Source organism: Patagioenas fasciata, chromosome 8, assembly GCF_037038585.1.
Source record: "Patagioenas fasciata isolate bPatFas1 chromosome 8, bPatFas1.hap1, whole genome shotgun sequence".
Taxonomy (NCBI): Eukaryota; Metazoa; Chordata; class Aves; order Columbiformes; family Columbidae; genus Patagioenas; species Patagioenas fasciata.
This window is the reverse complement of record NC_092527.1, coordinates 26,884,793-27,028,971: the sequence shown is the minus strand read 5'-3', so window position 1 is coordinate 27,028,971 and position 144,179 is coordinate 26,884,793. Positions and strand designations below refer to the sequence as shown.

The window sequence follows — 144,179 nt, the reverse complement described above, 5'->3', positions numbered from 1 at the left end:
CCCCTTGCCAAGGTCTTTGCTGCACCTGCAGATTGGGTGCACAAAAAGCGCTGCTTTGTAAAACTGCTGAAAACATGGAAAGTATCACTCATATGTTGGGGGAGGTAGAAATGGGAGTGCAACGGACAACAGGTCCGATAGGAATAATTAAACTGATGGCTTGAAATGTGCGCTGAGAATGAGAATTTATCGTCTGTGTTTTCTCTCACGTACGTCAATGGTGTTTGGACAATGTAAATCTGGGAGAGGACTTCTTGTTCTCACAGCCTGTGCTGTGTTTTCTGTCTAACCCCCCTTTCCCCAGCACACTTTTTTTAAAGAATCTCTATCAATGTCCTTCGCTGCAAATACGACTTTGCTGGGGAGATATCAAGGTCTGTGTACAAGGCTTTCCTCTGCTTATCCAGGCACCAGTGAGGCTCCCTGATGGATGCCAAGGCTGGGAATATCTTTCACCATATTTAATCCTATTTGCTAACAAATTCTTTAACCATTTGCTTTCAAGTTGCTGTCTTTCTTTTTGGACCCTTATTATGTTATATAACACTTGATCTCCTATGTAAAGATGATCTATTTTAAATATTAGAAGTCTGGATTAATCAGTTAGAATTGTTTGGAGTTGGTTCAAATTATTTCTGAGAACTACAGTGTCACAAGTAGCCACAATACTAATTGTTACATACTGTTTATTCGTAAGTTTGGACACTCCTGAAATTCAGTAAGTGTGCTCTTTCAGTATCAGATGATTTGTCAAAGTCTCCTAATTTTGTAAACTCAGGTCCAGTTTGTTCCTTCCTGTCATAACAAACAGTCATTAATTCTGATCTGTGTAGCATGCATTGAAATACAAGATTTCTGGTTTTAGTTTGGAATTAATATTTCCTTAGAATATTACAAAAGATACAATTGAATTTTTCAAATTTTCTTCAGAGAGGTTCTGTGCTTCTGGCCTGAAGCCATCATAGTTGTATCCTGAAGCAAGAATTGTATGTTTTGTGATTTATAATATGCAGTGCTTATTCCAGCTCTGTTGGGCTTTCTGCTTTCAATCAGACAGTTATGTCATCCTGGGAAGAGAAAACCTAACCTGCACAAAACCAGAGACTGTTCAGAATGGTGCTGGACAGCTTCTCATATAATAGGCCTGCTAGAGGAATTGTCAGTTTTGGTTTTGTATGTGTTCTTCTGATAAACAGAGAGTGAGAGAGAGAGAGTTTTTTTCCTAGGGGACTGAACACTAAATTGCTGGATTAGCAGCTGAAATATAAGCACTGGTTATGCTTTAGGCTTGAGTGCTAGATAGACCATCTAAAGCAGGGTGAAAGCATCGTCAGACTTGAGAATGTTGATTTTTGACATTAGATGGTGTGTGAAGCTTTAGCTAAGGGTTATGTCCACAGAAGACTGCAATGAAATCTGGAGTGGAGTCTGAGGCTTCCATCTTTATGAACAGAAGTGGCTATTCAGATAAGTGTTCTCACTGAGAGTAATAAGATTTCTCCGTTGTGTGTGAAGGAGCAGTCTTGATTTTTGTGGTTTATAATTGATATTACTAATTTGTGGGTTGGGAAAATACCTGGTCCAGCTGATGTATAATTTATCAGTCTCTCTTAATAACACAATCAAAACACATTTTGATTTGGATTGCAGAATTAAACCTTTATTATGTGTTTTATTCAGAAATATAAAAGGAGCAGGCAACTTTGAAATTTTAGAAAAAATAATGAACACATTAGTCAATCTTTTGCCTTTGTTAAAAACAGAGGTGATCTGATCCCTTTAAACCTTGAGGCCTGTTTTCTGAAATGTATTAAATTCAGGCATTCCTCTGAAAGCCACATAGAGTTGGTAGCTAGTGTAAAATAAGTAGCCTGAAATTTTAATGCATACAAGGATTGTTGTCTCCAGTATTGTATACATTGTATGTGTAATTTGGTATAATAACTGTTTATATTTAACAACATTTTCCTATAAAAAGATCCATGCAAACTTCATGCATATGTGTAGATCTGTGGATCTTGGCCAATAATGGTTGTTTGAAACAAAACCAAACAAACACCAACCAAAAAAGTAAAGAAGCGGTCAATTGAATTGTGAAGCACTTACATATCTTAGAGGATATTTATTGGTTCAACCCCCTCTGAGCAGTTAGAATTAGTGGGACTCGAAATCCCAACTGTCTTGTATTTTCAAAAGGGATCATAGTGTTTGTGAAGCTCTGGAACAAATTTTTCATCAGCTTACACCAGAGGTCCCAGGTGGTGTCTTAAAGAGTACAAAAGGGATTTTTTTCTTCATTTGTGGGCAGTTGTGTGTGTTTTTACAAGAACTTATTTGTGACCTCAAGTTGTTGGCAACTTTTTTTTTTTTTTTAAATTATGACACATACAACTTTGTATAGAACTTTATTTTTTCAATGTTTCTGCCTTGTATAAATTTAGCATAGAATAGACTACTTCAGTTGGAAGGGACCTAGAGCAATAATCTAGTCCAACTGCCTGACACATTCAGGCCTGACAAAGTTAAAACACGTAACTTGTGGGAGAGAGGTTCCAATACCCTCAGTGTATTGGAAAAAGTCTCACTTAAAACACCACATGAGTGCTTCCCTTAAGGAGAAAGAAAATTCAAAGTGGGGGGGGAGGGGTGTTGGTTACAAAATTTTATTTGATATTGCTGAATCTACTTTTTTTTTCCAATAAAAAATGTTATGTTGATCAAGAAGTCTGCCTGCAGGGATACAAAGGTGTTTGGCTTTAAGTTGCTGTTTATAGCCCCCTAAAATAAGGAAATACTATATTATTATGACCATTCATAACTTCTAATGTGAATATTTGGAGGTACAATGCCTTGTGATAGCTAAGGGCTGGCACGAGTTTCTATTTGCCACATAACTCTGAGTGGAACATGCAAGAGAGGGCTGAAGAAAGCATCTTTGGAAAATTTCCTTCATGCTGATTTTTAAGTAAAATGGTAAGATACATGGCATCAAGCAGTCAGAAGATATCTTGCAGAGATCTGCTGTTACACTGAGCAACTGATAGGAAGAGTTCTATATTCCAGGACATAATAGGACATTTGGCTCATGCATTCCATGTATGTGAATTCTATCCTGCCAGTACTCAGTTCCCCTACAAAGCCCAAATATTTGAAACTTGACCAGGAGGGAGAAATCAAAGTTTCTTAAAAACAAACAAACAAAACCCCGCACTAAAACAGCAAAACCCCAACCCCTGTCCCACCCCCTCAACTCCAAACCAATTAAAAAAACCCAATTAAAAAGTTGCAAAACCCCCACTAGCCTTTCCACCACAAGACCTACAACCCCCAAAAACACCCTTCCAAACCTATAAGAAAACATCAGTTGTCTGTTATTAAGAGATGATTCACTGACTTACTGTCCTCAAAGTGACAGGATTATGATAATGCTAATATTATCTTTTGAATAGTTTAATGCTGTAAATAACTGCAGAGGGGGAAAAACAGTGATCCCTTGGTTGGTCTGTGAACCTTGATGGTTTGTTATATTTTGCAATGAACCTGGATGGCAGTACATGTGGGGCAATGCTGGTTATTTTAAATGTTTGGCAGACTCATTTCTCTATTCTTATACAGCTCCAAAGGTGGGTGATTGTGGGACTGAGAATACTCACATTAAAGTCAGTGATCAACCTCCCTTAAGCTTCAGTGTGTGCATGTTGAGCAAACATATTCAAACTGATTCCTACACTGACTGAGCAATAGCTTGGATACATCTATGCACTTTTTCCATTCAAATCTCAGTAGTACTATGTGGTGAATGTTTTGCTGTTTTACAAATGGAACTAACAATTCACTTTAATCACTAGAAGTGATGTTTTAAAAGAATGCTTGGTGTTCTTATGGTTATGGAATATAAAGATATATGTATATGTGTGTGTCAAGGCTAATGAATCTGAAAAAAGCCATCCCTGTGTTCTTGGCATTACTAATTTCTTGATCATTGCCTTGGGGAAGAGGGAGAGTTTGGCATTTTTAAACTGTTCTTTAAAATCTAACGGTCTAAGTAAAGAACATTCTTAATCATATTTAGCTGCCAGTCATTGGGTGTTCTGTTTGAACAGCACTTTTCTAATGTTAAAAGCTGTTCTAGGTTGCTCATCTAAAGCAAACACTTGTAACCTGTCCCTCCATGAATGATTATTACATAGTAGACATAGCCAGAAGGGAAAGCTAACTGGTCTGTAACACACAGACATGAGAAAAAGCCCTAGATTTATCTTCTATTAGCCATATGATTTCTAATTTTTGAATTGTAGCTTTGAAACAAAAGAGGCTGGCATGGAGTTCATTGGACTTGTATGGCAGCTTGGAGAAATATGATTAGGCTGGAAGCATAGTTTTAGAAGCTGCAGATGTAATAGCAGATTGAGTGGTTAGCTCAAGATACTATTTATAATCAAACTAAGCCCAAATTTTTAGAATAGTATTTCTCAAAAAAACTTGTGGTATAACAGGACTGGGCCTTTTCTAATTAGTTTTCTATACATTTAAAATGTAGAAATGGTATTTGTTAGACCTACTACTGTAGCACCTGGATTACAACTGGAATGTTCATCATTCATAATTGCACATTCTGTCTAATGTCCAAAAGAAGAAAGATCAGAAATGAAACCCTGTGTATGTGTTTGGTGTTTTGTTGGTGGATTGTTTGTTTCATTTTTTTGTTTGTTTGCTTGTTTGTGATTCATTGTGTTTTTTGTTTGTTTGTTTTAATGTGAATTACTCTTTATATTCTAAATACAGGGTTAAGATGAATGTTAACTAGAATAAGATCGACCAGCCTATGGTGGTGGCTTTCACAACTGAACATGCACACAGACACACACTTGTATATGTGTTTTCTTCTTTATCTTAAGTTTCATACTTTTAAAAAGAAGTTTATTTTCTTGGTCTAGTGGACCTTTTCTGATTAGCAACATGATGACCATAGGTACAATTTCAGACAGCTGACATGTAAGGATGTTTATATCCACAATGAATTTGACATTCTTGATAAACCTAGGGTTGGTGCATGTATTTTTGTATAGGTATGTATGTGTGATATCCATTTGTTTCTGTCTTTAACTATGCTAAGCAGCTACAAATGAGTGCAACTAAAATGCTCATTCTGAAGATAGCTTCAAAAGCATTCTGAAGAATTGTTGCTGCTATATTCTAAAAGTGCTTTGGGTTATAGTGGCCTAAATTGGGATTTTTTTAGGAGTAATATATAAGGACTTCGTGATGTAGGCATGAGATAACTGATTTTATTGCTCTAATCAATATTTTTATTTCTATTTTTACTTTCATATGTGAGTGGCTTAGAGAAAAACATTCCTTCTTAAACATTAGGTACAATTTTAATGCTGCTTAATATGTTACCGTGTGGACGGTAAGATATGTGACATCAGGTACATCAAGATTATTTAGAAGTGGGTTGTGGCCTTTTTACCTTCTTCTCTCCTATCATATAAAACAGGAGCTGCTTTTTTTTTTTTTTTTTCTTTCAAGGCCTTTCATACACCGTCAGTACTTATATCAGCCTCCTTTGATTCACTACTGAGAAGCTGATTTGTGCCTCTAATTAGCCAAGGATGACAACATTTACCGTTACTTTTGCAAACAAGAATCTTTGGCTTTCTACTGCACCACATGGCTTTGCTTATACATTTACAAAGCTTTTTGATTAGCTTTCTAGAAATCTGTCAAAATTCATTTTTACCATGATACTTACAAGAACTTTCTTGATGACTAGATTGCTGGGAGTCTGATCATATTGCTCATAGTGCTTACTAATTTGTCAGCACCCATTTGTAAGAGTGATTGTCTCACTGTTTTCACCTGCTCCCTGTCTCTGTTTTGGACTTAGCCGTATGGAGCAAGAATTAAATGTTTTTGTTCTGTAATGTGCTTAATAGAATCCATTCAGGGTCTTTCTCTCTTAGGATGAACTTCTTTCAATGAAACTATAACCCTGCATTGCCCTGTGTGTTTTGCTGAACAAAAATGAAAACACAACTTCTTAACAGGTGATCAGGGGAGCTACCAAGGGCTTCACAGACAAAACTGCTGAATCTAAATTGTGACGCAGTTAGGCTTCAAGTTTTTAATTTATTCTGTAACACAGCATACTTACCTGGACAAACATGTAATTAAATTACTATTGTTTGTAGTATTTGAGATAAATTTTATAATGGAAAACATAACTAAAAATACTGAAGTTGTATATAATATTTATATGATGTTAGGCTGCCTTGGAAGCTTCGAATAGTAATGTTCTGACCAGGTTCAGTTTTAAAAAATGAATGTAAATTATTTCACTGTTCAGTACCTGAAGTCTTAGATGTTTAGCTAAAAGTAGGACTTGTGCAGGTTCATTTCAGGAAAATATTCTGAATGCATAAAAGCAGGTGGTGAGTGATCTTTGCAAAAGATGTTTATTTGCATAAAATCCATTTATATAAGCGAAAGAGAAAGAGCATTCTTGTTTGCAAATGTTCTAATTGTGTAACAAGATACATTTATTACTATTACTATTACTATTACTATTATTATTAAATATTATTTTTACTAAATCACTTTTTAAATGAAGACACATGAACTGTTCCCAGATAGTTAAAGCACAAATATAAAAAATATGCTGCAGACATGAATGGTAATAGTCAAAGATGTTGGAAAGAAAGCTTGTATATTTTGTGTCTGAAAGAATGAAGCTGGCAAGCATCTTAACTGCTAAAAGAATGCAAGATACAGTAGTTGGCCTTCAAAACCTTTTTTCTGGGCCAAGTAGGATGAACAAAGTTGATTGTACACAAACTGCAGGAAACAGCTTATGAAACTAAACTAGAATAAACTCATATTCAGAGATCTGATTCAGTGTTGTCTGAAGTCAGTGAAAGATTCCTAGTGAAAACACTGGACTTTTGAGGAGCCTCAAAATCTTCATTATTTTTTTCCTTCTTGCTTGAATAATATATGAAGTACCAGTATTATACAAATCAAAGCTGAAACCCAGCTTAACTAGTACAGATGCATTAGAAATTTAGTGCAACTAATAGAATGATTTGATTTTTTTTTAAAACTAAAGTTTCCCATCTGATTATTTTAAAATTCCACTTCGTATATGTTAACCAAAATAAGCATTTTTCAGAAATACCCAAATAAATGTTTTTCTAGCCCTCAATTGCTCCATACTGCTCTTTTTACTCTTTTTAAGGAAGAAAGGCTCTACTTCTTTTAAATATTTTATTTGGGATTTTTTTTTCCTGAAAGTGTGTCTTTTTTTTTTTTTTTTTTCTTCCTAGTACTGTTAACTCCTGCTTAGCTGTATGTTTGTATGGGTGATCTACTGTTAGAACTTGAACACAGACAGCTGTACTTCTCACATAGGTGATACAGACCTGTCTTAAACTGCAGATTGCTCTGGGCTACTAGGGTACCTATCCAGCTTTCTTAAAGGGAAAATAAAAATAATTTATTTCAATTCTGCACTTTAGGGCAGGCTAAATTTGAACTGTTACTGAAGTGTTGATGCTGGCCTTTCCCTCACAAGTGGTATCTCTGCATTAAAATGTGGTGCTCCATTATTTCTGTGTTAAGTAATCCGTCTAGGTTGCAAGATGCTTTTGCATGCAGGTATCTTCGCCAGAGTATTGGTGAGAAACAGGCTAAGCAGCTCAGTATCTGACAGTTCTCTGTGCCCTCAGTAGGACAAACAACTCACTCTACAGTTCTCTGGAAAAGACAGTTGAGCTGATTGTAGTATTATGACTGGGATGATAAGCTGCCGCAAGCCTCAGTATCTCTACAAAACATGTTCAGTGGAATGAGTGCTCTGCAAATTGGCTTTGCATTACTAGTTTCTCATGTCTGAAGTATGTCTTTCTGTATGACCTGAGTGATTCACTCAAATTAATTCAGCAATGTAGGTATACTCTTACAATGATTTTCATTTTAAGTCCCTGCAGACTCAATGACTTCAAGGAAAAAAAAATGTTTAAAGTTGAGCATTGATAGATGATTTTGAACCATTGGCACCTTGTGTTTCATTAAAAAGAAGCATGTGTGAACAGTTTTAAAAATTCTTCTCAATTTGTCTTTGTCTGCAGGTGACTTTGCTGTCTTCATTTATTGTGCTTCATTAGTACACTAGTCAAAGTACTAATGAATTCAGTGTAATACTGGGGAATCTAGCATGTTCAAATGTAAACCTCACTATTCATGTTTGTGGAAATCTAGAGAAAGACATTGGTGGAAGCAAATCCTTAATTGGTTCAGCTACAAATCTTTCTTAAGATTTTCTTGATATCAGCTGAGACAAAATTTACAGTTCACCGCTACCTCTGCTTTCTCTCTGAATCCCAGCCGCATGCTTCTACTGCTTATTCTGTGCGGTCTTTGGCTTTTGGTGTACCTCTACATAACCCAGCTCAACTGACCAGTTAGTTTTCAATGAAAGATTAATTCAACAAAAAGTAGCTTTCAGCCAGATTAGCGAGGTGTAGGAAAAAGAAGGGGAAATAAGGACTCCTCATTTTAGTAAAAGCAAGATCATCTGGCCTGACTGCAGAACCACATCTTCAAAGTATAAATAGCCAGAAAAATTTTTCTGTGTCTTGTCCCAGGATGGTGTAACTGGTAGCTGTGTGTAATCCCCCAAGACTGGGTTCTGTCTGTTATTTTATTTCGCTATCGTTTCTGTAGCTTTATGTCAGTCTACCGACTGAAGGCCTTTTGTTTATATAAAACATTAGCAAGTGTAGCAAGTGTGGATCAGCTACACTGTAATAAGAACTCAGGCAAATAAATTACAGGTAATGCAATAGTTCCACATAGATTACACATTATTATTGTCATTGGAAAACATTTTTGAAAAAGAATGCATTTCAGATGTGTGTGGAAAAATACCTACATGTTAATAAAATGTGAGGGTTTCTTTCACCTGTGTATATGTGGATTGGCTTACAAGATTTTGAGTACTTTAAGCATTTTCCTGAGTGATTAGGAAATGGTGGTAGTGCATCTAGACAATCTGTTAGCCTCAAATGTAAAGGAATGTACCTTCCTGTAAACCGGATCCTCAGCTAGTGTAAATGAGTAAAGACTTGTGGGTTCCAATTATATTGGTTTACAGCAGCAGGCTGAAAAGCTTTTGTTCTGTACCTTGAACAAAAGTTCATACTTCAGTGTATGGGAGCTTGTTCAAACTTGAAAGATGTGCATCAGTAAAAGGGATTTCTGAACTGTTGTTACATCTGGTCCTCAGTATAAGTCTGGATCTATTTATTTTTTCAACAACTAAGCTGCCTGTGTCGAAAAGCATCACAAACCCTAAATTAAAAAGAAATTGCATAGTATTATTTCAGTAGAATTACTAATGTGAGTAATATAAATAATGGAACACTTTTTTGTGGTTATGATTTGAAAAGTAAAACTTTCAGGTTTATACAGTTAATGCATATCTCAGTGTCTGACATTGTAACTAGAGACTAACAAATTTTTTTATTTGCCACAGGGGCAAATCAGGTTAAAACAAATCCTCTTCAATTTTAATTACTCTGAAATTGAAATGGAAAAATGCAGCAGTTTGCCATACAATGTTGTCACTGAAGGTGTAGAACATTCTCAGCAATCTCACTAACAAGAAGCATCCTATGTTTTTTTTTCTACATCCTTTGAAGTATCAATATTAGCTTTAGAAATAGACAGACCAAACAGTGGCCTTGACAAAAGATGAAAACTTCATTTAGCATTGGTACAAGTTACTGATATCAAACAAGCTGGGAAAGAAATTAGCGAGGAGACAGAATTATCTTCTTGCCCTGCCAGAGGGAGTAACAGCAAAGTTAACCTTGAAAACTGTTTGGAGAGCATTCTTGTGAAAACAGTATGACACAATGTTAAAGCTATGGATATGAAGAGGTCAACAGTTCTTAACTGATTACGGGCAGTTACATTTTATTTAATGTGTTTTTCAAGTAATGTTACAACAGACCTATTTTTGCTAAGATTTCTGAGTGCAAATACCGTATCATCTCATTTCCTGTAGCCCGATGAAAGAATTTGTTCAATTATTATTATTGTTCACCCCTCTTCTTTAAAGTGAAGTTTAATTCAGTTCTCTAATATGAACATGTCAAAAATGCAGCTTCCAAGTCTTAGACTAAAAATTCTTGCTCCTGCCTCAGGCTCAGTTTCAGATAGTCCCCAAGATTAAATAATTAGGTGAAGTAAGACTAAAATTCAGACTGGTTTGGTATATGTGAGGACCTTTTTTCTACGTGTAGCAACCTGCTGAAAAACCATCAACCACACATTCCATATGCCGTGATTAGAGTTTATAATTCAGGACATGAGATCTGGTTGATCTAATGTTTAGGTCAGTAGGGCATACTAACTTGAGCATTATTTGCTGTAGACTCCTTGCTAATATTTGGTGGTTGTGATAAACAGTCTTCTAGTCTATTTTTAAGAACACTTTTTTTTTTTTTTTCAATTTCTTTTCCTTCAGAAATAGTGTGCTCTGGGGTATAATTTTGGTGCCTTCCTTATATGATTTGATATCTTAGTTTAAATATGATAATTGATATATAGTTTTATGGGATAATTTTTAAACTAAAACCAAAACTAAAATAAGCCATGAAGCATTACATTTCTGCTTTGAAAATAGAGAATTTTAACAAGTACTAGCTAAATGTAAACTAAATTGGGTCATTCAAATAATCTTATCTGTTGGTTATCTCACAGTAACTAATGCATAGTATTCTAAATAGATTTGATTATTCATACTATCCCTAAAGTTTAGAGGTTTTAGGTAAATTATTGAGGTAAACATTAGGGAGAAATCAGCCTGCTAATTTGTATGAAGAATGGAAATAACTGTCTATGTTAGCCATGTTGGCTGCTTTATAACAAATGTACAAAAATTTCCACCTTCATGGTAGGAAGTACAAGTATAAACGTACCTGGAGACAAGATAACACAGAGTACTTTGAAATGTGAAGAAAAAAAAATAATTTTCTCCCAAAGTTTCTGTCTTTGTATGCAATAAATATTTTGAAGGTACTTATTTTGAAAGTTACCTTTTATATCAGAAAAAGAGTACTTGCCCAGCTTAGCAGCAGCTTTATTCTCTCAAATGTTGATGAAGAACAGAAAACCCTTAAATGAGAGGTATTTGGTTTTGCCAGTTTAATCTCCTGAACAACACAACCTGTTTTGAAATGAAAATTTAGAGCATATCAAACTCATGGAACAGCATCCTTCAGGTGCACTTCTTTAAGACTGCTGAACCAACTCCTCTGCTATTGAACAGTAAAGCCTGTTCTTTTGTATTTAGAAATATAGGTGCTATCTGCTTTCTTTTATATTTCAGCTTATTTTTTGGGGTACCTCTCCCCCCAAGTTTGATGTAGAACAGACAATTCCAGGATCATTGCTAACACCAATGTATTCAATAAGAAGTGAAATCTACACTTGACTAAAAAGTTAAATAAAAATATTAAACTTTCAGCCTTTCTCACCATACAGAGTTCTTCCATTAGGAACTGAGTATGTTTATACTGAATTTATGTTCTTTCAGCAAGTCGTTAGTAACATAACTGTAAATGTAGCAGACAGCAGGATCCTACAAGGTTGCAATCTGTAACCTAATTAGAGGCAAACATTTTTGGGACCTACAACAAACCTATTAATAAACCACCAAGGCCAAGGTACTAAAAAGTTGCTAGTGATTTTGAATGTCTTCTCTGCAGCTGCTCCCCAGAGGTCCCATTTCTGAAACAGTCTTGGTGCAGAATTTTTTTAATGAGGTCTGACTTCCAGGAGCATGAAATTTGGTACTTGTGGAAATGAAGCACTTATGTTCATAGTAACTTCTGAGAACCTTAACTCAGAAGCTCACTCACTATGATAAAAGCCGCTCTTGTTCAACCCTGTACGAACTACTTTGGCCCTGTAGCAGATATTCAGCAGAATGACTGTGTGTTTTGTGTAATCGTGTTTATTCTGTGACAGTTTCAGAGCCATTTAAACATTGTGTTCAGCTTATTAGCATATACTGTGTGTAGAAAAAGGTCAAATGTATTTTCTTCTATTCTGGAACAATATTATTCTTTAAAGTCAACCTTTTTTGTTTAAATTAAAGTTATTAAATATATTAAGTGTTTATAGCTTGCAGAAGCCATATAGAGAAACTGCTGTATTGTATTGCACTAAAACCATGTTCTTTCTGTAGATCTGTGATTTAATCGATTGTTTGTAGTTGATTTCTTTTCCTTGGGGAGCCTTTAAAGAAAATAACAAATAATTACAGTGTGACATTTTTCTCTGCTGCTTGGGACATGGAACTTGCTTAAAGACTGAAGTCTGAAAACTGTTACCTCACAATTTGATGATGGTGAACAGTTTTGCCATTCTGATGAAAAAGAAATTTCTCCTGGTGCATTCCAGCACTTAATGAAACAAAGACATCATAGTAAAGAGTGCAAATAGAAAGAGAGAAAAGTACAATATAAAGAACAATTGAAAATGACTAGATCTTGTATTTAGCCAGGGGAATATTAGATTAGCTAGAAGTTACTTTATATCACTGTGAAGGGGACTGAGATATGAAGTTAAAGAAGAATTATCACAAGTCACTGTGCGAGAATAAATGCATTTTGGAAGGATTTTATCTTTTTTGAAGCTTTTAGACATATATTCTGTGCCTTTGTATCAGTATGACAACTGCAGTGGCATAAGGTCCAAAATTTACTTGCTTGGGTATTCAAGATTCAGTCTTGGCCTGCTGAAGAATTAGAGAAAAAGATACTCCCATGTAAAAGTTTTCCTCACTTTTAATGAGAGAGTGATATGATGATTTGCCCTTTTGGCATGACAGAAAGCTGGCTTCATATGTGCATAAATTTGATCACTTTGTATAGGGTATGCGAAAGAAAGTTGTTATATACTAAGGACAGATAGAAATGGGTGGACATCAGGAAAAAGTCATGGCTCTATTGAAGTAAAAAATATATATTTTAAAATAGATATAACTAGGCCAGGATTTCACTACATATGTCCACATGGTTTTGTTCAGATCTGGTTTTAATGTCTTTCATGCTCCTGATATTTCCGTAGTTATACAGACAGACATTTATTTCTTTTTCTTTGAGGGATTCTCATAAGTAGTACTGGGTAGTGGTTCATCTGTCCCAAAAGATTCATCCAGTGCAGGATTGCACAGTGATCTATTCTTCTGTCATTAGTTGTATTGTGACAGACTTCTTCCCCTTCATAGCAGAGTGTGAGCTCCTAAAGCAGAGAAAGAAGCAAACTCTTTCAGTTTCTGAACAAATGTAATCCATATACGGCTGTCTCTGTGGCTGAGAATATCTCTAAGAAGCCTCTGTGCCATCTGCTCCAACTTTTTTTTAGAGAGAGAGACTGATAAACAGCAAAAAGAAAAATATTTCCTTTTTGTGCAGTAAGCATTCACTCCTTAAAAGTTGTTTCACATCTTAACTCTTTATGCCTAATTCTAAAGTGTGCTGGGTGATCTGTGTGTGTCATAAACACATCACAAAAATATTTAACATTGTTTTGACTAAAAAATTAAGGCAGAGTAACTATTACAAATATTTTCCTAAACAGATTATTTTTTCCAGTCAGTTTCACTGTGCAGGGTTTAAAGACCTTTCAATACTTTGTATCTTCCTTAATTGTTTTTTTGTCTGAGTCTTCACTGAATTTATTTTGAAAAGGTTTATTCATAGAAAATGAAATTGCTTTTTCAGTATCTACATATCTTTAAAAATACTTCAATAAAAATAAGGATTTAAAGCTTGTCAAAATGTATTCAAACCAGAGCTTTGATAACATTGACATTTTTTTGTGGTGAAAAGTTATCCTTTTTTTTTTTTTTTTGCAGAAGGGACTTGTTAGATAAGGAATCTATAAATAATCTCAAAAGCCATTTATGATATGCTCTTGCTCCCAAACTATTGCATACCACTTCTCAAATCAGACTCAGAAATACACAAGTGAAATGCAGGATAACACAAAAATGACCAGAATTACTGTCTTTTGAGTGGGAACATCAACATTTTCACTTTCCAATTTATAGCCAGACAATGCATCTTATCAGACAATGTAGTGAAATGATTTGAATCTTCTTGTTATAATAAACTCCCTCTCAGGATGTTAAGCCTTAGAAAAGAAAACCCCCTTGGGATTATTCTGCTTTTCTCCCTGAGTTAAGATCTGGTTTAATTACGTTCCCCCCCACCTCTTGCCCCATTATAATTATATTAGAAGGTGCTCTGAAATTTATAAAGTATGATTTTGTTTTGATGCAAAACATTGCAAATATAACTCCAGGTGACAAGAAGCCTTAGAAAGTTTAATATGAGTTGATCATTTAACAGGCTGTTAAATTTTACTGAGTCACCTCTGCTGTTGAGCCGAGTAATTTAGTTCTATCGTAGTTCGTCTTTCAAAAGATTACCTAATTTTGACAGAAATGTCAAAAGATGGGACCCTTATTTTTCTTGGTAATTCCTCTTCCATGTGGCCCACTCCGTGCTGCCATCTATCACCTTAAGATCTTGATTTGCATTTCTCTTTTTTCAGCTTCTAATTATTGATTCTATTTAAGCTATTCATTAGGAATTGAATAATTACCTATTATCTAGTATTTTCTCCCCATAAAGATACTTTGTATCACTCTGAAATGACTGAAGCTGCTCCTTTGCAGCTGAGTTAGAGCAAAAATAAGACATACATTCCAGTTGATCACTGATGGCTGCAAAGTTGGAAATGTAAACCAATATCCAAACTTTTCAGTATAATTTTTTGCCCTTTTCACAATATATCACTTTTCCTTGAAAGCACACGGATTTCAGTATTTAATCCTACTCAAATAATTGAAAAGTCCATTGTCTATTTCTGACAGTGGTCTTATGTAATGTATTTTGTAATAAAAATGAAAAGATGAATTCTGAATATTAATTTCTCTCAACCACTGCCCAAGAGAGTGAAATGGGCAATTACAGAAGGTGATAATATATCGTCATGATTTGCTCTTTTCAAATGGTAATTTAGATGGGAAATTATTTAAAAATAGGTTGACCATTCTCTGAGTGCCTTGGTCTTGATTTTTATTTGGGCCTTAACCTGGTTTCCGATATTGAGAAGGAACATTTGTGTATAGTTAAATAAAAGATAGCTGTTTCATAATTCAGTTGAGTGTTCTAAGATCAAACTAATTTTGATCCTACCAGCTAATTTTTTTTTTTTTTCAGATGCAGTCTGCTGAATGACATTACTGAACTAAATAATTAAGACCTGCTGTTTTCAGCCTTGTTTTACTCAGATGTATGGCCATCTGAATTTTAAGAGAAAACTGCCTTGTGGATGTTATATGAACTAGCACCTGTCCAGAATTTCTCAGTTCACCTCTCACCAACGAGTAGGCCAGAGGAAAAAAAAAAAAAAACAAAAGGTAAGCAGAAAAAAAAAAGCTTTTTGGTAGTCAGGCTGTGAGGAATAAAGGCAAAGATGTGAAAGACATGATCAGTGTTTCAGAGTATTTATGAGGGGGTACTTTCTGTTGTATCCCCCATGGCTTCTCTACTGAATGTATATTAACTGTTCCATTTATTTAATTTTTGCTTTTGCCAGGAATCAGACTTTATGATCTTTTCTACACCAAAATTCAGCATAGTCTTTCAGTGCTGTCACTGCCCAATAGTGTCTGACCATGCAAAGGAAATAATTTAGTCATCCTGTTTTGGGACAGATTTGCACTAACATTGGATCAGGCTGCCCAAAGAATTTGTACAGTCTCTGTTCTTGGAGGTTTTCAAGAGCTAAATGGATAAAGCCCCAAACAATTTAATCTGATCTCAAAGCTGACCCTGCTTTGAGCAGGAAGCTGCATCTAGAGACCTCCTTACATCTGTTCCACCTGAAAGCTGATCTTTGTGGGAGTGGTATTAGTTGATCTTTTTTTTACACGATAGGGCTGTAACACTGAGCTATATCTGTAGGAGAAAAGGGATACATCTTGAGATTGTTCCACCACAACGATCACATCTGAGTTAGCCTAACCATTTTCAACAGAGTTTGAAGGAGACTTAATTGTGAATTGACCTAGAGATGGTCATGGATGATGCAGACCTGATGTTTTTGGTGGGCTAGTACAACAGTTGATTGCTGCATGTCCTGAACTTTGTAGCTGCACAGTCAAGTCGCATCTCTAATGCTGACAGCTCAAAACTTCCTAAGTATTTAGCAAAATGAAAAAACAGAGATGATTTGTCCTGTCTTTTATTTTTGAGGGCATTACTTCCAAACTAGAGCATTTTCTGTGTTTGAGGGAAACTCTGATTTAGTGGCAAACTTATCTAGTGTGATTTCTGTAGACTAGTTTCTCCAAATGCCTTGATTAAACACTCCTGCTCCTGTAATTATGTCAGTTCCAATATGGCTCATTTGATTTTTTTTTTAAGTACACCAACCCAGTGGGGAGCAAGGCTGTATAGACGGGTTGGAAGTGGAGCTTAACAGTTTGCACTTTTGAAAACAGGTAAATTCTTCCTCAGCTTTTCCTAGCTGCATGATGCCCCCTCTTCCCTCACACCAGCTCTAGCACTTAACTGTGTGATAAATTGATTCAAATCTTTAAAGGATAGACAAACTATTCACTCTTCTTTCTTTGTTAGCTTAGTTTTCTTCTAGTTCAACAAGCTGAATTCACTCAACGCAGGGTATGATGTGTGGGAGAGCCAGAACAAGCAGAATGTGAAAAGGAGAAAGAACAGTATATGTAGTCAGAAGCAGAAGGAACAAGATCCCCCCCTTTTGGTAGTCATGAACTAGTAGATCAAATCAGGACCTTATGTCTAACTTAATCCCATGCTGTTATTCTTTTTTTTTTTTTTTTTCAACAGCCTAACAGTTGTTTTAATTAAAGAAAATTTCTTAGTTACTATCGTCATTTTATTTCATATTTAAATACTGAATGTTCCTTTTTGCTGGACCAGTTCTAAGTAACACACTGATTTGAAAGCACCTGTTTGATCCCCTTTTCTAGTTCTGGCAGGTTACAGTATTTGACAATAAAAATTCTCAGTATAAGCATGATTACAACTTTCTATCCTTGCTTTGATTTCTGACACTAGCAGATAGCTTCTTTAAAAGATAATTCAAAATGCCCGCTTTTCTATCCCCCAAAGTAATCTCTTGCTTTAGATATGATGTTTAACTCAGTGGCTCACATAATAGTGTAACTTAAAATTGCTAGTGGTCCATCAGGTTAGTTACTTTGACAATGATGGTGAGAATGCATGAAGTCATAGATATGCTCAACAGCATAATCTGTGCATTTAATTAACAATGCCAAAACTTCTCTGGTTTCAGAAGCAGCATTTTCTTCCAGTTCACTCAAGTGGCTGGAAATATGTATTTTGAGTATCTCACTGTAATATGGTAGAGTGTATATTTATTAATAGTATCTAAATCTGTAGAGATTCCAGGGACAATAGACATCCATTGTACAGAATACAATGTGTAACTTGCATTTTCTTCTTTCCAGTTTGCATAGTTAATATTATCAGAGGTGCATTTTCCTGATTGTGTTGTTACATTGAGATTTATCTATGAAAAGCTGAAAATCTCAGAATGAAACTCTCTGGGATTTTGGAGCTGATTAGCACTAAATGAGCTGGAAACTGCAGTTTCTTCTATATGTGACAATAGGATTACCTTTGTGCTAGATTATCATGTTTTATTTTGTACAGAGAATTGAATCCAAACTCAGAATTAAATGTACATGTTCATTTTAACATTGAGAACTGGAAAATACAGGAAGATATTTGCTATTTGGAAATATTCAAACAAAATATTAGCTCACAATGATAATAATAGTCAAGGTGCTTATTATACAAGTTTCTGCTAGAATAAAGGACCCAAGCATTACTTAACTTAAAGAATGTCAACATTCCACAGACCATATGCTTAACGTATGTAGGCTAAATACTCCTCTAAATTGATGCTGATCAGAACAGGTTCTTCAATAAAGTGCATATATAGTCTATTCTGTTGCCTTGTTATTCACCTCCCCATATCACAGACTTTGAAGCATATCACGTAGAGTTTGTTCAGCTGAGCTGAAGCAACATTTGTAGAAAGGTTTTTCTGTGACAGAGCTAGGGGAGATATGAAGGAAAGACACCAAAACAAGTATAAAAATGTGCCCTAGAGGCCTGTAGCAGTACGTGGAGAAACATAAAGATCAACCTGTGAAGAAAATGTTAACAGAGCTCACTGTGACTGAACCCTCAGTGCTTGGTCTGTGTTCCAGGCACTTGTGATAAGCTATGGTCAAAGTCTGAACTGTCCCATGGAAGAATTATGTGGAAAGGCTTTTCATGTGCTGTTCAATTATGGTTGATGTGATTATGTCAAGTCTGACATTCTTAGATATTGGTTTTGTTTTATTTGGTTTGTATCTCTTTCTGTTCAATGTATAAATTGATTTAAACTCAGGAGCACTGTGAATTGGATGACCATGACAGGAAGTGAGATAATCTGACTGAGAAAACAAAAATAAATGCACATAATACTGAAAATCACTAAGTAGTTTGCTACTTAGGCATTAAAACCAGATGCTTATAAAACCCTATCTTTTCACATGAATTAAACTGTCAATTTGAGCTCTAGCAAATTCTTTAGGAAGTCTAATCTAATTTAAAGACATCACATCACAGACAAATAATAGATGTTTCTAACAGGCAATTTACCCTCATGATTAAGATGTGTGCCTCATTTGAACTTCAGCATCCGGTAATATCCTAGGAGTCAGTTTTCACTCTTAGGTGTTTTCTCACTTCATGGTCTCATGTTAGGTACGTAAGAGATCTGGGAAGTTATTACTTTTGAAACAATGATAGGACACTTTCTGTTCACTGAAGAGAGGAAGAAATTGGCTCCCTTTACTTGACTGCTATTATTTTAAGAATTTATATTAATATAGATCATTATGAACAATTTACTAACAACCACTGCAGTCATAAATAATATGGCCTGTTCAAGGGAAATTTGCCAGAAGAGAAAGAGCTGAATACATTATAAACTACTACGATGGCTCTGAACAGTTTTATTCTTAGGCGAGTATGTGGGTCTTTAATTGCATGCGTACAGGGAAGACAGAAAAAACATTAACTTTCAAAACTGAATATACATAGAACTGCATGCCAGCATAGGGCATTACATTAGCAAAAAAATGAAGCATAGATTTTAGAATATGGTTGCGTCTTTCCACATACATCTGACGTAATGTAATTTCCAGATGGGAAGTTTTGAAGATTGTAAATTATATCACTAGATGGCAGTAACGGACAAATGAAATGAAATAGTCACCTAAAGCATCTCAGGGTTTTATTTTTAATCTCTTAATATCAAATCTAAATATAAATCTTAGGCATGCCATTCTGCTATGTCCAAATCCAAGTCAGGTACAAATTATGATAATTCATAGATCTATTAACAGGATGTAAGGTACTACAAAAGGTCATTTGCAAAGCTTTCTAGGGCTTTGAGGATCCTATTAGAATATTCACATTGTTCTATCTGGCTGGTGTAAACAGCCAGGAAGTTAGATGCCCAATGTCCAAAGTGGCTGTTTCTGATGTAGTAAAACTCAGAGCCTAGAAGATAGTAAAGGAAATAGTGAATACAAACTGTTATAAGCAGGAGGCAGATGCTGTTCCAGATTCTTGTTGGATAATATGTAAATGGAAACATCTAAAATATTTGTAGGATCCAAATAAGCTTTAAACAGAAAATTTGTAGAAAAAGTTTTGATGGCATGGAGGAAACAAATACAGTAATTATGAAATCAATATAGTAATTCAAGTCATTAGGTGAATTAACAGCAAGCTTAGTTTTCTGTGTATTTATTAATCAATGACTGTACTATGTCACCATTGTAACCTGCACAGATATGACATTTAGTCACTGGAAACTGAAAATAATCCATCACAAATACACTGTACACCTCCTTTGCAACACTGTAAAAGGAGAAATAATTTGGCCACAACTTCTAGCAGAGTTCCCTGGGTTAGAAAAACCATTGGTTGCATGTAGGTATAGAAGCAGAGCCAGTACCTCAAAGGAAGTGATTATCCCCCTCTACTCAGTAGACCACATCTAGAATATTGTGTCCAGTTTTTGGTCCTCCAATACAAGGAAGACATTGATAAACTGAAGCAAGTCCAGTGGATGGCCACTAAGATTGTCAGGTATGGGTTGGAGCTCATTCCCTATGAGGACAGGCTGAGAGAACTCAGTTTCTTCACTTAGGAGAAGGCTTAATGGGGACCTAACAGCAGCTTCGCAGTTCAAGGTTTCCAAGCTGGACCCAGGCCCTTCACAGTGATCCATGGTAGGTGGATGAGAGAAAACAGACATGAGTTGAAAGAAGAGGTTCTGACCTGATATAAAGAAAAACTTTTGACCATGGGGACTCTCAAGAACTATGAGATCATGTAGGTTCATTCTTGGAGGTTTTAAGAGCCCAGCTGGATAAGCCCTGAGAAACCTGGTAGAACAGCCTCAGCTGTTCAAAGCTGACCTTGCTTTGAACTGGAGATTCGTCTAGAGACCTCCTGAGAATCTATTGGAACTTAACATTGATATTGTTAAAAATTTGCCATACTTTGTTTATTTGTTTCCAAATTCCAGTATGTTAAATGCTATCCCATACACATTCTGGGTCTCTTTCTAGTGTTCCCTGATCTCTTCTGCTCTCCTCTTGTTCTCACTTAGCCACCCAAAAAGCTTTCCTTATCTTCCCTACTTTGTTCACTACACTCATGTTTCTTCCAATGAGAAAAGATGGTACCACTTGTAGAAGAAAATAGAAAAGCTACATATCTTTTTTTGGAAAGGAGAAAAAAGTAGACTATTTTAGCTGTTCTGAGGCAGTCAAGAAGATACTGAATCTATATCAACATCCTGGTTTAGCAATAAACTTTTAATTGGGTAGCTTACAGGATGGAGAAGTTTTAAAGCAAACACTTCATTTCCAGTCTCCTCTAGAATAGGTCCCCTGTGTGCTCAGCCACAGTCAACATCTCACTTTTTGTATTATTCACAATGAGTTAACACTGGCACAGCAGCCTTTTTTCCCTTATCACAGTACCTCTGTGTTTGAGGGACAAAAGAGTATTACCACTACGCTTTTCAATAGACTTTAATTGCAGTAAAGATTAGATAAGACTCAGCTTCTGTCTGCCTTGCTTGTATCTGAATACTGCTTTCTTCCACAAGTAGCAATTCAAAAGGTATTAATCAGTCTGAATACAGGTAGTAAAATCAGTCCTCAAACTTAAGAGGATGCCTCCAATGACTGCAACAGGAGCAGATAAGTAAGAGCCATTATAAGAACCAAGCAGGACAAGACTGAGATTCAGTCCCAAGTAAACCTAGAATTAACAAAGATAAATTCTGGACTGCTCTCTGTGTTTTCAGTTAACAACATACACAGACCTGAGAGATCTATGTGGGTTTTTTTGTTTGTTTTTTTCTTTTTTTTTTTCTTATTTATTAAAAGAAGTCAGAAATATGCTAACTAGTTCTGCTGGAAAATGTCCTAGTAACATTAAATTAAATTTCAGATTGTTCCACTATATTTTTTGGGGGGGATAAAATTAGTGGGAGGATGCAAGAAATGTTTATAATTACATTTATCAGTTTGGTTGTTCTCCTGAGAATTTCATAATCAAACCAGATAGGTCTTTTGTGTTCTATGTCCATATTATAGATCATTATGGATGTAAAAGTCAAAGAACACATGATTCCTGGCATATAGGGGAATCAATTCATTTAGAATATCTGAGTAGTTATCTCATTCAAATATTGTAATATTTGTGACTCAAAAGACAGTTCAATTGGCTTTTGCTCCTTAAACATGCTTCACATTAATGTTATAGTGTACAGAGTTTTTCTGTTTACTGTAGGGTCTTCAGTAAATTAAGCAATTTTTTTAATACTTCTATTGTTAGATGTCTATTTTGTGTATATTCTCAGGTCCAAGCTGAACTTCTTGAGAAGAGCTGAAGTTGGGCAATGAACCTGCTTTCATTTGAGCATAATGACCTTAACAAAATTGAAAGTGAATAGGAGTAAGCCTTTAAGTGGACTTTTAATAGCAGAAAGGCATTCTGCCCAGTTTAGGTAAGAAGGCTCTATGCAAATATTCCTCCCTTCCCCTATAAAAAACAGTATGCATTTACCAGCAGGAACATTTCACAGAGTTTCAAAATGCAACTTGATTAGCCTTTCAGTGATAAATTTAAGCTATGAGAGCTCAGGAAAATCTGCCAGCTCAGCAAAGTCCTGGGTTGATTTGCTTAAAAAAAGCTTTTGTTATTCCTTTTGCTGTCATTAAGGTGAATTTAGTTAAAACACTGAAAAAAATAGGACGAATTTAGGATAGCTTGAGGTCCTGTAAATTAGAACAGCAAGAGATTAGTGGGAATAAAAAACAGACTGGAAATAGAAGTTCATTTGGTTTTGATATTTAACACGTATAAACAGAACTCTCCTTACACAAGAAGCAGGATGTCTGAGACCCAGAACCTGCACTGTGATTCTGATTTGCATTGACACTGCAGTTTACTTTGAGGATGATATAGTTTTGTTTATATTTAAATATTATGACCTTTTTTTATATTTAAATATTATAATCTTACCCTGCCTCTGTCACCACAGGGTCTTCACGTCTTTTGCTCTTTATCACGATCTTTGTTGTAAATTTTAAGGTTCATACTTAAAGATACTTTTTCATGCCTACCCTAATTTGATATATATGTTGCACTATCTTTGCTTTCCCATGACAAGAGTATGAAGGGTTTTGCACTATTTATTCAACTGTTGATTTCCTCAATGGCATGTGTCTGATATTGCAAAATGTAATGAGTAAGATTAAGCCAGTCTGCATTACCTCCTATGTTGAAATTATCACTATAGATGTGCATTAATTCCAGAGAAGCTGTAGAAAAAATTGTGACATGGCGTATTTTCATAAATATTTTCACCATCAATGCTTCATGAGTCATTTTAGTCCCTGACCTACGCCTATGATAAATTTATATTTGCCTGAGATGGCCAATGTATACACTGTCCATTTATATTTTCTAGAGAGAGAAATAAGTATATTTATAGTATCTTTTTTATATTTATGCTAGATGTTACCTGCATAGTGCATTAATTAGAAAAACTGAAATATGTATTGTTTTACTATAAGCTTTTTCAAATACATAGCAGATAAAACTAACACCTGAGGCAATGTAGGCCCACTGATGAATGGGGTGGGTGCCCTGGTGCATAGGGCAACAAAGATGATTAAGGGAGTGGAGCACCTCCCTTATGAAGAAAGGCTGAGGGAGCTGGGGCTCTTTAGTTTGGAGAAGAGGAGACTGAGGGGGGACCTTATTAATGTCTATAAGTATATAAAAGGTGAGTGCCATGAGGATGCAGCCAGGCTCTTCTCGGTGGCAAACAATGATAGGACAAGGGGTAATGGGGTCAAGCTGGAACACAAGAGGTTCCACTTAAATTTGAGAAGAAACTTCTTAGTGAGGGTAACGGAGCACTGGAACAGGCTGCCCAGGGAGGTTGTGGAGTCTCCTTCCCTGGAGACATTCAAAACCTGCCTGGACATGTTCCTGTGTGATCTCACCTAGGCATTCCTGCCCTGGCAGGGGGATTGGACTAGATGATCTTTTGAGGTCCCTTCCAATCCCAAACATACTGTGATACTGTGTGAAGCTGGCTCTTCAACCAAAGTAATAGACAAAACCAGTATCTAACATACAGTCAGAAGAAAATTTTCATATTGAGACTTTACTTTTTACATCCATTGATTACAGCTTTGGTAATTTTTTTTCTTCATTGCTTAGAGACCCAAAACTCTGTAGCAATTAACTTCAGGGTTCAAAAGACATGGGCTATTTAACATTGACTGGGTGCTGAATTTTAGAGTAGATAACTCACCTCTTCCTCCAGAGTTGTTTCCTGGATACAGTCATATCTTTTACAGTGATATAGAAGACAAACTGAAAATACAAATAAGCAAGAATGGTCATTCAAAATGTATCATCTGCGTGAATTAGACAGTACAGTCCTTCTCCTCGCTTAGTCCTGTACAGCATGCAATTTGTGATAATTGATGAGGAAGTAGCAGAGAGACTGTAAAATCTCCTCATCCATTGCCACTCAGCTGTAACCATTCATAGGCATATTTACATAACTAAACTGACATACTAGTTGTAGTAATATTCCAGTTTCTTTTCCTTTTTTTCTCCTCAGTCATTTCTGGTATCTGTTCAACCGATCCTTGCTTATATTTTGGTCCAAACCAGAGAAGTCAGCCTAGAATGACCTCCCTATTTTCACATAAATTCACCTGTTGGCAAGTGTTGACATGGCACAATGCCTCACTGTGCACTTGCTTAGATCTCAAAAGCACTATAGCTTTACAAGATCAATGTTTTCTTAGGCTAGTTGCTTTGCTGATAAAGCAGAGTAAGTTGTCCATGGCAGAATAATGCAGTAATTTATCTCTATTGCATTTGGAACCTGAATTAGCATGGATCTATTAGCCCAATCTTGTGTTCTTCCATGTAGACTGACTCTTCCGATGTAAATACAATTCCTAAATTTTTTTCACATTATTCTGCCATGAATGAGTGAAATCTTGGGAATGAAGAAATCAGTAGCAAAAATTCCTGTAGGTCATTGCTGTTGAGGTGTTGCCACTAGATATCAGTTTCATTTTGTTAGTGAGAAAGAATAAAGTGGTATCAGGTGCCTGCCTTTTGAAGCAGAGGTAGGGTCAAAAGCACAGCCTTATGTTTTCTTTGTAGGGCAGCACAAAGAAAATTAGTGCTTGGGTGTTATAGTCCAGGAACCTCCTGTGTTTCTGCATAGAAATTTGGTTTCTTAGTTTAAGCACCCAAATTAAGTGCTTCCTATTAGAGCATATAATCACTCCTGTTAGTGTGGAAACTGCAAATTAATTTTATGACTGTTTAGTTTTTTTCCTGGCCTGATGATTACACGAGCTATTTGTTATCTGTTGTTTCTCTACAGTATCTTCTATACTGTGTAAACCGTTCTTTCCCTTTATGAAAAGACCTTCACTTTTTCTGAGGTTGAAATTTCTTCACATCTAGCTGCAAGACAGCGTTTTAGCTCTCATTCAGCATCCTACAGGCTCGTCCTATAGCTTTTAAGTTTGAAGCCAACTCCTTTTTCACCTTTATCTTGGAATCTGCCTGCTAGGGTTCATACTGTGCTTGCAGCAAATTTGCATGACAGCTTTTTTCTAGGGACTTTACCTTTTCTTTTGGTACCTTAAAGAAGACCAAAAAAAAATAGAGAAACCTCATGCCACCTTAGTCTTCCTAGGGGAAAGCTTTCTTATTCCTTACAATTACTGGTGACTGGATGTTCCTGTAACACAAATTTCTTCTCGCTTTGACTTTCATTCATTGTTTATGTACCTCATTCTCCTAGCTCAGGAAATAGGTTGCACAAAGAAACCATTACACACCTCATGCCAGCATCCTGCACTGCTGATCACCTCCCTGAGGTAATTGAGATGGACAGAACATAACCCATGGTGAAAATAGAGGAAGTTGAGACTTGCAAGGGGAATTTGGCTTGAGCCGAGCCTGGGGAAGAAAAATGTTTCTGTAAGTTTTTGTTTAATTACTTATGTTTTCTTTTTTTCCAAATACCTGAATCAGTGATTAGAAGTTTGTATTAATTCGCAATAAAATAAATTAAGTAAAAACAAATTCCCTGAGTGTTACAACTGCTTTGACTCCGGCAGTACTTAATTTCTTCAGATCTGGAGGCAAAGTCCACAAGGAAACTTGGGCTCCTAAGTTCTGCTGTACTTTGTTTTTGCTGCCTAGTTTGCCTGGGATATCCCAGTGGTATAGAGTTGGAGACAGCTGTAAAAGTTATTTCTGGACACTCATCTGGGAATAACTCCTATTTAGTTTACATCCTTGGGCTAACCCAAACCTCTGTCCTCTTGACAGGTGACAGAATTAAGAGTTTCAAATATCTTCATGTGTGCTTAGTTGTACTCTTAGGAATTGCCTCAGACGAACTCTCATTCTATAACTGTATTATGAAATTTTAATCACCAGACAATAATTTTCTGCCTTGAACCCTAATTCTCCACTGGTTTGCACCTCATGTATTAATTTGCATATATGCAGAGTGAAATTAGGTGTTAAATGAAACCAGTCTGGTGTGGTAACCATTGGCATACCCTTTGAACAGGTGTAAATTATTATGATGAAATGTAAAGGAGTAGAGAATTTAATCCTTTGTACCAAATTAAGTGAGTTGGTCTGATTGCTTTCCCATGATATGGAAAATATAAAACATCTTTTTGCCTGTCTTAATAACTATTAAAACATCTATGTGTTTCACCAGATGACACCAGCCAATAATCAACATTTAGGGCCTCAAATTGTCATCTTTCTCTTTCTTAAGATATTAACAAGCAACAAAGCAATAGTTCTTCAAATAAAATATTTTCATTTAAATAATGACAGTTCAGTGTAAACACCAAAATTTTTGTCAAAATAACTTTTTGCTGAGACAATGACCATTGATTACTAAGTGGGAGTGGTATCCAAAACTAATATTGATTGTATTCTGATGAGTAAATTGCACTACAAAGCAATTATTATATGTACTGTTTTTCACGTAACATTTACTATCAGCTTAGAAATCAATACTTAGTGCAAGTAAGTATTCACAGAATCTTGGAAATATTGGTTAAAAGAGACTTTTGAGTGTCATTTAGTCTAACCTCCTGCTTAAAACCAGACTATTGCCAACACTAGATAGCAAGCTATGGCTTCTTAATGTGAAGAAATGGCATATAAGATGAGGAAACAAGACTAGCTGCCAAAGGAAGATGCTATAAAAGCACTTATTGAGCATTTAGGTGTGAGATCTCTAAGGCCAAGCTTCACTGGAGCTACCAGTGTGCCAGTAACAGAAGGAAAACATAGATCTGTCAATTAGAGAATCTAATCCTGTATTATGCTATTTGTGAAACTTTTCATTTGCCTGCAGTTGACTAAGCCATGGCATAAGCATTCTTGATGGTTAGATTAACAATGCAGGATTGCATTAATTAGGTACATATAACTACATTATTTCATCTAGTTGTTTCACAACATGCTTTAATTGACAACACTGAGTTCTGTGTATGTCAGTAGGACAAGAAGTAGATTTTGAAAGTTCTCCTCTTCTCTATTCCTCCTTTGGGACTGATTATACCTCAAGTTGTAATAGCACTCTACATCAGAGAGGAAAAAGTAATTTGTTATCATTGCAGCAGGTACTGTAGTTATAAAAGTTGTATGTTTCCTGTTGATGCTAGGCCATAGCTCATGAAACTTCAGCTGGTTACAGCTAAGTTAGTGGAACTATGCGAATTTCATTCAGGTAAGGATCTGACCCTCAGAAAAATAAACATAAAATAAGCCTGAAGTTGCTAGGTGATAATGCATTAACATATTTTTATTTGGGCTTTTGGATATTTTCTCATTAAAACAATTAAATCAAAACAAAGTAATTCTGATATTCACAAAGCACTTGGCATTCAATAGGATTGCTTCAGTAACTTGTTTTTTCCCCATTGTTTCAACTTCTCTGATTTTTTTCCTTTTGTTTGTCAGTAAAAGTCCTTTCCCATCCTTAAAAAGGAAGGTACCCAAACATCCTGTTTGATACTCAGATCACATTTTCTTTCTCAGTGTATTCTGTGCCAAAAGAAAATGAGGAATCAAATTATTTTGGAATTTGGAAAGAAGGCATCTCTCTCTCTGGCATTATGCTGAATGCTGCATTACAATTCCTTTGTTCCTTTGCTTCATTTACTTGGAAAAGTTTGAATTTCCCAATGATGTCAGTATCAGCAAACATGTTCAATTATTCTTAGAAAGGAACCCAAATAGAGATTCTTAAGTAGCTACAGTTGTTTGTTGTGAGATAATTTCCATTATTGTAGCTCCAGTCTATAGGAAATGAATTTCAGCAGTTTCTACGTGCACACATGATCTTGCTCTTCTTTGTTCTTGTGTTTGCTCATGCTCTCTGCCTGATACTTGCACACTATTAGCCTTAATTTAGAGAAAACAAATGAAAGCTCTGAAAAATAAATTACAGAAACTGGAACATGCATCTGACAACAAGAATGGGTTTTCTTATTGATTATATCTGTATTAAGAAATAAGATGCCTTGTCTATTTTTAGGTTTTGTGGTGTGACGATTTAGTGCTTATAGTTATTTATAAAATATTGCTTCAAGTAGTGTGTATAAAGTGCTTTAGATGAGTGCCCCATGTTTCCATTCTCTGACAGTGTTCTTCAGCCAATGACTTAATTATGTCTGTTGGTTAGTGCTTAATTCTATATTCTATATTTTCAGTCTACGACTGAAATAGGGACATGATTTCTTGTCTGTGCATCATGACAGTCAAATATATTTTCAAAGCTTACAGTTCATTTTCTAGTTTGTCCTAAAAGTGAAAGGTCAACAATATTCTAGTTGAAGAAGAAACAAAGAAGTCATGAATGAACATCCTTTTGATCTTGCAGCAAGGAAAGAAAAATAATTGGTAGAGCTATCAAAGGTGGACATAGAAAGGAAATACCACTAGAAAAAGCCAACTGAGCCACTTCAGCTGAACACTTGGCCAGTTACTTGTAAGACTAAGCTGCTAGCAATAGTTTGGAGTCTTCAAAGGGATAACGGCCTGAGCTTTACAGATGCCTGAATTTTCAGTGTTTTACTAAAAGGAAATATTTTAAAAATTCAAATATAAAGTACTTAGAATGTTAGGACTACAAGACTATTCCTGTTAAAACTCATGCATTTTACTGCGACATTCAGTGAAAACAGTATCAAGCATTTATGTTGTCCCCGGTGATTATTAAGTTGCTAGTACTGTAACACTGGTTAAATTAATCCTGACAATGCCTACAATCCTAGTGCTTATGTTGTTCTAAAACTACTTTCAATATGAATAGATGATAGAGGCAAAAAAATGCATAAATATTTAAGGGACAAATACTTTTTAAAAACGTGTATAATACCCAGTACCATAAATCACAGATTAAATAGAACAGGTTTTCTGTCTGTCATCTAAAAGTAGTTTATTAGTTCCAGAGTCTGCCATGACTAAGAGCTGTCATTCCTCATCAAGTCCAGTTCTGAGATCCAAAGCTCAGACAGAACAAGATGACTGTCTTGTTAAAAGAGTCCCTGAGGGCATTTGAATGATCATCAGACTCTGAAGGGCAGCCTAGTTCTTCTAGACGAGTAGCTTCCTTAAGGCTTACTTTTCCAGGAATTAGCACTGATCTGCTTACTGTGGGCTCCACAGCAGATAAAAACATCTTTCCAAGAGTCAATCAGAGCTTTTAAATAAAAACGTGACAACATAACTTATAGGAACTCTTGGCAGAACTTGACAGCTTGGTGTCATTTGACACTGGTTGACATGCAAGCAGAGTAGAAACTGCTGCCAAGACAATGTTCAGACAAAAGTCTTGCAGGTATATTTGCAAGGCCATCTTCAGAGTAGGTAATTTTTTCAAATATATTTAGACTGCGGGAAAAATAAAAAAAAAAAAGGAATGTGGAAGACTTCTAGCCTTCAAAAAATTCATATAGGACATTGGGAGAGCAAGAGAAATATTGTCTCTCTTTGTTTCTCTTCATCTGGTCATCGCACCCATAATAACATTTGAAATGACCGCTATTCTCAAGTGAATAAAGTCAATAGACGCTTAAAATGTTTATCCATTAACTAGTTCTAAACTGGTTATCATATTTCTATAGCCTTAATACAAGCTTATCAGAAGCTACAGCTGTTATTTGTCTAGAATATAGAATCATAGAATAGCCCAGGTCGGACAGGACCCTGAAAGATCATCTGGTCCAACCTTTCATGGAAAAGGGAGCCTAGATGAAATTATCTAGCACCCTGTTTACCTGCATCTTGAAAACCTCCAGCGATTGGGACTCTACCCTGTCACTGAGGAAGTTGTTCCAGTGAATTATTATTTTCACTGTATTAACCTGTGAAATTTCTTTTGATTATTAATAATCTGCCTTACATACCATGAAGCTCTTTCAAGGAATTAGATGAATTCCTTCCCTTTAGTTAAAGTCTGACTAGCTAAGTCTAATTATTCCAATTATTACAAAGTTTAATAAACCTGTTAAATCCAAAAGCATCTATATTCCATCTAATACCTTTCAATTCTGGAAATCAGAAAACGAGATTCATTTAATGAGTTGGAAGGCTTCTAGGTTTAGTAATTCTGGAGAGAGGCTTGAGGAAAGCACAGAGTACTTGAAATTAAGATACGCAAAAATAACATTTAATATAAAGGCATTTGTTCATAATACAATTGTGTTTACACAGTAGGAATAGCTTATTAAGAAAATGTCATAGTGACTGTTTCCAGCAAGTGTGGAGTAATTGGCTTCAGTAGCCACTTGATGTCATCCTGGTGCTACAAAATTTGTCTAAAAAAACATCTAAAACCCTTTGATTGAAAGAGAATGATTGCTTTGGTGAACTTGGCTTATCTATATTCCTAAAGTTTTTTTCAGTTATCTGAAAACATTTTTTTTTCTTTCCTGCAGTCATGCAGAATTTTATAAGAAGCTTTCTGATGGAATGCTTAGCTTCTGCTTTTTTCTTTGACTTGAAATAGCTGCAAATTTTTCAAGAAAATGTGACTCAGACATATATCTTATGTAACTAGGTTGATATCAGTTACGTTACGTTAATTTGGCCCAAATACTCTATCAATGCTATATGAAAAATGTGTAGGAGCTTAAGTTATGGTTTTACTTCCAGGATCATTCAGTTGTGTTATGCTACCTCTGTCCTTTTTTCTGACCAACAATAGAACTTTATGAAGACAGTTTTTGTCCAGGAAAAGTTGTTTCTTAATGTTTTCTTCTTGACATCCAATTTGATATCAAGGACTAAAAGGTCTCATTGTGCATTTCTTTGGCAGAGGAGAGGGCGGAAAGGATGTCTGTCTCTTAGACAAACTTTGTAGGATTCAGAACAAAATTTCATATAAGCTTTGTGGGAATTAATTTTCTCTGATACTTTTGGCAGAGTAAAATATCCCTGATCTCTTGAAGTATCTTGCTCCTCCTACTCTTCCCCCATTCTACCTAGGCAGGTTCCCTAGATCAACTAATTTTCTACTGTTTTTTTTATTTCCTATGACTTGTTATTTTCTCTTAACTCATTCTGTTCTTTATACTTGCTCTTGATTCTGTGACTGTTAGGCTTGTATTTTCTATCAAACAATCTGAAATATTTTCTCACAATACTCCCCTGGAGTTGTAAAATATTTGCTTTGGCAGACTGACACATTTTTTCATGACTACATTATATTTACAAGACATTATAAGTTTGTGTTGTCATTTGAAACTTTCACAAATTCTACCTCATATAATTGTGTAATCTAGGAGATTGTTTATCGTCTGATACAAGAACATCCTGTTTCTTAAGTTGAAGGAATGAACAAATGCACAGGCTCACTGGCAATCTGAGAAAGCCCATGTAAGATATTGCTACTCTTACTTCTGTACATGTTTGTGATCCCAGTGCCTTCTTTGACAGCTGCCTAAGAAAGATAAAGCTGAGACTGAAAGAGTCCAGATAGGTGTTAAGGAAATGATTAAAGGTAGAGTAGTACTTCTACAGAAAGAAAGAGAGATTGAAAAGAATCGGGATAATTCAGTTTGACTAAGGTTGAATAATAGGGATTTGATTGAGGTGAGAAGATTAGTAAGACATGACTACTGTCTTCTTTTTAGCCCTATCTCAAAGTATGAAGTAAGGAGATAAAGTGAAATTGAATGACAAAGGGATGTGGGCTTTTTGTGGGTTTTTTGGTTGGTTGTTTTTTTGGTGGAGTATAATCATGCATTGGCATTTGCTGTTTCAGGAGGTCACTGAGACAAGTCAGGAGCTGACTGTAGCCAGCTTTTAAAGGTTCACTAACCGCAATTAGTAGAAAATTCTTCCTTTGAGTACTTTCCAGAACACTACTAAATCAATCAGATACGAGTTCAAGAACAAGCACCTACCGTATAACGGCAAATAAAAAATAGGAGGTTTATGAATTTAAGAGAATAACTCCACTTGAACTCTCCCAATTATTTATGGCCACAACAGCTTTTTTGGTTGCCAGAGTGGTGATGAATACAGTTGCATCCAGGTTTAAACGCTTTTCATTTGCTCTTGTCATTTACAGCAATTGGGGTAAGATTCTTCTGTCCAAACTTGAATGCTTGCACTGTAAATATTTGCAAATGTTCGCTCTTTCGAAGATTTCAGTGAATGGAAGTAGATACCTTTAGGGCATACTCTGTCTTACCTTGCATAGATGTCTAAAATAGATCAGATAAACTGTGTTCTACAAGTGAATATTTCTTCCCCTGCTGCATATTACTTCTTACCGAACGTATCTATACAATAAGCTTACATGCAGGTAGCTACAATGTAAGCAACTTCAGTGGGATGAATCTCATATTGATCATTGCTCACAACTGTCTTTTGTAGTTGCAGTCTTGCAAAATGTTAAGAGAGATTATCGACAGCATCTTCTGCTTCTAGGTGGTGTCTTAAATCCATAAATTCTTCCGTATTCACTCCTGCAAAAGTGCTATTACAGCGTCATATAGCTTTCATTATCCTCATTGATGGATTTCATCAGATATTTATGGATCAGCCTTCTGTTGATATTACAGTTATAACATGAGACTATTTTGGATCTGCTAAAACCATTGTGCACAAAAGCTGGCTGTTTTGTGTTTTTCAAAATTCAGACAATATGTTTAACTGACATAAAGTCTTACTGACTTTCCAATTGCTGTTAATCCACATGGAGTTCTCATCTATCTAATGACAGTTTGCATACTCTAACTGAATTTTGTAAAACATACCTCTGTTCCTGCAGAAAATACCTTGTGTCTTAAGACTGAATCTCATTTATGAAATAGCTCTTTTCTGTCAGAGAAAACTTAGAAAAGGTGTAGATGCAGTTTGACAATACGTATTTCACCTGAATGTAAGTGCAGACGAGAGCCTGGCTTCTAACAGAGGCAGATGGCCAGCTACCAAAAGCATTTTTAGTATCACTTTGATCATATCAGTTCAGACATGTGTGGTTACTTATCTGCTCACTTTAGGTCTTGTGTGTGCCTGATTGCCTTACAATCTTGAATGATTCATCTTCGCTACACTTCTATGAAACAGGAACACTGCATTTCCTAAGGGGGGCAACCTGTAGTTGTTCCATAGTGCCTTATGCATGCTGGAAGGAGAGTGTTTACTTAGGGCACTATTCTATCCTTCTGATTGATGTCCTGCAGAAAGCTCTGGGATTCAGGGAGGCTTAAGTGACTTGTCCAAGACTGCACAGAAAACAGAAGTCTTGCTATATCAACACTGTTAATACTGTAAGAGCTAAATGGTTCTTAGCCATGTGTAGACAGTTATTAATCTCTTACTGGAAGATTTTGACAGCATTGATGAAACTTAAATTTAACCTTTTTCTACACTTCAGTAGTTCAGAATACTTTCCATATATCAAGTAAAAAAAGTTTTAATATTTGGAATACGTAAACTTAGCTAATTTAAGCATTTAGATTACTTTAAATAGTTGCAGTTGAGATGTCCTGGATTAACAAAAATTCGAAATGAGATAAGATTTTCTTAGTTCATACAAAGGAGAATAAAAGCAGAGAAATGACAAATTGATGTATGAGAAGCAATATATGAGATGTGACTGATAAATTGTCTTCTGATATGTTAATGAATTCCAGATAGAGAAGTTGGCAATACGATGATTTATCAAGATTTTAATAAAGTAAATTAAAAATTGAAAGGTGATCTGAATGAAAGAATCCCCAGGAATCTTTTGAAAAAGTAATTAGGATTTTGAACATTTAAAGAGGCTTTTTATAGACATAGACCCTGATATTCACATATGCACACACTTGAATTTTAAATAGACATCTGAAAAATACACTGAGCCTACAGTCAGTACCAGTTCATATGTACATAGAAATAACAAATTTTAAAATACTTATTTAGAAATACACACTGCACTCTTACATGAACTAAAAAAATCCATGTTTAGTGCCAGGCTCTTTTCAGGCACACAGAAAATCCTGAATGCCTGTTTGACACTGATGAGTAAGGATAATACACAGATAGACACAAAAATACTTCTGATTAAAATACTTTCTGATTAAAACTTAGCATTAGTCAAAAGCAAACAGGTAGAATTTCTTCAAGAAAAACTAAATCTGAAGTGCTATTTTTTCTTTTTGGTTTTCCCACAAGAAACGCAAGCAACTCCTTCTAGAAAAATAAGTAACTATTGCTGTGGCAGGAAAAATAAGTAATTGTAGCTGTCAGCTCAGGCTGCCAGTCATTCCAATTAACTGGATGAAACTTACACAGCTAAGATGTATCTTTAAAAATCCAAAAAGAGCCACCATGGCATTAATTTGTCTGAAAAATTGGCTCAGCATCTCATTCAACATCTTTGTTAATGTTCGTATTGTCATTTTCTATCATTAGAAGCACATTATATAAAATAAGTTTAATTGAGAGGTAATTCTTATAATATGGAATATTTCTAAAACCATGAGTATTCTAGTTACACTACAATGAGTATTCAAACAACATGGATTAATCTTGAGAGGAAAAAAAATAATCTGATATATCTAAAAATAACAATGTAGCAGATGAGATTCAGTACACTCAAATTATTTACGTAAAGTACATGAGAAAGAGTACCCCACTTTATTTATGTTCTCCTTATAGGTAATCTTTTTTTCTTTACCGTTTAACATATTATATCTTTTCTCTTCTGAAATAAAGATCTATTTAGCATTTGCTGATACCCACCCAGCAGCTAAGTAGATCTGCATCTTGCCACAATACATTTTAACTTTTTCCACATGAAATACGGGCACCATTTTATATGCCCCATGTATGATGGGAATGCTTTTAATGTTGACTTCTACTGTGTGGTTTGAAATTCTCTCGGTACAGAAACTCTCTTGAATGTCTGCTTTTGGAGTAAATATATGCATGTCCTTTTCTCTCTCCCTTCTCAGGTGTTCACAATAGTTTGGTTCCCTCACCCTTATAATTGAAACACATGAATGCATTGCTTTTAAGATTGAAGATAATTTATTTTCTGTTCCATTTTCCTTTGTCAAGGTTTATCAGTAGACCAGACTAATAAACCACCACGGATACACCACTACAGAGAACAGGCTACCTGTCCATGGGGATGTTTTGCCTGCAGCAGATGTGTAGCCACAGAGTGGCTGTGCTCCATTTGCACAGTTCAGGGAACTGCTTAGGGAATTATACAGTCTTTGAGACTATGTATTGATTGGTACAGGATTATGTGTGGAAAGGATGCTAACAGTGGTTCATGTCAATAGACACAAAGGGGGTGCGGCTTTTTTATGGTTTATTTTCATTTAAAGTTCTATAGCATCAGAAATCGTCCCAACAGCACTTGCCTTTTCGCAAAATGTTCCCTGGTTGAACATGCATACAACTTAACTATTGCTGAAGGAAGGCATAGTAAATTCACAACTGGCCAGTAGTCCTAGAACTTTGAAGAGAAAACTGCTCCTTCTTCTTCACAAAAAACTTTGGAACAATTTAGTTTCTTTTCAGTTATTTGGTCACAGTGATTGAGGTATGGATAAACTGAAATAGACACGAATTGGATGGAGATTAAGATCTACCAGCATATACACTGCTGGCTTCCAAAGACTAGAAGAAGATTTCACATTGTAATTTTTTACAAAGTGACAGAGCACAGCTATTTGGTTGAGGACAAACTAAAAGACTATTGTAAAATAGTTGCTTTCCAGCACTTATATTTAAAAAAAATATTTCATTTGTTAATGGGTTTATAAATGCAAACTTGATGTATTTCCCATCTGTGACAGACTTACTAACCTTTAGATACAGTTCGTCAAGAAAACACAATCATATTAGCTATCAAATCAGACATTTGTTAAATTTTGTAATTTATATTTCATTCTCATAGGCAGAATGCCTGACAGTATTGAAGCATAAATATAGCTCTACCCTGATTTAAGTGCTTTCTGCATAAACATGTAGGAAAGCTTAATGACTGAGTCACAGCAAAATCCAAATACAATGTAGATAATCTAAGTGATCTAAAAAACACTATAGTGGAGAGATTAAAAATCTGGAGTTTCTGTTTAAAACATATTGCACAAATCTTTTTAAAGAATAGCATGTCCCATTATAAGGAAAAAAAATAATATAAAGAATATGTATCACTGATTATTATCAACAAAAGAATATATCCCCTAGGTTAACAAAACTCTTTCTTATAGATTGATCTAAATGTTACAAGTTCCTACTATGTGCCAGATTCAGATTCAAGTAGCAGAAGAATTTGGCTTTGAATGATGCCATTTAGCATAAAATTAAATGAGGATCTGATGACTAGAGGTTGTCCCCTGTGATTTATAACTGTTTACCTTACCACCTTTTTGCACCATCTTCTCTCTGATGCTGCAGATCCAGATAGTGCTGGGGATCCAGATAGTTCTCCAGATAATTAGCTAAGAAGAGGAAGCATGTGATGAATCTCTCTCCAACTTTGCCAGCTCCCATATTTGAAGTGCAAGTCTCAAGGTAATTGCTCTTTTTTCCCCAAAAGTTTCAGCTATTGGAAATTTGGGAATATATTAGTGAGAGTATCTTGGCTTATTATTTTTAATTAAAGAAAATGCCTATGTATTCTGGTTGTAGAGAAAAGCGTGGATATATGACATCAGAACACCTGAAGGCTTAAAATTGGAAGGTAAAATTAAACTGAATACTGTAAAGAAACCTGTGATTTCTCTTTCAGTCTTGCAGTTCTTTGGAACTGGCTTATTTTTCAAAGTCACCTGGGACAGCAGATGGTGCCAACATGCTTTTGAACCTTGTTATTTTCTTGCCTGTTTTTGCCTAGCATTGTATTTCACAAGGGTCTGGTTTGGCTCCTAAACTTATGTGAAAAGCACAATCTGAATTATCAAGAGTTTGAGAGCAAGATGGCCTGAGATATCATTAGCATCATCTAGATCTAGTTGCAACTAAGACATGCAATTGTTTTCCATCTACATGACTGAAATACATGATAAAATGATGAGATTAGTTAAGACAGTATCCCTGCAGATTTAATTTATCATGAGTAGTTCAGGCAGGAGGTCTGAAGAAAGTGTTATTTCCCTAGGCCTTTTGAATTGTGATGAGGTACTATTCCTGCAGGGCAGCAGGTTGTGCAGTCTACATGCTGTTATTGACCAGAGGCTGCAATTCAAGGACCTGAAGCCACTGTTAACTTTATTGCGATGTAAATGAGATCAAGCTCTGTTTGAATTCCCTGATGATAATCATGATGCATATCTCTGTGAAATGGCAGCCAGATTAAAGAAATACATGTAGTACATTGGGCAACTTGCATAAATGATCTGTTGCCTGAAGCTGGTGCCTATGTAGTTGTGTGTTATTGTTGCAAGGAGAGATACAGAAGGGAACATGACTCTTTCACAGTGTTTTGCTATCTGTCTCAGCTGCCTGGTCATGTTAATATGTAAAATCCCAAGAGGATTGCATCCCAAGGGCATTTTTAAGCTTCTGGTTGCCCTGTATTCCATTTAAATCTTGATGGTTAGGAGAGAGAGATTTTAGGCCTGAGGGCTTTCTGAAATGGAGTAAGCTGAGAGCGTTCAGCACCTTTTCCTCTGGAGTACTGGGTGTGGAGAATGTTTTCTCTCCAGAGCTCAAATGTGTCACAAATGTAGTATATTTAAAAATATGCTTTCTACCTATAACTGGAAAGCTTTGTGCAACAATACTTTTAGTTGTAATTATTTCACTGTCAGTGGTTATGATTTAAAGTAGGAGACTAAGGAAGAAAGACTGTGGAAATGTTCTAATCTTATTAAAGAGTCATCATTCTTTGCCTTGGACATTGCTTATAAAAAATTATTAATTTGACTTTTTCAGCTTACTTCCAAGTGTTTTTGACAATCTTTGAGAGGCTAATAGCCTTGCTTATTTTAAATCATAAGATATTAAACACTTTAAGAGAGATACAATTTTTACATTCTTCACTTGTAAAATGCACAAAGGCCAATCTACTCAATATGCTGAGACTCTTTTGCTAAAGGTATCTTTATTACTCTATCTGCCCTTCATCTGCCTGTCATGACTACAAGACGAGTAAATCCGACTTCATCCTCACATGTAGTGAAATTCTGACAGGTTTACTTACCTTGAGTAGGATGTAACTGTATCAGAGCTCCTATTGAAGACACAGGTAGTGTGAATAAAATATCAGAATACAGCACATTGAAATCAGTGGTCCAGATCTGCAGCCTTAGCTCAAGCATCATGTCTGTTACTGGTAGGAGGTTTTTTCTGGTCAAAAGCTACAGAATCAGTCTCCCATTTGTTTTGTTTATTTTGATCTTCCTATCATAAAGGTACTGTAAATGCTAAATTGTTTATTCAGACTTTTCTATTGGTCTTACTTTTGGCATTGGTCAGATAAAGTCTTACAACATTTTTCAACCTGTACTACATTTAAGTCAATTATGTAAAGTCTGGCAGTTCTTGCCCAGTCTATTACCACTTAAAAAAATGCTGCTGCACCGTCATTCCTCCATGTTCAAAACAATCTAAATGATCATCAGTGAACAACAAAGAAATGGTCTATGAATACAACTTTGAATCAGCAACAATAAAAAGATCTTTTGGTAGTTCAGATAAAATTCTTTCTAAGGTAAGACAAAACTCATTAAAGTTATTTATTTGTGTTACTCTTAGTATTGAAAATACTATATTTATTTTTATTTTGTGAACTGGTGGCTTAAGCAGCTCTGAAGGCATTTGGAAAGTGTTATAATATATTCTATCATTTGGTTCAGCTTTAGGCAATTATATATGTAAACAATTACGATGGCACTCTTTTTGAAACATACTGGTCTCAAGTTTGTGATGAGTGAATTTGCAATGTGTTTTCCTGACACCTTTTTGAATTGAATTTATCCAATATTAATTTCTTTTAGATGTGCCAGAAGCATCATCCTATTACTAATAAGTTAAAATAGACAGCAGGAAATGCAGGTCCCTTCCTAGCATTGCCAGAATGCATCTCTGTGTGTATCCAGCAATCTGGGTGATATGTTGACAGAATGAGGCCAGGGATGCAAATAAAGGAATTTTTCCTCCTCTCTCTTTGCAGTAAATATACTCATTTATATATGAAGTTAGAGAATGCAGTTTATTGTTTGTCATTAGCTAACTCATTGACTAGAATTTCTACAGAAAAATCAAATTAAGAGAGAAATAGCTTCTATGTTAGCATTGCTATCAAATATTTAATTTGTGTGTGAAGTGATAAGCGTATTTATGTTTCAGAAAGTACAGTTATTCCGTTTTGCATATCAGCCAGCTAAAACCGAAGTAGCATTCTCTACATATATACATTTCAGGCTGGATCCTTAGCTACAAATTAGAGTTTTTTCACTGCAGTCACTGTAGCTGACTGAAGTCAGTGTTACCTTACATCAGTGGAGCACATGAATCCAAATGCTTCGGTTATATATAAAATAAATACTTTCTAAAAATGGAAGGTGAATTTTTTCCTGTCCTCCAAAAAACAGCCTCAATCATTATCCTTGCTATGTGTGTTAGTATTAGTTATTTTGTCTTAATTGCTTGCAAGTCTGTACTCTGATCCTCTGACGTACTAACGCAGTACAGAGACAAAATTTACTTATTTTTGAAAGCCATAGTATATGTTTCAGCTTTTAATTTTCTCAAATCAGGAAAACTCAATTTAAGTTCAAAACTATTTATTCCATGAAAAAGGCAGAATTCATTAGTAGATGAAAAACCAAAACCAAAACCACAAAGTATTTATAGATAGAGAAGAAAATCAAAGGTAGTGGATGACTGAGAGGAAAGTTGCATTTACGTGAAATAAACATCCTGGGTCTTAGTATTTAAAGTGAGATAACTTAATCCTGTTCCTTTTGATCATAATATATAGATGATCAGGATAGGGAGTCATACAAGTATATGTCACCGTACCCAATACTTATTTGATAGAAGGGAGTCATGGACAAAGGACCCTAACAAGACAACAAGCTTCTGTATTTTCTGGCTTATTGTTATCTATAATAGTATCTACAGAAAGCTGGATTACTATATTTAATTCATACTTTTCTGGGGACTGTATTTGTGTAGAATAATTGCCATCTGTGACAACTAGGGTTTTGGACAACAATAATGGAGGACCCAGTACTTAGTAAAATCAATTAAACTGGGCTTCCAAAGTTAGTTTGCTGTTACCAATGGAATACATACTGCAATTTGGCGATAATCTGTCCTGCAGGTAAAAAAGGCACCTAATCGTTCATTTCCACACAAGCACCCCAATAACTGGAAAAAGAGTTTCTCAGATTGAAGCCTGAATGTCTGTTTGATGAAAGTGGGAAACTCTTCTGCTCTTCCCAGGCTCACAAAAGATGTTGCAAGTAGTCACCTGGATGGCTGAAGCAGCCCTGATCTCTCTCGATATGATCTGGAGCACACGATACTCGGCATGATTCAGCAGGTACAGATTTTAAGTGACCATAGTTTTATTTTGTATCCCATTTTTTCCACTCATATAATTCTACCTAATTTTTGTATTTTTAATGCAAGTGATTAATATTGTGAAATTTGCCTGTATAACATTGAAATCAGCTGGCAGAAGGGCATTTGCTATGAAAATATTTTTTCAAGGGGGAGGCAGGAGGGTGTGACACAAGGCATAAAAGAACTAAAAAGTGAACACTTTTCTAATGATACTAAAATTGTAGTAACTTTTGAAGGGTAATTTCTTATTTAAGACATTGCAACAAAATATTTTAAACTTCTCAGACGAATTCAGATTTTAAAATTCCAAGTCTATTATTAAACAATGTAAAGACTTCTACCTCCCTAAAGGAAATGAAAACACAGAGAAAGTTTATTTTTGAAACGTATGAAAGATAGTTTACTTAAATGCTCTTTTGCTATGCTCACTTTACATTAAAAAGCCCTAAGTATGCAACCCATTAGCCATTTTTTTTCCCAGAAAATCTGTTCATCTATTTTATTCATTTTTGTCATATGTACACTTGACAAAGAACTTCAGTCACATAATCATGGCTTGTTTGGCAAACACATAATGGATAAAGCTTATTTTGAATACAATACCTATTGTCTACAAGGTGACAAAATTAAGAGCAGTATATGGTGCTAGTTCACAGAAGATGCCTAGAGCACAGCCCATACTTCTGTTTATTAATGCAAGTAATAAGTTACAGATAGCTTGTACTGGAACTGTTGTCCCTGGTTCAGTATGCCTTCACTAGGATCACTTGAAGGCACACCTGAAGATTCTGCTTGGTTTTATTTTAGACTGAGTATATTTTGCAAACTATGTGTGATGCTTGTGTTGTGTGTGTAACTATAGCATATGTTGTTTATAAGCCTTTAATCTTCCTTCACTCAGGGCAGCAATGCACTCCCTGCAGTTTACAGTGTTCCATCTGTGTCACTTGTCTTGAGCTGTAGATTTGTATCTTGGCAGAGTATAGAAAAGGTATCTTCAATCTTCTCATGACAGTTGCACAGCATTTTTCTAGGCTGACAGTCCTTGTCAAATCAACAACAAATCTGCTGCATTTAGTGCTGCTAATTTCCATAAGGAATTTTAAAATGCCCAATACTTAGAGAACTGTTACTTCCCATCCAATTTGCTTTAGTAACACTGCAGCATTTCATCCAAGCATAGACATAACATATTCAACCTGTCCTACAGTATTGTAGTATTCTCCAATAAAATGAAATACAGTGTTTTGAAAATGTATATTCACATATGTCTCAGCCTAACGACTGTAAAAATAATTCAGGCATGTAGAATACCTAGACAGATCCCTGGAGTAGCATGTTACTTACTCCTGTTCATTGTCTTATCAGGCAAATAATAATTTTCATTTGTAACTGTGCCATATTATGCCAACAGGTATTTAGCTGCAGAGGGCCTTCAGCTCAGGTTTTATTGCATTCTAGTTGCCCTTGACTTATTTTTTCCTATTGCAAGTTTGGCTGATACATTCCTAATAGGCAGTTTAGGATGAATCAAAATATTCACATTAAAAGGGTTGAAAAGTAAGAAAATCTTGGCCAGTCTGAGTGGCAAAGGGAATGGATTCTTAATTACTTGTGTTTCCCTTTTATTACTGCCATCTGATTTAAATCTGTAAGTCAGAGCTTTAGAGTAACAATGTAAAAGTTTAGAGTAACATTCTTCAGAGTAAGAAAAAATATGTTATCTAATAAAGAGAAAATAGGAAGATATTGCTAAACTATCATCAGTACATATATAAAAATGTTCTTCATTGAAAACTGTAATAAACCAAATTAATATTCTTTATTCTGATAGGATATCTCTCTACTTTTATTGCAGTGTGACTCAAACCACGTTTTTACCTCAGAGGAAACAATACAGAACCAGAGAAATGTCCTTTGAGAGAAAAACTGGTAGAGTTTACATTAAGATGTTTTAACACCTACTGAGAGGTTTTTGTAATGGAACTAAAGAACATACAATGTAATAGTGAATGACCATTTTGCATCAGAAAATAGACTTCATAGTGTTTGTTACATGGGCTACTACATCAGATACTGTACATTTTACATCACATCTATTTTACCAAGATAGTATGATTCATGTCAGTCTGATTTTTAACCTGTTGTATTTTCCCTAAGAAGCAGATTCAACTTCCAGTTCTAATTTATAATTTGTAGCTCTGTCAGTATCCTGGCTTCCAAAAATTTTTCATGACTTGGGCTAAGATCATGTAATTGTTAATTAACCTTAAAGACATGCCAATTCCTCAGTAATCACAGAGTGATACTACCGAGTCTTTTTATAAATAGATGGTTCTAACTTTTACATTTGTTTTTTAAAATAGCCAAACAGTTTCATAGGTCACACTGAAAATTTGAAATAATCAAAGTGGAAATTGTTTGGCCAGTAATGAAATATTGGCCATTAACTGCTGGTAATTATTAATATTCCAGGCAAATGATTACTGATTTTAATTCCACTGTGTCTGTTCACTTCTATGATAAAATTCAAACTTTTGAAGGAAATGAAGGATCAAAACCACAAGTATGGAAAATAATAATCTACAGGAGTAAAATCTTTCCTTAAATAATTTAAATGTTCTTTTCTCTGCAAGGAAATGTTACTGTGAGTATTGTTACTGTGCAACTCTTACTATGAATCAAGGTATTGGAGGTTGTCTCTCTCTTTCTTTTTTCTTTAAACTGTGCTCCTATAAGGCAAGGTGATAACCTGTGTTGTTTTTAAACACATAGATTAAACAAGAAATTATAGGGACTATTACACTTTAAAATCTTTTCTCCAACTCATGAAAGCATCTGAATTGACATAGGCAATAAGCAGTCAAACTTGCTGGAAGCATCTCGATTTTTAAATTTCTCTGTGATGCACTTTTGAAAAGTGAATGAAGACTGAAAACTCTGTATGTGAATGCACTCCTCTTTAGTAGCCAATCTAATCTTTCTTAGATGCGTTTCGTAGGATTATCTATTGTCTTCGTATCAAAAGGATACTGCAGGAGTCGTTGTGTAGCAGCATACAATGATGTGCACTAAATGTATGCCTTCTGTAAAGTTTTCCACCGTATTGCCTATAGATCCTCCAAACATGTCTCTGCTTTAACAGGTATTCTTCAAGAGGAACTGTAAATTCTCTATCAAGGCTAAACGGTGAAAGAAAAGACCAAAAGTCAGCCCAAGGCCTTTGAACAGCTAGATACAATGAAAAATCCAGCTCTCTTCCTGGCAAAGTAATGTGGGTGAGTGCAACAGAGGAACCTCTTTATTTCCTTCCAATTAGTCAAGTACTAGGAGCTTTTTTGGGCAAAATCCTAGCTCTTAAGTTTCCCAATGCTTTTTCTTTATGAACTGTAGGTTATAAATAGCCCATATAAAAATATACTAATATTAGACTCATCTAGGTATTAAGTATGAGTATGATGCTTATTGTGGAAAAGCTAAACTGATCCAACGACAGCTGCAGTTGCTTAATATTGCTAATTCTCAGCGATACAATACCAAAGCAACTATAACTTTGGTGTTTTAACTAAAAAAGGAAAGAAACAGTGTTTAAAGTGAAAGTTTAATATTTGTGGAATAAAGAACAACATCAAAGAACCACTCAAATCATCATAAATTCTGTGCTAGTCTTACACATATGACTATATCATCTGTTTCAGATGCTCTCAACAACCTTTGAAATAACTGCATGATCTCTTTAAGCAACCTTCCCACATGGTATTTATTTCTGTAAACACCTCTTGAGTATCAGATAATGAGATGAAAGCCCTTTGATGGCCAATTTGGAAAAAAATAGTTTATGGTTTGCTACCAATTGTGGAAATTCATAAGAGATATTTGTAATTTCTTGGATTGAGAACTGTGTAGTTAATAACATCTTTAAACTGATTGTGAGCCTCCAGTTCTTTCCACAATTTATCTAGTTTTGAATTCCAAGTGCAAAAAATTGAGTATTTTTTATTTCAGTATTACTAAAGTATGGCTTAGTTGATCTGATCTCCCTCCTGAGGATGATGGAAGGAGGGTTATCTTTTGAAGAAAGTAGGAATGGAGGTCAGGGCTGCATGAGATAATACTATTCAGACCACAAAACGAGAAACTGATGGAAACTGTTGGTAATTTTAAATTACAGACTACTATATTTACTGAATTCTGTTATGCAGAGGTAAAGTTGCATCTTTGTAGACCATTTAACAAAACTTCAGATGAGAATCTTCATTCACGTAAAATCAAAATATCCAATCCCTCACCCAAATTATAATATGAATAGTATATTTCTTCTGGTATTAGTAAACTCTAGAATTATAATTGAATTCATTCCATCAACTCTGTCCTTCCCAAAAATGCTGAGCAGGAACACAGACTGCTAACAAATCAAGTAGATATATCCATCACTAATCCATACAGATCAGCTCTCCTTGAAATGTAAATTCCAGAAAGGGACCTGCATTTTCAAAGATGCATACAGCTTCTGCCAACTGTTCCCACATTCAGCTCATTTAAAGATTAGCTGTAAACTTCACAGAAGAAAGAGAAAGACTTGATGCCTGCAAGCATAAATGTAGAAAGACATTAGATTTTTTTTTTTCCTTTTTTTTTCTTCTAAGTCTATTAAATGAAATGTGACATATAGACATGAGCTTTCCAATTACTGGCAACTACCTGAAACCTCTGTTAAAGTATACATTGTTTTCAAATTAGCTTATTGAAAACAACAACAAAAAACAACCTTATTTGATTCTATTAAATGGAATCATAATTGAAAAGAAACAAAACAAGAAGAACATGGAAAGTTTTGGAATGTATAAGAAACAGAAAGTGATGCTGAAAGTAAAACTACAATCTATGATACACACTGTTGCTATGTTGCTACCTGCAATATTGTGTTTCTGAAATTAGAGTTTTGTTCGTCACTGAGACTGCATTGGTCAGAAAGAACAGGCTATGTTAAACAATACAGGGAATCTGGATTTGGGCTTTCTGTTATCAGATAAAAATGTTGTGCCCACAAAACACAAAGTGTTGGTCCCACAGAAAATCACCCTGCTGATTCAGAGTTCAGAATTTTTCTGGGTTAACTTTTTACTTGACAAATAACACAGAAGGCATTGTTAAGCTATACAACTGTAATTATTATAGCTTGTCTACCCAGTGTCCTTGTAGAGATGGTATAAGACCAGCATAAACATCCTGGGTTTGGCTAATTTGAACTAAATATATTCACATTTCCACACCTGATTTAGATCAACTTTGTACTTCTGAGTACTGCCCAGATCTGATCACTGTTAATAATTAAGAACCCACAATCTCAGAAAAGGTGGAAAAAGTAGATAACAATCTGTAGAAATCAGAGATGCAGTAAATAATCATATATCAAAAAGATAATTTCAGCAGATAATTATATGATCCAAAAAAATTTCTCTCATATATACACATGCAAGTAGCTGAAGAGATAAAGAATAAATTAATTATATTATTTTTAACAGGGAATATTTGATGAAGGCTATTTCCACATAATCTGGCTGGGTCTGATTCTGTCCAGCTTCAGTGGAATACTGCTACCTGCCTAACATCTAAGTAGTCCCCCCATAAAGTATTAGAAGCCTAGAAACTGGTGCTGCAATACATACCTTTTAGCCTGTGGAGTGGAAGACCAAATCCCACGTTAGGAATATACACTCCTATATGGTGAACAGTGGCTTAGACAGAAGGACTCAGGTTCAGAATCCTCACCATGGTTAGGTGGAGTTTGATGCTGTGATCCTCAGTGTGGGCTCACACAACTACAGCTCACCAGCGTTCAGAGAAGCCTGAGGAGGAACACAGTTGACGAATACTTCTGCCAGCGGATGCACCAGAGTTTCTGGATTGCAACGTACATGTCAAACAAGCACATCTGTACCTGTAGTTCCATCTAGCACCATATTTAACATTTTAGGTTGATTTTCTTCTTTGGTATTGATATATCACAAAATGTTTACATGAAAAAGGAGAAGAGACCAGCACAATACTGTCAAACAAAAAAACCAACCAAACAAGAAAACTCCTAATGCAGGGGTATAGATGGGTGCATTTTTTATATTATAATCTGAGTATGACATACTTAACATATTGAACACTGTCTTTGATATACAGTATAACAAGATGTTATTTTAATGTTGAGAACATCCCATGGTCTGCATTAGAAATAACAACATAAAAATACTGCCTGCTTTGGAGGACAAGCAAATTTTTTTTTTTTTAAACAAGAATCAATGTGCCAATGGAGATGATATGTCAACTAAAGCCAGGAAAGCAACAGAATAACTAGTCACAGAATACAACCATGACTAATATGGTAGTACTAATGAAGAGCTTGTCAGTTCAAGAGCAACTAATTAAATATTTGTACAGTTGCTGATATTAATAATTTTTTGCCCCTCACTCCCCCTTTAACTGTACAAAAGAACAGCCTGGGATATTTTAAGTTCTTTACATTCAGAACTCTCACTTAAAGCTTCTTCAAAAGTTCATATTCTTACTTTGTTTGGAGAAATTTTTTTGGTAAACTCGAGATAGTAAGAGCATGGTTTAATACTAATGATATACAGAGCTTCTAGTTCACCTTTTCAAAATCATGGGTGAAATAGATTCCTTTTATTATTAATCAATTAAGAACCTCAGCATATTAACAGAGGATAAATTATTTATTGGAGCCACTATGTAAGCCCCTGTTTTAACATACAATTTAACTTACTGTATGAAAAATTCTAGAAATCAATGCCACTATCATTGTGCGTGATATAAAAAATACTAACAACAAAAAATACAGAACAGTTAGAATAACACCATTTCAAATATTTACAGTTTTTACACTATTAGAAGCAGTCATTTTTTCAAAACAGCACAAATCTTGTAACAGAGACATATCTGAAATAAGTCTGCTAAAGTTAATGTATTTGCATGATGAGAGAAAGAAGATCAGAATCTGACTCACAGTAATCACTCAAATACATGAAACTTCTTTTTCCCAACAGAAAGGGTACCATTTCAGTGAATTAACAGATGTGTTATTCCAGTGAAGCATATAACCAGTATGTTATGTTCTCATAATATGAATCCCTACAGTTTAGAAATACATGTTTGAAAGAGTTTGTTTCAGGCCCTTTTTAAGAAACATTGATTACAAATGCATCAATGCCAGTCAAAGGAATGATTAACCATTCTGTAAAATTTTGCATTGTGCTCTCTGAAGTATGAATACAGTTGCTCTAAAACAGTGTTGTTAACAAGAGGATGGGGACGCCCTTTGGATTCGTGTAAACATCTCTCCCTTCCATCACTTCTAATGCAGTAGAATCCCTTGGTTTGGTTAAAATAAAAATTAGAAGACATAATTTGTGAAGGAAGATTTAGAAATCTTTCAACTTTTTGTAATTCAGGAAGAGGGTCCTTGATTAAAGTATTGCCATCCACTATGTGAATCTGATCCAAACTGAAATGCTTAAGCCACTTTTCCATATGAACATCATATAGACTTCTCTGAATAGCTTTGTATTTGGTATTAAGTGCTCCATTCTTAATAACAATATCTTCAAAGAGCTGAACAGGCTTGTGGTTTTCTACTCTGTTGTAATACACTTGGGTATAGTCAGATATAACTCTCTCAGTGGGATCTCTTAGAATAAGCAGCAGTTTAATGGAGCTATTCATGTCATGAATTCTTTTTGGAGCCTGTGGTGATGTAAAATAGCCTGGTGTTTTCTCAATTGTAATTTGATTTCCATAAGAAAATGGCATCAGACTTCTATACCAGTCTATTCCTTTCACATAATTTTCATCCCAGTCAAAGAAGTGGACTTCTGTAGCTGCTACCACAATATTAGGATGAATATCCAACATTTCCAGCAAAGCCCTTGTCCCTCCTTTGCGAACTCCTATGATGATTGTCTGAGGTATTTGTCGGTTTGTGCCAGGAGGTCTCACCTGTGCCGAGTAGTGTTCACTTTTATTGCTGAATAATCCTACTTGTGACTTCAGTGTTTCCAACAGTGCCCCATTCTCAATAGGAGCACCCTGAGCATGAGTCAGCAGAAGATAAGCTGACACTAGTAGGAAGGCCATGTGGAGAGGAATTATTAGTTCAAGATAATGTTATGCTTGACTAATGAAAGAACAGGTAAGTAAGTCCCCTCTCAAGTTGGCTGGCAGGACTTGTGGTAAACACACAGCAAGTTTCTGAAGCATCTACAAAATAAAATAAGACAAATCAGTATTTCTAAACACATCACAAGTTGGAAATTCAGCTCACAATTCAATTCACAAATCTCATCTGTGATCACAACAAAATTATTTGTTTTCCCTGACTTTATTTCAGAAGAACAAAAAAAGCCCCACGTTTATTTCCTTAACCATAGGTGACCAATGATAGATACTAACCCTTCAACAGCGTTTATTTCCCCTAAGCATAACATTATAATTGTTTATCTGATTTTAAATTCCCGATCATTATTTGCTTGCTTTGATTTCCCTAGTTCTTTTCCACATATACCATATACTTCTCTTGCCATATATACCGTACAAAATATGATATTAATAATAATTCCAAAGCATTTTTGAATGTAAATGCCTTTCCTCAAATTCTCAGCTAGAATAGTATATCCTAATCTAAAAACACTGGATGGTGGTCCAATCATTTGGTTTCCAGTGAGCTATGGATCATACAAAAAAAGTTCCAGTTACTTAGACACAGAAAACAAAGCACAGGTATAGACAAAATTTTGTAATCTGAGACCTTTAAAGCAGAAAACTAATACTGTGGCAAAGCAAGAATTAAGTGTCTGAGCTGGATCAGTGTGGAAATAATGAATAAGGTGGATTTTTTGCAACTATCCAGGTGTTGTGAAGCATAATCACTTAAGTGTTGGGAAAATCTTGGCAAAATCAAATCTTCAGATAACATTCTGCAGTGCCTCCAAAGATCCCTATCAGACATACCCAGATGCTTTCTAGGCACCTAAAAGCTTTTGCAGGGAGGCAAACCTGTTTGGAGCCTGATACTATCATTTTCTTAATCCACATAGCATATGACCATTTTAACCAAGTGGTGAATGCTAAATCTCTTGAAAATTCTTAAAAATTTGAAAAAAATCTTTAGGCTTGCACATATGTGCCTGTGCACGTGTAAGTGAAAGAAAATGTCACTGTAACTGTGCTGCTAGCATTCCAAATCTCTTGGGTAATTCTTGTATACATTATTTGAAACAAACGATTGCTAACAGATCTGCCATCACAACAGCAGTGATTTCAAAAATTCAGATCAATTTAACACCTGCACTAGAACGATTATGCTTGGATTGCCTGTTTCTGTGTCTGAAAATCTTACAGCAAAAATCCTAATTTAGAGGATTATTTGACTCCATCCTATTTCTGAGCAATTTTGATCTTTTAAGATTTGTAGAATAGATATATCCTTGACTCGTTTGCAGCACGGAGTACAGAAACAAGCTATTTCATACAGTAAAGCAACAGTCATTTTAAAAACAATAACTGTTTTTGTAATCCATTTGAATTATGGTTCATATTTTCAAGTAGTCGCAGAAATACTACAACTTTAGCTCCTTCTTCAGTTCCACTGTCAGTTTCTTTCTTTTTTTGAATATATTGGTCACAGTACTTCTCTTAGAAACAACCTTAGAGAACACATCCACTTGCCATTTGTCATGTTTCTATTTAAAAATTGTTTACTTTGAGGCTTACTTTACAGATTTAAACATTTAACATAAGAACATTTTTGATAATAGCAGTCTAGGCAATGTAGCAGATTCATTAAATCTATTTTCCAAATCTTATTAAAACCCAATCCAGCTTCTTGGATATCTAGGGAATGACTCGTTAGCCTGAATGAGCTCTACGCTCACAGATAGATAGCAAATATTAACCCCCAAATGCTCAGATTCACAATTGTCTTTTATTTTAAAAAAACCCAACACACTAATATTGTTTTATCCCTAATTAACTGATAGTTAATCTGGTTTCATGCATCTAAGAATCAGATGCAAATATTGTTATGCAAAGAAGCCTGGAAGCTGAATGAGAAATTCACACTTAGAACCAAGGAAAGAGTGGTCTTCCAAATGATTTTCAGGTTTACATGTGATGTCAGTGACAGTCTGTTTGATTTACCATCTGAAATCACCAGTTCTCTCTGAAACACACTTAGAAAGCAATTAACAAAAGAGATTCTGCATTTTTTATGGACCAAAGTGTTAGTAGCGTTTTTAAAAATAAGTATGTTAGTTTAACCAGTTTGCAATTAATTAGTTGCTTTATATATTAGAAATTTCTTACAGTCACTGCTAGAACAAAACCTTACCCAGGAAACACTACCAGAAATAATCAAATTCAGAATGTGCTGTAAAACTGGTGCCTAAACAGATCAAAATTGCCTTTGGGAGCAATTCCACCAGAACAACATTCCAGTGTCAGTCTAAGATATTTGATTGATTTTGATGAAGCTCTAAGATGTTAGATCCTGTGGTTAGGTTATAATTGCTACATAAATGTAAAGGCTTTAAAGATGATTTATCGAATATAATTGGAATGTTATTTGAATAATTTTTGTGTTGGTTTTCTGCCTTTATGCAATTAAATGCACATTTTTAGAATATGTGAACTGCTTTTTATAATGAAAACAGTATATTTTACATTTCTGCACTGCACACTCTCTGAATCTCAGAGTATTCCTAAGAAATTAACCCCATGATACATGGACAGAATTATAGTGCCTTATTACATGTTGTTTTCCCTATTATTTGGCAGTGTTGGTGTTGCTTAGTAACACAAGGAACAGCAACAGATATGATACTTAGTAAGCAGAAATGAAGCTCAGAAAGAAATTCATGCTGCAGAGAGGACTAATTAAGTAAATAATATCTTGGCCTCTTGTTTGTTTTACTTTTCTAAAACCTTAGACTACACTGAAGAAACTAATATGGTGGCTGAAAAGTCATTTTAGTATTGCAGAAATGTTCTAAAGACCCTTAATGGCTGCACTCTATTGTAAAAAAAACTTCTAAGCGGCTTATGATTTATCTTGCTTTGGGGTAAAGTACAAGATCATAGGGCAAACGTAACTAATATTATTAATTCCTAATAATACTTTCCACTGCCTGTAATGCTTTTCATTGGAGAATTTCACAGCACTTTGTGTTAATGAACTGTCCGCACCCTATTAAGGCACCATTTTCACCTTACAGGAAATTGCAGCTGACCAACCTACACATCCAGTTCAGGAGGGCAAATGCTTTGGAAAGTCAGGGTTTATGTGATCTGCTTAAGGTCATATAACAGGTTTGTAGTCCAAGAAAGAATAAAAACCTCAGGGTTTCCAATTCCCCTTCCAATTACAACTTTGTGCCATTTCATCTGTTATGGTAACTTACACTTGGGTTACGTGCTGAACCGAAAAGCAAAGAGATTCCTCAATGCTTGAGCATAAGATTCGAGTATTTTGTGGAATAAGGCACTTTCTTCCTGCTCGCCTGCCCCCCAAATGGAAACAAAGAACAAACTCAGGATTTTGTTGTTTCAAGGTATTTGTGCAGAAATGTTCCTATTTGCTACTAAAAACAACAAGGGGAGGTGGTCAGAACTGGTATAACAAAGCATCAATGTTTGTCTTGATTTTTAAAAATATATTTGGATTTTAAAAGTGTACTGCTTTTCCTGTTTATTCCTATTAGATATCAACTCAAAAATTAGCCACTAAGAGTACAGTTCAAACATTTCAAAGCTTGCTGGCATATAAACAGTTCTACAATTAGGAACAACTCTAATGCTGGCAATAGAAAAAGGCTATAGCAGCCGAACTGTATTCACAAGCAAAGGCTATATAAGGTAAACTGTTTCAGGAGTATTTTTTAAAAGAAAATCATATTGTGGTGACAGTTATGCCAGTGTAAAGTATCTATGTACAAATAAATAATTCTAAGTAACAACAACACAGTTCTAAAAGTTTTCAAAGATCTGAAATTAGGATGTTTTTTTTTACTTTGGCAAAAGTAGAACTACTTACATCGTATAATAAATGCAAATCTGCTCTCAGTATGGCTTATACATTTTGGAAAAACAGGCAAATGAATAAGCCAATGCATGTGGGACACATTGCTTAATAACATCCAATATCTATATTCAAATCCAACAAAGCAATGACTAATTCTATTAATTCTAAGCATTAAATATTAGAAGTAATACAACCATCAAAAGTCCTCTTCATAATACCTTAATTCTGCTTTATAGAATTGTTCGTGAAATAATAGACATTTAAAAATACCTGGCACATATCCAAGGGTTGAACAAAAAAATATCGTCTTTAACATGAAGTGAAAGGAAACAGAATTCAGCTACTTCTATCCACACAGGTCAGATATGCCTAAACTGAGTTCAGAAGACAATGAGAGCACATTTCTGAGTGTGAAAAATACATTTTTTTTTAAAGTTTGCTACATAGAAACAATTAGGAGTAGACCTTAATTTTATTACAAGCAGTGAAATTATGTTTATGCTAGCATTAGATTAATTAGAAATAGGTGGAACTGAATATGTTTAGACCTGTGTCCTAAAAAGTTTCAGTGAGGTCTGATTCTGAGGAATCCCAAATTAACTATTCCATGAAACTAAAGACTGTGTGTGAAATGACGGTTATCCCAGCACATGATAACCCTTTATCTTCAGACCTATCTGCTATGCATTTGCTCTACGCTCCATTGCCAGATTAAGTGTAATAACCAAGTAACATTCCCATGATGTCATTACTGGGCTTTGTAAAAATCTGTTAGGAGAGGTTACTCTGTTTGCAAGACTATACACGGATTGGACATGGAGATTATTTAATACCTCCCACCTGTAATGGTGGAAAATGTCTGACGCAAACTGGAGAAAGCAAGAAAGGTTGAGTGTGAATAAAACAGGACATTAGAGTTTTGTCACAGAGCATCAACACAGCTCCACTGGTCTCTGGTTAAACTAGGAGTAGAAGAGGACTAAGAAAGTACAAAAGGACCACAGATCCCAGAGTTAAACAAGCGTCACAGTGGTTCATATTGCTGATAAAGAACATTAACATTCTTGTATGCACTTAAGAATTCCGTTCACTTTCATTTTACTCAAGCTGTGGACATATTTTTAATAGGGAGACACACGAAGAATTCTTAAATGAGGTACTACCGAGAAACACATGATCCCACAAACTGTCCCAAAATGCTGTCTTGCTGTCATAACAACTCTTCTGGAAATGAAAGGTGTCTCTTTGAGCATCAGTATAAAAACATATGTTACTCCAAAGAAAGACAAACACATTAACATTTTGAAGTCCTAATATCAGCAGTGAATTTATTTGAATGAACCTTTTCTAATGAGATTGCAGTTTTATAACAGCCAACAGTTACCACCTTACAGGAATAAAATGAAATAAAAGAGAAAAATAGCGATTTGGCGAGTAAAGATAGGTGCAAAGTAATGGCAATTGGCTGCAGGCTTCCCTTCTACCAGGTACACAGACTATAATGGATAAAAAGGAAAGCTAAGAAAGGTTAGCATAAACTACAAACACATTAAATCATTGGCAGGTGATATTAGCAGATAGGAGTTTTGAAAAAAGTTTGCTTCCCTAAGGCTAGCATTTTATTTTCTAATTCCCTTTTCTGATAACTCAAGATAGAAAATTGCCTGATGATAATATGACTGCAAATATGTAACAGTACCAAATATACAGTAATATATATGGTATAAATACACTAATATATTTCGGAGCTAAATAAACCTTCTATATCCATAACCTACATATTTATATTTTGTGGTACCTTGAAAAATACCATACTCAAACTATCCAAGTAAAGGTTACTGAATAACAATTTCATAGAGGCACTTAATATGTTTAGTCCATAAAGCTGGGTAAATTCTAAGCATACCTCTAAATAGACATTGAAAAACAAAAAAAGTTCCTATTAAGATGTAAAGCATAGATAGTGGTCAGACTAATAAAGATGATAAGGCCATTTTCATATGTCTAATCACTCTACATATCACATTGGCATATTTCAAATGGAATCGCATTATCATTTTGTTGAATTAAACTTACACCTCTAATTGTTAATGATGCACCAGAACTAATATAATTTGAAGTAACAAAGACGCCATACCAGGTCTTCAGCCAAATAAGCAGTAACTGTGTAATTATAAAGGTGCAAGATGTAACTATGTGTGGCTGATAACTAGCTTTTGTGTTTATTTCTACAGATCTTGCTAAGGCAAACCTTCAACCTCTCTACCTCTGCTATAATTAATGGAATATTATTCATTTGCCTACACTCATTGTCACTAAGAACAACTTAATCCTCACTGATGTTTAGGAACTAAAATTAGAATTTGCACAGAGAATTTATGAGCGACCCATCTTTCAAAGGAAAAGGTTGCTCAGAGCGTCTGAGATGGCAGCAGAAGTATTCGATAGGGACGATGACAGGTTAGCTCTCTGTTGTAAAACACAGCAAATTCCTAAAATTCCTACTGGACATCCATGCCAAACAGGTGACCCTAGAACCTGTTATGCTCTCTTGTAAAGAGCTCAGTTTCCTGACATTAAAAACAAAACAAAGATCCACCCCACCCCCCAAAACAACAACGAAAAAAAACCCCACAAACAACAAAAAACTCACAACCTGCCAATCTGAACTGGTGGGGATTCCAAAGCATTACAACTTCAGTACTCCAAAAAGTGAAGACAGGAGTCTAATGGCAGAGATTTTCTGGGCAGAACTCCACAATACTGTACCTTATGTTTTCAGCACTGTCCCAAGGCAAGGTGAGCACCCTCTAGGTAGAGCTCAGCAGACATGGGCAGCTGCATGGGGAGCTGAGACAGCCAGGAGGGACATGAGGAGCTGACTGGGGACAGATGCCACAAAGCAGAAGACTTGCAGGCAAGGAGGCTCCTTTGTCCCCACCTTGAATGCTCTCCCACAGTCACGCACTTCATCCAAGACTGCTGAGCCAAACTTAATATCTTACCCTCTGTTTGCAATATCTTTTTGGAGAACCCTTCCATGGCTCTGGCATCAGACTCTGGGAAGCAGTTACATGATGCTGACTAGTAAGAATTGCTGTATTGGGTCCCGTATAGTTGCTGTATATCCCCATTATACAAGGCACGAAATAAACTGATCTTTCCCTTGGTAATAAGTCCTACTATCCAACAGTCAGGAGATTGGAGACCTTCTAATGTCAAATTCAGCCACTAAGAGGAGGAGCCAACTTCTTGGCTTAGGATTATACTGAAAAGCACTGGCATGAAGTGAGCTGAGAATTCACCCACAATAAAACAAAGCAGCTGAAAGGCCCATCAGAATTGAAATGCTCTGGCCTTTTAAAGGATGATTGAACAACGTTTAAGAAGGACTTCATTACTGCATGCAACCAAAGGGTAACAGAGCACTGGAACAGGCTACCCAGGGAGGTTGTGGAGTCTCCTTCCCTGGAGACATTCAAAACCCACCTGGACACATTCCTGTGCGACCTCACCTAGGCGTTCCTGCTCCAGCAGGGGGATTGGACTGGATGATCTTTTGAGGTCCCTTCCAATCCCAAACATACTGTGATACTGTGACATATTTATTTTTCTGGTTACAGCTTGTTCTTAAGTATTTGATATTTTAAATATTTTTTTAGTTAACTCAGGATTGTGAAAAATACTGCAGAGAAAAACAAAAAAACAGCTCAGGAGCTTTTTTTTTTTTTAAAAATGACTATTAAACAGATGATATAAGGGAATGCAAAAGCTGGAAGCATAAATTATCTAGACAATTGATTCAAAGCTGAAAATCTAATTTTGAAATTGTGGGTATTGGCATAGGCCCTGATGAGAGAGAAGATCAAAATCAGGATCAGAGACAAAAAAAAAACTGAGTATGAACTTTGATGAAATAAAAGGTTTTGAAAAACTAAGAAACAGATCCAGTGCACACTGAGTTTAGGTAGGCTAAGAGATTTTGGGCATCAGAAAATTCAAAACTATACCAAAAAAGCCTCATAGCCTACCTTTCCTCAAAGTAAATAAACATGCAGAACTTGAAGTCAGAGACCACTGAAAGCAACTGCCTAGCAATCCTAAAATCTGGTTAATACAGAAAGTAGTAAAGAGGAAAAACTCAGACTGGTGAGTAAATCCTTGCTAACAAAGAAGGTAAACATAATACCATGATACAGAACAGGCAAACACATTAGAAAAGAAACAAATACGTAATACTCTATTTGAACAAATACTCAATGTCTTCAACATATAGCCAATTTGGGTTACACGCATGTTCAACCCAATAGGCAGCTGCAGAGACACAGCAATGAAAGCAACTGAGGACACAGTTGAAACTGCCTAATAACCAGAGTGCAACACAGAAAACAGCCCAGTTTGCCAAACTCATGGCTCTTTAGCACTGCTCCTCAGGCTAAAACAGAGTCAAAGATGACAGTCTGAAAATACAGAGTAAGTAAAAATTTATTATCTGGATATCAGAGAAAAAGTAGAAATCAGATCCTTTGCTCCTTACCAGACCTGTTCCCACTGCCAAAGTGATGTGTTAAAATACAGTAAAAGAATACTCACCACTCTGAAAAGCCAGAGAGCGGATAGCTAATACCAAACACTTCTTATGTTTATCTCCAGGATTTCTGAGATTTAGTAGGCATCCTATCTGACTGTCTTTTGCACTTAGAAAAGGCAGAACTTGGAAGAGCTTGTCTGCAGTCTCAGTCTTTCAAATGGATGTACAGCCTGAACCCGTAGGCATGTCAGTAGTCCAACCAAAGTCAAAGTTCTAAAGATTACAAACATATATCAAAGTCTCTTAAACTTCATTGGAAAACAAAACAACTCCTTCTCTTCTTTCCCCAGTCAAGACAGTTATATGACATCTTCCCTATGCATAAACCCTCTGCATCTACAAGCTTAAGGAAGGTCTCCCCACAAAAATACCATGGTTGTGCGCTAAACAAAAAAAGCCAGGGTGAAAATACCTGCAGTACTGCTGCATCAAAAAGCATGGTTAATTCAAGCAGAACATGTTCCCTGCCATAGAGCATCACTTCTCCCCCATAGCTCAGTGTTACTTTGCACCCAAATAAGCCTTCTGCACTATTCCTTTAATGCTGCTTCACTTCAAATCAGTTCCAACTGCTGAGAAAGGTGCTTTGATGGCTGAGAGTGCCTACAGCAATTTTTTGGAGCCTTCAAGCTCTGTCTGTCTATTTTCACCTAGGTTTTTAAGGTAAAATCATATTTAGGAGCTATCACATACATTCAGGATCTGGACTTTAATACTTCAAATCTGTGAGACTTGTGACAAATGCTAAGGGCTTGTCATGTTAGAAACTCTGACTAGGAGGAGCCACAATAGATGTGGTCAGAGATTGAACCAGAGCATGGTAAGATTCCTTCCCAGATTCAAATATTGTGTTTCCTGGCTATGATAGTAAAAATTACTTTTAAAATTATAGCATCAACTTGGAAAACATATGTTGTAGCCAGATAGCCTATAATAACCTTTTAATATTTCTATCCTTAAGTCTGAATGGTGTTATCAGTATTTTGGTAGTTGGCAAAGTGCTAGAAATTCCTGTAAGAGAAGAGAAAGAGGCAGAGATAGGGAGGGGCTCTGATATATTTTAATAAATAACTGCATATTAATTAGAGCAATAAAGTGTAAGAATGTTCAGAGTCATTCCATTACCAGTGTGTAGGCTGTACAGTACATGTGCTTTGATTGTGAACCCCCTGATTTCAGCTACTCCAAAAGATACAGTATGGCAGCATACTGGTCTTATATTGCCACAACAACTGGACATTTCCCCAAGGACCAACACATTAACATGGCATAAAGGCAAAAGCTACTTCCATTATCTTGCATTCTCCCTCTCCCTTTCAGTCTCCTTCCCTCCCAAATAAAAGAGCCAAAAAAATAAAGCACAACATTTTGTTCTTTCAGTTCCAGACTGGCAAAAGACCTTTACTTTCTGTAGGAGGAGCTGATTGATTTTGTGATCAATGATTGCCATTGTCTGGCCACAATAATTTTTTTTCCTTAGTATATAGCTTACAACACACACTTTCAATACTGTTCTAGTCAATTGAATTTTTTCCTTAGGCAATTTTAAAAAGTTGAGGATCAGTCCTCAATTCTCTTTCACATGTTCCCTGTCACCATGAGAGCACTGTTGTATAAAGCAAGGATGTAAGTATTTTTATGTGACAGTTTTAAACATAAAATACTCATCTTGTACAACCTGACCCTATAAGCACATTCAGCAGGCCCTATGCTTGGTGCAATTAAAAAAAAAATAATTATCTCACTGTACATTTTACTTTTGAGTACATTATTTTTTCCATTTTTAATGCATTCTTAGTTTTTTCCAGAGTGTTAATAAAGTATTTTCAGCAGGTTTTCTGTGGCATCTTTCAGCAGTAGATTAGAAGTGACTTTAAACCTTTTGAAGAACAAATGTCAACACCTGAATACCAGTTAATTTGCAAGTCTAGTGGGATTCATAGAAAAAAACAAAGTGAACCAAACCGACACTTTCAAATCAGACTGCTGAAAAGCACGTAAAATCAGAAAGACATTCTGCTTTTATTCACTCACTAAGAACAGTACTTTACTCCATTAATGAAATTGAGCTGGACAGGACTGAATGTAAGACTAGAAAATCTTAATTCCCTATGTAAATGGTGGTGTAGTGTTAAAGATGTTGAGCATCTGAAGCTTTTGTATCTCTAGGATGGCTGAAAACTTCACTGAAGGTTGCCTGCTCTCAGACACTGATACAACCATTTTCCAACTCAGCAAGATGGAGGAAACACTTCTCTGGCAAACATTTGCAGACTACCTATTTGCAGCTGATGACATGTGGCCAAACCTTGCACCATTTCATAAGAACTTTAAATTTAAAAAACCCCTCACAAACACACAATAATTTAAAAAGATTAACATAAAATTTAGTTAGGGAAAGAGGATCTCTGCTGAAATCCCAGATTTATGTCCTCCTGCTCTCAGCTTTTAGTATTTCACATTTTGGTCATTGTACATAAAGTAGCTTGCAAAGCATAGTCATAATACGACTTCCTCCCAGTCCAGTTTTTGGAAAATGTATACTTCTATTTAAAGCAACATCATGTTTAATTTTATGGCAAAAAAGGATTTTTTCTGATTATGAAAAGATCAGTCCTCTTACCTTAAATATGTGTCCACAGTGGAAAATAAATCTGGATTTTAAATTTGTAACTATAAAATATGTAATAGTTATTTCTGTTTATAGCATGCTAAAATGGGGAATGCAAGTAAGCAATGTAGGCTACTGGTTATTGATGCCAATTCTGTTTTAAAGCAATGATAAGAGCTTTTTCTCTCAAGGGAGGACAGTATTTCATCTAGAAACTATAAATTGTGTACATTATTTTATATTTTTAATGCTGAATTTTCATCTCAGATTTGTAGTTTGACATTTCTTAGCTAAAATATTTTCACCCACTTATTCTTTACTGCATCTATCAATTTAAATACATTTCAAGCAAAGAGAATGTTAATATTAAAAGCAGGTTAAATTTTTTCCAGAACCTTTCTGTCCAGGGGGGAAAGTCTGACATGGATGTACTTGGAAAGCTGTCACACCTACCGATGCCTTAAAGGGAATTGCAGTCAAAAGAAAAAGTCACTAACTCAGATTTTATAGATAACAAACAGTTCAGAGCAAATTTTCGAGATCAGAATCAAGATGTTACAATCAAACAACACTGAAGTGTCAAGTGTGTGAGAAATAAGAGGTTCAATTATTGAACACGAAAGAATCTCAATTCCTATAGCATGGAGCTTACCAAACTATATAAAAATTAGAGAGTAGCACATCAAAAACATTCATAAAATGAAGCCATTTCCCCAGACTTTTTTTTTTTAAAGACTCATATAATTGTCATTCACAGTCTGAGAATGTTTCAGAAATGAAATTTCACTCATATTTAAAAGTAGCAAGAGAAATAAATCATGAAGTCCAACCTATTTCATAAAACATTATGGATCTGTGATGTTCTTAAGTATGCAAGAAAAATTTGACATGAAGTATTTTAAATTATAACATGTAACCAACTTCTACTAAAAGCACCACAAAGCTGGTAGTGAAAGAGGAAAGGAGTGGAGGGAGCAATGGAAGTTACAAAAAGCAAAAAACTAAGCATCTGTAGGCAAACCCACATTATTAATCATTCTAATGACCAGAGTTAGGTTCTATATTTGTGCAAATACACACACATACATAGCCCACAGAGAATTAAAGAACAGGCAGTACTAGAAAATAATGCAGTCAGATTCAAGAACTTAAATTACTTGGGTTCATGAGCAATGCAGCTGATGCTAATAAATGTAGATTATAGACGTGTATTTCAAACAGATACATGTGTATGTGCTGGAAACATGAACAGCTGTTCAACCACAGAAAAACTTAGATTTGCTACAACACATCAAACTTTACAAAAAAACCTTAAATTGTACTACAGCGTGAGTTGGCCAGAAGGCAAAAGTGGTAAGGCTAGTATCGTGATTGTGACTGGAGTAGAGACTGAATGAACTGGAATTCAATTTCCACATCTACCTGTGGGAGGCTGGAGCAAACATACCTTGCACAGTGATTCCATAACAGTGAGATGGAGTTTGAATTTACAGTTGGTTACATGTTCTCCAAGTAGAGCAACTCCTCAAACTCTGAGATTATTCACATGGGAAGTCAGAGCTCAGCAGCCAATGTGTTCTAAAATACATAACTCAGCCTTCTTACAGTAACTTCCCTTCGAACACAAGGGTGAAATTTTTCAGAAGAATTTACACCGGTCTAATTTTAGTCCTATAGAAGTCAGTAATACAATAATTTACTGTGTAGTAAAGTTACATAAGTTATGAAATATTCCCCTCTCTTTCTCACCTTGTGCTCTTCAGAATTGTGTTTCTCACCTTGCAGTGATATTACAAAGGCAAACCCAAATACCTTGAATGCCCACGTGACACAAAGGTGAAGGTAACCATAAAATGGATTCCTTATGATTGTAATGGTGAGTTACATTGCTACAGCTGAACATAAAGGAAATGTCAAATCACCATGCATGTTTAGAAATATATCCGGGTGTTTTGCAAGGATTTAAAATTATAAAGTTGACAAACTATCAAGCAATATCAGCTCCCATGTTGAAAGATAACTATTTTAAAGCTATGAACAATACTAAAAAAAAGTCACAGTAATTGATATAAATTTGGAGAAATTACATTGAAAAAATTAAGAAAATTGAAGGGAACTATGATGTGATAAAAGCAAATAAATTTACTTAGATTACACCTCCCCTCCTATATAATCCAATGCTTTTTTTTTTTTCCTGAGCAAAATTTTTACATGGCTTTTAGATTCCATTGATCATGAAAGCTAAATAGCACAGGGAGAAGAAGAGGTCAACATAGTTTACTTGACCTTTTGACAAAGTACTTCACTACTAGTTTCTGAGTAAAACACAAAAGATTCAATGTGGATTAATAGACAAGCTCAGCATAGGAATGTGCAGTAAATCTTTAGCATGTGGTTAATTCAGAACTTTGCACCATGTATGTCTCCAGGAAAAGATAGAGGCTGAGAGCTTCAAAGGAGCCTAAGAGAGCTTCAGTTACTAATTCATTTGGAATTTGAATTTCACATTAGAGATGGTTACCTAGATCCCTCAGACTTCTTGGAAAGACCTACCCTTAGGATTCTTTGTGGAACACTCCAAAGTCTCAATGAAAACCAGCTTGATGCACAGTAGTGGACAAAGACAAGCACACTATCAGTATGCAAAAGCAGTGAGAAAAAAATGCCAGTACGATTTTAATATCTTTTGGTAAACCAATGGTTCAGAGGGACTAGGAACAGTACATTTCATTCTGGTCAGTCTTTCTCAAAAGAGAGAGTTCAGAGGTGTCTGTCAACAGAAGATGGCAAACACAAATAACTTGTTAATAAAAGGAGATAATAAAAAGAAGTATTTTTCTTTCTCGGGTGTTTGTACTTTGACTGCTGTATTACATAAATGAACTAGGATAACCCTTGCTCATCCCCTTGCAAGTTCAGCAAAAAACATGTTTCAGTGAAACAAAAAGGCAGTAAAATTAAAACTGACAAAATTTTATGCTCTGAACAATGCACACTTAATCTAGGGCTGTCATTGCCACTTAATATTACTGAAGACCCATGTAACACAAATTAAAAAGAAAGAACATCCAAGAAAGAAAAAAGACATTTTAAGCTGAACTTCAAAATACAGTATTTAGTGTCTTAAATAAACAATCTACTATAAAGTAGATTTTACAAGAGCTCAAGGGGAAACACTGTTCAATTTGAGAAAACCGCACTTCTGGGATCATAACAACTAGGAGGTAAATAATATAAAACATGTAATGACTTATTTTAATATATTTTCAAAAGACATTTCATGTAAATAAAGACTAAATAATTATTAGTAGGTTTGGATGCATTTGTTTACTTTATCGAGTTCTGCACAAAGAAGGGCAGAGAAAAATCTCCATTCTGACTAAATGACCAGTTTCCACTGTCCTACCTCAAAGTACAACTTTTTTTGTTTCACTAACTTTAGTGAAGATCAGGAACTAAACACCTAGGAGCTTTATATCCAGATTGTGTAAAGCTGGAGCAAAACGCTGAGTGAGGCAGAGTTGAATAAAGAAACAACTCCCTAGCTTGATCTGTGGGGTTCTTTTCAGCATGTTTTAGGGGGGAAAAAAAGAAAAAAGTCTTGTCTCTCTCTGCTGAACATTTAGATGGTCACATCCCTGTGGCTTTTCTGTGTTTGTAAAGCCATGCAGCTTTACATCGATATTGAAAGTATTAGCAAAGCTGGCTGACTTACAGAAGACAAGAAAACAGCAGCATGACAGGCTGGAGTCACATGCCAGAGGAGAAGCAGCTGTAAATACAAAAAATGAAGCAACCTAACAGAGACAGTGAGCTAACAGAGAAAGTTATGAATTCTGATACTTCTTCATATTATAGATGCCTGGGCATAAAGTAACATGAGTAAGTGATGAATTCTTGTAACAGATTTTAATGAATCTGAAGACATTACACTGTACAAAGAAAAACCTAAGCAAGTACATTATAACAGTCACAGTTCATTTTGGCTAGTGAGTCATGTTTTCCAGACTTCTGACCATTTTCACTGATCTCTAGACTCTTTCTGTTGCTTCATATCCACCTTGATCATGACATCGAATCCTAGGCCACTTTCCTTAGATAAGACCTCACTAACACAGAGAACCAACCAACCACCCCACTTGGCTTCCAGATTATGGCCTATGTAAATAATCCTTACATGCTTTGTGCTTTTTGCTTGGATGGTATTAATTCTCAAGCAGCTTCTAATCCATCAAATCACATGAAACTCTTCTGTGCAGCACTCAGCTAGTCAATAGCTCCACACCTGGGATTTGTACATTTAAACATTTCTGATTATTTCTACTTGTACTTGTCCTTATTAAACTGCAGCCCATTTTATTCAAACCATTTTTTGAATATAGTAACATTTTGACACCCAGTCCTGTCCTCCAGTGTGCTTGCACCCTTCCTTGCTTACTGTCACCTATGTTTCCTCCACCATCCAGGTCATTAATAAAAGATACCACATATTGTTTTTCTTATGCTTAAAAATTGTGTAGTCCAATATAGCTTTCTGCCAATAAACACTGAACTCTACAGCACAATTCTCATGTATTGAAAAGGAAGTATAGGAATTAAATACAAGACAACAGCTGATATGTGATTAAATGCAGAAAAAAAAAGAATAAATGCAGTGAGTAAATGAAAATATAATTAGCCATGAAAGTAACATACTTTCATGTAACAACAACAAAGATCTAGAAATGCTATCCCATTCATCTCAATGGAGATGTCAATTTCAGATTAAGTTTAATTAAAAAAAAAGAACAAAAGAAACAAAGCCAGCTCTCCATCTCTGAAGCTACATGCAAACTGAAGTATGCTCTCATCTTCAGAGTAGTTTTAACTGAAACATTTGTTAAGCTTAATGTAAGAAAGGTTATACTTGGTCAGAGCAAGCATTTCACTTGTCCTGTATCACCCCTCTAGCAGTGGCCCATCACAAATGTGTAAGGGAGTGTACAAAACCAAGGCAAACACACAGTGATTTTTCCAAGCACACTTTCCGAGCCTCCAGCGAGTCTCAGTTTCAGTGGCTTTCTGATACAGAATTATTAGCTTTATAGCTCTTAATGGATAATATCAGTAACCAGTCTAATTACTTTTCAAATCAATGTAAGCTCTGCTTGTGGCAAGGAGTTCCATGGCATAACTACATGAAACATGAAAAAATACTTCCTTTGGTTTAACTTTAACATACTACCTACTAGTTCCATCCAATGCCCAATGTCCTTGCAGTAGAAGAGTCAATGAATAAGTCTACCTTATTGTGGTTTTATGTTCTGTTTGTGGTTCTTATGTTTCTATTATCTTTGAATAATGAAGGAAAAGACGTCTTAATTTCTTACATACTGATTTCTTGGTGCCTCCTTCAAGGAAGGTTTAGCTGAAATCTGAATTTTAGAACAGACTAAACATACACCTGTTAGAGATACACGTGTATCAAAAGTAGCTGAATAAAGCCATTTAAGATATAGTCAAATGAATCAGAATAATTGAATGGAAACATTTTGCATTATAGATTATTTTAATTTGGTACTTTAAGTCCAAGACCAAAAACAAGCATGTGATTCAAGATGCCAAGACACTGCTTTGGGAGTTGTCTAGATAAAAGCATTCTGCCGTTCGCTTGTTGAGATTTGATAATCCTTTTGCAGTAAACATCCTCTAGAGTAAGTATACGATACAAGCCCCACCTGCCAGTAAGAATTATTTGCACTGAATTCAGTAGCTTTGGAACAGTTCATAAGAATGGGTTAAATAATGTTAATAAACCCACAATGTCTTTGCTCTTGACATTTTATTATTTGGTTGACAATGCAACTTCTCTGAAACTGCTCATTCCAAAACACTTAAGCAGACATCTGTTTACAGTAAAATGACACCTATCATCTACCTTTATCCAGCTACTGGATACCCTCCATGATCTTTATCTCTTGTATTATCTTGCTCTGCACTCTTAGCATTTACCTTAATGGTTTCACCTTTCTTTTTGTTCCTGCACGTCATTCCTCCCTCCTTTTTCAGTTCTCCCCCTCCCTAGTCGCACCTATCTTTGCCATTTTAATTTGGAATGATTCACACCAACACGGCTCAACACCATTTATTAGCTCAACACCATCTATTAGCAAATCCAGTTTCCAGTTGCATGTAAATTTGCCAAAAACCTGTCCACTGAAATTCTTCACACTTGGGTGCCTGCCCAAGGAGATTTTTTTTTTCCCTTGAAAATGGCAACTTACTGAGCTGAGTTGCTTCCAATAATGAAGCTGGTGAATATCACATTGCTTGTTCAGTTTATAAAAAATATACAGCAACGTGCTCTTCGAGAAGCTTTAGTATTGTTCTGTTAAACGGGACTTTGTAATATGACAAAGCATTGTCAGCAATTTACTGAGCCCACAAAAACTTCTCTCAAATTTGGCCAAGTTAGAGAGTTTCAATTAATTTCTGTTTATACACACAAAATATCTTTTTTAAAACCTGGTTGCCAAAACTCTCTGAATCACCAATTGCATAGAGTCTGCTCCGCCTTCCCACGGCTTCTTTTTTTTTAACTGATTGATGTGTTGCTATTAGAGGCATTATAAAGAAACAGACGTCTAAATTGTATCCTGATTTTTTTTTTTTTTTTTAAATTTTGAGCTGTCCTTCCTCTGTCTGTACTTCCACTGCTTGTCTTCATCATGTATGCCATTGTGGTAATATTTCAGATTTATGGCTGCACCATATTTAAAGCTTCACAAAACAAAACAAAATACACATGAAACAGGTACTACTCAGCACAGCAGAAGAAATGAGACCAAAAGGTCTAATAGTCTGAGGTATTCCTACACCATTAAGCAAAACAAAATAACAAATGGAAAAATACAATTTAGTCTTTAATTTCTGCTACCTAGGTGTTTGAGATTTTAACTTTAAGATTGCGCCCAAATTATAGGTATTCTACAGAAATAACTGTTGCATTTGTGGTTTTCTTCCCCAAAATCCCTGAAGGTTGGTTGCTGTAACTAAGAACTTTGCTATTTCTTTAACAAACTTTTTTTTTTTTTCTATGCAATGTAATTTTTTTTTAATTAATCGGTGGTACATTGGTAATTTGCTCCACTAGCAAACTTCACTGAAAGTTCCACGTAAATATGTATACTAAAACAATCAGTGAAATAAGCTGTTCAGTACAATGGTCATAGTTAAAGTTTGTTAAAATGATCACATATAAAATTTAAGTATATTAATGCATACAGATTCAAGGTTCTCCAGAAAGGAAGTAATAAAAATCAATGACTTTTTTTTCTCCTTTCCTAAAACAGTAGAGAATAGTTTTGATGCTATTAAAATGTTAGCAGTTTATGCCTTTGTCAAGAGGATTGCAACGTATTTAGGGTTCCACAGTGCTTTGGAAAGCATTAACGTAATACTGACTTTAAAAACAGAGTGAGTCCTTACCTGTTGGTACATAACTTTTTAAATGTGCGCAGTCGTAATTTTTTTCAGAATGAGAAGATAAACATAAAAAGTCTCTAATGTAATACACATTTGAAGCACAATCCACAAAAGACCATTTGGTAATTCACAACTTATTTCTTGATGATTAGTTGTCAATATCTCAATTATTTGGAACTACTTTTTCATTTATTCTCTCTATTCAAGACATGACTGAAGAGAGATATCCAGCAAAGCTCTTAGGCATGTTCTGGAATTTAAGCACACATTAGAACTCCTTGAGGCAAAGAAGCCATACTTAAGTCTAGAAGTGTTTGCTTACATTATTTTGTTACCAAAGACAGCAAAGCCAAATACATATATATATATATAAAATATATATATATTATAATCATTTACATATCATGCTGCAATTTCAGCAACATATTACTCAGTTGACCTATCTTCCAAATCAAGTCCTGGAATATTTTAACTAGACTGTTGTATCTGGCACTTGGACCCCACTTCAGCAAGTATAAACCTTTAGGCTTATGTTAATAGCTCCCTTTCAAAATTCATTGGAATTGCTCACATATTCTTAAATACTTTATTAACTGTGACAAATGAGTATCCAGAACCAAAAAGGCTCAAACTAGTCATGTTCTATAAAAATTAGAGTCAGAAATATGCACACAACATTTCAAGACTCCACAGACATAGAAACATAAGGCAACTTTTTTCAAAACCTTCCAATATATTTCAATCTTTCCGTTCTAAGTAGACAACCTTTAATATCAAAGTCCAAGTTTTCACAAACATGAGACATTTACAAATAAAGCCCATATTAATGAGATCTGACAGGTACACACCACCTGATAATAACTATGCCAAACAGCTAAGAACAGAGGCATAGAAAATTAATAAGTACTTAAAAAAAAAGTTAAACATTTTTTAAGGCAACAAAATATCTTCACATATTATATTGTTTGAAAGTGAATATTTGCTTATATGCTTACCATTATCAGCACTTATAATATGTCTAATTAAAATTAAAGTTAATTGTGCATGTAGATACCCGAGGTAACAAACAGCTTATGGTACCCACATGTTACCAGATTTTTATCTTACTAATGGAAAGTGGTGTGCAGTATGACTAACAAAAGGAAATACTTTAGTCCCATGCTGCAGGGACTTTCAGTGACCTCTTACCTATTCCTATAATAAATTGCTACTTCATTCTTAATGAGCACTCTATAAATGGAGTATTTGCTTGTATTCTGAATCTGCAAATGTGGCAAAAATTTCTAAAATTGGGTCAGTTGCAAAAACCTAAATTCTTTCAGGCCATTATTATACATTAGTATTTAAATAGCATCCTTAACAGCTAACATTCAATAGTAGACATGTATTGTAATAGCAGAAATATTAAATAATAATAGCAAATAATATTAACCTAAAAAATCAAAACTCAGTAATATTCATGGGAGGGTCCCATCGCCCAAAATAACAGATGTCTTCAACTGGCCAAAACCCAAATTGTTACTAGGCTTGAAAGATGGCTTATGGCTAAGGCACACTTCAGGAGTCAAGATACCGAAATCTGTGCTACCAGTGAGGCTACTGCTGTACTTTTATAAGAGGTTTAATTTTGGTTAAACCTAGCAAGCTTAGTCTAGTTTGGATGAAAGAAATCACACTGTGTTTCTCATACCAACTAAGTTATATTAATTGTAGTTACAATGTGTACTGAAGATCACTTCTGCAAAGCCATATAAATTCCAAAGTTTTCAAATTTATGTTCCTTCTATAGAAAAAAACAAAATGAAACATTCCAATGTTTAACAAAAATGGTATTTCATTACACCATGTGTGATAGGCCTCTGATACGACACTAATCTGGGCTCTGGCAGAACAGTCAAGTACTCGATTTGTCTGATTGAGAACTAATTTTCCATTATTAGACCACACCACTTCAGGAAAAATGCTTGGGTTTTCTCCTCCTTATTCACCAGCTTTTCCATTCTTTTCTCAAAAGAGTACCATCTTAGAGAACAGTATACTTTTTCAACTCCAATGTAATTATCATCTCCCTTGGGTTTTCACTTTTTGAGCTTGGGAAGTTGATAACTAATTGCAGGCATAGCTGCATAGAAATAAACATTTCTGCTGCCATCTGCTATCATCTGGGTCATAAAGCTAACCATACCACTCATACCATCAACAGGACAAGACATACAGTAAGTCTGAATACACACACTTTTATGAACTTCAAAGAACAGTCTGAACAAGCATGTTATTTGTAAAACCAGTCAGTAAAGGCTAACAATTCTACCAAACATGCCACCATTGTCCGGAAAAAATAAAAGCAGTGTTCTTCAATAAATGTTGTTTCCTTGCAGCAGTCTACCTTTGGAATTCTAGTTCTTTCATTCAGTTATAAATGCTCAAATGGAAAATCCGTGGCACTGTGTAAAGCAGTACTTGTCATTGCAACTCTTTTACAATCCCTAAGATCATGCTGAACTTAATAGGAATTGTAAATCCTCAGCACGCTGCGCGGTTGGGACTTCCCACTGAACTCACCTCTCCACTGTCAGTTCTGTCCTTCGAGACTCCTCTCAGGCATGCCAGTCTTTCCTCCTCATTAACTTCCCATAAGAATACTTTGCTCTCTCTTTACAGGTACTTTCCATTAAAAACATATTTCAATAAGAAAGGTTGATGTAGCAAACTTTCAAGTCTTGATCTATGCTGCTTCGCTTTCATCTCTTCCTTGTACTGTTGTTTATCAGTCTCAAGGTATAGCTTAAAATGCAGCATCCAATTAAGCGGTATTGCGAGTTTCCATAATTAACTAGGAACCATTCTCCCTTCCTATTTATACACATGAATCTGTCAAGGTTAAGAAACAGGAGTAGGATAAAATACCACAAATAAACTTTTATAAAGGAGTAACTTTTATATACATATCTACATGTGGTATCACAATTCCACAAAACCACAGGGAACTGGGGTGGAAGGGACCTTAAGAGGTCACTTAGTTTGTCTCTCTGCCCCAAGGCAGGATCAGCTATAGTAAAACCATTCTTGACAGATGTTGGTATAACCTGATCTTAAAAAATTACCAGTGATGGAAATTCCACAGCTTCCTTATGCAATCTACAAAAATACTGCTACACATTGCACCCACTAATGTAGCAAAAAGTTCTTAATGACAGTGGTCTGTAAGACTAATCCTTTGCCAGTTTTAATGCACAATATGGTACTCTTGAATTAATAAAGATAATAACAATGCACACATATCTCTGTGACTAGGTATACAAAGTGTTTGGCTTCAATTTTATAAAGAGAGAAACTGATCACAAGTGCTCTTAAATTAGTAAGTGAAAGAAGACTTCATAATTAATCAAGGCATAAATACACACTGCATTCTCTAATATAGTGTAATTTGTGTGCTAAATACCTTTAGGATTCTTATTTTATTTTTATTTTTATACAGAAGGACTGAGATGCTTTCATGTACGCACATGTATGTATTGACACACATCCCCACAGATGGGCTGTGCTTTAATACAACTTATAATGCAGAGTATTCCCAGAGGGCCTAGGTCCATTGAAGCCAAAGGGTCTAATGATAGACAAATTAGCACCTACACAAATGAGGATTCTATGGTCAAGCCAGACAGCTCTTGACAATTATCTGCATCTTGACTTGCACTGAAAGGTCAATATAACAGGTTATTTGCAAGCATGACTCAGCGATCCCAGTTATTTGTAATTAGGGTGTAGAATTCATTCTCTACTAACAACATAAGAAACAGCAGCATCTTATTTGCAATGGCATCAATTCTTTCTAGAATTTAATACAGATCTACTAAGCCTTCTAATTTTTTTTTTTTTTCTGCTTAACAAGAATAATTTTACTCGACAAATTAAAAGTTTCATGCTGGTAGGGAGAGAAGAATCTTGCTGTCATGGCAAATGGGCTGCTTTGTCCTGACACCTGGAAGAAAAAGGTATTAAAAATAGATCAAAAACTGTTTTGAAAAGTGGAAAAATGAACAATCACTTTTTTGTTTTTGTGTCCTCCAGAAAAAAAGTTTTGAACTCAATAAGTTAAATACTGAGAACACTCTACTAATAAGTGCGTGTAGGCTTTTTCAAACAGCTGGAACATGATCTATAGATTTTTGCAGGTTCACAAGCCTTGTGCTCATGTTTCCAGTAAAAGCTGCTGTCTAATATACAAAGCTAAATGCCCCAGGGACATTGAAGTGAACATATTTTTCTGCTGTTTTAAGCACACCAGCAGTCATTTGTAGAGTTTACATGGCTTTCTTGTCAATACCTGCTGGTCACAGTTGGTGAAGAAGCAGTTTCTCTTATGATGTACTTGCTAATTAAGCATGCCAGTGGCCACTCAGAGTGAAATTTTCAATAACCTGACACACAAAAGAAAAAAATAAGATGTATTCTCAGAAGGCTTCAATCTTTAAGTCATTTGGATTTCGTAGTTACTGCAACTTAAAGATGACAGAAAATACGATGCCAGATTAACATGCAAATTTTCTGATAAATGATGATATACTATATGTAGGATCGATGCTTTAACCCTAATGTTTCACAACATAATACTTTAAAAGAAGAAAAAAGGATTTGAAGCCATTTCAATACAGGTCAAAAATCTGCATTGTCTTCTCCTTCTCATTTTCTTCAGTGCTTCATAATCTACCCTTGTCTGTTGCTATGTTTCATCTATCATCATCCAGCTGTAATTTGTTTCTGTTGTCCAGCCCGTTACTTGCAGGAGGACTGCAGAGTTTTCTCCTATGGTACCCTTCTGCACACAAAACATTCTAGAAAGTATCAGCAAGGCTGCTTCATTGCCCTATTTTAAATTCTCTGCTTTCTTCAATTTTAAAATCCAGTTGTTCCTTTGCTGAATTACTGTGTTCTGACATCTGATTGTTTCCTCAAATTACTTCTCCTCCTTGGTTTGTACCCGTCTGTTGTCTCTTAGTTCATGCTTAGATTACAAACACTTGCAGGCAGAAGTCTTTGGTATTTGTACAGCCCCACCCAGTGCTTCCAGGCTTGAATTCCAAAATACATTGTAATACAGTAAACACAAAAACAGTTTTCCTCTAACAGTTGAGATTTCACTATTTTGTTAAGCCCCTTGAGTTCAGGGAGGACAAACTTGGAGTGGCTGGGAACCAAATCTTGCCACTCATTAAGTACATGTGTTTAATCTGAGCAGATAAGGAAACAGAATACATCAGTAAAAGTGAGCATTTTTTCAGAGATTTCTTCAGATGGCAAAGGCATTAGTAGAACTACCAGAGGTAACTGAAAGGCCTCTTCCCACTCAGAGCAAAAACTCACTCCACAAGGAGCTATATCTCATTCAAACATGTTTTTGATAATTTGATCATTTATGAGCCATGCCCAAATTAATTAAACAAAACATAATAAACATTTGTTGATATTTAGTTCGTGGTTGCAACTTTTAAGCTTTTGTCAACCTCTGCCTTATATTCATCATCTCCTCTAAAAATGGAGATTTGACATAATCGTAAAAAAATGTACCTTTTGCAATTTTGGACAAGGAATATATAATAAAATATTATTTTTAAAATATCCTGAGGACATGAATGCAACAGAAGATGCTGATTGGAAAGGCAACTGGCATTAAGAAGCTTTGAAAGCGTAGTAAAAATCTGAAAAGCAGAGGACTTTCCCACACCTCTGGTAGTGAAGATTAGACCTGAAACAGTAAGCTACTAGCTACTGAATTGCCTTATCCAACTTAATAAGGTAATAAAAGGATCCAGAGCTGCTATTGACATCAAAGGGTCATGTTGCAAAAGGAAAGTGTTACTGGGTGACAAGTCCATGCACACAGAGAATACAAAAATCCACCATAGCAGTCTGTTTTTAAGACGTTAACTGCGCTGCACCCCTTTCTACTATGAACAGTCTTGATTTTAGTTTAGCCGTTCCAGAAGGTGAGGTAGATCTCCTGCCCAGATACTCTCTAATTCTATTAATGTGTAGTCTGCTCAGCATAAGTTCTAGAATATCCTTCTGGTGGGAAAAGGATCTGACAGTGTTATTGGTTTTGAAGAAAATAATACTTAAAAAATTACATAGACTTTATTTTGAAGCCTAAATACACTTTTTTCCATTAATGACAAACTAAAGATCCCTTGGACAGATAACAGAATAAAAAGACTTCATGAAAAATATATAAAATTTCAATTTAAAGATAGATATTCTTTCCCTGCCATTCAGTCATTTTTTCCAGTTTCTTCATAGTAAATAAAGTTGAGCTACTAAGCTGTCTGGAGAGAATACAAGGTAGAGTTAAATAAAGAATCAAAATCCAGACACACAGCCACCTTATCAAAAAAACACACAACAAACTATGAAACTTTTAGGTCTTTCAAAGAGTTAAAAAGTCTTTATATTTCCAGAGTAAACTTTTTTTTAATACCTTGTCGCTTCATTATTATTTATTCTCTGAAATGCACGTCTTGACTGAGATTTTGGCTGCACCTATAATGAAGTGTTTTCTGCTCTGGAATACTTGTAACATGCTGCCAATAATCAGCCACGCTGAGAGTCAATCTTCAAGTTTTCACCTGCCTGCAAGTACAATGTCTTGAAAGATCCACAGACAACTTCTCTTGGTATTTCTTTTCTCCAAAGATCCACAGACAAGTTGCCTTGCTATTTCTTTTCCCCAAATATTTGCCTCCTCAAAGGAAACATGAGCAGAGAAATAAATGTTGGAATGGGTGAGGAGAAGATCCAGAAATTGTCTTTTAAAATTAAAGAAATAAAATTCAAATAAACTCGCAGAAGGTAAGTGGTTCTTTACGAGGCTTACTTTAGGAGTACTACTTTTCAGAATCTGTCTGATACAGATTAGTATTAGAAGCCTGATATTCCTCTCCATGAACTTCCTTCTTCTCTGTTCAGTTCAGAGTCTTATTAAACTCACTGAATAACAGAGTAAAATCAATAGCTTAATGAAATGTCTAGGACTTTCCTTGCCCTGTAGTCCAGCTCTCAGAAATAAGAATTTTCTCTGGCTAGACAAGAACAGAAAAGGCCATGACTCCTTTTAAGACATGTATCATTCATCTCCTCTCACTAAGCATTTCCTCCTCTTGTGATCTTAGGATTCTACAACGATTATCAAGAGATGAAGCTGAAAAAACGCTATTGCCTCCATGTATTTAATGGACACTCAGTGAGTCTCTGTGCCAGGACATATGAGAGGGAAGGAGCAACCTGCACAACAAAAGCAAGGTGGTATCAGCTTCAGCCCCCTCGTATTCAAAGCGCTGTCTGCTCTGTTTGAATGGCAGCAAGACTGCCACTAAGCCCTTATCAACTTGCAGTATTTATATTTGTATTTTTAATGAGCATTTGTAATAAATGGAAAACGGTAAAGTTTGACTAGCAATTGCATTACAAGAGTTTCTAGTATAATGGTGATTTCTGTTTGATTATAAAGCTGGTACACACAGGACACATAGAACATAAATTCACATATGGTCAGTTAATTAATTTCTGAAGTAAAGCATGATTAATCAAGATCAAAAGTCATGAAAAATTATAACTATGCCATTTGCTTTCCAATAAATATTTAGCTAACTTTAGGTCACATTTTTGGCTTCCAGTGATTACTTCTTAAATTAGCATACTTTATTGATTTTAACTGTTGTCTGTGAGATATATGTCGAACAGTGGCCTCAGACATTAAATCCTTTGTCAGAGAACTCCTGATGTTGCTCCTTGCAACATCAACTGCCACTTATTAAATACCAGTATATTACTAACCATGTTCTTAAAATGTCTGTCAATAAAAAAGGTCACAAGAAAGCCACCAGTTGATTTTTCTGTTTGATAGTGTTGTGCAAAGGAATGTTGTCCTGTGCAAAAATCCAACACTTTTTAATGTGGATGTAAGCAGCACACAGTGTTTTCCATAAAGCTTGTTTCACCCTGAGTAAGAACTTTCTGGCATAAAACTAAATTTAAAAAAAAAAAAAAAAAAAAGGTTGCAGGAACATAAGGGAAAAAGGAAAAAAAAAGGAAAAAAGAAACATATCAAAGCATCATCTTATCTTTTCCTAAATTGTGCCTGAGAGAAGTAAAACAGAAAGCTTTAAGAAGTTTAGATCACCTAACGTCCATAAGATTCAATCCAAAAACCAATATACCAAACACTTTATTCATAAAAAGTGCCAGATGCTCAACATGGGCTAACCTGGACACTTCAAAAAGGTCACTATAGGTGCTCTCAAAAAGTAAGGAATTTAATATAATTAAAGGGGAAAAAAGCCTCTACTGGAAGTTATTATTGTTAAAATAAAATATATTGCTAAAAAAAAAAGATCGAATTCCTCACTTTCAGTCATTCAAGGGTTGTTTTTGTATAGCACTCAGGCAGTGTTATCTCTAGAGAGAACATGGGATTGCACTGCCAGTCTACATCTGGGCTTGTTGAAAATTGACATAGTCTACTAGCAAGAGATATAGTTTATAAACCAAACAGACCACTAAAAGCTCATGTAAGAGCTACAATCATGGCAACATTAGCTGATGTACATGAAGTTGCCACATGTGCTTACACCAATCTGCAAAGTGCACCAGCAACAGTTTCAGTACATCCTACATTGGAGCTACTTACACATGTGTGAATTCATTAGCATACACATAGGAACTCTTCTCCTCCTTCAGTGGAGTAAACTGTACTTACATCTTTATAACCTATGTAAAAGCTTAATGACTTCTGTGGCATATGTTCAGACATAGGGATTTACTTGATTTGACCTCAGTCCAGGATGAGATGAAGTATACCTACCCATGGATACTGTAAATATTTCCCATTAAAACTGACACAATTGCAAATATAGCATGGAAAAGTCATCAGATGTCAAGACAATTGAGCAGACAGATAAGCTCAAGGGAAGAAGTTGTAAATTAAAGTGTGAAGTTAAGTCTGGCTCAAATATTTATTTGTATTTAAATGTGTGCAGATTCTTTCTGCAATTTAATAATGACTTCTTTCAGAAGCACAGCTTGATCATGAAGGTTATGCCTAGTATCTCCAGTAAAACAACATTTTAATTAAGTTATAAGAATATCAATTTCATTCTAGTCTTTGATGCTCTTAGAAACAATTATAAAGCAGCAAGAATTTCAAAAAACAACTGCTAGTATTATTTAATTTTAATAAGAGATCAAAGTTATAGGAAATGGTAAAAGCATGAGAAGTTTCTCAGAACAGCTGAAACACCTTGACATATGACTAGTTAAAAGTACAGTAATCTATAATTTTAACAATGGACAACATGGACAACTCCAGTAACCATGACTAGAATATATTATCTATTCTGTGGCACATTTTCAGGGCTTCAAAATTACAAACACGAGTTACAGGTATGTGTTAGGGTGCTATTAAAAATATTAATCTATAACTGTCTTAAGAGCTTGGTTGTGCCACAGCAGTATCTGTACTGGTCACCATAGATGGGACAAAACAACAACTAACCCCGCCCGCCCCCAAACAAACACACACAAACCAAACAAAAAACACAAACAAACAAAACCCAGCCAAACAACCAACAACAAAAAAGTTGAAGACTGAGATTGAACAAGGTGGAATCAAAATGTACTTGGTATCATTTTGTGTCTAAAATGTGTAATCTTCTACCTATCCCTGCACTGAACCATTGCAAAATACCTCTGTCTGTAGTAAAAATGATACAGTCATCAAGCTTCATCAGCTATATTTTAATTTGAAAGTTGGTAAGTGAAGGCGTATATATAAATAAAAAATTGTTGTAGAGTAGATGGAGGGTAGCCTTGTTTATAGAAACAATAAGCACTGTTTTTCACCACTGCTGATACTATTAAATAAATTTAGTAGTAAGTTTCTATTCAAAATTAGTTACTTGTCCTAAGTTATGAACTGATGCCTTTGTGTATGTATCATGTTTCAAACCAGATCACTAAGAGAAGCAGCTCAGAATACCCTGACACGCTTGTAACACCTTTAACGTGGCTTTTCTGAAGAATAGATTAAGGAAGAAAAAGCAAAATTTCAAAAACATCACATCATTTTTAATATATATTTATCAGACAAGGAAAAAGAGCCTTTATGCTATTAAAACATGCATAATAGGAAGTTTATATATTCATTTACTTGTAGAACTGGTAGGGATCCTGTCTGTCACAGTTACAGCCATAGCACTTCATTCCCGACTAGAGTTTGCCGGTGTCTCAGTGTCTCTGTTAGCCCGCAGCATGGACCCTGGGACTCACTGCTATCAAACCGATGAATCTCAATGTGCCATGTCAGCTTTAAGCACCACCAACTGCTCAAGCACATAAACATAATCAACTAGCAGGTGCTCTGTAATACTGTATGCTGTACTTCAGATCTGTGCCCTACAGTGTCCTTCCTGATTTTCATTTTAAGATATGAATTTTCAGTTTCATTGCTATGTTACTGATTAGAAAATGCTAAAAAGGACCTTCCTGGAGCCATATCCAGTGTGCCAAAAGGATAATCTGAGGAAAAGAGGGGAAAACTAAAAACAAGTCAATATAAAATGTAAAAAAGATATTTTTTACAATTATTTGAAACTGAACGTGATCAAGTAAAATTTTGCACAATGTCAATAGGAAGCAGCATATATCTGCCATACTACTGATTATGTGTATTTTGCTTCAGTTTTCCCAAAAACAAATCCTAACACGTAAAAAAGAAATTATAACACCTGGAAAGACTTTCAATGTGTTATTTTTGAAGTGATGGAGGAGACAGAATTAAAGCATTTTTTAAAACAGAGTTTGCAAGGATTGTAAGAGACAGGAAAAATTGTGAATTGTTGATTTTTAAACTCAGGATTTTTTTGTTTCTAAAAATATTTTTACCAAAAGAAATGAAAAAGTTGTGAACAGTGCTTCTATAACAATGGCTTTGGGGGCAAAGAGAGAGTTTCTTCTCTCTTCGGAGAAACAATTAGAATAATCACATTCCAAGAAACAGTTTAGAAACACGAAAGTTCAAGTTTAGGTTAAAGACATTTCTTCAATAACATCTACCTCTACATATACCTATCTCTAAACCTGAGTATATCGATCTTCATTTGCAGTTAATTTTCTGGGAAACGCATCAAAACCAAAAAGCCTGAATAAAATCTCATTTAAATCTACATTTAATGCTCAGGATATCAAAGCTTTAAAACTTACTAAGTGAAATGATCAGCACGTGATGTCCTAGCAAAGCTTATCAATACAGGAAAACACCTTACCTACCACTGAGTCAATATAGATAAATAATAAGAGAGCAACAATGAAAATTCACTTTCATCTAAAAATACGTTGCTAAAATCCAAAGGCAATCTTCGATCTCAGATCATGATTATATCTTTCGCGGCTGAAAGAGGACACTCGATAGTACCAGCAATGCTTGTGAGCCAGATTTGTTCTCATTAAAGGATTTTTTTTTGTTTTTGTTGTTGTTTTTTGGTTGTTTTGTTTTGTTTTTTTTAATTCCTGTGTCAAATCAGTCCACTACACATACTGCTTCTGGTGCCTTCTAACTACAAATTTCATGCCTGAAATACAATCTAGGCTGTTGATACATATAATACTTCATTTTTAGACATTCCAGTAAAACTGAAGAGTATTATTATAGTGATAGTTTCTCTACGCAGTTGGCTTAACTTTGTGCATAATTGCAAAAAAAGGTTTCATTTTAGAAAATGTCACTCCCATCAAGACAATGTGAAGTCCTTGGGTCCTAAACATACACAAGAATTCATATAAAAACAAACAAACAAGAAAACAAACAAAAACCCTAAAGAATGCTATGGCTACTGAGAGGTTTTGAATTGATCAATATATAAAAGATTTGGCAAAACTGTTTACTCCTGTGGGAGCTGTCTAAACATTACTTCTTTGGCAGGGGAAGGATATATTAAAAGCATCCAAGTTCTTTGGGTTTTGTTATCCAAGGATGAAATGAAAACCAGAAGAGAGATATAATTCTTAATGGTACCAGCAGATTAACTGTCACTGTCCTAGCCAAGTAATCAAGGATTAGAGGTTTAGCTTCCAAAAGGAAGTTTTTGTTTCTAGTTTTCACTGTTTCCACAAATAAAGTCCTCAAAAAACCCTGCCATCCCATCTACTGCAGACATATTTCCTAAAGTAAAAGTGGAAGCTTGACAATCTTCGTGTGAAAACTTACACGGCAGACATTGTACGACAGCATTTATGTTGATTTGCTTAGCTTCCCTAGGACTAATTCACAGGTAGGGAAGATACCTCCAGGCAGAGAAAGTCTGGTCTCTTCCAGAGCTTTGCCTTAGGACATGTCACTACAGACATGCAACATATTTCCTATATACATCAACTAGCCAGACAATAATATGGAACAGCTGCAAGATTAAAAAAAAAAAAAAGAAAGAAAAAAGAAAAAAGGATTATCTCCATTTTGATCAGTGAAAATATTTTAGCTATCATCATGTAACAAGCCTAAGATCACCTCTCTGGGTGGAACAGGGTTGCAAATTTTGCAGTCTCATATTTCTCATACTCAAAAGTTCTGTCTACTAGGACAAGAGGCAGGAGCACTTGACTGTCTTCAACTAAGTCAGGGGGTGAAGGGGTGGTGGAAATTGCATTAAAAAAATCCCAACAAAACAAAACCAACCCAAAACCCAGAAGCACAATCTATTGAAAACTGCTTCCCTTCCCAGGTTCTGGGAGGGCAGAGAGCTCCTCTGTAAGGACGAGACAGGTATAGATGAGGATAGAAGGAATGTTCCCTTCTCCATAGATCCATAATTTAATTGAAGAGTTGTTCTTTAGGTATTTAAGTTCACATGAAATGAGGATCCTCTGTGCAATCAATGCAATGTTTCTATCTTAATCAGCCTCTGAAGCCACCACTGACTTTGCAGAGCCTAGACTCCTAATTTAACTTTATTATGTGCCAAAGTTACAAAGCACTAAGATGCGTGTTTGTGTAACTGTGGAAACATTTACCTCTGATGTGCTTGCTTCAACATTCTGAATTCTAGTGGATCAGCATTACCTAAATATGGCCTTTGGTATCACCAGCTCCAAATGATTCTAGCATGAGATACAACCCCCCAGGTTTACTTTCTGAAATAAGCTTTGAGAAATACAGAAATAACCCATAACTAAACAGTCTTCAGTTTACCTCTGAGATACTGATTGATTTATCAGTATTATCTCTTTAAGGAAGAAAAAAGTTGATTATTTTTCTGAATCCTATTGTGGAACCAAAAATCTCTCAGCCTACTATGACTGTTGCCAAAACTTCCTAGCATTGCCTGTGTCTCATGCAACTATCAGTCTCTCTTGCAACATCACCGTGTTTCCCACTATGAAATTCACTACTTCATTTTAGTAGGGCCTATTGCAATAGGACAAGGCATTATGGTTTTAAACTAAAAGAGGACAGATTCAGATCAGATAAAAGGAGGAAATTTTTTATTATGAGGGTGGTGAAACACTGGCATGGGTTGCCCAGAGAGGTGGTAGATGCCCCATCCCTGGAAACATTCAAGGCCAGGGTGGATGGGGCTCTGAGCAACCTGAAGATGTTCCTACTAATTGCATGGGGGGAGCGTGAGCAGATGCCCTTTAAAGGTGTCTTCCAACCCAAACTATTCTATGATTCTATGATTTTCATCAATTACTATCTTGAGGTCTCTATCACATCTGTTGTATCACAGGAATTTTTCTTCTTAAGCTTCTTAGCAAGCTCCTTAGATTGACAAAATAATTAGAATTTGTGCCAATGGTGAATTTGAGGTCTTCTAGCAATGTCAGGATTTTGCCTAAAATCCTAACCTCAATCTATAATCTGACCAGAGACTCCTTGCAATAGCAATCCAAGTACCAGTATAAATTGGGGAATGACCTATTAGAGAGCAGTGTAGGGGAAAGGGACCTGGGGGTCCTGGTGGACAGCAGCATGACCACAAGCCAGCACTCCCTGTGGCCAGGAAGGCCAATGGCATCCTGGGGTGTGTTAGAAGGAGAGTGGCTAGTAGGTCGAGAGAGGTTCTCCTTCCCCTCTACTCTGGCCTGGTGAGACCACATCTGGAATATTGTGTCCAGTTCTGGGTTCAAGAAGGACAGGAAACTGCTGGAGAGAGTCCAGCGCAGAGCAACGAAGATGATTAAGGGAGTGGAGCATCTCCCTTACAAGGAAAGGCTGAGGGAGCTGGGTCTCTTTAGCTTGGAAGGAGACTGAGGGGTGACCTCATTAATGTTTATAAATATGTAAAGGGTGAGTGTCAGGAGTATGGAGCCAGGCTCTTCTCAGTGACAACCAATGGTAAGAAAAGGGGCAATAGGTGCAAACTGGAACACAGGAGGTTCGACTTAAATATAAGAAACTTCTTCTCAGTGAGGGTGACAGAACACTGGAACAGGCTGCCCAGGGAGGCTGTGGAGTCTCCTCCTCTGGAGACATTCAAAACTCACCTGGACACATTCCTGTGTAACCTGATCTAAGGGTTCCTGCTCTGGCAGGGGGATAGGACTAGATGATCTTTCAAGGTCCCTTCTAATCCCTAATATTCTGTGATAGTGAAATAGGCTTTTCCAACTGACATTAGCAACAAACTCTTCTTTTTGCGTTCAGGTGAGACTGGATACAAGTAATAAAACACAAAGTGAATTCTATTTCTGTATAAGAACACAATGAATTCTGATGCTCAAATGAACTAAGAAACAACAAAACCCACCAAATGCACTAGAAACAATTTTTTTGAGGGGGAAAGAAAAAAGAAAAAGGGTAACTTCTGTATACCTTACTCTCTTGCTGACATCTGCTTGCGTACAGAGTGAAACAGTACAAACATTTGAGTACAAACATCTTACGTGTGGTCAGAGGTCTTATGCTTGCTTTTACACTGTAGTTAATTTCCTTTACATCTCATGCTTTGTGTTGCATAGGAGTCTAACACAGGTGACATATTCTGTGCTTGAGTTCTGACTGATCAAGGCTGATGGTCTACGAGCAACAACTGACTCCAGTCAGACCATCTTCTAGATATGTTCCTTCTAGATAAATTATTGTATTAGTGCTGAATCACAGTAGTAATAGTAGCACAGAATGAGAATACTTCAGGGGAAGGTGAGTTCCTGGAGGGGCCTCTCGAGAAGAGGAAGGGAATGATCTGCTGCCATTGTGGTGGTCAGGCAAGAAACAGTTGTTCAAGTTATGATAGAACCCTAGGGAATAGCAGGAATATGTACCAGAGGAGATTTAGGTTGGACATTAGGAAAAGGTTCTTCACCCAGAGGGTGGTGGAGCACTGGAACAGGCTCCCCAGGCCACAAGCCTGACAGTATTCAAGTAGCAATTGGACAGTGCCCTCAGACACATAGTACGAATTTTGGGGTTGTCCTATGCAGGCACAGAAGTTGGACTTGATGATCGTTGTGGTCCGTTCCAACTCAGAACATTCTATGATACACACTTGTCTGGGAATAAAGGACTTAAGTAGCAGGTTAGAAATGTCTGGCAACCCCTCAATATACACTATTTTTACAATTTAGTAATTAATCTGTAATTCTGAATATCTTCAGTTACAAGCCATAAATCTTAAAATGCTTCTAAAAAGTGAGTGCATTTTAAAATTACTTTATTCTGTGGAAAATTTTGTTCAGGTTGAAATTGAATAGTTACCTTAAACTAAGTGTGTTTTAGTTTGTACACCTAACAGAATAAACTTCTACTTGTCTTACCTGCTTTATAAAATCTAAGAGACATGTAATCAAAAAACAAGAATAATTTTTTGGTTATATAATGACTCAGAATACTTTTTTTCCTATTGGAACAATAGGAACTGATTGGAGACATAACCCACGAGTTTTACTGAAATGCTCAATGTTACTGAAATGATTAGACTTAGTGCATTCACAGAAGGAAACAAGACTGTCAAGAGCTTTTATTCACATTTCAACAGATGTATACCGCTGCATAAAAGGCAATTAATTAAGAACATAGTGTTAAAAAAAAAAATTGGTTTCTTCCAACAGTATTTTAGATATTTTTCAGTTGTCTTCCATTAACTTGAATCTCATCTCTTTATCATCATGTAAAACTTACTTATCTGTATAAGCTTGTTTGGGATTATTTCCAAATAATAAAAAACTCCAAATGCAAACTCAAAAACTCCCACTCCAGACCTCGCTCACGGTAAAACACACAAACCAACCACCAAAAACCCCAATTTTCTTATGTTCAGATGGAATTCATGTGTTTCAGTTTATGCCTATTGTTTCTTATTCTGTCACTGGACACCACTGAAAACAGTTCATCTTCTTTTCACCCTCCAATCAGATATTTATAAACACTGATATGGTCTCCCTGAGCCTTCTCTTCAAGCACCCACATCTATGAAAGAGATGATTAGACATACAGGATGAAGTGCCTCCAATACCTTTTTGGTAACAGAACCACAAGAAAGGTCTAAGCTAGCTCTACCACTATTAAACCAAGAAAATCCAACCCAAACACTCAGTATCTATGTTCTGGAAATACACACCATATGAACACAAGTAACACACTCCTGTAAAAACTGTATGGGAACAGGAAAAAGGGTCATCAAATAGACGTAAGAGAAACAGATGTTAAATGATAACTCTGTGACAAGTTTTAAGTACCCACACATAACAGTAAGAGTCAAAATGATACAAGAAACAACACTTTTAGTAGACACACATCATTATTTTGCACATTACCTATGCTACAGATTGCAAACTCATATACTTTTAAGCCAGCCTAGATAAAAGACCATATTACCCACAGCTTCAAAATTATCTAAGTTGATATAATAACAAAAACATAATAAACATAATAAAAACCAACACCCCATTCTGGAAAAATTAATCCCTTCCCAGTTTCAGAATGACTAAGGGGTTATTTGCAACTATAGTTCTTGTTACTGAGAAGTTGTGTACCAAGTCAGATGCAAGAGGCATATTCAGTTCTTTACTCTTCTAATACCCAGGCTGGCTTTGCTGGCATTTCAGTGGAAGCAGGTGCAAGTCTTTCAAAAGTGAGTTAGAGTGCACTGTGCAGATTGAATAACTGCTTCCCCAACAGACTAAAGTGCTCCTGGTGCTCTAAAAAGTAAATGAGAAAAACTGAAGTTCTCTAGAGATCCCCTGGGACAATTACTCAGATCAGAGATGGAATGCTTCAAAGCATGATGCACTTGTTTTTTCCATTCTTATCTTGATTATTTTAGCAGGAAAAGAGTTGGTTATTGCTTAAAGGTAGGATCAGCTCGACTGCAGGTGACCTAAAAAACTACACAAAATTAGTGTTCCCAAGGTTTTTTCTGATTAAGGAAAGAAACAGATGATACAACTGAGTGTCTGATGCAATCTTTCTTATTTACAGAGAGTCATTAAGTTCCACTTTTCTCAGCACAACAAAACACAAGCAGGTTTTTGTTTTCTGTTCCTGACTACTCACCATCATCTACCATTCCATCTAAAGAGCTCTCAGTGTCTGAATTTGAACTTCAAGTAGTCATTTACACAAGGTCATGAGCATCTGGCTCATTTTCACCTTTGTGACATTTCCTCATTTCTCCTAAGAATTATTCAGCAAAACCCCCTCAGCTACATGTACTGTTATTTTACTGAGTGACATACCTTTGTTTTGGTACTTCTTAAATGAAAAGCAGTGGTTCATCAGCTTCAGTTAGCATTGTTACAAATAGAGTTTAAGTTATTCTGTCATCCTACCCAAGTGTTGAAAAATAGTGACCCCATGCTTCTTCAGGGACAAATTCAAACAGTATATACCCTTAAATGCTAAAGTGCTTTTACTATTTTCCTGTTTGCCCACATACATAACTACTCTCAACTACCACAATTGTAGCATCCAAGAATCACACTAAATGACTGGTTCAGTTTCTGCTTTTTACTCTAAAGATTCAAGCAATGAAAAGTATGACCACTCCTGTGTGACATTTCTGTTATATGGAATTATTCCTTTGTTAGCTTTCCAAAGAGATTTTTTTTTTCTTTTAGTGGGATCCTGCTTTTACTGTCAACAAATTAAAAGAAAACACACAAAAAAGGAATACGAGTTCTTTCTAGAGAGACAAGAACTAGCTAATACAATCCTGTGCCCTGCTATGCTAATAGTTTACTCTCACATTAATCTTTCTGACAAAGAGAGGGGAAAGACAGCATATATGCTGAGATGATAAATAAAAATCTAAAAATCAAGGTTTCAATTTAAGAATTAGAATGGCAGTGTGATGTTCAGGGCATGCAGGCTGTCTTTCACAAAAACAAAACAAAACAAATCAAAATCTCACCAAAACCAAAACACTATGTTTGGGAAAGAAAAAGAAAAAAGAGAGGGATAAAAGAGAGCTGACTACTTCAGAGCAAATAGCATGAATTTTAAGCCAAAAAGAAGTTGTTTCTTTACACTAGCCTCAGAAATGCCTAAATACAGGATTCATTTAAGATGATCGCACATGAAAAGCAGGGTAAAAGATGCACATCTGCCACAGCCAAAACCCCCCACTTTCTAACATTAAAGAACATCCTCAAAGTAAGACAGTCAGGGTAGGCAAACAGCATATATTTAAACTAGAATTTGGCCAAGGCTCTGGGACTAAAACTTTGACTTAAGGCTCCTTCAACATCAACACTATAGCATTATCACATTCTTATAGCATCAATGTTTTTCTCCAGGAATTTGCTATCACTGTTAGAGACTGTTAATTTCTAACCTCAGCTACCTGTCGACACATGGCTGCAGATGGATTTCAGACACCAATTATACGGATGATAAACCACTAGCTTTCCACAACAAGGCTCTAGAGTTGAGCCCTTTCACACACAGCTGCTGGCCAGCTGTTGACTGTTCACGGCAGAAAGATAATTTTTTTTCACTGACAGCCAATCTGAGCCCCATCTTTTGACTCGCCAATTAAAGTCAAGACCAGGAGATGCAAAACAGACTCTCAGTACTTTTGTTTTCTGCGCCAAATACAGAATCTGATGAAGGGCAAGTAATGCCACACTTAGAAATGGAGCACAATGCACAATCGCTTTTTGGTGTCTAAGAGTCAGGCAGGAAAATGGACAGCACTGTGCTCTGCAGACAGTCTTCTTTTATACTCGTGTCATATGGATAAACTGGATTACCACATAATAACAAGTACAATGAGCACAGACTATGAGAATATGACAGAACCTAATCTATCACTGGATTAAACTCAGACATTCCTCTTACCTAGCCTTCATTAAAACAGACATCTATCTTTCCACCCTATTGTTGAACATGTTCCATATTCTTTGCTCCCCTTAGAAAGAAGTACATCACATTTTTTGTTATATTCTATTTACTTTCTACTATCATCTTCAAAATAACAGCTTCACATGCAGCAGGTTAAGCCTACTACTTGGCAAGAAGATACAACAATATTTTTAACCTGTCTGCATTTTCACTGTGAGATAATGAGAACCTATGACTTGAGCACACAAAGTAATTATTCTCAGACAAACGCATGCGATACACCTTAATTTGCCAGATAGGATCTGAGGTTACATCAATATAAGAAAATTCAGGAATATTAAACTACATTAACCCTAAAATATATTGATCAATGTGTACACCTGTTTCTTAAGAAATAAAACAGTCACTCAGTGAAATACACTCAATGGAGACAAGGAAGAAGTGTAATGTATTTATTGACTTAATACAATTTAAATAAAAATGTTCATTTCAGTTTAACTTTGTTAACTCAAACTTCTATGACTTCAACTTATTTATGTATATAACTCCCTTTTCTTTTTTCCCCAGATACAGAACAGCTGTTGTGAAACACTGCTGTTTTACCAGGTATTCTTCTAACAGGTCCTTCCATCCCTCTCTGGTCAGCATGCTTCAAGACTTTCCCATTCAGTAGATACTCTTGCCTCAGAGTAATAGTACATATTTGCATTTAACTACATCTGACAGTTATTAGCCTGAAAACTTAAGTAATCTAAGTTCTTTTGTACAAAATGTGACTATATTGTGTTTTTTCTTTTCAATACCACAAACCAAATATCATGTAAAAGTAATCAGAAGTTTTGCCTATGCCAGCTCCTTAAAACATTCTTAATCTGCAAAAAAAAGTTTCAATATATTGCTTTTCTTATGCTGAGGTCCTTTTCAAAATTTGATTTGCCATGGGCTTCAAAAAAAATTTGTATTATTTAAGTAGTAATTGAATATACAGAATGTGTTCCAATATTAAACAAACACCCCTCTCAAAAGTACTCAATGGAAGCTCAATTTAAGCCATTGTAGCTTCAAACACATACATGTCTATGGATTTCAGCAGAATTAATGTTACGTTTGCAAATACTCATTTTAAAGTGTCTGTTGAAATCTGACAAAACCCACTGTGTTTCATTTACTAATGTAAAGAAGGTTTACTACCTGTTTTCAGTGAAAAACAAGAGGAAAAAGATCATCAGAGTAGAACAGTTTATTCTGTTTACTTTTAAGCAAGCCTATGAAAAAGCATTGTCAACATATATTAAAATCCATTAATATACAGGACTAGATTCTTTAAACATGAAGCCAGTATTTGAAAACTTGACTCCTTTAAAGTCATTCTAACTTTCAGAAATATTAAATACCAGCTCTCTGTAAATATTTTTTTTAAGCATATCATTTGGTAGCACAAAACTGAGAGCATCCAAAGTCGCCAGCCAGTTCTGAGACTGTGCTGGTAGCAGCACTATTGGACATTCAAATCTCTACTTCTTTACTTCACCACCCAAGTGTACTCTACAAACTAGACAGCTTTATTGACATCTAAATACTTCCCAGGTCTTTTCCCCAAATAGCACACTACAGCAAAGCAGATAATTCCCAGCTCTCCCATTGCAAGCCCATTTGTCCAAGGAACTCACAGGAACCAGACATGACACAGCCTCCTCTCTCAGATGCTTTTGGCCCATGTTAGCACAGCTGTAATTGCTTTTAGGTAATGCCAATGTCATTATTCTTCTCCAGCTGCCAGAGGAGGCATTCAGGAGACAACGGGAAACCAAGAACAATTGTAGTGCCTGGAAGAATCAGAACATAAACATTCCACTATACCTGCTCATCTATTTTCAGACGCTGGAGGAAAATCAGGAAAAAAAGGTCCATTCCTCACTCATTTTGTGAAAATACTTCATTTTGCAGGCATTAAGTAACTAACCCAAGATCAAAAGTGAAATCGTCCCTGAGGCAACTGACCATAAAGACAGGAAGATTTGAGGTGCAGCTCTCTTTTTCAAGCGAAGGATATCATTCACAGAAATAAATGATAGTATACTAAAGATCCTTTCAAAAACATGAACTACAGGCACCTACATCCTTTGGCATCCAGTTACTGCCAACTTTTTTTGCTTTAAGATGTCACAAAAATGTCCCAAATCCAAAGTTCATTTACATTTACAGCTGGTTAGCCAAAGATTTGTTCACCAAGAAATACGATGCTCTACTCTACAGACAGTTTCTGCTGCATCATAAAAACACAAGTTCCTCAACTTTAATTTAAAATACACATATATATATGTGTATATAGATATGCTTACCTAGTGCAACATAAAAGCAAAATGTGGCAAGCCCTGATTCTGCCCAGTTTACTGCAATCCAAATACCAGGTGAGCACTTGAACCATTGAATTATTGATTTTGTCAAAATATTGGTGAACAGGTAGCATTTTGACAAACTGGTGTTATCTACTGTGAAATATTTCAGAAGAAAATTCCATCCCAGGCAGCACTGATCAAAACCTGCAGTTCAACAGGGTTTGAGGCTTCATTTCAGAACTCATAAAACCAGTCTGAGAGACCAGAAGATGGTGAAGAATGACAAGCAGAGAGCAAAAACAAAACTGGGAAGCAAGTGTGAGGAAAATAAAATACAAACAACAAAACAACAACAAACACAGAAACAGACCAAAAAACCCACCAAAACCAAACAACAACAACAAAAAAAGCCAAAAAACACTAGAGAAGCCAGAAAGTAAAGCATAAATATGTGTCAAAGGAACCACAACATTAAAGGAAAAAAATTGGGAAAAGAGCTGCATAAAAAGAAATCTGCAGTGAATATTGATTACACTTGATGAGAAACAACAGAAAACAGACAAATTAATAAGAAATCAGCACTAATAAGAAATGTAAAAACTATAACTATAAAGAAAATGTGACTAAATTATGCTGAATGACACAGAATAAAGCATCTTCTAAAAAAATAACTGCATTGTATATTAAATTGAGGAAGAAAAACCTTATCATCAGCAAAGAGGTGGGTGGGACCTTCTCCTGCCATACCTGTCAGAATAATGCTGAATGGGCCTTAGAAAGCATTGTCCAGTTATTTGGGGGGAAAACCACTTATAGCCCTTCCATTGCACTCAGCCTTCCTAAACTCATTTGCTTGATATTAAATAAAAAGGGACCAATTTGTAAAACTTCAAATAGGCAAAATGTTTTCCTTATTACCTTACAAATTAGATTGCAATATTCAATATTCACTTTTCAGAGCCATCCCACATTAAACAGGAATGTAATAAAGCTAAGTTGGTATTTACTCAGCATCAAAATTAGACTAAGTTAGACATTAAGAGGTCAAGATGAAGGTATTTTATGCTTGGATACTTAGACAACTGAAAGATAGAATTTGTGTTCTGAGGAATTCTGAAGTTGCAGTTGTACAAGAAATAATTCCATTTAAGAGGCAAAAGTTCTTAGATAATTTGGAGAAGGGGAAAGAAGTTTCCTCAAGCTCTTTCTTAAAAGAAATTTTTCATCAAGTTAGGTGAAACAAACTCCCCTAGCTATATAGATTTCCTGCTGCCAGCTGCCTTACAACTGGGATTCTCAAGACCTGTAGTTCCCTTAAAGTCAGTTAGGAGTAGGAAATTATTCCCTTAGACAGAATTAATATTTTCTCATGAAATAATAAGCCGAAGTACTATGTCAACAGATAGGTTCCTCCTGAAAGTTTCTGACCAGTGCTACACTGATACCTAAAATTCCTCATGCCTTATCTGAGTACACTTTTAAGTGTTAAAAGCCACTTCTAAATGGTACTATCACCTCAATTACAGACTACAGTAGATTTAAACCACTGTACATGAGGCAAGCTATTCAGTGAAGACCCATACTGAACATCTCTCATTCAATAGCTACAAACCCGAAACCTAACTCTGAGTCCTACCTAAAGCTTCCTATATAACAACTCATTGTGTATGCTTTGGTTGCTGCATCTGTTTAAAAAAGTAAGATTACAATAAGATTGTAAAAATAAACATTGTTATTATTTTATCATTCCCACTGAAAACTTCAAAACTATCTGCTGCTATTATTAACTGTGCACAATGAATACATTTCATGGGACCAGGATCAACAGCACGTGACTGCACAGGCAGAGACTGTGTCAAAATACTAATGCACATGTAATTAGCTCTATGCAGAGACAATCGGCATTTTTAGATTCGTAATTTTAAAAAATTATTCTACAATCCTAACATTCTTCTTTCGCCAAACCTTTTCAGCATGGAATCTTTTATAGACAGATGAAAAATATTCTCCATCAAAACAAATACTTGCAATTAAACACCTAGGGTGTTATTTCCTTCCTCACACATACATATAAGCAATTCATTTTCATTTAATAAATTAAAATACCCTAGGATCACAAAAAGCAAATTTGAAACAGTAGAGCAGCCCATATTTCTTTATTTACAGTGTAAAGTATTATGAGCAACTTGTACAGGAATAACATGTTCAAACATGCATATTATTCTACATCAGGTCAAACAGTTAATTGCCTTCATCGGTATATATGATATTATCAGATTGTTATTTTAAATGGAAATTTTACACACTGAATATTAGGGTTTTTACAGACACAAAACAAACTAAAATGCTCTAACAGCATTTCCTCCTAGTGCAAGCTAGCACAAATCTAAATATCTCCCAGCGGGCAATACAGAGCTATGTTTGATGCTTGTGTATTTCTATTGGTTTTCATTTGATTAAAGGAAACTGCTTCATTATTGAAGCAAAGTAGAACAATTCCTTTGAGTATTAAAGCACAACATTCTGTGCATGTGACCACACAGGGTTTCAAAAGGAAAGAGATACAATGCTCTTTTCTGAATATCTGTTTAGCTGACTTTGAGGAATTACTCTTTAGTGAAGATTTATGTTATTTCAATTTTCTAAAACTCCATATGTAATTATCATAACAGTCCTCTTTTCAAGGTAAATTTAGTTTTGAAATTTCTATCGCTGGCACTATTTATGCTATCAGGAGACAGAAGATAAACTACAGGCATAAAAATCCAGCCATCAAACATTTAAATAAATGTCTTAAACGTCCTTAATTTTGTTAAGGGGAGATCATAAAAAGGGTGAAAACAACAAAAACACATTTAGCCTTAACCTGCTAAAGAGGCCTTATGTCTCAGGATTTTTTGCAGTATACAGGCATGGAACATCCTTTAGGATCCAGGAACTTAGACCTAACCTAAGAATGCAGTAGAGTATGAAAATAACAAGCCTTTTCTTTTTCTTCATTCTCCAGTGCACATGTCAGATTTTGAATTTAGAAAACCTTAGAAGCACAAAAAAGTCTATGCATTGTAGGGATATTTCATTAATCTACTATAGGAGGGGAGGAAAAAATGTAACAGCCAGAATATCAGTTATGCACAGGTTACCAAAACTACTGGAAGACTCAACATTTAATAGTGCAGACCAAAATCAAAGCTGTAAAATGAAATTCTGTAAATTAAGTAAACAGATTAAAAACCCCCCAAAAAACAGAATCTAACTCAACTGAGCTTTTTTTTTTTTTTACAGAATAAACTAAAGTTAGCATGTGGTGCAAAGGAAGCAGAATCAGATCCTTTTGAGAGTGATAGAACCTAATGTTTGAGGCTTAGGTCTAAAAGATGTCCAACTGTTGTTAACCTAGAAAAAAAAAATCTTCAATGTTTATTTTCATACTGCCTCTTAGGAATCTATCACTAGAAAGTGTCAAAGTTGACAATTACAAATGATTTTCTATCTTAAACTTGGCAGTACTTTCCTTTATAAATCGTACAATGGGAAACATGGCAATGTGGGAATTAATGTGAGGCAAATCTGGAAGATGTTTGAGAATCTGGCTGTTAAAAGACATGAACTTGTTCATCCTATGAATGATTTATGTTTCCTTTGTATATGACAGTGTCACAAGATAAAATATTTCATTACAATATCTGTGTAAGTCTTATTTGAAAGAATTAGTTTGCCTAGAAGTAATAAATAAAAATTCTAAAGTTCCAGTCAAAATTTAATTTTTTATATTGTGTTACAAACTATTGTTTGCAAGGCTTGACCACCTTTTATTTAGTAAGACCTGCTTACTGTATAAAATGCACAGAACAGTTTAGCTGAGTAGTATAGAATTTTTATGGCTATGATTTAAGTAGTTAAGCCAAGGAAATAGATGACAGCTACTTTAATCTTACTGTTGAAGTAAAGCTGTAAACCTTTTCCTTCCAGGAATAAGCCTGAAACTGATTGCTGTCAACTGATTGCTGGAAGGAAAGTCTGTCAACCAAGGAAGGTGGAGACAGGAAAGACAAGCTCCCTCTTCACATACGTAACCACATTTCCGTAAAATTGGAACCTAAATCTGACATAATCTTTGTAAATTAAATATCTATTCTGTATGAACCTTCAATTAACTATTCTGTATAGTAGCCAACACATCAATTCAGGAAAAACTACATCTGACTAGACTCCATTATCAAAGAGACATGATGTTATTCAAGAGTTCAGAATGAAACCCTGTATCTTTGTTCCTTAAAAATGAAAGCATACCTTGTAAGAGCTGACTTTGGATACTGAGGGATATAGTCTGCCTTTTTTTACACTTCAAACAAATTTATATCAAAATTCAAACTCCTATCAGATTTCTAGGTCTAAAACATATTTGTCCTATATAATTCAGTTGTAGATCACCATCACCTACATCCTTCAGAGGGTGTAATGAAGATCATTACTATCTATAAAGAGTTTTGTACCTTGTAAGCACTATATAAATACTAAATTATGACAAGGACTGAAGTGGTCCAGTTTCTCTCCATTCAGAAATGAAAAAGTTACACTCAGTATTTGGATTACTTTATTCATTCATGTCTAAAAACCAGTATCTCCACTAACTGATATTTTGCCGTTTATCAACACTATCTATTTCCATATTATCATGCTTTTGGACTTCCACATTTTTTGAGGTATACACTAAGATCCCCTTGTAAATAAATACAAACGTAGAACACATTTTCTATGGTTGATCCCTGCAGAAAAAGGAAAGCCTTCTGTTTACAGTTTATACTTTTTTTCCCTTTAAATACTTTTGAAGATGATAAAAAGGTAAGACTTTACTTGCAGAGACTTAAGTGTATACAAAAATGGTTGTTTAGCACTCTGCAGAGTCATAGTAGGGGAAAAAATAAATAATTTTCTCCAGTGTTCTGCAGGTAATATGTAACATTTTACCTAATAATTAAATCTGTGCCTTTTTTAGCACCAGTTGAAAAGTATTTGCTCTGCCTTTTGAAGTTAAACAGATCTACAGCATTAACAGGAAATTTTATACAACAACAAAAAGAAGAAAAAACAAAAGCAGTTATTCTTCTGAAATTCAGATTATGAACATATGAATTTATATTGATTTTGGTAAAGGCCAGAGCTGTAAACTTGCACAGGTGCCCATTACCGCTTTTTTGATTCCCACCTGTTCACTGCAGCTTAGATGCCAAGAGTCTTTTTCTCTCCAAATTCTGGAGGCATCCTGAGATGCTTCAGCATCACACAGAGAAGTAAAATTCTTCCGTTTTTCTAATGGCGTTCCTGCAGGATGTGAATTTGGAATCAAATTGCAAAGACTAGATTGCTTCTCAAAATCAGTGTCAATGTATTAAGTCAAAAGTATAGTTAGCTCATCATTGTGTCCCTAGGACGCCATATCTTCAAGAAGGCAAAAAAAGAGAATCAGCAGTTTCAGTATTTTATGTACTACCTTTTGAAGTATTCTGTAAATTGAAGGCCTTCATTTGATGAAAAAGTTTCTCTTCCTCACTCTTCTACACACACACACAAAGAAAATACAGCTTTTCAGCTAAAAGCGAATGCACCAGTGACTCAATAAGCCAACAGGAAACTCATTCTGTTCAAGCAATATTAAACAAATTTTCCTGAGATAAACAGCTTGATCCTAGACCAAACTAGTCCAGTGTCTCTTCTGCTCACTGCTGCTGGCAAAGCAGGTGAGCGTGACATAACAAGAGGAAATGCAGAATACAGATGCACTTTTCCTCAAGTTTTTTTAGTCACGTGAAGCAAGCATATATTTAGAAGAGCTTGCATTTTTCTAAGGTAAGATACACAACTGCTTCAGTTGTATGAAAGGCCATTCAGGCTTCATGACCTTCAGCCATAGCCTGATTAATTCACCCTTATTTCACAATCAATTTCAAATCTACACATTCCAAATCTCTGTAACTATATCAAGCCCAGAGGTTCCTTCTCCCTTAAAAAAAAAAGAGGAAGGGAAGTAGATTTAATGAAAAAAATGCAGTGTCTGTGTGACATATAACACTATCTTCCCTGTGTCAAACACATGGTATGGGTAATTCACACTCATATGCTAAAACAAACACAAAAGGACAACTGCCAATTACTGTGTGTGTATACACATGTGCCAGTGCTATTAAATCAAAACAAGGGAAGATGATGAAAAGACATTTTTATCTGTTACTTTTCCCAGCTACACAGCAGCAGTAATCTACATATTACTGATTAAGTAAGAAAGTCAGGTGAAATGAAAACTGGTGGAAGTGCCGGGCTCAGAGGATTGTGATCAGTGGCACAAAATTCAGCTGGAGGCCGGTTGCTTATAGTGCATCCCAAAGGCTTGATATCGGGGCCAATGCTGTTTAACCCCTGAAAAATGGGTCTGAGAGCACGCTCAGCAAGTTGGAAGACCATACAAAATTGGGAGTAGTTGTGCTGCCATTCAGAGGGACCTCAACAGGCTGGAGAACGGAAGTTCAGCAAAAGGAAATACCCATTTCTCACCCCATGCACTAGTAAAAGGTTAGGGACCAACCAGATGGAAAGCAGCTGCGCAGGAAAGGATGAGGGGGTCCTGGTGGACAAGAAGTTGAACACAAGCAAGAAAAATGGTCTTGCAGCAATGAAGGTCAACATCCTCCTGAGCTGCATTAGGAAAAGCACTGCCAGCAGGCACAGTGATCCTTCCCCTCAGCACCACTGAGGTCACATCTGGAGTACTGTGTCCATTTCTGGGTGCCCCAGTACAAGAAGGACACGGACATAATGGTGTGCAGCCATTAAAGGGCCCTAGAGATGACATGGGGATTGAAATATCTGTCATATGAAGATAGGTTGAAAGAGCTTGGATTGTTCAGCCTGGAAAAGACTCAGGAGGGATCTTACCAGTATGTACAAACACCTGATGGGAGGGAGATGAGAAGACACAAACAGACTCTCCTCAGTCACGTCCAGTACTACTACTTTCAATTCTATAGTTTATTTTCAGTAGTAATTCAATGACTCAGTTTTCAAGTGTTGCTCATGTCGTCATGTAAATCCCACTATATTCCACTTCTATCTCATTTTTTGTTAACTTGGTGCTTAGGAGTAAGAAGAGAGAAACAAGTGACCTAGGCAATTGTTATCCTGACTTCAATGTATGAAAAGTTGGGGGTTTGTTTTTTTCTTTTTAATTAAAGGGTTATTAACAATAAGTAGGACATTTACCAAAAAAAATCAGGATAATTTAAACATAACTTTAAATACGTATTAGTATGGAACAAATAAATTAACTTTTAAAAAAAATATTAAAACAAAAGAAATCTAGAGTCTAATCTCTCTAGATTTCAGTAAAGAATTTGATATGGTATCATTAGCAATTATTTACTGAGATGGAAAAGATGGGGTGTAACATAAGATGGATATAAAACTGCCAAATGGTGACATATCAAATGGACTTATGTGAAATCCTACTTTAGACTCATCTTATTTTATGCCTGTGAACTTGGCCAAAAGTGAGATGTTTTGATAAAAAGTGGTTACAGGAAGCACTCTTGACACAGGGGAAGCTCTCACTAACTTACAGAAGAAATTGGAGGACCACTGGGATAGGTATATTAAAAACAGGAAAACATCTAGTGACTCTTCAAAACCACATGATTACAAATAGCAGAATTTATGTGATTACATGGTGTCTTATCATTTGAGAACAACAGGAAAAGAGAAATCACATCCCCATGTTTAGTTTACTGCAAGAACATTAAGCCAGTCTGGTCTACCTGTAAAACAAACTTGATCTTCATTAATATCTGATAAAGCATTTTCAGCAGACCAAGTGGAACATTAGCACTATGATTCAAGACTTTGAGGAAACACTTCAAGTACAAGGTATTTGATGCAGGTGAGGCAAGTTCAGAATTCAGGAGAGTCAAGTTACTAGGCCCTGTATCTTCCTATTTATTCTGTTTACTAGACAGACTAAAAAACTGCTTGTTTGATCCTAGTACATAAAAAGCTGAGAAAGGCACATGATCAATGTTTATAATGTATTGAGGGCCACAGACCAAAACAGGCATTGCCTTTAAATAACAGTATTGAGATATTAAAAATCAGGAATTAAATAATATTTTTAGGGTGGAAGTTCAAAGAATGTTCTAAGCATTAGGAGAGAGGTTTTGAAACCTCTTTCCAGAAAGAGCAAAAGTGCAAAGTACTTAACTGTCTTTAAGGTAGACTGTGGTCACTTTATGACTAGGATTAGGTAAGATTGTTGCCTAACCCAAAAAGGCTTTTTCTTCAGCACTGAATTACTACAGTGAAGAACTGCTCCCTATTCTGCTTCCCCGCTTCCCAGACTTTTTGTTCCCACTGTTCCTACTAAAGTTCAACTGGGGTTGAGAGGACTATATGTAATTTTTAATTTTTAAGATAAAACAGTCTTAAGACTTAAACACCTACCCTTCTGGATTACATGTTTTTATAGAACACTGCATGTAAGCATATGACCAGAAGCTTTCCTTGAGATAAAAAGATTTAATCAGCAACTAAATAGCGCAGTGCATTGCAAACATACTGAAATGATATTGCCTCTTTAGGTCTTCATTAAATATTTGTCCTCCTTGCCTGTTTAATGGATTTCTGCTTTCTATATAAACAGCCAAAAAAGGAACTTGATTGCACTCTGTGCATATACGCCTCAAAAGCTGGCACTATCCTTTCTATATTCATGTTGCTATCTGAAAACTTCACATAAGCTTCTGTTGGGACATACAGCTACCCACACCCCTCGTAACACACTACTTTTATATTAATAATTGAACAACCCATTCAAAAGTTTTCCTAAGGCGGTGTGTAATTCAAAAACATCTACAGAAAATAGGCACAGCATATTCACATGCCTACAGATATGAACTAGTTGCCACATAGTTATTTGTACAGCATCATGAGAACATTAAGCAATGTTGCAGACAGCTAGCTCTTCTCCATTCAGCTCTTTTCAAAGCTATGCCCATCAAGAAACATGCAGCGCTATGGTTTCACAGTAGAAAAAGCATGCTCAACCTGTTGCAAATGTTGAAAATGTAGGCAGGTCTGTCATTCACTGGAGTCACCAAGCCCACAATCCACTGTATCGAATACAATCAAGTCATTATTGTACACACAGTAAAGTCTGGTGACTGTAAACATATTTCCCTACATCCTTCTGGCTGACAAATGATTTTTTCATTTTAGATTAGAAAAGAAGAAAATGCTTTTCCAATGTAACTTGATCCATAGAAATTTCACTTAATGTACACTGGACTGAAACTTAAGCAATGCCAGAAGCTGTTCAAACCCCTAATTTTTCAGAACTTCCATGTTATCCACATATGACCTAGACAGCCAAAGCATTGACCAGAACAATGCCAGTTACACAGAAAAAGTATTCCTATTTGAGTGCTACCTCAGACCAATAAATGTCCATCATTTAGTATAAGTTGACCACTTTGGGGACTGTTGTTCATGATAGCCATTTCCAGTTAAGAGACAGACAAATTAGAAAACAAATTGCTCTCCTTTCCCAAGTTCAAATATAAACCCAACAAAGTCCACTTTTATTGACCGTCATTTGACCTCTTTTAATTTCTGGATTGTGCTTATTTTTGGCTCCCTTATGTTGTTGCTGTAGACCAGTGATATGAAAACCACTGCGTACACACTTGCTTGCAAAGTAAGCATACTGAGTGATTAGCCTAGCTCATATGTTCTTGCTTATGTTATAGATTCCTGGGTTGTTATTATTAGTTTATTTTCCTAGTATAACCCTCTTTTACCACACACATGCACACACTTTTGCAATAAGTTCACAACTTAGGAAACTTGCAAATCACATGCTCTGTTGAAGAACACAAGCTCCTTCATTCCCTCATTCTGATGCCATGACCTAATGCAACGTACAGTGTCTATAACATGACATCTTTTTAATCAGAAAGCAATATTTTTACATAATTGGAACAAAATAATTTAATAATATTTACCACTTGCAGTATTATCAAAATTATGTTAGGCTACTAAAGCAATTAACCCCAGTCTAGGTTAGTTCAGTCTAAAATGACAAAACCTCAGTCTGTTTTTTGCCAGCAACAAAACTAGTCAAATCTAGGAAAGTTCACTTATGTCATAAACCAAAAGTATTAACGATTTCTGCAATATAAAAACATGATCTTATAAGCATAAAACCCCCAGTTCCTAATTTATGAAGAAACACCTGCCACAAGCATAAATATTCCTAAACACAAATATCTTACTGAACAGTAGTTCTCCCCAGTTCAGCTTATTTAACAGGCAAGTGTCAAGAACTATTACAGTATTGCCTTACAGGTAGTAAGCAAAATTCCTGGAAGTAGCTTATCACATTTCTGAAGTTTCTTCAAAGGACAGAAATAATAAAAGCAGACATTACACAGATGTTAATCGCAGTTGAGAAAGTCAACTGTTTCAATGAAAGCTGTAGTCTCCCTAGTCCAAGTTTCCTTCATTATGTATATTGGAAAATATGGTTTTGCACAGACTAAAACCTGAAAGTCAAATTTAACAGGCTGGTTATTCTCAGACTTTCCATGTGTAGCAAAAATAAGAGTACATATATGATTCTAAAGCACCATCCTTATACTGTCAAGCACTTCCAACTTTGCAAAAGATTTCAGGCTACAATGTGTAAATCATTGGTACATGCTCTAATAGTACTTTCTATTTAATTAAGACAGAAGGAAAATCCCCTCTAGAATTACAATAAATAACTGCAGTTTAGCGTTAAATGAAATGATGTAGTTTATATCTGACCTGAGTTTCAGTCTTTTCCTAGTGGGAAATATAAATTCAGCATTTGGATACATAATCCTACAGCTCTCAGAAGCCGACTCCACCGCGAACACTTTACATGATTTATAGCTCTCCTCCAGATTCAGAAGACAAGTCTCGGCGGAGCAGGTGCAACGGGGTATTTTTTCCTTGCTTCAGAGATCATTCTCTCGCATGTAAATTAATTAGTAAGTCTTCATCACTCTCGCGTAAGCGGGCAAGATGAAGCTAATGGCTTATCAACGTTTAATTTCTCGCACGGAGCGGCTGACCCAGCGGAGGAAGGGGGCTCGCTGCTGTTACTGCTGAAGCCACAACGTTTTTGACAGCGTCAGCAGCGATAAAAGTGAACCTGGCTCCCACTCAGTTATGCCAGTAGAGCAGTTTTTAAACCACGGACAGGATTTGGAGGAAACCTTGAGGACGCAAGGCGAAGCCTCCCCCGTGCCAACATGCGCATTTCTCTCCCCCTCCCGGCAAGTTAAAGCTGCCCTGCCAGCGCCGCCGTGCCCCCTCCACACCCCCGCACCCGCCAGCCCTGCCCCCTTCCCGGGCTGCCGAGGGAAGGGGGAGCGAGTCCCCATTCCCATTACCTCCTCCGGAGCCATGGAGAACGGTGCGGCCGCAGCCTCGGCTCCGCGCGGCTGGCGGCGGCTCCGCACCGGAGAAGAGCGGAGGGGCCGGCGCTCTCCTCGCTCCCTCACCCCGCTGCGCTTCGCCTCGAGCCGCTGGCACAGCCCGCTCCACATAAATGCATTAACAGCAGCCACATCATGATTAATTCATCAGTCCCGGTGACCAGAGGAGGAGGCACGCGGAGGGGAGCGGGGGCTGGGAAGAGGCAGGGCGCACGGGAGCGCCCCTTCCACCGGAGTTCAGCCCGCGGCGTGGGGCTCCGGCGGCGCGGAGGCAGGGGAGGCTGCGCCGAGCTACCCGTGCCCTGCCAGCTCTGCGGAGGGAGAGTCCTAGTCCTCCGGGCAGGTGACCGGGAGATCTTCCCTCCACTTCGCCTGCACGAGCCGACCCACGCGCCTCCCGCGCGGGGAAGCTGTTAGGGCTCAACGGGCGCGGCACGCGCGCCCTCAGCCCGCGGGCAGCGGAACCTCGCCCGAGAGCCGGGCGGGCAGCGGTCGGGCAGGGCAGAAGTAGCCGTGGGAAGTTGTAAAGGCTCCAACGCCACGAAGCGGATTTCAGTCTCCGCTCAGCTGAATGCCCGGGCATTCCCCAGTTGAGGGGGAAACAGGCCGCCGTCGGCAGGCGCACCACTCGCCCGCCCGCCAGGTGCCTTGGCCGTGTAGAGGGGCCCGAGCTGCCTGCTGCCAAGCACGGAGGGGATGAGGCAGGCAGTGCAAAAACCCCTGCTGGCAGAAAGGCCACTGAGCATCCATATGGCGGTGACCATATTAGCAGGACAGAACTCAATTGCACAAAACTGTCCAACCCTCTGTTTCCCCCAGCTTTGATAAAAACAAGTGTTCGGCCACCTGCCACTTGCTAAAGCCGGCTTTCCCCATACAGCGCACCGCTGTTGTGCATAGGAGCTTGCTTCGGTCTGCTGAGGCAGCAACACCGGCTCCTTCCGCGGTGCTTCGGGGCCGATCTTGGCACGGGGCTTTTAGTGCCCTCTCTGCTGAGGGGCAGCGCTGATCTCTTCAAGTACCATTTGTTTAAGCTCGCGGGATGCTAGATTTGCAGTTTCTTCACAGCAGGGGTAAGCAATCACTCAGATTTTAAGGTTTTCAGAACAGCTGTTAAAGGCAGAAGCCCCTTTGCATTTCTCTGCCGTTATTTTCCACTCCAAATACAGGTAGAAGTCCTACAAGTCTACCATCCCCCTCCAATACATACTACCAGATTTATTTAGTCTACCCCAACCAAGAGACACTTGCTCTTAGAGCCACCTTATCTTCTTAGTTAAGTATTTCCCTTATCAGGTGATGAAATTTGTGTAGAACAGATGATTTATCACCTGTTTATGACCTCCTCACCTCACCTATAAGAACACCTACCTGGTAGTACCATCATGTTTCAAGGGACTGTATTTAAATCGGATATTATCAAAGTTTAACAATTCTTTATTGATCATGTGCTAGGAGCAAAAATTTCTCCTGTCACCTCTGGTGGATTTTAGATCAGCAAAGAATTTTCAACCCGACACAGCTGTATACAGAGATTCCCTAGTATCAAACAGAATTCATAAGCTTTACATAGAGAGATCCCCCAAATTGTCACAAGCCTTTAGTTAGATAATCATAGACAATCAGGATTAAAGCTGTGCAAGGAGGAAGAAGAAAATAAAAGGCACAGCGCCTTTGTGCAAAAATTTCATTTACATGACATGTTATTTTTCCTTTCTCATTGTGTTGTAGATTTTGTGTTACTTGTATACAAAAGAGCAATTACTTGTAACTCCACAGCTAAGGTTGGATTGTGGTTTATACTTATAGCAGGACTAAAATCTCTACTTTTAATACTTGAATGGTTGCATTTAAACTACCCGTTTGGCACAATAACTCTTGAGACTTACAGCTGAATTTTCTTTTTAAAATAATATTTGTCTTCTGTAGAGAAAAAAAGAATCTTAATTTCCCTCTTTTAAAAATTTTCGCAATTTCTTCACATTTGTGCATTCTAAGGGTTCCCACGTATTGCAAGCCATTCTTACTGTAGGATAACAATACAGGCAAGGCTGCTTCTGAACTTTTGAAATTAAGCATGTAAAGTTATCCCAATATTTGTCACAGGCCAATTAAATTTGCAAGAGATTTGTCGGAGAGAGCTGTTTCTGATTTTGTTTTTAAAAGTGTGTGTCCTGGATTCATATTCTGATGAAATGATGTTTTCTTTTAATTCTGGTGTTTGTTTACTTTTCTTCATTGTTTTCTGACTGCCTCTGGCTATAACCACCATATTACTTCATTGCACTTAGTATTGGTGTTCCAACGTATTTACATGTTAAATGGAACTGTACTTTCTAGTTTCTATTTTATATAAATCAGTTTGTCAGAATTGTGAGTTTCACATGAGTACATCAGTTTTAGAAGGAAAAAAAGTAAACCATGAGACTCAAGTAAAACCTCTGAATCACTAATCAAAAACTCTTTGCTTTTCAGCAGACTATGTTATCTAATATCTTCTGTAATCCAGTGGTTCATCTTAAAATCAGTGTCACTGTTCCTTACTGAAGGCAGTGCCCGAACTTCACGTCCGTGATTAGAAATTGTCTCATTTGTTTCTCTCTCAATAATGTTCTTATGTGTTATTCTCCTGGGTTCACCATTTGATATATTTATATGCAACACTCAGTTTTTATTTAATTTCACCAGATCCTCTTTTCACCACTTTTCATGAAACAAGTTCTGATGACATTTAGGACCTGTTTACAGTTTGAATTAGTCTGTCTTAAACACTGATGGACAGAGTATCATAAATGGCATTCTAGTAAACTCTTACTAGTGATGTGCATAATAGCATTAAGTCTCTCATCCTCATTTAAACACTGATAAAGACAGCATTTACCTTTCTTTCATGACTTTTCTGTATTGATGGCCTATAGCTTGTCCTGTACTCAGTACTAACAAAAACTTTTTTTCCCTGTACAAATTTTGACTCTCAAACTACCGGATTATACAAAGGTTTTTCTTAGGCTGTGGTGCATAATCTTAAATTTTGTTATCCTATAACACAATTTATTGGCTGTTGGCTAGTTTGGAATCAACTGATCAACAGTAGATTTCACATTTTCTTTTTTTTTTTTTTCCAAGATTACTAGTGAAATTCAGAGGTACTGAAATAAATCAGACTGATTCTGTGATTCTTAAAGATTCTAGCAAATTCCTTGTTATGCATTGATCTCTTTTCAACATAAGCCCTCTTCCTCTTGCAGGTCCTTAACTCCTTCAAAATTTCTGTCCTAGTTTTAATCTCTTCCATTTAAATAGTTGCCCATATACAGACACCTGCTTCCAGGTGGCTAGCGTAAAACTCTGGAAAAAGCTCTTAAATGAGATGGTGGATGAGGTGTCATATGTTTGTGATAGAGGGATAAAGGTACCATATAATTAAAAGGATAGAGGAGAAAAACTTTTATGGGTACCCAGTCTGTCTGCTGTGCTAGATTTCTACTTACACATGACTTAGGACTATGATGCAAAAAAAAAAATCACCATGGCTAGAGATGGGGGAGAAAGGACTTGGTTTCAATGCTTTTGATTTGTTTCTGAGTATTTTTGGAAATTCTGCAGACTCATCACTAAACTCAATTGCATGGGCAATTTTGTTCATGAGTCATATCAGTGACTCTTGTAGAGCTACGCACCTATAAAAGTATTCAGAATTCCAAAGCTTGGATTTCTTATATTGTTTTTATTTATTGAAGTACAACTTTATGTTTCTAGCAAATGAATAACATCCTTGCTGATGCCTTGTTGGTATTAAAAGATTAACAGATTTATTACACATGAATGTATATCCACTACTGCAATATCCGAATTTATATGGACACAGATTCATTGGAAATATTTCAAGTAATGTGTGTTCATACTGTGGATGACTTCAAGTTCCAGTGCTGTCACATCTAGACATTTAGTCGTGGTGCATGTCTAGCAAAGACTTTAGATGGAATCTTGATCACACAAAAATAAAAAATTCTGCTAGTTCCTCCATTGGGGCTAGGATTTCATTCACTGAATTTTCTCTGAGTGTTCACTGTATTTGACATGAAATTCCCAATTACAATAGCTTATATGAAATATAAAGATAGAAACTTTCTAGATTTTGTTTTCTAGAAAATTAATTATATTGAAGAAAGAATATTTTATGACAGGACCAGTCCTAATTTAGTAAAACTAAAAGCAAATTATAGCAGTACAGCACATGAAATATCCTTGGCCTGAAGGCCATGTGACATTTGCTTAATTCAAGGCTTAACACTCAAAGTTTGGTCACAATTTTTCATCCACTAAGGTTCATGAAGTTGGTATGATTTATGACTAATTCTGGCCGCTACACGGAAACTGGTTTCAGTTGAATTATGATTCCGTATTTCAGTCTGAAGCACAGACTAAAACTCAAAGCATAAAGGGTCTCTTCTGCCTTGATTTTCAATTAATTTTTAAGTGAATTAAACATCTGACAAAAAATGGGGTAGATCTACCTTTCTGTACTCAAGTCACTAGAGTTCATTAACAGTGAATTTGACTCAACATTTCCTCATTCTCTATAGACCTTTTCTTCACAGCTTTGTAACAAAGTGAAATTATCTAGACAAATGTGGATTTCAGTCTGCATAAAACTTACTGGAGCTTTATCATATGAAACTGTGGGGCTTGACATAGGCAGCATCTGGTATCAATACAATACCAACCTTTGAAAGACTTCAGAGAAATGCATCTTCTCTCATGTTTATGTAGTAATGGAGTATTGTAATTCCTGACATTTTAATTATCAGGAAATTACTTTTTCTCACTGAAGTCATAAAGACTGTTAGAAATCCCTATTAACAGTAAAGTGATAGACACAAGTTACTGAGAGGACATCAATGGTGTTGAAAGATGACAAATTTATTTTCCAACAATGGGGCAATTCTGTCATTCCTGAAGGGTTACTGAGGGCATTCCAAACAAGTGTAGGTAATTTTTGTAGCTGAAACACTTTGCCATGTACTCTATTTCTGATTTTTAAAATTGCCCTTGATTTTAAATAACCTCACTCGTATGTCCGCTGCACTGTTCTAAATTGTGTCACCAGAGCCAGTGAACTGAAGAAAGAAGAGAGAAAATGGGAAGGGTGAATGAACAGTGACAGCAAGGAATAAGATGATCTATTAAAAGATATTACTCTGAATTGCTAGTCCAGGTGAGTTGTACCTTCTGTAGCTGAGTTGTTCCTTCAGTCAGAGCAGACCATAACTAAAATTGCTTTTGTAGTTCTATCACCCCAAAACCAGTCCAAAATTATCTATACACAGCTAGGGTAAGTTGAAGACAGGGCTAGTGTCTACAGAACACCATCTCTGAACATTCTCCTGAAGTTGTGCAATTAGCCAAAGAGTAAAGGGTGTTGCAAACTTGCCCTTTAGAACCTCAATGCATTTCCAGCTTCTGGAGGAGCAGACATGAGATCACTGTAAGGAAAAGTCACTACACCACAATGCTGAACCAAGACCTTTATTATTTTGCTAGCCTTGAAGTTTCATGTGGGAAGTGGTTTATAATGTTGTAAAATAATAGGTCAGGTAAACCTCATTGCAGCTCTTGGGTACTGCTGTCCCTCTTCATTTAAGATAGAGGTAAGAAGTCATTATGCTCCTTTGCAGAAAGAAGTAGCTGGAATGACTGTAGTCTCTAAACCCCAAACACAATTACATGTTTCTGTACAAAACAAAAGCTTGAAAGACTGAGCTCAGAATGTGAATGAAGTGGGTGGAGCGGTTTTGTTGTTTTAAGCAGGAAATAAACACAAGGAAAAAAAAAATAGGGGCAATGTATGTAGGACATACGTACACATGCAGGTGCAGCCAATATGCAGAAGGGGCTCTTGTCAAAGAGCCTGTGAAAGAACAGGTACCTAGGAAAAAACCTAGACAAGGTTTGGATTGCTGGCACAGACTGCCATGGGTTGAACTCCTGAAAAAAGGAAAGTTTTTTCCATATGTGTAATTTCTGCTATGCTCAAGGCAACAGGACTATTTTTTTTATGTTGCTTTTTAGAAGCAAGACTGCACTGAGAGAAGATCAATCTCTATTAGCAGTTTCTCCTTCTAGTGGGAATAGTCTACAAACCCCCAAATTTTGACCAGCCGTTGGGCACAATAACAAAGCTGTGTGACAGAGTGATAAATCTCAGATGTAAATATACAAGCTGTTATTAAAGTGATAAATCTCAAATATAAATATACATATCATTATTAATCGACTTACTGAATTCCTGCCTCAGATTTTCAGAGGAACACCCTCCTTTAAGGTGCTCATAAGAATTATTTATGCTCTGGGAGCTGAAACTGGCATATCTAGCTATCATTCAAATACCCCAAAGACCCGTGAAATCAAAAAGACATTCCTATACAGAAGAAAAAGTTTTAATTCTTCTCAAATTTTATGTGAAGATTTAGGTGTCTGTAACCTCCCAACACACATACCCTCTCCAGCAAGTCTAGAGAATAAACAGAGAGAATGTAGGTAATTATCTTTTGAATTTGTACCCAGAGCCTTGAAAAAAGCTTAGGAAAGGAGAGAGCCTTTGAGGGAGTGGGCAGATAGTGGCTTGGAGCAAGCAGTGAAGGAATAGTCCATTGCCTTGTTCAGGGAAACAGGACTTTGTAATTTCTTGTAAACAGACAGAATCAGTTCAAATAAGCAGCTGTACAAGAAGACAACCTGTTGAGCTTAGAGTACATTCCTGACTTACACAGACTAGGAAACAGTTGTCTCAAATAGTCTTTCTCAAAGCAAATGTCGCAGATAATCCAGATAGTGCAAATTATTTTTTTTTTCAGTGCACATGTAATTGGTGACTTCATTATTAATCAGTGGGCTTTTTTCTATACCTGCGAAAAAATGAAACAACTTACATGGAAGATGCAACACACTCATAAATGAAACATTCCTAGTGTGAAAGAACAAAACATAATTATTTAAAATGGACACCTCTGAGCTTGCTGAATCTCACAGTATCAGTAAGGACTCCCAAACTCTTTTCAGTTAATACCCAAGTATGGAATACTTTTTTTTTTTAAACTTTGCTGCATAAATCATAAATGCACAGCGTATTGTATAATGGTCACATTAGGGCAATTAGTCATTACTGTAAATAAATATAGATTTTAAAAATAAACACACAGATATTCTATTCAACAGCAAAAAGAACCATCCTGAAGAAGACAACAGTGATTGCTCAAGTGTTCAATACAAAAGAAATTCTGGTGATTAAAAAAGCCCGTGAATGCCATGCTGGAACTGACCCAAGGTCCAATACTCTGTCTCCAGTGCTTAGTTCATCTTCTTTCCTATCCTTGGCCACTAGCAGATGGTTGAAAACTATAAAAAGAGTGTGTGTACAAAGTGGTCCTTTCAGAAGAACATCCTTCTACCTTCTGGCAATAAACAGTATACAGGTTTTCTGAAACAGACTTGTCACGTTTAGTAGGCACTAATGGACTGAATGAAGAAAGAACAACATAAGCAATGATTCAATACTTACTGAAAAGGAACAGTGGCAGCTACTGAATCTTTAGTGCCACCAAGTACAGCACTCCGGGTTTTCCTCAGAGGTCTCCTATCTAATTACTCACCAAGTTCAACCTGCTTAGCTTGTGAGATCTGACAAAATCACAGCCTGAGGTGGAACAGCTGGGATTTAACTTTTATTTATAAAACTTAATTAGGATTTCTTTTTCTTTCTTTCCACTTTTTCCAGCTCTTCACTGTTAAAATCACATAGCACCCTACATATGCACATACAAACACATAAAACAAAGAATAAAAGCAAACCACAACAGTCAGTTACTTTCTATAGAAATAGCAGTGCTGGCATTAGCACTTCAAAGGAAAAGCTATTTTAAAATTTAACTGCCTGGCAGATGCGGCAGATATAGAACAGGAACCAAAGAGAGGTAAGGAGAGAGGGAGTGTAGGAAGAGAAGAAAATAAGTGGGGAGGGATAGGGAAGCTGATGAACTGTACATTAATTTAAGGTAAAAATAGCCAGACTCTGTACTGACAGTCAAATGTTGTCAATATGGAACCCAACAGCAAAATTCCCATTGACTTCAGGGTAATCTGTCTTTCACTCTGCATCAACAGTTTTATGTTCTACAGTGTGTCAACACAATTCCTCAGTGTATTTATTTCCTTTTATTAGTAGTTCATGGTTACCGATCGCTTATTCTACAGTAATCCTACAAATATGAATTCAAGAAGGAAACTGATCCTCACTACTGTTTTCCATAATAGATTGGAAAGTCAGGATAGAAACCTGTCAGATATTATGGCATGAATTGTTATTCACACCAATGGTATCATACAAACCATAAGGAGCCATTCATCATACATTAAACTCCTGTAATTTGAAGTAACTGGTATAGAGTTTCAGCCCCCTGTTTCCTGGGATTTGTCATTGTTTGCTGCACTGCTGAACTCCAGATGCAATAATTATTTCAAAACAGAGGGATTTAAAACAGTATGTTTAATCTGTAATGCAAGATACATGGAATGGTTAGTGAGTCTACTTCAATGCATAACTGATTATTCTTCAGGCTGAAAAAATATTCATGGAAAAGTATTTTATATACAGTCAGTCTGATTGCTGTGGTAACACTGAATAACCTTACCTGGCTCATTAAATCCATCTATGATAGAAGTTTTTATTTTTCTGTTCTTTACCAATAGTAGTAATAATCATGTAGATAAGTCATTAGAGTATTACAACTTTGTTATTTACTCAGATCTGTTGTAAACAGAGTTCAGATAGCATGATTAAAAAATTACTATCCTTGCCACTGTTGTTGCAGAAGGTTGTTCAGGTAAAGTGCATTACAACAAATATGAAGAAATATAACCATGTCAAAATAATTTACAGGATGACATTTGCCTTGATATCAGCAGTCCATTTTGTAAGCAGTGCAGGAAAGATGTATTCTTTTCGCTGCCCTTAAAACAGCTATGACAGATGCATATATTTTTACAGTGGAGAATCAAACTCCATGAATCTGGTCAGGTTTTCTGAGTAGCATGTGGGAAGTAGATACAAACTCATAGCTCCAAATGTATCTACCCTTTGTAACCAGGAAAATGAAAACAAGGTAGTCTGTTAAGAAATACCTCACCAATTTTGTTTGTTTTCCTGAAAGTTGCATTTAAACATAGCTTTCTTCATTTAGGAGCTCAGAAAATGTTAGATGGGGATTTTATTTATCCAGACATTAGAGAGTGGTCATTATCCTCTTACCAGCTTAAAAACTCACTGTGATTTAAGAGATGACAGTAAAAGATATAGGTGAGACTAATGCAAAGAACAGGGTAAATCCACTATTTTCAAAGTAAAATGTGAAATCTTATGCATCAGCCTAGTGAAACAGAAACTAGCTGATAGATGATTATGTTAACAATAATCATATCCCATACCTTTATCTTAGTCTCTCCATCTTTTACATGTTTACTCCTGCTTACTTCTCCATGTCTGTGAAGTTCAGGCCATTTAAAGTTCCTTTATCTGTATAGTTGGGTTGGCAGTTATTTAATTAATTTTTTAAAAATCAGCAGTTTTGCTCCATGTCCTTAAATGTTGCATTCCTTGGCTGAAATAAAGGCTTGGCAGCAGATGAATCTCAAGGAAAAAAAAAATAAAATCAAATGCACAGGGTTAAAAATAAAGAAATATTTCTAAAATGCAAATTATTCAATATGTAAAATCATTTGACTTTCATTTTCACATGTGTAGTTATAATCATTCTGGGTTAAATGAATGTGAGGAAATGTGGAAGGTTCTAAACATAAAATTATGAAAAAATGATACTTGTAATACTTCTAAGTAAGCTAGTTATACTTTGTTCAGGTCCCAGACTACTTTACAGGCTGACTATATTTTATAGTAGCCCGGAGACTGAATCTGCTACAGCTCCCTTAATACACTGTAGATTTCAAAGTCGAGAGTTCTCAGTTCCTTGAAGTCCTACTTTCCCGTTGAAAATATTTTCAGTTGTTTACACCTGTATCATGAAATGGATCTCTTGCATCTGCACCTACATTTGTAGAAGTCAAATGAGACTTTGCCATTGACCCATGACAGAGGAAGGTGAGAGCATTCGAATGAAGTGTTTAAGACTTGCATCACAAAATCAAGATGGGTCTCTCTTTGTGGCAAACTGTCCTTGCCTGAAACAGCCTGACTATAAAATATCAGAAAAGAGGTGAACAAGGAAATACAAACTTTTTATAGGTGGGGAACTGAGGAAATGACAGTAATTAAAACAGAAAAGGGTGGTCCTTGACTTCGCTTAGCTTTTGATATTGGGTCACTTCACCATACTTTTTGATAGTTCAGTTAGATTTTTTTCTTGGTAAATACATATATAAATTGGGTCATTTTAACACATCAGAGAACTATGGGATATTTTAACTAAATAGAATCCACTCTAACTCATCAAAGAAGCTTAATCAGTAATTATTTTAGTCTTTAAAAGAACAGGTTGACATTAAAATAACAGCTTACTGTATTTGTCAAAAAACAAAGCACCTAAAACAAGAAAATAATGGTATCTATATTCCTCTGATATTAATAATCTCTTTTGTTACGGATTCTACTCTCAAATAATAAACAAAATGTTCTGTTGAGCGACCTTGCCTTCAATTTAGGATGTCACAGTCAATTCTTTCACAGCTGTGCCTGTAACGGTGGAGACCTGTTTAATTAGACCTCCCTCACAGAAACCCAAAGAATAATTGTATTCTTGTGGTTTTAGGTCCTCTTTAATGTTCTAAAAACAAAAGGCATATGAGCAAAATAAACCCTTCACTATTAAGACATAATGCTTTGTAGGCAAAGGCTACCATACAGGTTAACACAGAAAATAATGGAACTGTTTGCCTCAGAAATTTTTGTAGATAGACTTAATTGCTTATGAACTCTACAGGTAGAGGTAATTACAAAGATTTAAAAGCAGGCCTTCAATTTCGTCATGTCCAACCTATGCAAAACTGGGTCCCGATTTTTCAAAGTGGTTTGTGCTCTCAAAATGCAGCTGATGTTGATGAGGTACCTGTGGGTACTCATCACCTAAATATATTCTTATACTAAGTATAAGTGTATACTAAATGTAGTATGTTTATATTAAGTGTCCAGTATTTGGACATCAAAAACAGAGGCACCTTTTCAAAATTTTGTTTGGTACAGCAGACTTGTTTTCATGAACTCTCTTTCAGGTAATCTGGGTCTTCTGATGCCATTATAGAAGCAAGATATAACAATAAAATAATAATTTAAAACCCCCAAACAAACTACCAAACCAACCCAACAACAACCAAAACCCACAAACAACAAAAAACTCAAAACAACAACAAACGAACAACCCTGCTGAAGTGGTCTTCAATCATTCCCTAGCTCAATTTTGCTGGTTTTAAATGAAATGTTCTTTTTACCTTTTTTTTGAGTTTGCTTCCAGAAAACAATTCCCACACTCAGATCAATCCTCCACTCTGAAGATTTCAAAATGCATGTGCAGCCAATTATCATTGGGGATCCCAGATTGTTGCTGGGGCTCAAAGGTGGTTTGGGGAGCAGAATGGCGGTGCATGCTCTCTAACTTTTGTGGTTTATGCTATAGCATTCTTTCAAAGCGTAACTGTTCTAAAATGATTTCAAAGCAAGCTAACAAAAATTCACAAGTGTTCTATGTTGTATCATTTATACATCAGATCTGCCAATAACAGCAATGGTAGCTTTACATGTACATAATTTGTTAACTATGTGTTAATATACATGTTTTAACTATATTAAATATACTTTAAAACATAACTATAAGAAGTGATTTTTTTTTTTTTTGCCTCTCTGGATGCTGGAGAATTTTGGATATGCATGATTGTCCTTTGTATCCGGAGGACTCTATATGAAAAATCCCCAGCAAGGGATTAGAACTAACTAAAATTGGAGTCCAGGCCTACTAAATAATACAGTAAATCAGATGATGTTAACAGAGGATGTATCTACACCACATTTTTACCAACAGATACAACTTCAGCCTGCCTACATTTTGAACTGATTAGAGAAAACAATCTTCAAAACAGAAGCCATGGATTGTTGTGATATTGGGTGTTGTATGTACTTGATATTTCTATCTGCTGTGGGAGCAGGCAAAGTTGAAAGTAAATATATTCACGTAGCATTTTGGTCATGTTCTAATTTGGATAATTTTGCTCAATTTATTCACAGGTGCTAATTTCATGATCTATGCAAAGCCATCATCTTAAAGCGATACCTAAAATAGAAATTTTTTAAAAGTAGATTTTTTTTCATCCAAAATTAGCCAAGTTAGTGAGGATAAAGGGTTATTTTTCTTTGATGTGTTATATAATTTGTGAAGCCAAGCACATATGCCATCCGGTGACAGTTTACAAGACTAGAAATATGACATTTTCAGGAACATAATAGCAATTAGAATATTACTAAAATGCATTGAATACAGTGGGCAATTATGATAATTGTGTGGGTAATCACAGAAAACAAGGTACACTGAAGATACATTGGTTATTTGATTTATATCTTTAAAATCTTCATAATTTGCAAGAACTCTTTTGTTTATTTAGAGAATGTGAAGGAATATTTTATCGCTGTGATTCTCAATGCATATTTTATAACAGGTTTTCAAATGTGTTTGAGCATGAAGGAAAAAGGGAGATACTTCCAAATATCTGCATCTCAGGTCTTTCTTGTAAATGGAGGTTTCTAAGTTTTGTTGCTTCCTCATAATATCTTTCAATAGCACAGAATATGATCTATGGAGCTGCAATTCACATACACGGGACAAAGGGAACCAAGACGCAAGATGCTGGAGTGAAGTGTCTAAGCCACATGCACAAAGCTACTGAAGTCATGACAAAATTTTGTTTTTGTTAGTGGGAGCACCATGGCTACTTCTGGACCCAGTGGCCTATCATCCCACTAGCAGCTATATTATGCAGCATGCTTGAATCCTCAAGAAAACAAGATCTGATTCAGGGCAGAATTACTGTGTGGGCGTAGATACATTTGGATCCAAGGTACTAGGGCAAGTATGTAACTAACAAGGATGTATCGCAAACCCTGAACAATCAGCAAGATCTGTGCTGGGAAACCTTTCATTTCTTTTTGAAGATTAACATGTTAATAGCATTTGTGGTGAACTGAATGGCTGAAATACTATTCTTATTTCAGAGGATGATAAAACTCCCCTTGACTATGCCAGGAAACATTGGGTACAAGTACTAAGCTGTACATTCTGCTAAAGAATACCTGTTGTTAAGGTTTGGAGTGATTTTTATTGAGTAAACAACTGAAGTGACTCAATCTTTACAGAAGACAGAGTATGTGAACAAGGTTTATTTCTTATTTTGACTAGAAATCCATGTGGCCTTACAAAGGACATTTATTCTATGTGGCCCTCACTTTTTTCATCTATAATCCCTAAATAAGCTTTTCTTGATCACTCTTGTCTACCTAAAGTATCAGCTCTTCATGGCACGCAACATCTCATAGTATGCACTTGCATAGTCTTCAGCACAATAGAAACTGTTAGATGGGCCTCTCAGGCACTGAGGTTCTGAAAGCTTACATTTAGCTTTAAGCATGAAGAGGTATGGATTTAAAAAAAAAAAAAAAGTAGGCTTTAAACAGTTATGCACATGCACTCCATGTATTTTTCATAGCATTGTTGCTTTCTAAATTTTTAATAACTTTACACTAACTCCCTCTTATGCATATGAGATGTGAAACAATACCTCTAATAGAAGAGTTGAAATGAACCATTTTTGGTATTTCTTAATTTTGCAAAATGACCAGAAGTTGCAAGCTACAGATTAGGTTCATTTAGATGAGAAGAGTTTACATCTCAGAGCAAAAATAAACAGATCTAAAGTTTGGGAGAAAGGAGGAGAGAGGGTTTTATTTATTTATTTCCATTTCTATCCTTTGGGTTCAGCTAACTAAAGCATTCCAGTTCCAAGGCTGAACTTTAATCTGAGACATTTTTTAGGACTCCTGGGACCTCTGGCAGGGATCTTCACAAGGAAACCTTGCTGATTTTTCAAGGACAGCTTCAAGAAGTCAGAGTTCTCAAATATTGGCCACATTATTCTGTGGTCAAGAGAAACAAAGAAAAGCCCTGCTTATGAGCCAAGTTCTTTTTTTTTTTTTGATGGGGTACCCCTGTAGCAAGACCTCACTGTCAGCCCCCTTCTCTGGAACAGCTGGTGTAGGGAAACACTTTGTGTGTCTTTTCTCCTGGCTTGAGTATCTCTAGTCAAGCTCTAGTTTTTACAGCTGGGCTAGCAAGGCAGCACCTTGAGCTTGATGATGATGAAGGAAGTGAGGTAAATGTTCATGAAAAAGCCCAAGAAAATCCCAAATAACTTTTGTGGTGTATCATGTCAAAGTTTTGTTCATATGTTTCAGGAATCTGTTACAGAGCACTCACCCCTCCGCAGGCTTTGATGTACCTTCAGACATTGTTCTTGCACAAAAGCTTACAGTGAAATAAAACTTCCTTGCAGCAATTATTTTCTGCTTTGTAGAAACAACACCTCAAATCTCCCCAGAGTGAGCCAATGATTGTGTGGCCCTTTTCCTGTTAAAGCCAGAGTCTTAACATTTTAAAGTTTTTAATAAGCTTTTTAGTACAGTTTCCTAGCATGGAGCTGCTCATTATGAGCTAATTGTTTCAAAGAGTTGCTGAAAGTGCTTAAACATTAAATACATGCTACTGTAAGCAAATGCTCACACGTCTTTCAAAACAGATGTTTTAGAAATGGTAGGCTGTCTGGTCATGATAGCAATACACAAAGGACATGAAGAAGTAGGATTTAATAATAAATGTGCTCACAACTACACGGATGCTAATCCACAATGTTTCATTTTTTTGTTTTCAATGAAATGTATAAGGCAGCAATAACCCTAAGGCCATGTTCACTGCAGACACCAGCAATTCCTGGCTTTCCTCTGTTTTCCCATTCACCTCTTCTCGGCAGCTTTCCCACCCACTCTATCATACCTGGGCAAGGACCCTCCCGGTCCTGACACCCACTTGCACCCCTTGTGTTCTTTTGTCTGCTGAGGCTGCTCTCCATGAACTGCAACAGACCACTCCATTGCAGCATGTCTCACATGGGAGACTGTGCATTTGCACATTCCTTTTCCACTTACAGAAGGACCCATGGCTTTCTATACTGTTTGCTTGGTGGGAGCTACCATGCACAGAAGGCCCTTACAGACAACTGCAGAAATACTAAAGCTGAGATTCGGCCAAACACATGGCAAAAGCTCCATTGTCCTTGCTTTCGCCTTTTGTTATTGCTTTTCCTGATATGTTCCCAAATCAATAGCATTCCTTTTATTGATTCCTAGAATATTCCCTAGCATTGACTGCGCCATTTAGCAGACATGGCATTACAAAAGGATATACAGATGTTATTACATTGGGAATCTGGCCCTGCCAACTTTAAGAACCAATATTTTTTACTTTCCTATTTTTACTTTCTATTCTTGTGGTTTTCAGGTTTGTTTTTGTTTGGTGTTGTGTTTTTTTGTTTGGTTGGTTCATTGTTTGTTTGTTTGTTTGTTTGTTTTTGTGCTACCTTGTTTACAGCCAGTTTTCTTTGGCAGTCTAATATCTGAATACCATTTGGTTTTATTTATGGTGGACATGTTTGCTAGTATCTAAATATGTAGCACATCATAGTACTTGTGGTCATTAAGGCATCTGTGGGGGAGAGCTCTGCACTACCAAGCTCAAAACCTAGGTAACAGGCAGACCCTTATAACTGTACAGATTAACATTACAGCAAAAACAATCAACTGCTAAATGAATGTCACACTTTTCTCATTAAATTAAACAATGGGGTTTCTGATCTTAAAGCATTGAATACAAGATTGAAACAGAACTTATTGCTCTAGTTCAAATCTGTTAATTTATGTCATGAAGTTCCAAGACAGTAAATACATTACTACAACATTATACTTAGCCTGAGCTTAATTTTCTACTTGCTGAACCCGAAGGATTGACTTTTGTTTGTTTGGGCAGTTTGTTGGGGGGGTTTTGTGTTTGTGTTTTTTTGTTGTTTTTTCTTTAAAGATTCTTTCATATCCATCTCTCTTCCCTCAGAAAGTTTCTCAGCCTTTTCTTGTACTGAATTGGAGCTAAAAAGACCTTTCTGATCTGGTTCCAGGAGTGAATTAGAAGAGCAGCTCTGCACAGACAAGCAAAACCTGACATCCAGTCTTGCTTAGCCACATTTTTCTGTGCTTCTGCATTTTAACCATTATCACTTATTTATTGTAACCTCCTGTGACTTTTCATATAACTTCTTAGCTTGTCTCCGTAGATTTCTCATGACCATCTAATACTGTTCTCAGCTGTGCCACTCCCCTCTTTCTGTTATACCTTTTCATGGTGAACCACCCACAAACTATGTCAGAAGCTCAAAATAAGAAATGGAGTTTGCTGAATCAACAAGTGCCTTGAAAAATAAAATTGGAAAATACTTTGCTGCTAAGGCAACAAAGAAGGAAAAAGTTTCTTCCTTGGTCAAAAGTCCAAATTACACTCCCTAGGCTCTTTGTAATGTGAGTATATTCATACACTAGTTTTCTCTGTTAAACATTTGAAGTACACCTTGACTATATATCAGTTAACTCTAGTATCTCTAGAAGATAGGACTGAACTGTTATGGCTTATTTCTGTATTTGATGATTTGTCTGCTGTAAATAGGGTATGCCAGGGTATTTACAACGATAAGCTGGCTTGGTTAGTCTCAGTAGAGAAGTTGCAGAATGTCTGAGCAATCTTTTACTAGAAGAGCTTTACCCATCATCATGGCACAGGGGTTTTTTTTTGTGATTCTTCATATTTGAAAATACATGATTTCAAAGCAGAGTTTGAATAGCAGAGCTGAATCAGAAATGCCTGTAATTTTCTCCCCATGGCCCTTGCTCCATTAGGAAACTATGGGAGTAGGCACAGATTTCAGTACCTGCAGAACTGAACCCTTAAAACTTCTCATTCTACAGAAACACTGTTGGAGTTAAAGAATATGTTCTCTAAGCGTTCGCTTACTTCACCAACCTGATCTGCCACAAGAGGGCACAGGCTTACGTCACTCAGCTTCATCTACTGTCATATAAGAATGTCAGGGATCTTTAATGGAGAAATTTATCATGATTTAAATGCTAGCATGATAAATGAAATTCCATTAACTGTTTTTATATGGCTTTAGGTTAAATAGCCAAATGCAGCAACTCTGTCATCTCTACTGCAATGGATGTAGCTGCCATAATTTGTTTATAAGGCATTAATTACTATGCAATTATGCAAAATGGGAGCTATATAGAAAAATACTGTGTATGGAGCAAGGCTTTGTTAGTTTGAAAAACATGTCAAGCAAATATTCTGAAACTTTTATGTAAATAAGGTCGATTGTTTCATTGCAATAAATTGATAGATTTTGGAGTGGGAAGGTGTTAGGAATCCAAAACTATTATGCTAATTTTATGGCAAGGCACACTTTGGGTACAAGCTACTTCATGGCCCCTTTCTCCTTGTTTTATTTTATTTTTTTTGAAAGCTAAATATGGACCTAGAATATTTTAGATTATGCACATTTGATTAGCAAATATCTTACAGTGAAATAAACTCTGTAAGATATTTAGCAAGCTGTACTTGATACTTCACACATCTATGGTCTCTGTAATTATCTCTTGCACTTTACTGGAAAAAGAATGATGACTGGAGTTTACATCCCTAAATCAGGAAAAGATGAGAAAACATTTAGCTGAAACTTCATCTAGCCTTAAATGATGTTCCAGAGTTTTTGTCTGTAATGTATTTGAAAAATGCTAGTTTAACAATATAGTTTAACTGGCAAAAAAAAAGTGTGAACCTGCTGCTATAGGCATGAGTAGCTCTTTTAGAAGAGCTAGTATTAGAAACAATAGATAAATGATGCTCTGACCTGCTGTTATTACAACACGCTGATGGCTTGTGGCTGATTAGGTAGTAGAGAAACTCAAATCAATACAGTAACATTTTATACCTGTATTCTACAATGATACAATGGTTTTGATGAAAAATGAGGACGTGAAAAATCAAGCACACTGTTTTCACACTGGGGTAATTTCCATTGCGTACACTGACTTTTACTGCATCAAAACTTGTTATAAATGGAAGTTGATGGAACTATGACTTAATGACTTGAGGGTTTAGATTCCACTCCCACCCCATTTTTACTGTTGTTTCATGAAATAACAAAAGAACACAGAATATTTTCTCAACGTAGCAGCTTGTGTACATTGGTTATAATTGTATTCAGATTAAAAAAAAAAAAAAGTTTTCCATAGTTTGTTGCTGTTTTAACTACTGAAATGAAACCTTTGATATTGTAAAGTGATGCATTTGTCATTAACACACATTGCTTAAAAAGAGCAAGTATTTCCCTTTCCTCTTACAGGTATTGCAGCTGTAAAGCAAGAGCAATTCTTGCCTGTTTCAGATAGGTTTTTTTACTAAGCATCAACTTAGTAAAAGACTATGCTACAGAAGCAAGCCAAAGAGGGAAAGTTAACTCTCTTTGCAATTTAGTTGAAGCATATTCTAACAAAATACAAATTTCCGTATAGTGAGATTTCTCCAATGCCTTCTTAAAGATACTGTTAGACACAAGTGGTGGAAGAAGATACAGCACAAATCCCTTCACATGTACAGGCTCACAAAACTGATGGTGATGATTGTAATTATTGAGGACAGCATGAAGGAGGTAGTTAGAAAATTCCATTAAAATAACTGAGTGAGCACATGGCTCTGTCAAAAATGAAAATCTACCCATGAGGGGAAAAAAAGCAACAGCCTTTTCTCTACCTTAAAGAATTAAAAAAAAAAAAAAAATTCCACCCCCATCCCCCTTTTTCTTCTTATGTAAGCATATTGCATATTCCAGAAGCTGGAATACATCAATTTCAAAAGATTTTAGGTGAAAATTCTATTTCAGAATTCCATGAGCATTTGTCAAGGCCTTTAACTTATACCTTGGAATCTCTTGTCTTAGACCGTTGATAAAATGGCTCCAGAAAGATCTGACATCCAGAATTTGGAAGAACGCTAGTACATGAAGCATCTTTTTTTTGGGGAACAACAAATGTAGTAATAAACAGTGACAAAACAGTTTCCTTAAAGCAAGGGTATTAACTTAGGATGAAAAGAAAGGGACAAAGTATTTCCAACCTAGACAGCAGCAAAAGCTTAGGTGGCTGATTCTAAGAGGATGATCCAGGGAGTCACAGTTAGGTACTCAGCTTCCCCTCAGTAGTAAATAAACACACACAAGAAACCTGGTAGGCTGGCCCACAAAACCCCTTCAGTGAGTGGAAGGGAAACCCAGTTCCAGCCAATAAACCACTCTGAGCATAGCAATGAGCCTAAAAGCCCATCAAATGTACCAGTGACAGTGGGGCATATTGAGGATCTCCATCCACGTGGGCTCTACAGACTGGACTAATTTTCTGCAAACAGACAATTTTTTGGGACTCACTTTTTTCTGGAACTTAGCTGGCTGATGATACCTGCCTTTTTCAAAACAACCCACCTATTAGGCTAATCTGTTCAAAAGCATAAAAACTGTGTTTTTGTTCTCCTTAGCTTGTGCAAATTCAAATCTGTGCCTCCCACTTCCCAAGTGTACATCCTAGCCACCAGAATGTGGGAAAGCTACTTATAACAATCAGGAAACTCAGGCCCAGTATATATTAGTTTTCCATTAGAATACATCAGGAACTCTATTTGCATAGTTTCGAAAAATAAAACCATACAATAGATACCTTAAGTTCTTCAGTCACTCTTTTTCCAATGTCAAGCGATTGCACATTTTTCTGAGTTAAAATCAATTGTAAATTCCCACAGATTTCAACTGAGACAGGTTATCACTGCAAAACAGTAACACCAAAGACAAAGAAATGATATAATGTATTTTCCTTTTATAACTGGATTAATTTGGACATAATTCATATTTTTAAATGTCATTTTTGTATCCAGAAGGTCAGCTATCATTCTTGTACCCTTTGAATAAGACAACTGTGAAGGGGACTGATTAAAAAAAGCTGTCATTTAAATGAAGTTTCCATTCTCAATTGGTTTTCTCCAAGAGTCTTACACATGCATAATACCTTACAGCCGGGCCTGACTCCTAGCCATTAGTTCTGCTAAGTATAGAAGGCATCCATAACCCTTCAGAACAATGTAAAAGACATCTTTCTGCTGAATAAATTCTGCCAGTTTCATTAATCTTTTTGCCACTAAATATGCCTTTATATTAGATACCTACTCACGATGCTGCTCCCTTCAGACTTTCTAATTTCTTTGGACCATTTTCAAAAATGTAATTTGGAATATTCTTTCCCCAAAGATTTAGTATCAGCCAAGCTGTAAACAGTAAAGAAGGATTTGAAAGGACTCACCTGTTGCAAATTTAGGACAGTACCACAGCAATTAGAATATCACAATGAATTATGAAAGGAAGTGCTGAAAAAATAAATTGTTCTGAAGCAGTGATTTAAATGAGAGTCAAATGCAATTCACAAGATGAAGTTGGCCAAAATCATTGTTGGGAAAGGAAAGTAATATGATTAGTAGAGGTACATCTGTGATTAGCCTACATTCACATTTTCAAAAATATTTAAGTGACATTGGTAATTAATGGTATTAAAAGAAAAATCACAAGTGGTTCAGTTAAATTAACTAAGGAAACTATTACCCTTTCTCAGGTGAGATATAGGAAATAACAGTGTGACTGATCCTCATTGGTTTCACAACAAAGTGAACTGGGTTCATTTAAACTTCAAGCAAACCTGTTTAAATTTCATTTGAAAGTATACAGCAACCACACACTTCATTGCTGAATCTTAGCTGAGCCACTAATGATTCCCAGCAAAACATGCAGTCACCAGTTACATCCTATGTCAGTGTGCCATGGGACGGGTGATATTCCTTCAGTCTTAGTACGATCTGATTCCAAAGTGATATGCAAGATGTACAATTACAGATACCACTGTGAGAAAACATACTGTGTCATAGCTGTGTCTGTCTCACTAAAACTATGCCAATATTACAGTTCAGCTCATTTGAAAATATGTAACTCAAGTAGTGTTAGAGAACTCGAATCAGTATTCGGATACAAATAATGTAAAAATTTTCAAGTAATAAATTAAATTCACAAAGTGTCTTATTTTCATCCTTTCTTGTCATGCTATTAGTTCCACTGAGAGCACCATAATTTTGCTCTTCTATGTTGGATGAATTTTAACAATGAGTTTCAGGGTTGTTGTCTTAAGTCTTTGTGGTTTCATAACACAAATATTCAACTTGTAGTAATTTTTTTTTTTTTTAATCTGATGCACTGAATTATTTCAAAAATTGCTTCTTTGTGAGGCACTATGAAACCTATGTATTAATGCACCTCATACAAGGACAATGATCTTTCCATTTGTGGTAGTATGATCAATGTCCTCAACTAAATATTTAAATGCATAATAAAATTAAGGTAAAATAAACCGGTTAAATCCATATTGTTCTGTGCAATAGCACAGAAACCTATACAACTAGAACAATCATTGAGAAACCCTTTAAATATTTTTCAGACTTGATCTTACCTAACTTATGGGAACAGTTTCAAAAGAAAAATGCTTAATGTGTATAGTTTAAGGTCACTATAACCAAAAGAATTAACTTTTTGCAGCTGGAATATATTTAACTTAAAAGATACAATTTGAAATAACACAACAATGAAGTACAAGTGGCTAGCACACCGAGCATTTTAGAGAGCGTTGAAATAATTCCAAGTAGTTTCCACTTGGAAGAATTTTTAGAACTAAAAATTAACCAGAAATCTAATTTGATCAATATTCCTCAAACTTACATGAACGAAGGTTCTTGAATAAAAATAATAAAATATTTTGATGTTCAGAACACTACTATTTTTAAGCATCTGATGAAGGGAGCAATTTAAGATTGCAATACAACTCCAGTTACAAACCCTTAATTTACAAGACTTTGCATTGAAAACCTGGGAAATGCTGATCTATTACAGCTTTGAGTTTTGGGCATTAGGAGTCTGTGCTGCAATATTATGATCTAATTTTATTTAAAGAATTAATGCTATAGATCAACAGTGAAAATAATTTTACTGAGAACAGAAGATAGTTGGGAGATCCTATGAAACATTAAGAGATGATAATTACGTGACAAATGTCATAAAGAGACAATAAAAGCAAGACAAAGAATTCACCCATCACTGAATTAATTGAAAAAACCCACAAAACGAATGAATCATTACTACAACTTCTATGAAGTACAGTTCAGAGGGTTATGTTTCAGCAGCATGTGTACTTCTCACCCTCATTATACATCTCCTCGTAAGGATATGACCTTCATTTAAAGTTACTATGCTTGTGTTCCTAATTACAGAAATTCACATTTTAACTCACAGTGTAATGTGAGCTTCTAGCTTTCTAGATGTTATGCCAAAAAGAGATATGAAAATTTGGTGATACTGCCTGAACTCTGATGGTAGTTGAGGCCACAATATCCCTAATGTTACAAATGAGTATATACAGGAGTGATTTTTATCAAAGCAAAATTCACCATGAATGAATAAACCGGGATGAAATCTATATTGTCCTGCGAGATTTAAGAATAATTTACTTTTGTGCGAAGTCAGTGTAATGCATCATCAAAAGACAAGTTCCAATATTCCACAGGGCATCTATGATTTTAGACTATGCCTAACAGTAGAGACTCAGGCTCAGTGAACTGTGTTACTACTCTCTATAAAATAGTAAGTTACGTTACTTTTACCATTCAGATAACAGTCATTGGTGTTTTTATTCAGAAAGGTTAACAGCATGTGTAAGATGAGTCTCAAAATAGTGACAAACGATATCATCATGCTTTTAAATGAATATGGTAAATAATGCTGAGATAAGAGTGCTCTTGCCTCTTCTCATTTCGCCACTTTACCCAAAGCATTTACAATCACAAATTATACTTTTTCCCTCATCTTGTTTAGGTTTCTTCTATAATTACAATTGCATATATGAATGTAAGTTTTCAGCGTGAAAAAAAAAATACAGCAGTTACAGCATTGCTTTCATTGGAAACATGGGCTCATATTAAAAAATAAAATCAAAATAAATTTATTCGAATTTTCCTTATGGAAAAGCAAGTCTTTATCAGTTCCTACAATAAAGTTCCTGTAGTTTTCTCAGTTAAGTTAGATACCTAATTGCCATTTCTACCTTTGAACATCTTCCCGTAAATCCTTAAGAAATCTGTCTTGAGACAAGGTGTCATATGTAAACAGGTGGAGAAAGTAATTTAGTTATTATCTCTCCATCTCTGTATGAAAAGCAAAGCACATTGGCATCTCTAGAGAAAGAAAGTAAATAAGGACATTGGAATCAAATTTGGCTTAGCTTCCTTTGTGGACACAATAGTATAGCATGCCTCATAACATATAAATGGGTCTCTGGAAACAATAAGTGCCTGCTTTTGTAGGAATTTAATGTAAAAAACCTAAGTATAAAACCTTACTGATGTGGAAGGTGATATCTATTTTAAACAAAACTGATTCTAGTCATTCACACTCATTCTCTTGGATTGCACTCACACCTGCTCTTCTATTTCCTTATTCACAAGCACCAAGGTGTGTATCTCTGGGCTGGCCAAGTTCTCTGTGGCCTTGTCAAGATCGCTTCAATGAGCATGGAGGCGAATTGATGGCTAGTATCAAGACTTTACTACATCTCCCAGATTTCTCTTGATTGCTGACAACGAACTACTTAAGAAAAACGTGGTCAAATGAATAGAGCACAGTATTTTGCCTCGAAATCTTGCTTACTTCAACTTCTGTCATTCTGAGTCCAGGTTATGGCCCATGGTTACTGTTTCCTCATTTTGGGTATCTGTATGGGTACCGTCTTCTTGTTATCTTCCTGTTGGGATAATAAGGGGGAAATGCTTATGCAGTGAGCTGTAACTACATTGCCATCTTTCTGTTCTCAGAGTGAAGGTTACCTACCAACAATTCATCCGTCCTGTACCCTGTTGAAACATAACCCTTCTACTCTTGCTGCAAAAACCCCAAATTCCTTGGGGTTTTCTGTTTTACTTCTATCAGTCAGGTCCTTGTTCATTAACATGGCCTTTTTTTTTTTTTTTTAACCTTTATATTTTTTCTTGTGATACTTTTAAACTCAGACATTTTCATTCATACTAAATGCTTACATCTTAATAGTTTTTCTTACAAATCTTTCTACTTGGCTGCTTTAACTAAACGGGTGATAATAATTTTCAAAAACTTGAATCTCATTTTATGTAGTTTTCACACACAGATAAGTATTTAGATGAAAAAGGAGTAATCTTCATCTTAACAGACACCTTCACAGCATGTGTGCAGTAGTTACCTTTCTCCAAGTGCACATCAAAACCTGAATCTGACTGCCTTTAGAATCAAATAGACAAAAAGACACATCTCTCTAACTCAACTTCATAGAGTCACATTAACATCATATGGTTCCCTCATGCCTCCTCTCAGAATGTGGAAGGAAAGAGGAAGCAAGGGGAAAGGATCAGCTTACAGAAGTAATCCGCAGGACAGAATGACAGAATATTCTGCTCTGTATAAAATTTGAACTGCCACTAACTAATAAGAGAGAAGCACTCTCCTGATGAAGTTACTTAAAGATATGATCAACCAACTTGCTGGCTTAAAAAGAAACAGCACTTTAGATACTTGGCTAGCGCTGTGTACAAAGCTTCACTGATTTCAATGGTTTGGAGGGTCTAAATAATTTAGAATCTGAATCGTATCACCACTTTAATACATAAATACTACCCCCTTTGTATCACTGTCCAGGTCCAAGCTCAGGGGTCTACATAAGTATGACTCTTGTTTTATTAGCTATCTCAATTTTAAAATTCAGATTTCTCCAAAGTGATGTAATACTGTAGGCTAGAGCTCTTTATCTTTGACATATCATTTAGGAATCTTGTGACTGATGTTAAATTTCTTTTAGGTATATCTTTTGTTCATATGCATGTTTGATTGATTTTACAAAGAAAAAACATTAAAAGACAGTGTATTGATTCAAACATTGTGATTAATCTCTAACAAGGTATGAGCCAGTGATTACTTCCTGCAGATTTCATGTTCACTACCACAGAACAAATGAAGTGGAAACTGTTGTCTCTCACTTTTCATCCAAGACAGGAGATACCTATCTATCTACCTTGTGCAAAGAAAAAATCTCAGTAATGAAATAACCAAACAGCAACATTATATACATCATGTGGTCTTGCACCCAAGTTCCTCTTTGGAAGAGTGCTTGGAGAGAAAGGAGGCGGGGGAGGCATGGTTTCTGTTCATCTCCTGTTTCTGTTAAGGTCTCATACACAGTGCTGTGGATAGCAGAGGTTGCTGCAGGATGCTTCATTCTTCAGGTTGCTTATGCTTTTTCATAATTGTCAAGGATGCCTTGGGCTCAGCATAGGCATCTCTTCATTTGTTTGTATGAATCTACATAAATACATAGATCTCACAAGTCTGTGACTTTGCACTCTCCAGAGACTTTCTTGCTGTTGTTCTTTATGAAATGTGTATTCTTGTAAGCCATAATTCAGAATTATTTTGCCTATGTGCATTTGTTTGCATTTTGCAGCAGTGTGTCAATTTAGCTTATTTCCAGAGATGTCTCCATTTTAGGGAACATGGGATATTATAAAAAATATTATTTACACAATGTCTCCATGTCCTATTTTGGCCTACATCCTTGATGCAGATGGAGAATCTATGAAGGATATTAAAGAGAATGAAATGAGAATATAGTGCCTCTGGTTTTCTCAATATAAATATAATTTCCTATGGTTAAACTTTGAAAACAGGTTCCTCCAAAGCTTCTTATGCCACTACCGAAATGCAGAAAACTCAAGGATGAGATCTTTTCCTGAGCAAAATGCTTTTTAAAAAATTTTGATCTACTTTAATAGACACACACAGATTTTCAAATTGGAAAAGGGATCCTGACAGTTTGTTGTGTGGTGCTCAGATAAGCAAAGACCTGTTGCAAAGCATATTTGATCACAGTCCAGAAGATAATTGTCTGTCCTGTGAACCTGTACAATATGACAGACAGGGTAAACAAAACTCTGAAATGAACATTGTACAAGGAGGAGTTATCTTCAGGCTCTTTCTACCATCACCAGCAAGTTCTGCTTTACTCAAAGGTGCTGAAAGATTGGTTGTTTATAGGAGAGGAAAATAATATAGAGCAGACCTCTATCCAGACAGTAAACACTGAATGAAGAATCAGAACAAATCACTTTCTGTAGAATTGTACAGCAATGAGAAGAGATTAAATGTAAGTATGAAAAGCTTAGGACATAATTCAATAGAAATTAGTATCTATTATCAGCTTAGGTAATGAAATTTTGTTTTTGTGTAATCTTAAAAAAGGTCAAGTAAATGATCTAGAAAAGATAATTAAATAGTATGACAGTTTACTTAAAGGAAAACAAAACAAAACAAAAAACAACAACCAACCAACCAACCAACCAAAAAACCCAACAAAAATTAATATTCAGTCAGCCTGTGGTTTTGAACTTGGGTATTTAATAATGATTGCCTTTCTTTTGGGGGCATATGCCCATGAGGATCACCTTAGTGTTGCATAGTAGGGCCTAGAGCAATAAATGAAAAGGAAAATCAGTGTAGGAAGAGACTGCAGCTAATAAATATTTTATCAGATACACAAATTCACACAGTTTGATAATGCCGTGAGGAATTTGCCATCATTTATTAACTCCTGCAATGTAAACGTGTGGTATTATATTTCTTAAGGAACTACAAGATGATAAAGAGTTATTTATCCTTTAAATCAATTATTTTCCAGAAGTATGTACATCTGAAATACTATTTGACTTATATTCATGTGAATAGGAAAAAAAAATACAGAGAGGTGCTCCTGCAGTATAGGTGCTGTAGAGTTGTTCATGCTTTCCTGAACAATTATAGAGTTCTAATATGGAAATAAAATACGTTTTTAATGGTTTAACAACTTTGCTAAAAAAAAAAAAAATAAAATCAGTCCCAAAGTAGAAAATAGCAGCTGTCTGGAACAGAAACATCTCTGGACACTGTTATCCTGATTATTTATACAAAAGTATAATACTACTTAGTTTGGTCTTAAGAGAAAGAGCAACTCCATGTTTGTGATAGAGCACACATCATTACACTGCTACAGAAAGATGGTTAAAAAAACTACAGGCGTTAGGCAGCAAGAGGAGCTTAGAGAAATAATTTTCTATTACTGTTTTACTGGAATTAGAAAGAAAAGACCTTACTTGTTTCTTAGTTCTTAGGATGGATTAGAACTTCAGACATCTCATAACCAAATACAGCAATTGGGGGAATCTAGGGACTCTTGAGGTTTAATGTGGATTTTTCTGTATGCCTTTAAAGATGTTCAGTACAATCACACTTACTGTGATATTACCCATATCATGTCAACCCTTACCCTTGTCGTTGTTCCTTTGTGGGAGGCTTTAGAGAGGAAAGATCTTCCTTTTTAGTTATTCTAAAGTGAACATAAATACATTTCAGTCTGAATAAACTCACCTTAAAATGAACATAAACAGCACATGAAAAACATTCATCATCTTCATATTTCTGAATGGTACACTTTCCTGCATGTGAACCCTGTATAGTCCATGTCTGCAGAAAGCAACATGGCAAATATTCCCCTTCTTAAAAACTAAAATTGCTATACATGGCTGGACTTCTTACAAATCATATCACACTAGGAAATCCTAAGTGGTGTTACGAAGAACATACTGTGTGAATTGGTGTGTGTACCAGAGAATTTTCATACATTTCAAATTATGGTTTGTGCTATTCCATCCTAGTTAACCACATGACATTCTTTTAGGAAAAAGAATGGTGTAGTATTTTCTCCACAGTGTCTTAGTCACTGAAGCTGTTGGGCAGAGTATTGTAGTCTGTTAATGTATAGTCTATACAAATTGCATCTCTATCAAAACAGGTATTACCACAATGGTACATTTATTTTGTTTCACTGAATGAAGGACAAGTTTGCTGGTGACACCAAGCTGGGAGGAGTAGCTGACATGCCAGAAGGCTGTGCTGCCATCCAGTGAGACCTGGACAGGCTGGAGAGTTGGACAGGGAAAAATTTAATGAAATTTAACAAGGGCAAGTGTAGAGTCTTGCATCTGGGCAGGAACAACCCCAGGTTCCAGTATAAGTTGGGGAATGACCTATTAGAGAGCAGTGTAGCAGAGAGGGATCTGGGGTTCTGGTGGACAGCAGGATGACCATGAACCAGCACTGTACCCTTGTGGCCAGGAAGGCCAATGGCATCCTGGGGTGTATTAGAAAGGGGGTGGTCAGTAGATCGAGAGAGGTTCTCCCTTCCCCTCTACTCTGCCCTGGAGAGACCACACCTGGAATATTGTGTCCAGTTCTGGGCCCCTCAGTTCAAGAACAGGGAACTACTGGAGAGGGTCCAGTACAGGGAAACAAAGCTGCTGAAGGGAATGGAGCATCTCCCTTATGAGGAAAGGCTGAGGGAGCTGGGTCTCTTTAGCTTGGAGAAGAGGAGACTGACCTTATTAATGTATACAAATATATAGAGGGTGAGTGTCACGAGGATGGAGCCAGGCTCTTCTCAGTGACAACCAATGGTAGGACAAGGGTAATGGGTTCAAACTGGAACACAAGAGGTTCCACTTAGATTTGAGAAGAAACTTCTCAGTAAGGGTGACAGACACTGGAACAGGCTGCCCTGGGGGGTTGTGGAGTCTCCTGCTCTGGAGGCAATCAAAACCTGCCTGGACACCTTCCTGTGTAACCTCATCTGGGTGTTCCTGCAAATATTTGTGTTGGCCTCTTTAGGGTGCATGTAACAAACAACAGATTCAAAACAATTTAACCTTTGTTTTAAATACAAAGTCTTCATATTGTGCCTCAGATTAAAATTTTTACCATCATATTCCATGTAAACTTTGCTTGACTTAATGAATTTGAGGAGTCCACAATTTTTGACAAGCAAGTATTATGCTAAGGAATATGTCTTGATCAGTAACCTTGAGTATGAAGAGGAATTATTGGATCTTTGAAATGTACAGCAAGTTTAGTTTTGCAGAAGCCAGGCAAAAAGGGAATCAATTTTAAATGGTTAGAAAAACATACAACTCCTTGTGAATATTTTATACAAATAAAATATGTGTGCACATGTAATCTTCTTAAAAGCATAAACTGTATTAATAAATACCTTGTTGTATGTTGAAGTTTAATTCCCAAATTTCTCAAAAGTGCAGGAAAGATACTGGCAGAGGCTTTTACAGACTCACTTCTGTAAGTGAAGAACTCAGCTGCCATTGAAATTCAGTATCTACTATGTACTCCTTTTAATCCTAGTGAAGATTCCTGTACCTTTCAGCACTTCTTACAGAGAGCAAAATCAATATGATAGTCTGAATACCCATGCAAAACATGATCCTGCAAGTGAATATTTAGTAGTACAAGAGTACAAGAACCCAGGAGGCCCTGCAAGAGAACCTTTTAAGGAAATACTACATGGAAGGGCTAATAGCTTTGAGCTTCTTGTAAAAGATGGCCTTGTAATTAAGCCATAGGTGTCCCTTGCATGAGCCATAACAATGTAACTGTTTAGAGGAGATCCTTTCACCTGAATATGCATGGTGCAAATGTTTCTGTGCTTATACACAAAGGAATCAGTCAAGCTGGTTTCCGTATTCTGTTTGTTTGGTGTGGGTTTTTTGTTTGTTTGGTGTGAGGTTTTTTGTTTGTTTGTTTAACTTAGCAGTTGTACAAATAAAAAATTAAACAGGTGATAGGAGATGGCACAACAAATTGATTGAGCACTTTTTAAAGGTTAGTAGGAGTCTTGAGGTCTAAAAATACTCTTTAAAAATCGCTGTACATGACGTGCAATTAGATGGATGAGGTTCTGCATAATTTGGCATGTGTCAGAGAGAAGATTCCCTGCAGAGCTGTTTTGACTGCAGAATATAACAGATGTGACCTTTTAGGGTCATAAAGACAATATTACAGTTAAAAATTATACATTCTCAAGTATTTCAAAAAAGCTCTAAACTCTGCAAAATACAAAAATGTGCTGTTCCAATAGCCAATCAGGTTTAGTCCAGAAAAAACAGAACTAAAGTCACCATGGTGAGCTTGTTCTTGCAAGGTCCCTAGGGCCCTGAATCGAGCTTTTAAAAAGGACAGGGCAAGACAATCCAATACTTTCTTGTGACTGAGCTTTACTTCAATTATGTCTTTCATTGTGGCTTGCTGGAACTCAAAAGAAGCAACAGATGATATAAGAAAGTAGTAATTGCTATCCTGCAAAATTCTTTATCTCTTCTCTGCACTTGAGCAAAGGGAACCAAAGAAAGATGTGGCTTTACATTAACAAATCATTTTACAAATATTAAGCTAACTCACTCCCTCCATTTGCCTGTCTGGTAAACTGGTAGGTTTTCAGAATGAAAGTAATTTTTTGATTGAGAATACTCAGTTGCAACTGTTCAAATAAAGTTTCTCTGTTTCCAAGGAATTTCTTTATATCAGTAACAGTGTTTACATAACTTGGTGAAAAACCCACAGCAACAGAAGAGACTGGCTATGGATGATGAAAGCCCACTGAAGCTGATTACACTGATTTTAGCAGGCGTTGAATCAGCTATCTAGGGAGGGACAAACACGATGGCAGTGACTGCAAATATGAAAGTGAACATGGACTGCCTTAGAACTGGACACCACACACAACTCAAGAGCAATTGCAGCTGAAACTCTTGACTCTAATTAAAGATAAGCTATAAAACTTACTGCATAAGGTTGGAGGATTAATAGGAAGATACTGAATTTTTCAGGAATACGTAGTACTAATGAAATAGTTACAGAAGTGGAGAATATCAAGTTCTGTTTGAAATCAGTTTTAATTTGCTAGCCTATATGGTCTTAATTGCATAACAAAGTAATCGGAACGTATCAAACATTATTTTTATGGTTACTGACAGACTATGGGAGTTCTTTTGGCATTATTTCACTTATTCTTGGCATCAGAGCAGGTTGATAATTATTTGAGCTACACTAAGGCATAGTCCCCACCTTACTAATGAGATGTGAATGAAAAGTGAAAATAATTGCCAGAAGCTGGAGACATTGATCATGTGTTTACCCAATGTAGCAGTCAAAAAAGGTAGTGGAAAGCAAAGGTCGAATTATAGGATCTGAGGAGCTGTGAAAAAACACATTAATCTCTGCTGCAGCTTCTGCAAAAGTATCATTCTCTCAAAAAGCACACTAAAACAAAAGAAGTGTAAAGACACGGAAGGTATGTTTGGCCTGAGGTGCCATCTGACACTCATGCTTAGAGTGAGCATGAAGCAGTTGGAGAGTTTTGGAAGTGAATCTTGTAACAGGAAAAACTGATGTATTTCAATAGGAAGTCTGAGAGTGAGAGACTTAAGTTTTTTGTTTGTTTGTTTTAAACACTGTGTACCTTTTTTAAAAGGTTAGCACATGATTTTCAAATATCGCTGCACATCTGTGCATCACTGCATTTTTTTCTTAAGCCTTGGTCTCTTTCACTTAGTGACCTGTCAGTGCTGGGAATCCTCCATCTTCAGAGGCTTCTGAACTATCAGTAATTGAAATGTCTTTGGAGAAGACATCATGATGGGGAGAGGATATGTGTTCTGCAGTGTGAAATATTGCCTACCAGTGTAAATATGGAAACTTTACTATTGATAGTGGAACTGCTGTGAAACAGAAAGCTTTAGTTTGTGGGTCACATTGTTGTGAGATATACCAGCATTTGGAAACTGGCTCAGGGAGCTGGGAGGGCACTAAATAACCTATGCTATAAAGGAGGCAAACAGAATACGATTCTAATTTCAGGTGAGCTTTCAAAAAATATCTGAATATATTAGCCTAAACTAAATTTTATGCTGTTTCAACTTGGCAGCTTCTGATACCCAGGCTACCTCGTTTACAGCTAGCTTGGTTATCACTTTGCTAGATCTAAATCTGCACCCTCATGGATAAACTGAACTGATGTGACAAAAAAGTACAAAGAAAACATGAACATTTTCACTTGTTTATATGCAAGCTCTGTGAAGCTCCATAAGAACCAAAAGGAACGGGGAATTCTCTTTGTGGAAAAGGAATTGGACATAACTGGCATTCCTGAGACTTGATGTGATGATTCATGACTTAAATACTAACATAACTGGTTATTGCATATTCAAAAAAGGTAGACTATGTAAAAGAAGAGTAAATAGGAGAAATATTCTACATCTATATCATTTAGAATTACTGGCAAATCAGAAGCATAGCTTTTAAATGCATCTTAAGGAATATGATAACAATGCCAAAGTAGAGATCTATTCTGGACTATCAGAAAGTGAGCAAGTTCTTTTTAAAATATCTGTCAATAATGTGTGCAAATAAATATTTACTGAAGAAAAACCAACAAAAAAAGATGCCCGCAGTATCCCTATGTGCTAAAGAGTACAAATGATCCTTGTCTTCCTATTCCTACATGAAAATTCCAGATACCTGGAAAACTGCTGATGCTGCATCAGTATGGGGAAAAAAAAAAAAAAAAAAATAGAGGCGGTGACTATGGTTTCTTTCAGACTGGTTAGCCTGGCATGAATCCCATGGAAAATATGGAAACACTAATATGGGAGTCAACTGACAAAAATGACAGGTAGAAGACAATGCCAGCCGTATTTATAAAAGTGGCAGGATTGAATTTAGACACATTGTCTTGTCAAACTACCTGATTTCATTCTTCAACAAAATTTCTGATTTACTTGATAAAAGTAACTGAGCAGATACAATGGCCTTTGTACAGCATTTGAATCAGTACTGCAAAATAATCTGATAGTAAATTAGTACAATACAATGTCTATAGATCTTACACTAAACAGAACAAAAACTTACTAAGTGAAGGACTAGAAAAAACATTTCTGGTGGAGTTCTTCAGAGATCAGTATAAATCCTCAAGCTATTCAGTACTTTCACCAATGAGGTAAAAATGAATAAAAAAGACTTCTGATAAAATCTGTGGAAGATGGAAAGGCTGGAGAAGGTAACTCACGATAAAGGCACGGCAATCATATGTATCAATGCTTAAATATTCTGTATATGATAACACTATAGCCTCCAAAGCTGAGCTAGTCACAAAAACACAGAAGACTAAGACTGGGACAATGCAGACGTAACAAATCAATTTTCTGTCGATTCTGGAAAAAGGTGATGGAAATGCTTGCATTTTTATCCTACCCAAGTGTGCTCTTTTCAGAGACAAAAGTGTCAGTTTGATTTTGATATGCATAGCATTTCAAATACTCAGCTGTTTTGATTTTACATGGTTTTATTGAATTGAAAATTAAAAATACATAATGCAAAAGTGTGGACATTAAATCTGGAGTATTTTGAACGAGAACAATCCAGTGTTATAACTTTTTAAAGGGTTAGTTATGGAACAGCTATATTACTTTCCACAAAACGCTCTGGAATTTCCCAATACTGAAGAGTTAGGAAACCGCAAATCTCAAAGTCCAAGATTCTTACAGCATTTCTATTTCACATAAGATTATTTGAGGACTATTAGTGCTGCCTGGGACTTTTATCTTTTCTTGCTATTCATTAGTTGTTAGCAAACTCTCTTCTGGCACTGGTTGCTGCTTAGCATTGTTAGATATGTTGACTTCATTTAGTTGACTTCAGAGTGAAGGATGGAAGCTCAAATAAATGTGTGACTTTGAAGTTTCTAACATCTTTTCCACTGGGGGCAGAAGCATCATTTGTCTTTAAATTTATGTGCATAACATACAAATCAGCTTCCCCATCCAATATATCTCTCAAGAACTACAAACATCTTTTATTTCTATTGTGTTTATGGATAACTATACTAAACTTTATCCTAGGTGGAGCATCCAGAGATACCACATTTCCACTCTGCTCTTTCCCCTTTCAGAAACTGTCAAAAAGAAAAGGCACAGGAGACCTGTAGTTAGGGGTTGAGAAGCAAATGCCTTTCTACATTTAGTAACCTGCTGACTTCCTAGTAAACTACGAGGATACCTGAGAAAACAACAGACGATATTTACTTGCAACTCCAACTGTTGGGGCTGTACCCTTGTTCCTGGTATGCATCGTGACTGTCTCTATGGTATGATGTAAAGGTGTACCTGGTAAGGAAATGTTTCCTTTTGAGATTCTGCATCTGAGTTCTCTTCATTTGCAGTATTCTACCATCTGGGTTTGTTTTTGTTTGTTTGTGTTTTTTTGTTTGTTTGGTTTTTTGTTTGTTTGTTTTTGTTTTGTTTTTTTATTCTACACATAATTTCTTTGTTACTGCATAAAAATATACAGATAAAATCATCATTTTAAGCAGACAAAATTCCATCATTTCCATCATGAAAAGAAACATAGGTCTTGCACTTACATTTTATATAAAGTAGAGAGTTCAGAAGGACTAAGATTAACTACTTAAAAAAAAACTGACAAAAACCTTAAGCAAAGATTACTTGTACACAAGGACTGACGTGGAAATAAACAGACTTTTTTCTCTCCGGTAAGACACTTATAAACCCCACCAAATTATGTTGACATCCTGACAGCTTCTTCTTTTACTTGGGTCTTAGTTTCCCAGAAATCTGCTGTGAAAATCCCTCTTCTACCACACCTCCAGCTTCTCTGCCTGATCTCCCTCTAATATCCTGAGTCCTGCTATGAGATCACAGAAATACAGTGAAGGTACCAGTCATCTACCTAATGGTTCCTACTGCCAAAGTTGACTGACAGCTTTGAAACAGAAAAACAAATTGAAGCGCTCATATATATATTTGTTCCTGGCTACAAAAAAATTACAAAGTTAATAATAAGTAAAATACTTTGGTCTCAGTAAATGTTTGGGTCCAGTTTTCATCAACATTCTCTATAGAAAACTATTATGTGAAAAACTGTTTTTCTTAGTCTTTTAAAATCACCCTGACTTCTTAATACCATTGTTTAGATTAATTTAAATTGATATGAACTATTAATGCCCCAACTGCCTCACAAATTAAATGTCTTTGGTTTAAATTGTCCAAGTAAAACCCAATATTAAGTATCTAAGTACTATCAGCGTCTGTGGTGTCCTGACAGAAACAAAATAAGCTGCTGTCTGTTCAACAGCTTACTCTTTAACTATGTCCTATTTATTTTTGTTCATTGCACAATAATATGCAGTTAGTTACGTAGAAAATACACTATTTAAATGCTTTCTATGTATGTATATATAGGGATGCAAAATATCTACACAATCTCTTTGAGAAGTATTTTGTTCATTTGTGGCACCATGCTTTCAAAATTCCACTTCCCTGTGACATTGCCTTTCAGATTTTAAAGGTCAAAAAACACCATCAACAGTTTCTGAAAATGTTAAATAGTGGTGAAATACCCACCCCTCATGGGCTTGTTTGTTTGCCAATTACTTAATAGCCAAAAGCAACAGAAATTGCTCATCAGTACTGCATATTCAGCATGTGAAATAAAACGCCTGCAGGAAAGAGCAGGAACATCCATAACTAACCAAGGACTTAGCTACCTGGTGAAAAATATTTTAAACTATCTTAAGAAAAAACAAAAAAAACAAAACCAAACATAATGTAGCTGGGTGGTGTCTGAAGTGTTCTTCATAGATCTTTTTCCCCAACAAACCACTGGATAACCTCTCACATTAACAATTAAATTCTTATATACAAGTTTCAGGATATGAGATCTTATAATTCCATCAGCCTGGGCAGAAATCTGATTTATGTTGCATTCATCCTTGATATTCTCATATATTTCTGTCCTTGGTCCTTCGTTTATCCAGATATATGGAAAAGACTGGGAATAATTAAAACCAAACCAAACAAAAACAAACAAACAAAACCACAGCCATATATACCTTTACATTTTTTTTTTTTTTTTTAACAGTCCTGAATATTTATTATGTGTTTGCAGATAATAGACTGTTCATGGCCGAGCATGACAATACTGACATGCTTGACTTGTATACTTAAAAGTAATTTTATGGGGATTAACAACTGGTCTGAGAATTAGCAGTGGGTGGTACCTATGAGCCTTATTGCACTAATAGCTACTAATGGCCACTGTTAACCCTTGTCATCAATGTGAGCAACACAGGATAAAAGACCTCCTAAAGGGCAACCAACTTGAAGTTGAAAATAAGAACGTAATCTATATTACAAGCATCATCTCTAATTTTCGGTCATTGAGCTAAATTATGCTTTCAGTGCAGCCTGAGTTGACCAATATTAAGTGACAGGACAACTTGTCTGATTAAATTACTTTAAGGTGATTCATGTGGTGCTAATACTGTAGGTACCAACAACAAATTGTGGTGAATAATGAAATGGAAAGAGACAAATCGCATTCAGTTAGCTGAGACTAATTTTGCTAGCAAGTGCTGAATACAGTCTGTAGCTATTATGGTGCTGAATGAAATGGATACAGTAAATGTCTCTAATGCTATAACCTACAGTCTGCATATTACTTACGTTGTAGGTAGGTATTCTGTATTATGAGATGTCAGCAGCAACATAATTGCCATCCATTTGCTCTAATAATATTTACTTTGAGACATGTTTCTGAAAAAAAAAGAAGTAGAAGGAATTATGCTTGAATGGATAACAGACAGGTCACAGGTACTTGGGATTATTTAACATCTGCTGACTTTAGTTTCCATCTGTGTTTCTTATTGGCATTAAAATTCTTGAACCATCAACTGATGAAACTAATACTGCTGTAAAATCCTGATATCATCTGATGGTAGCTAAACTCTACACGTGGATGACTGGTATTTTGACTCTGTGTATGCAGGACTAGCTCAGTCTCTGAGAATATCGAGTTTGAATCCCCTCAGGCAGAGGAGGGCCTTGATTTTAGGTCTTAAATGTTCTGTGTAGTCTTCTGACTTCTAGGCATCATATTAATAAAAGTAATTAGGTACATAATTCTCCTGGGTTTCAGTGGGAGTTAAGTTCCCAAAAGATAACTGAGTAGTTGAACCAAAACTTGTCATATAAAAAGAGCATTGTCTTCTTTTTGTTCTACTCCAGTGGTTAAATTTTAAACAAAGTGTAAACCAACCTGAATTTTTCAAAATATTAAATGGGTATATACTGGAAAGGAATAGGGGTTGATGGTCCTTAGTGGACAGTTATGAAAGGTTAGAAATTATATTCACCTTCTCAGCATTTCTTTCTTAGATAATTTACTAGTCACATTGGGCTTTCAATTGGAGGCTCATAGCTTACCTTTTGAATCGTGCAGATACCCATGGCATTTCACTTACATTTCCAAATTCCACTCTGGAGTCCAAGCATCTAAATGCCTGCCTTGAAATTGTGACTATAAACATCTACACTCTTTGCTGTACCTCCTCTGTGTTTTGTTGGAGTGAGATTCTTTACATTATATAGATTTTTTTTAAACCTTGTTTTCTTTCTTTACTCTTCTGTTCTTTATCTGATGCAAAGAAAAACATTTTACCTTGTTTTATGGGTGCAATGCCCAATGTTGATTATGCTATTCAGTCAAACCCCAACAAAGTTGACTAAAATACACGGCTATCACCTGATCATATTTCATAGGAGGATTAGTCTGTTAACACCCAAAGACATGGACATTTAATTTGTATTTGTAGATATTAAATTTCTTTCTGTCTTATAAGTAATTGTGATGTTTGAGTCCTATTCCAAACATTCTATGTATTTCCTAATGCCATTATTTTTTTTTTTTTTAGATTTTGGGTAATAACACCAATTCACTACTGACGGTGGCAACAAATTTTATCAATTATGAATTCACCATTTCAGCTGTCATGGGTAATCCAGTGGAAAAAAAAAGCAATGCTTCAAAGGTAATTTTGTATTCTCATTACAATTAATTGAAAAGTAGGTCAACAACCACTCCAGACAGTGATATTAGATGGAAGAGGGGGTGGGAGGGGGATATTATACTGAAATAATTAAGCACTTGCTATATTAAATCATGATAACATTCTTACAACTGTGCCCACTGACATATAAATCTGAAAGTAAATTATTTTGCTTCATGTCGTATCCAATTTCAAAACTGCAACACAATGAAAACATCACTTTTCTTTGGAACTTCAGTAATTGCAATGTGATAAACGTGCAGGCATACTGCGTGATAATGAGTGAACTTATATATAGAAACTAGTAATTAAATTTTTTCTTTTTTTTTTTCCTTTTTTTAAAAAAAAAAAACTACCTTAATTGGTAGTTAATTTATGCACCTGTTTTTTCAGGTGCTTGTACATACTCATTAAAATTGACCTCCAAAAAAAGCAGGAATGCTGAAAAAGGAAGGAGAATGACAGGTTGGCTGTTACTATGTTTAGCTTTTTTCTGTGTTGGGAAATGCTTTTGTGAGTACTGTAATTTTATATGATGGAAACTTTCAGAAACTTTTCATGTTCAACAATATTACAATGCTATTAACAGACCTGTCGGTATTTCTCTTCCAAATCCCTGTTTATCACTTCATTACAAAATTCACTGCAGGCTGAAATCTGCTGTGTACCATATTACATTACATTTGGTCAAGCCAATATGCATCCAGGATTTCTGAAATCTTAAAGGACTTTCTCTGATAATTGGTCCACTATTGCTTTGCCTCTTATACACTTTGGAATACGCTTTTCATGTCAAGTACATATATGGGGACAGATTTCATGCTTGGTAGAAGGCAAACACACCCACTAATGGTTTTCTTATTTTCATGTAACTGTAACTGAATTCCTCACTGCTAAACTAAGGGGCTAAACTCTACAGAGTGTTATGAAGACAGTCTTTTAAAGTTATGTAAAGTCCAATACTCTATTGTGCAGTGATAAAGGTCTTTAGAATTACTTAGAAAACATAAATTCCAATAAAATTATTTATTAGGTATCCTGCTATATGAACTGATATGAGAATGCCAAGATGGTGGGTGGAGAGATTTCAATCTCTGAATGTTCAGGGGTAGTATAAAGAACAAATAATAACCAGGCCACTTTAATGTGTTTTATCTGTCTTTCTCTAAGCTTAGCATAGCTTTATAATTCAAACAGAGATGCTGAACTTTAGATTAGAGGCCACATTTTCCTAAGTACTTGTATGGTAGCTAATGCAATGAACTCCAATCAAGGTTTTATTGAAAACTAAATATTAAATAGCAATAGCAATTCAAACAATACCACCATCTCTCTAGAGTACAGTACATTGATTGCCTTGTACTTTTCACAGGATAATTTTAAAAGCAAAATAAAATGTAGATTGATTGTACCTAAAATATGGAATGGCATTATGTATAGTACAAGTGTGGCAAAATGTTCTCTAAAGGAAAATGCATACTAATACCTAAAGCCCACTCTGTTCGGCTTCCTTTTCCATTATAGCTGATGTTTCTTTTTTACATATGCATTTGAAACTCACTTTGTGTTTTAATGGAATGCTCTGGGCCAGATTGATCCCCAGTGTAGTGTTGCATGTGCATGTCAGACAATTATTACCATTTTTTTAATGGCATGAGTTTGGGGTGGCTGCATTATTCATGTGGGGCTTATTGACGAGAAGGTCATGCAGGTCACTGCAAGAATTTAAAATACTTCTGCAGTTCAGAAATGTACTTTTTCCATGCATACTTTAAAAATGTACGATTACTCATATTGCTTTTTTAATTAATGAGTACTAATATTATTTATTTCACCCTCTGTCTATATGGTCAAATTTCATTACCTACTATGTGCAGGCTAAGAATGAAAGGAAGACCACAATAAGCTTTAAATTAGAAAATCCCAAAAGAAATTCCAATGTTGTAGCAGATTCTCAATCTCTTAGAAAATTAATGGAGCAGACTTGTAGAACATTTTCTGTATCCTGTGGCTGTTCTTTTAACATATTCATTAAGTTGGACATCATGTTATGTTTGAATACTTGCAAAAGCCTGCTCTATTCTTTTTTTTTTTAAAAAAAAAAAACAACAAAAACAGAGCTCCTGAATCTTCTTCATTATGAAAATATTGTTAGGTTCTGCAGGGCTGTCTATAAGAAATACTTGAAAGAGTTTGTTATATTTCTGACATCATTATAACAATATCCTGGAGGTATGTTTTATCTGTTGTGGCAACTCTATGCCCTTTCTTGCAGCTCCTGCAATAGGGAATGCAGCCAAGGAAAAATGGCATCATATCCTAATTGCTATATGTTATTCTTGTTCCCGTTGGAGCTATGGTTTTCAGCTGTGAACTGGAGGAACCCAAATAGGTCTTGTAACTTACAACATGGATTAAACTATCCACAGGCAGCTCTAATAGATGGATTGCAGAACTGTGATACAGAAAACCATCTACCAACTACCATCTAACAGGAATCAATGCTTACTTTGAATGGAAGTATAGAGAAAATGTCCTTCATTTGCCATGGTAGCATCATGGCTTTGTCTTGACCAAGAGCTGAGTGACTGAGTATAAAGAGCTATGGCCAAGAGGATACTGCAAACAAGGCCATAGCATGATGAGCCGTGGCTGAGGCAAAGAGGATCTGAGTGCAATGAGCCTTGGTGTGGGCTGTGGATCAACTACTGACAGGAGAATGGTACCTGGAACTGCTGGAAGGGTGTACTGTGATCTGATTGGCAGCTTGTGTCAACATCTGGCTATAAATACACTGGGCAGTAGAGGCTGGGGTTGGGGGAACATTGTTGTGTGGACACCCAACACAGTGTGGAAGCAGAGTACCTGAGGTGGAACTGCAGTGTGTTGGTGCTCAGCTTCTGCCCAAGAGCTTGGCACAGAGACTCATCAGAGGGAGTGTCACATGTCCCTGGGCTTCACTGCGCTGCCTCACTAGGCTGGTAATTGGAGTGAGTTTCACTTAATTGTGTTTACACATGTGAAAAGTTTTTTTCTGCTTGGTCCACTTAAACTGAACTTAGCAGCGTCAGAATGTTTAGTGTCCCCCAGTGACATCATTCCATTTCTTTTTGCAGTATTCAAAGACAGAAAATACAATTTAGGTTTCAATCACTTTTTAGATGCATTGACCATCACTTGCCTTCAGCCTCCTAAATCACATGTAAGAAAAACACCATGGCCTGCAGAGAGTACATACAAACACCCCAGGAAGGGCTAGGGAAACCTGAGTGATTTCCATGTGTGGGGAGCATTTTGTGACACTTACATACATGACACAAACACAGACATGTTTGGAAAATGTAACAGTCAGAAATTACGTTTTTAAAAATTCTAGTAACAGATACGAGGCCGTGGTTTGGAGGACTGGAGCAACTAGCAGTAAAACTGTATTGCCAAAGAGCAAACATGACTTAGATTCTACTTTGAAAATTCTCCTTTTTTAGAGAACATCCAAAGGTAGCTAACCAAATTTTTTCAGTCAAGGAAAAAAGCCCCTGCTGATCTTGCTTTTTAAGAAATTATCCTGCGTAAATTATTGAGAAGATGAGTCACTATTTCCACAATTTCCTGTAAACACACATATTTCATGAGATCCTGTGGGAGAAGAATATTTTAGAAGCATAAAATCATAAACTTTTAATTAACGTCGGTACTTTGGAAATGCTTGACACACATGGACCAAACATTCCTTTTTAAACTCGAGATTTACAGTCTCACTAGAAAGATCAACTACTTTTTTATTTCATAGCATTGTGTTTTAGCCATCACTTCTTTAGCCGTGCTTCCTGTTGTCAGATTAGTTTGTGCTTGCAAAGAGAACAGGGTATACAGAGGCTAATTTGTTAATCAAATCCCTTCTCTCTCCTTTGCTCTTTCCTTTTACCATTCCTGCATGCTCTTGGTATTAATCATGAAAAAAATTAAGATGGATTCTTGTTAAAAATGTAACTCAAGAATTCAGCATGACCTTTTACATCTAGACCCTGATTTAAGAGCCAACACAGCTAAGTGCAGAAGATTGTATGCTGCTGTAGCACATTAAAAGGTCAAATTTAAATGAGTTCAGGTTGAGATACTGTTCTTCATCTTAGGGAAGAATCAATTATGAACTCCAGTTAGATATATAACTCTCATGATTCTTTTCCTCAAATGCCATATATTGACGAATTTAAGCCATAATGATGCTAGTATTAACAAATACTTAACATCTGACTCCTAATCAGTCAGATCAGAAGAGATATTTAATGTTTGCAAAATTAAATATATGTGTTGGTGTTTGGAGGACTGATGCCTTCTACAGCAAAGAGCTGATATGTGTGCAACAGTGTTTCTCAGACTATTGCTAAGACTGTTGCTAAGATCATTCATCTGTTCCATTCAAATCTTGTAATGGGATCCATTTTGCCTGTGAATGTTCCCACCAAGGTCAGTGCGTCTCTTTCAAAGTGAGTCTTTATAAAAGAATGAGTCCCATATGCCCAAAGTCCCAAATTAAAAAACATACCTTACTGATCTGCAAACCACCATCCTTGTGTGTGTACACATGTATATATGTGTGAGTGGATATATGCAGGTATATACACACATATAGATATATGCGCACTAAGACAAAATATAAATAATATGGACAGGGGCTCTAACAATTATTTCAACTTGCTTCTTCTGAACAGCTACATCTTGCTTCAGTGGAATCTGTTGAACTTTTGCCATTGACTTTGAAGGAATCAGATTCAGGCCACTGAAAAAAAATTTGGAACCAATAATATTTTAAAAGCTTGATTTTAAAAGTCATGATGTGAAGCTCGGAGTTTACTCTCCCCTACATAGAAATAACCTGTAGGGAGGAGAATAGGACCTTTAGATAATTAACTATTCAGGAAGTCTTAAGCCGTTCAATAGTGCTTTTTATCTTCAAAGTGCTTTTTAAACATTAACTAAGTAATCCCCTCAATCCTCTGAAGTAAATAATGTGGCATTTATTACCCTGGTGAAGAATCTTTATAAATTAAAAGAAAATGCTGAAAATAGTACTTTTCATTTACTTTTTTTTTTTTTTTTTTTAAGCAGACAAAGGAAGAAGCAAAAAACTCAGGCTGTGAATCTGCATTCCGTTAGTACTTACTCCACATCAAGAGTTACTGCTCCACAGGAAAAATATAATCTGTATTACTGCCCACTGCCAGAGGTGGAAAACCTACTGCAGAAAGTAGCTGCCTCTGAACTCTACTTCTC

At 36.0% G+C, this 144,179-nt stretch overlaps 1 protein-coding gene and 1 long non-coding RNA gene across 5 annotated transcripts; one reads left to right on the top strand and one right to left on the bottom strand.

The window, feature by feature from the left end:
- The first annotated feature begins 40,731 nt into the window (after nucleotides 1-40,731).
- Nucleotides 40,732-89,458, top strand: LOC136104643 (uncharacterized). 2 transcript variants are annotated; one of them, XR_011740318.1, is made up of 4 exons: nucleotides 40,732-40,830; nucleotides 43,999-44,131; nucleotides 87,493-87,531; nucleotides 88,699-89,458. It is a non-coding gene; the product is annotated as an uncharacterized lncRNA (long non-coding RNA). The 2 variants fall into 2 exon arrangements; XR_010651787.1 differs by lacking the exons at nucleotides 87,493-87,531; nucleotides 88,699-89,458 and adding an exon at nucleotides 74,768-74,885.
- Nucleotides 41,246-101,158, bottom strand: LOC136104642 (heparan sulfate glucosamine 3-O-sulfotransferase 1-like). Of its 3 annotated transcripts, none has more exons than XR_011740316.1 (3): nucleotides 100,727-101,158; nucleotides 46,523-49,118; nucleotides 41,246-45,439 (listed from the first exon to the last, which is right to left on the bottom strand). XR_011740316.1 is itself a non-coding variant. In XM_065843764.2 (2 exons), exon 2 carries the CDS (start codon nucleotides 48,993-48,995, stop codon nucleotides 48,066-48,068), a length of 930 nt encoding a protein of 309 aa, XP_065699836.1. In that variant the 5' UTR covers nucleotides 48,996-49,118; nucleotides 100,727-101,158; the 3' UTR covers nucleotides 46,319-48,065. The 3 variants fall into 3 exon arrangements, 1 of the variants encoding a protein (XP_065699836.1); XR_011740317.1 differs by lacking the exon at nucleotides 100,727-101,158 and adding an exon at nucleotides 100,116-100,594; XM_065843764.2 differs by lacking the exon at nucleotides 41,246-45,439 and having other exon boundaries at nucleotides 46,319-49,118.
- Between the last annotated feature and the right edge of the window lie 43,021 nt (nucleotides 101,159-144,179).

Coding starts and splice junctions, on each gene's coding strand:
- LOC136104642 (XM_065843764.2), bottom strand. CDS start 48,995: ATGGCCTTCCTACTAGTGTCAGCTTATCTTCTGCTGACTCATGCTCAG.